This window comes from Condylura cristata, unplaced genomic scaffold (genome assembly GCF_000260355.1).
Source record: "Condylura cristata isolate star-nosed mole 26May11 unplaced genomic scaffold, ConCri1.0 scaffold00035, whole genome shotgun sequence".
Taxonomy (NCBI): Eukaryota; Metazoa; Chordata; class Mammalia; order Eulipotyphla; family Talpidae; genus Condylura; species Condylura cristata.
This window is the reverse complement of record NW_004567136.1, coordinates 7,020,542-7,143,241: the sequence shown is the minus strand read 5'-3', so window position 1 is coordinate 7,143,241 and position 122,700 is coordinate 7,020,542. Positions and strand designations below refer to the sequence as shown.

At 46.1% G+C, this 122,700-nt stretch overlaps 2 protein-coding genes across 3 annotated transcripts; one reads left to right on the top strand and one right to left on the bottom strand.

Moving 5' to 3' along the window:
- Positions 1–4,639: 4,639 nt before the first annotated feature.
- On the bottom strand, positions 4,640–22,635 carry LINS (lines homolog (Drosophila)). Of its 2 annotated transcripts, XM_004692958.2 has the most exons (8): positions 22,571–22,635; positions 21,899–21,934; positions 12,057–12,551; positions 11,864–11,953; positions 10,982–11,123; positions 10,000–10,590; positions 8,620–8,791; positions 4,640–6,869 (listed from the first exon to the last, which is right to left on the bottom strand). In XM_004692958.2, the coding sequence occupies exons 3-8, from the start codon at positions 12,468–12,470 to the stop codon at positions 5,993–5,995; spliced, it is 2,286 nt and encodes a 761-aa protein (XP_004693015.2). In that variant the 5' UTR covers positions 12,471–12,551; positions 21,899–21,934; positions 22,571–22,635; the 3' UTR covers positions 4,640–5,992. The 2 variants fall into 2 exon arrangements, with proteins under 2 accessions (XP_004693015.2, XP_012588112.1); XM_012732658.1 differs by lacking the exons at positions 4,640–6,869; positions 8,620–8,791 and having other exon boundaries at positions 10,443–10,519; positions 21,899–22,601.
- Positions 22,636–23,067: 432 nt separating this feature from the next.
- On the top strand, positions 23,068–59,230 carry ASB7 (ankyrin repeat and SOCS box containing 7). Its single transcript, XM_004693089.2, has 6 exons — positions 23,068–23,490; positions 23,656–23,750; positions 30,781–30,909; positions 32,957–33,218; positions 44,204–44,809; positions 58,667–59,230. Exons 4-6 carry the CDS (start codon positions 33,008–33,010, stop codon positions 58,804–58,806), a joined length of 957 nt encoding a protein of 318 aa, XP_004693146.1. The 5' UTR covers positions 23,068–23,490; positions 23,656–23,750; positions 30,781–30,909; positions 32,957–33,007; the 3' UTR covers positions 58,807–59,230.
- The last annotated feature ends 63,470 nt before the right edge of the window (positions 59,231–122,700 follow it).

The following is a 122,700-nucleotide window of genomic DNA, read 5'->3' as shown; positions in this document are numbered from 1 at the left end:
TTTTGTTAAGGAATCTTCATACAGTCTTCCATGGCGGCTGGGACAGATGACAGTGGAAGTGTGTTCCTAGTTTTCCCACATCTCCACCAACATTTGTTTTTACCAGATTTTTTAAAATATAGTCCATTTTCACAGGGGTGAGGAGATCTCTCTCTGTGGTTTTGATTTGCATTTCTCTTATAGTAAGTGATAAGAACCTTACTTTGAAAACAGACCAAAAGTCCCCACAAGGAAAAGCACAAGAACTCAGGGTATTAAAAATGTTTATTTTACCCAGTGAACTAAGCAACATCACTTCAGACTCCTTGATAAAACTCAATGCCAATGACAAATATAGAAAAGAGATCACTGTTTTTCCTATATGTTTCAAAAGTGAGTTTTGTAATTAGGAGGGGCTAAAGGGTGTTAACTTAAAAGGCTTTGGTTTGCATTCTTCAGTCCGATCTCCCTTAGAATAATCAGGATGGGGCCCTCCCTTTTGGCACGGTGGGTTAAAGCACAACCCTCTGCACTATGAAGCTAAAACCACTTCAGCATGAGCTCAGTTCCTGGCCAGGGAGCTGACCCACATGGCACAGCAGACCTCTCCTGACCGGTCCGCTACTCCCCTCAGCAGTGGACTTTGGCAATTGCTACCTACTACCTGCTACCTACTTTTGTCTCTGGGAATCCTTTCTCCACCCCTGCACCTTTGGCCTGTACCCCAGTTCTGTATGTATAAATAAATCAATCTTAAAAAAAAAAAAGAATAATGAGGAACACTTAGAATTGGTTTGCTAGCCTGAGCTATGATAATAAAGGCAGACAAATCATTTTGTCCACCATAATTTTCAAATGGGTATTTAAACAAAGCAGGACAACTTTATATATTATCAAAAATAATAAGAAGGTTAGTTAGTATTTAGGTCAAGTTGCCAAACACACAGGCAAGCCAGTCTGTGGACGCAGACACGTCAGGTGAGTGAGGCGGGGTAGGAGCCGGCACCTGCGCCCCACAGCGAGCTCAGCGAGGCAGGAGAAGCAGCAGGCGGCTGGAGCCTGAGCTGGTGGCCTTCAGCGACTGTGTTCCAGCTACGGACTTGGATGGCGTGGGTTTTCTGCCTTCTCAAAGGTGCCACCAAAAAGCCCCAGAGTTCAGGTAGTACAGAAAACACCAACTACTACAGAAATGGTGCCCTGAGGTTTTCGCCTCCCCCTCTCCGTGCATATGTGGACTCAAACAAAAGTGCAATCTCAGAAGCCACCAACACCATCCTAAGTGGTCTCAAGACCCGGTGTTGTCTTCCAGCAGATGCCAAAACCCCCCTGCGTTTTGCTTCTCTGTTTTCTTGTAGTAACTCTGCGATTCCTTTCACTTTCCCTCTTTTTCTATCTAGCTCCCCACCCATTCTATTTCAAAAATATCAGAGGCAGCATCCTCTGGGCTCCTTGTCTCAAGTTGCTCTTCTGCCCTCATTTTCTGCCCCCTCTCTTCCATTTATATGTATTATTTAAACACTCAGCCTATACTGGAGTCTTTCTTTAATCTCTTTAGTACTTTCTCTTCTCCTTTCTCTTTCTGGAACTTGTTATTCCAGAAAGGGGATAGACCTTAGGGAGTGATCTTCAATTTTTCTTGTTTCCTCTCTCCTATTTTCTAGTTTCCTTGTCCTGTTGCTCTGTGTTTTGGGAAGTTTTCTCAGCTCAATTTTACATTACATTGAACTTTTTCATTTTATACAACCTATCGGGACATTAATGGATTAAGTCCCTTCCTTGTGCAGACTGTCTCCTGTTTGTTTTGGCCTCTGTGGGGCTGCAAACTTCCCCCAGATGTCTGAAGATCTGATCTGTGACTAGTCACTTGTGTTAACAGCTGGTCATTTAAATAACAATGAGATGCCTATACAGACATGTGAGGTTTGTGAGGTTTGCAACTGAGGGCTTCATCTCCTGGTGACTTGGCCAAGTAATTTCTTTGGGGAGCCTCCCATCCATGTATCTTTAGATCTTTTGGGTTGATCATATCGCCCAGAAGTCTATCCTAACCTCAAGGGGGAAAAGGCTGGGACAACGGTGGTTCTCAACACTCAGTCTGTGCCTGAATATGCTTTTCAGTCTGACTGACATGCTTCTCCCCAGGTCTAATGACTCTCAGTTGTACCTTCTCTGGGAAATTAACCTCTAACCTAAGGAAGAACCCAGAGGTTTAGCTACTTGAAATGGGGTAGATGATTTAGGTCATTGTTTTTTGAACAGCCTTCATCGACCATCCTTGGCTACACAGTGTAGTGCCTGATTGTAGCTAAGGACTTGGCTTTGGGAGTTCGCTAACTCAGTTCTGTGCATCTCACTGATGTGGCCCTTTTATCTTAGTGGGTCTCTCAAGGAAGAGAGCCAGATGAAGGTATTTGGCCCCAAACCTTGCTCCCCCTTTTCCATGCTCTGACTTCAATGGGTAAGCTGCAGGATACTTTGCAATCATTCTGCTTATCTGCCTTGTCACTATATTGCTACTTAATCACCTCATGTGTCATTTACTATAAAAAAGCCTCTTGCGCTCTCCATTGCCTACACAACCGTCCAATATTTTTAGTTGTACCAAGGGTCTTGGATAGTGATTCCAGCAGACATTTCTATTCTTGATGTCTTGTTGTGGAGAAGAGTATGAGAATAGAGGAGGATGGTGGAACCAGATGGCCTAGGCCCATTATCTTGGCTCTTTCAGTTGGGCAATCTTGGGCAAGTTACTTAATCACTTTATCTGCACAACAGGTACCTGTGTTCCAACATTACTGAGGATCACTAGAGCCCTTCAGCAGGGCTGACATTTAGGAAGTGTGCCATGAGCATTAAAGATTGTTAGTCCCTACACACCTGTCCCCCAGATTTTCGAACCCTTGGTGGGGAGGGGGGGGTCTCTCATGTAGTGCACATTCGTGGTGTGCTTATAATGGGACACACATGATGCTCTTTCCTAGGGACACTGTAACGAGTGTTTGGCAAACGGGAGCTATAGACTGATGATTCAAATGAAACGTGACAAATGCGACAAGAAAAAGCTCAGAGCAGCAAATACAAACTATGTAAACTTCCTAATGGCTCGGAACAGATGGAGAAGGCTGCACAGATCCCACGTTTAAGATGGGCTTCGACAAATGAATGTAAACGGAAAATGAGGTGCTACTAAGGCTGTGGGTGGGGGGAGAACTACAGGCGAGGCGAGAGAAGCAGGTTCGGGCCAATTCCTCAGCGCCCAGCACAACCTGTTTGAATCTGTGTTTTGTCTTACCCATGTTTGTCGATTGCACCATCCCAGCCAGTGGGAGTGTCCTGGGTAGTTTTGAAGAGTTAAAAGTATTTTGACTGAATAACAAATCCAGCTATTTGACCATTAATTTGAAATTGCAGCCACTTAAGAAACCAGACACAAAAGAACAGCAATTCTGTAATTCCCCTTAGGTAGAAGACAAAAATTCAGTATAGAAGTACCTTTACGAGGGACAGTAAGTGGCAAAGGATGCCAGGGGGACTTCTGGGGTGTCCGTCATACCATTTCTTGGTCTGGGTACTGGTTCTACAGATGTACTGTGCTTGTGTTTGTACAAATATATTCTATTTGGCTGTCTACTGATCTGTGCACTTTGTTGGATCTGTTACATTTTAAGTTTTATTTGTATGTTTTTCACCTTGCTATTCATTTTTTGTGCATTGTTTGATGTCTCCTCTCAGGTATAACCCCCACCAAGACGCCCATGAGCAGCCAAGCAATCTCTTGTGTTCTTCCCACCCCGGTTTTGCGGCCTCCCCCTCCTCCGCCCCTGCTGAATGTTTCTGATTGGCTATTTGCCTGGTTTTGTCTTTTTTTTTTTTTTTTTCATGTGGACCTGTTATATTTTAAGTTAAAACAATAAATGAGATTCCAGATACTTCAGGCTCCTTTGGGGGATACATAAGGTTTTATGTGGAGAAGTGGGGTTAGGCTTGGGACTCAAGGTGCCAACATCACTTGTTTCATGTTATTTTATGGCCTCAGACCAGCTCTTGGACACCCTGAATAGCAAAGCCAAGCTTGATTCCTCCACCCATATAGGGGCTTCATGAGAGTGGGGTGAACTGACTCACACCAAAGGGTCAGCCATTGAGACCCTGAAATACCAACACTCTACCTTTTCCTCACCTCCCAGGTAACAGGGACCAGCTGTTCCTTACCAGCCTTATAAGGAACCTCGGTCACGAGCACCGTGAAGCGTGACTTCTAAAGCATGTAGCAGCTTTGCACCTTTAGAGATATAAAGAATCAATTTTGGGTTTTTTTTTTTGCTTTTTTTTTAAATCTTATTTTCACTAAAAAAGTATGTACCCAGTTACAGACTACAAGACAGAAAATGAGGAGTCAAATCTACTTGAGATGCTTCCCAAGGCAACCATTAGCAGGGTTTTCTTCAATACTCTTAACACACAATTTTATAAATACCAGAAGCATATATAAACATGTAAGTTTGTGTACTAATAGTCCCTCCTCTTTGCTGAAACAAATGGGAACCCACTAGACCCACTTTTGCTTGTTACGAGAGATTTTCCTAGCTGTGAACGTGAACGGGGCCGGTTCTCCCCACAGGCCTCGAGCGCTCCCTCGGCAGGTGTGAAGTGGCTTTTCCAGTGGTGTATTTCTAGCCTCTTGCTTTCACAACCAACACAGCATTGAACATTCTTGAGTAGGTTCTTTGACACGCTTTTTTAATTATACAGAAACTGCTCCAATATGGGTAAAATATGTCCTCCATAACATGTAATAATTATATACAAAACACACATGTGTATGTCAGCATAGAGCTACAACTCTCAGATCAAACTTTTTGACCTCTATGTTTCTGTTTGGTTACTATTAGCATTTCATTATTATTTTAATTAGACAACCTGTACTCAGCTTCACCTATCTTTTCTGTTTCTACCTGAATGAATACTACCCTGTTTGGATTACCACAGCCTTAAAATGTACTTTAATGTCTAGCAGGTTCAGTCCTCCACAAAGAATCATTTCAGAAATATTTTAAAAATATTTTAAGGACTTTTAATGACAGATGTACCAACACAGTACTGTTGCAGCCCTTACTACACAATAAAGACATATAAAATAAATTCCACTGACTGCCTTCCTTGAAAAAGAGGGAATTATTCATATTGCAATTTTAAATAGGAAAAATTGCCCAGTGGGTAAGTTTTATTTATTTATTTATTTTAAAGAATAGACTCATGTTCATAGGATAGGGCATATGAGCAGAGCTAATAAAAAAAAAACAACAGCTATGATTTTTAATCTCTTATTTATTATGTGCAAAGGCCTCAGCAGGGAATAATAACTCAACTGGGTTGAACTGTGTCCTTCCCATTCCTGCCTACCACCTGTGGCAATGCCCTTATTGAAAGTGGGGTCTGTGCTCATATAATCAAGTTCAGCGGTCAGGCGGGAGTAGAAGTGGGTGCTAATCCAATGACTGGTGTCGTTCCAAGAGGCGCCCCGGAAACAAAGAGCAGACGCTCTGTGGGCAGGAGGGGGCCTAATGTCTGCGAGCCACGGAAGGTTGAGGCTGGCCAGCTGGGCCTGCAGTTAGGGAGAGGCTGGGAAGGAGGGTGGACTGAGAGGAGGCACAGCCTGCAGAGACCTTCTTCTTGGCCTCCAGCCCCATAAACGGAGAGAGAATACATCTCCGTTGTTTTAAAGTGCCAATTGTGTGTTAATTTGTTAATGGTAGCCCTAGCAGCTAATATGGCAACACCCCCAAATTTGGCATGAGGTTGAAACTACCATCAATTCTAGAGGATACCACTCTGCTGAGCGGCCTGCCACAGGCCAGGTCTTCACTCCAGCTTCCGATAAGACAAAATGGAAGACTTGGTTTGGAAAATCCTTTGGATGACTCTCTCTCTCTCTCTCTTTTTTTTTTACTATTATCTTATTCAGGTACAATTTATAGTAGGGAAGAAACCATTCCTGGAAAGACACCAATATCTACACAAGACTCACGCTTTTATTATACATTACCTCAGTATGCTTTAACAGCTTCAAAAGTGCTGTTGGGTTGTATGGGAAGAGGTTCTTCTTCTGTAGGCGCTGAATGGCACCTTGCAGCTCCTCAAAGCACCTTGCTGTGCTGTGAGACACACCCCCTTCAGAGACAATGCTGTCTGTGGCTATGTCACAAAAGTCAGAAAAGGGAGCATTACATTCTTTTGGAGCCAGAGGCCGGGAGTGAGGCCGCATACTAAGTCCTGTTTCACGCCCGCCTTTCCCATGGGCATCCTGGGCTTTCTTCTTTGCTTCTTGGTGTACAGAGGTCTGTTTGCTGTTTGCTAAATGCTGGTCTGTGGATTCTGCTTCTGAATCCTCAGAGCTGTCATAATCTACCAGGCTCTGGGGAGCCTTTTGGGGAGACCGACTGTTGCCCTGCAGGGTGGTATGGATATCCTTGGACATCACAGCCCGAAGAAGTAGTTCTGGAGAAGCCGGGGAGACCGGCGAAGGCGCAGGGCCCCCACTCCCAGCAGCAGCCTCAGGGCCAGCGCCTGCTTGCTTGCCGCTCCTGGGCTCGCCGAGGACAGGGACGCCACCACAAACGTCTACGCCATTGTGAAGTTCAGTCACGTCAAAATAGCTGCAAACGGTGAAAAAATTATCCCAGTCTTTCTGTAGCAATTTTAAATACTTAACAAAATATTCCAGAAAACAGGTTTCTGATGAAATCAGAAAATCAAGAAGAACTGAAGAATCAAATCCAATATTTCTAAGGAAAAGTAAGAACATACAGTGTGGATTATAGCCATTGTCATGTGTGTGACGCATCCACATTTCTTTTTCTTGGGGCAAGCTTTCAGTAGCTTCACATTCTCTGAAACAAAGACAATGGAGAGCCCAGGTTGAGGACTTTTCACAAAAATAACAGTTTTAACAGACCCAACTCACCTATCATAAATGTGTGTATTGGATTACTTTTTAATCGATGTATTAGTTTAAAGACACTGAAAGCAATCCGTTCCCACACCAGCTCTAACTCTGACTCAGGTAACAACCAAGACATCCAGGATCCTGCTAGTTCTAGTTTATGTGCCCCAAACATCTCTGTCTTGAAGTTGGGACTCTTCTCTCCTACAGGTAACCAATTCCATGTGGTAAGGTGGGGCCAGAGATGAATTTCCTCCTTCCTCTCCTTCCACGCAATCCCCCACCAGGCAGGCTCATCAGAGCAGGCCACTGCGCCAGAGCTCTGCGGCTGGTTCTAACCTGAATCTAACCTGATTACCCTTAGTGTCCTAATCAGATTCCCCCTGGCACTTTTGCTAGAGCTATAAAGATTGTAACTGTAAGGTAATAAGCGTGGTAAGGCTGGTGACTGACTAGGGATGAAGTCAAAGTTACGAGACAGAGAAAAAGAAAATCATCGTAGTCATGATTTGAATCCCTGCATAAATAGCTAAGCTGATGCCAAGCTGATCTCTTGGAATTCCTAACTGTAAGTCAGTAAGTTCCCTTTTGTTGACTAGACTGTATTGGCTTCTATCATTCACAATCAACATTAATGAATAAATTACATTTAAAAAAACCCCATGAGCTTGAAGTTACAAAAGTTAGATCTTCACATACAAAGAGAATTTAATTCAAAGGCGTCCTCTTTTTTGAGGAGTAAGAAGTCAACTTTGAGTAAGAAGTCAACTTTGAATACAACTACGATATACTCTCCTACCCATGTACATTCGGACTGAATTTGTATTCGACCGTTTCTGAGCCTAATTCAAATCACATGCAGGAATTCTCGGCTCTTGATTAGAACCTTTTGAAAACTGGCCCCGAACACTTAGCGCCTGAAAGGAGCCACTGCCAGCCGAGTCCCAGCACAAGTGAGACCTGGCAGCAGGCTGCCCGAGATCATTAGTAAGAAATCCCTTCCTCTGAGGCCAAGAAAAAAAATGGAAATAAAGCAAATACTTTAGGGTTTTAATAAAGCAGAAGCAGAGAGTGGAAAAGGTCACCAGTTATTGACTTCATGACCAATTAATTACAGATATTTGTCTCAAGAAGATATCACCGCAAGTACAGTGGGATTAATGAAGCGGAAGTTGCATCAGAATAAGCTGTCCCTTATAAGCTGACTTCATAACCAATTCTGGATATTTGCTTCGCTAGCCCCACCCATTGTCTATTGAAATCATAATTTAGAGCAGCTTGTCTGACTTCTTCCAAGTTTTCACTCACCTTGACAAAGGCAAAAAGTATTTTCTAGAAGTTTAATACAAAAAAATTTAGTCTCAGAGGTGAAAAGTCCTTGAACATTAAGGCTTAAAGGTCTTAACTGACACGGGTGAAACAGAGATGGAGACTAAACTGGAACCCGCTTCTACCCCAGGTCTAGGCTGATTTCTCTCAATCTGCCCAACCAGTCAAGTTTTCATAAAGAGAATACAAATGAATTTCATTTTCATGTTGGGCTGGGTTAAAGAAAGATATCGGAATATAAGGAAACCACAAGATTGTTAGGGATTTTTTCCCTTCTAATAATGGAAAGAAAATAATATGTCCAGCACATTATTAGAAAACTTTTCTCTTTTCCAAGCATGTCGTTAGTTCAGTTAAAGTCTACTAACCTGATCAACTTTAGATAGATGCTCATTGATGCTTTGGCAGCCTCCAGCATGTCATCATCTTGTTCTATGAAGACCTTGGACAACCACTCACATGGATCCTGGGATGGCAGTGAGGGATGAAGGTGAGGCCTTAAGAAGCTCAGTAACTCAGACATGAATCTCTGTAAATCAACTTTAAAAAATGGAAATGTCAGGGAATAGGCAACAGTTTGTGAATATATTATTAACTTGCCTATGTAAATATATATAAAAACATATCTAGTGTTCTTTAAAATACATCATAACTCACACTTTTCAAAAAGTCCTGTGACTACTTTGCAAAGTAGGACATTCAATTTTAGAGAAAGGGACTTAATGAAGAAGGTTAATAGTTAAATGATACAGCAGCTCACTGCCTATCTATTTACCAAGACTGCCTAATAACTAATAATCTGAGAAGTAAACGTCATGGGAATTCTTGCTAAAAGCATTTATGTGAATAACTAGTGTAGGTGAAGGAAGGAATCACTTCTTATCACGCATAGGCAGAAGCAACAGTGCAACCCAACAAAATAACTGTCTTTAAAGTTGACAGAAAAATATTTTTTTGTTTGTTGGTGTGAGAAGTAAATAAAAGTAGTAATAAAAGTATTAAGCACAGTAAATAAAAGTAGTAATAAAAGTATTAAGCACAGAAATCAAAAAGTTTGGGGGGGGGGGGAGTGTTATACCTGCCATTTAAACTCTGAATTAACATCTGCCACCTAGCGTTGCAAGTTACAAGTGCAGGGAATTCTAACCAATAGTCACTACCAGCTAATGCCAAGCAAGTCAGGGAAGGCGCTGCTTGTACTTCAAGTCTTCACTTCAATGAAAATGAATGCTGTGTGCTTATGAACATTCATTATTACTTTCTCTCAAATGAAATGGAAGACACGTCTTTCCCAAGACCAAACTGAAGAGCATACCCTAAGTGGCTATCTTTTAAGAGCCCCGAAATTATATGCAACCATTTCCTCAGTAAGACTAAACTCTCCCTGGTTACTTTCACCTCAATTCTTAGTTCTCAATAACCTACATTAGTAGATATACTAGCTCTATGAAGGATAGTATGACTAAAACACCACAGAAATTTGAGTGTGAATGGACTTAAATCAGTAATTTTGAGGTAACTCAACACCTTTTCTTAAACCATCAGCCATTTACCACACAAACTCCATGTAGCCCACAGAGGGCTGACATGTTTCTTAGGGTAATGCTAGTTCTTTTTTCTGAAGAAAAGAACTAGGATAACACAAAGCTTAAATGAGTGAAATTTAAAGTCCTAAGAGTTGATAATCATGGTTATTTTACTTCATTGACTATGTTTTACTCTGTGAAAAAAGGAGTTTGGGGAATTACCTTTCATTTCATCCACTGAAGCACAGCTTTGGAACTTGATTTCTAGGGATTTAATGATAAGCAAGCTCGCAGCTCTGAGAGTCACGTGGTCTGCAGCAGGGATGTGGGCACGACCTGACAGAACCGCATCGCCTCCAAAGCGGGCCAGTTTTCCATGGACAGACAAGGCCCTCAGCAAACCCAAATCCACAGCTTGCAAAATGGCATTAGCTAAAGCCAACATGTCCGCATGGAAATGAGGATCTGGAGGTGTTAAGGTGGGGACAGGGCTGTGGCAAAGGTCTTCACCCACTTTCTGGAGCAGGCACTTTTTGATGAATACAATGCACTTCCTTTTGACAAAGGCCTGAATCGGCCAGGTGATAACTTCCAGCACGTGAGAAGGTTTCAAAAATAAAAGCCTTTGGCAAGTGAAGTGTGACTTCAGGTAGATTCTGGTGGCAATGAGAAGTTCCAGCAATTCCAGGAAAGACATCAAACTAGTTATTATTTTGGAAGCATCCTGGGAATTTTCAAAGTGCTGAGAAAAAAAGGAATCGTAAAATTCTTCAAAAACAGTGTCAAAAGGAGTCAAGAGCTGCTTTAGAATTTCTGCAATTATAAAAACAGTGATAAACAGTAAGAAAAACAAAAGGTTCTTAAGACAAGTTCACAACTACATTTTTCTAAACATTACTACTTGACATGATGAAAAATGGACTTGGATTGTTTACCGCTAGTGTGAAAAAATGAAGCCAAAAAAACAAAGCTAGGCAGATTAACAGCTGATAGCCACCTATCAGTGTTAGACTCTGCGAGGGATGTGTAATAATGAAGAGCTTTAACATTCCCTTTATAGATTTTATTCTTATAAAGAAGAAGCCTCAAACAAAAAAGATGGCAAAGGATTCTTTGATTTTTCACACCTACACTTTACAAACTGTAAAATGAGCTTTACCTTTCACTGTAAACATCACACAATTTGGGAGCAACCAATTCCTACCTGTTTTTTGTGAACACGGGTCTTTAAAGGTCTCTTTTATTACAGCTGTCAGAGTCGAGAGGCAGTGTGTGACTGTATCACTTTCAGTGTACACAGAAAGACTTTTTTGGCAAAGAGTAATCCAGGATTTGTTTAAGGCCATCTACAAGTCGGAAGAAAATTGAAAGTACGAAGTTGTAATATTCTCATTATGATTTACCTAATAGGATACACTACTCTACACAACATTGTTTGCTCCGCCAACCACTTTTGATTTGGTCACATCAGGAGGCACACGAACACCCTAACATTTTTTAAGTCAAGAAATACAATATGCCACAGAAACAAAGGATCTGAAGAGAACGTGACGAGATTAGCAGCAGTTAGCTCTAGGTTGTGGAATGATGAGTCACTTTTTCTTTTTCCTCATTTTCCAATTTTTCTATGGCAAATGCCACCTTCTACCTTCAGGAAAGATGCTAGTTCAACAAAGGTGAAAGTAATGAATTTTGATGAGACAGTCCTATAATTTATTTATATTAAACCTGTTTTGAAAACAGTCCATCTCCTACAGGGGTTCCTGAACCTGAGGGATTGGGGGGTGGTACTGAAGGTTTCCTCCTCTATTCAGCTTCCACCAGAGTCCTGGACTCTTAACTTGAAACCGCCCACTGGGCCTCACATCTATTTACAACCAGTTAAAATACATCAAAGACTCTAACCTTTGATACAGGTCAGTTGTATTATTCCCTCCTTACACTTTGGAGGATTTAGTATATGAGCAGATTTAGTATGTGAGCAGATCATTCATCAACGCAAATATTTGAAAGGCAAAATCAAAAGTCAGAGAGCAATCTTAAAGAAAACTGTGAAGAAACAGCAAGATCTGATGGCTGATCTCACCTTTTCTCTCAACTGGAAATACACAAGCAGAGCCAGGCACTTCGCTGCCATGTGAGGCACCAGCTTATCCGAGTTTTGGAACATACCGGTCTACAGCAGGAAAACAAATAAGTTTACCCACCTTTGCTGAATGTTTCCGAGCTTTTCTTTTAAAAGCTTAGCTCTTAAACAAACACAAAACCCCATGGCTTACTAATTCAGAATCGACTTCTGAGGATTCTAAGAGGATTTCAATGATCTCTCGGTATTTCTCCTTGGCGCGGGGCTCAGTGTCCGAGGACAGCATCCTAGTGACCATCACTCTGATCACTGTTAGCTGCAGGAGTCTCATTTCCCAGGCACTGCTCTGCTGAGCGTTTCTCTTCAAACACCTGTGCACCCCAGAAGCGGAAGCCAAACTGGCAGAGGCTGAGGGTCGCCCGCCTGGGATCCCAGGGGCGCTGGAGCCTTCTGAGCAGGTGGTGGAGGAGGCAGCTTGATCTGAAAATGCTGCACTGAGACAACGGGCATACTCGTGGCTGTCTTTTTCCAGGGTGCCTCCAAGAAGTACCTTCTGGTACAGATGTTCTAAGACTTTAAAGCAAGCTTCCGTTTTGATTGCCATCATGTAGCTTTAAGAAGGCGGATGACTCCAAATTGTAAATATTAATCTTAGAAATGTGACTCGACGATGTTTCTTTGGTACAACCTAAAATAGGAAAAATAAATTCTAATTGTTATGTCCATCGCATTACAGGGGAAAGAAAGGCATCTGTTTCAATTTAGTCACTTAGTTTCACAAGTGAAAGGTAATGTTGATTACTTAATTTCTCAAATGGAAAACTGGTAATAAGAACATCATTTTTTTTTTAAAAAAAGATCTATTTATGCTTACAGAACTGGGGTGCAGGCTAGAGGTTTGGTGGGTGAGAGGATTCACCAGAGACAGAGTGGGGAGCAGAACAAGCAGACTGACAAAGTACACTCTGAGGGGAGCAGCGGGCGGGTCAGGAGAGGTCTGCCGCGCCATGTGGGTCAGCTCCCTGGAGGGGGTTTGAACTCATGCTGCAGTGGCTTTGGAGAGCTTCATAATGTGGTGCTTTAACCTGTTGTGCCACCAGGGAAAGCCCATAAGAACATTATTTTAAGACTATAAAAATATGTCTTCCATACTGATTTACAGGCACCAAATTAATTTGGTCACAGCAGGAAAGACAGCTTTTTTCCTAACACTTTTCAAGGCTTTTCTCCAGACTTCTCAGCCTTTAAGCTGTTCACATTCAGGACCAGATCATTTTGCCGTGGGGGAGCAGTCTACATTCAGAGTGGTTTAGCAGCATTCCTGGCCTCCACCTAGGAGGTGCCAGTAATGGCCCCCTAAGGGCGAAAGTCCATGATTAGAAGGATGCTGGTCTAACCAAATTCATTAACCTTCACCTACTTACAGGTGAAACCTAAAGTCAGATTGCTATGCGGTCATGCTATTACAGTTGGTAACGATTAGTTTCCAAGTTAAAATGATGTGATAACAGAACAAAACCTTGGCTATCACATGTAATGGGAAATTAAAAAAAAATCATCCCCAGAAAGAGATGAGCTATTAGTAATCTGGACATGAAAAACTACTCTTGGGTCTGGATGCATGTAGAGACAGCTGGTCAACCAAGGCTCCTCTGACATGATGGAGACTGGGGAGAGTGGAGGAGGGGAAGGCCAGTAGGGTCACACATGGCTCTCAGAGCAGGGAGTAAAGGCTGTTAACAAAGATGAGTGTTAGCGGCAGCACAGAGTTCCTACAGAGCAAGCAAGAATCTGACTTTGGCAGAAGCAAGTGACAGTACTGACTGTCCTTTTAGTGGAATGCTGGAGCCCCAGGGCATTCTCTCAGGGTTAGGTGCTAGTTCCTTCTTTGCAGCTATTTTACACCGGAAGTTGTAGATATCTGAGAGTAATGCAAATAATTCTTGTCTGCAAACATGCAAATTATCATGGGGAGGGGAATCCTCTCTTCAGTGGAAAAGCTAGATTTGCTATTGATAGGTATACTTCTTCTGTGAGGTCATTTCAACATCCCCTTACTCCATAGAAATGTGTGGTTCTTCCACTTTTCCTTTAAAATGCTGGTGCTATATGCCTGGTTCTCTTTAATGAATGAGGTACATAAAACCTTCATGTGTGGCATGCTTTTGTTTTCTTAAACCTGTTCTTTAACAAAGCCTACAGATCCCTTGTCTGCCCAGAGCCACCTGTAAATGTCTTGCTTCTCTGACCTTCTTCAAAGAAGACTCTGGGTGGGGCAGGGGAGGAGGGGGGTTGTCACTAACATCAGGTCTCACTTCTCCAATAGGACCCACTGATCCATCCTGCTGTGGTCTTAAACCCCCTTCCTCCACTGGCTTCTCCACTGCTTAGTTGCTAAGGAATTTCAATTCCTCACTACTTCTCACAAGACAAAGCTGCCCTGTGATAAATTTCTAGTACGGAAATAAATATGAAGAAACTTATAGTTTTAAATTTAAAGTTATGAAACTTTTGGTAGGTTTTCTCTGAATCCTATTTTCAAGCTATGGTGTGTATCCCGAATGATTCATAAATGACAAACTAACAGTAACCTTGTTCAGTGTGACAGTGTTAAACTTCACCTGGGCCTGTGCTGCCGGAAACGGGGATGGTGAGGCACCATACCCTTTGGTGGTCCAAGAAAAACCTGGACAGGAAGGACCACTGGGTCCATATTCCCAGTCCCTGGGGGACCCCACACGTTCCTCACCGACGCCCTTGTTTTCTGAGACTCACGTGTTCTCAGAACTGCCCACTAAAAAACATTCTCCCTCTGGCAATAGCTTGAAGGAAAAAAAAAAAAAAAAAAAGGTTTTTGGTGCATTTTATCTGTCATGCATGGGAACTGGTTTTCATCTTCTACTTCAAAGTCAAATTCCATTGCACTTATTTGACTTTTATTTTTCAGTTACAACATTTCTTCCCAATAAAAAGGCCATTTTACAAGAGCGTATTTTAGCTTTTAACTGGTATCATATGCTCCACACTATTATAATTTTCGGCAATAAATGGATTGTTTAGTGCAATGTTATAGCAATAAAGATACTTCCAATTACATTTCTGTAAGTCATAAGTCCTTAAATTTTACCACTAACGAGGATAAAATTGCTGCTCTTCAACTGTTTTTGATCTACAGAAAAGGCAATTTCAAATGCTTCACCTATTTCAGCAGGCAAACCTAAAGTGGATGCCAGTAAGTAAACACATAAACAAGCGTTTGGGGTTTTCTTTGTGGAGCGGGGGCTCTTTGCTATGAAGGCCGAAACCAGGTTCTTTGATAAAAATGTCAGAAATCAGGTTGAAAGTTATAGACTTTAAATGACAAAAGACAGACGGCAATGGGCCTTCCCAGGCAAAAGAAAGCATGAAGCATCGAAAGGACCACCAAACGCAGGCGGGAGCAAGGCAGACAGGAGGCGCCTGGCTGCGAAGCCTCCATCTCCCTAACGGCCGTGTCTTTTACAATGCTGACCCCGGCTGAAGCAGTCTACACTGAAGGCGAGATCTATGGGAGGCGCTTCGAGAATTGAGGGGTGTGTGTGTGTTTTAAAGAGCATTTCAGGACAAATCCTCAAAAAACAAAACAAAACAAAACAAAAACAACCAACCTAGGGGACTTAACCCACCGCCGCTTCTTCTGAAGTGGCAGCTATGAGGTCGGTAGGCTTCAAGCTGCAGGACCACCCGGGGCTGAAGGAAGGGGCAGCGTTGGCTGTGGACACCAAGCTTTCAGAGACACTGACCAAGGAAAGCCTGGCGAGGAAGGCTGAGAGGCTCTGGAGGCAGCCACACTGAATGCACCAGAGGACTTGTCTCGCCTAGAAAGGAAACATATTAGAAGAGGTCTAATTAGGACAAGTGACTAAGCAGTACTTCTTGGGGTTCTGTCAGGAAGCGCCTCTTGGCAGAGGAGTGAACTCCCACAGCAGAAAGCCAAATGGGATCCCCTTTGGAAACGTGACATCTGTCAGCAGTCTCTCACTGTTACGGCCCTACAAATTCTGAATTCTGCATTTTGTTCCTGACAGAACATGGAAATCTTAATATAGAAAGACTATGTTTCCCAGCCATCTTCCATAAAGTTGGTGATTTAGGAATAGCTGCTACAGGTTTCAAGTAGCTGCTCTATAGCACATACTTTGAGGATAGCTTTACAACAATGATATGAGGTAGATACTGAATTATCCTACCTGGTTCACAGGTAAGGAAACCAGGGCATAGAGAGAGAAATACCGACCTCCGGCATCCTTTCCGCCTGCTGCGTAACATGAAGTCACAGCCAGTTACTAGACGACCTCCCGGGCAAACCAAAATTCATTTTTGCAAATGACACTGGGCCACCAAAGGTTTGAGTGTTAATCAGGACACCCACTGACTGAAGTTTTGAATTAAATTATTTTTAGTGGCTATACTAAGCCATGGGTTAAAGTCACATTATCCACTGATGGTACTTTGATACAAGATTATCAACAGTTTGAAGGTAGTATGCCTATGAATAACTCGGACCTTGATTTTATTTCATTAAAAGAATTTCAACCTTTTAGCAAAACTGAGATCCTGGGCTTAGATTAGACGAACAAAAAAGAAGAAAATCTTCAAGTTCTAAGGCAAAGCAGAGTTCTTAGACTTTACCTTAAAAGTACAACCTACAGGGCCCACAACGGGTTAGGATGCAGCACTGCAAGCTAATCGCAGCCGCTTCAGTGTGAGTTCCATCCCCGGCCCCAGAGGTGACCACATGGCGGGCAGACCTCTCCTGACCCGCCCGCTGCTCCCCTCAGCAGTGAACTTCATCGATCGGCCTGTTCTGATCCCCACTCTGTCTCTGGCGAATTCTCTCACAGCCCCTGCACCTCTAGACTGTACCTTAGCTCTGTATGCATAAATAAAAAAGAAATACTAAAAAAAAAAAAAAAAGGTACAACCCATAAAGGTGAAAACTGGTAAAACAGAACACAACAAATTCAGAACTTTTGCTCTGAGAAAGACCCTATCAAGAGGATAAAAGGACAACCTACAGACAGAAAATTGGCTGTCCACACATCTAACAATAGGTTCATATCTGGAATATATATAGAACTCTTCACATTCAACAATTAAAATTAACTTAATTGGAAATGGACAGGAGACATGTACAGACATGTCACTGAAGAGGAAATACAGACGGCACTAAAGTCCATGAAAACTTGTTCAACCACATTGGCCATTGAAGATATGAAAATGAAAACCACAGTCAATACCACTATCGGCATGACAGAAGAAGAAAATGAGTGACACTAAGTTTTGGATGGGATACGCAGAGACCAGCCACTTTTGCACTGCTGGTGAGAAGGCAAAGTGGCACAGGCACTCTGGACGCCTGGCAGCTTCTCACAGACCCAGACGCGCTCACTGCAGAGTCTGGTAGCTGCACCCTTTGGTAGTTGTTGAAAATTTGCAGCTACACCAAAATCTGCACACGGTGTTTCCGACAGTTTTATTCATAAACGCCAAAACTAGAACCAACGAGATGTTCTTCGGCTAGTGAATGGCTCACTGCATATGGGCTGTTATTCAGCAATGAAACATCTAGACTCCAAATCTAGAAGTACCAAAGCAGCATGCTGAATGAATGAAGGTGATCCCAAACTCTGTCGAAGACAGTTTCAAATTGGTAGAGAACTGATCAGCTTGACGCATGTAGAATGTGTATGTCTCAAATGATTCTCCAGTCAGTTCCTATGCTTATATGATTGCGAAAATATATTGTAAATGCTGTGTGATTTCCAATTTCCTAATGTTACATGACAATAAAAATTTCACGTCAAAGTGATGAGTAACTTCCACAGCTGTTTTTACTGCATTATGCATCCAAGGATAAACAACACACACATCTTAAATGCAATAAGGAGCAAATTTAATTAGCAAGAGTTACCAGAAAGCTCAAAAGTCACTAGGTTAGCTTTCTGTTATTACAGGGCAGCCCAATGTGAAATGGGTTGCCTGTTTGTGGGTCCTCACCCACTCTTAAAATTCAATTGCACTGCAGGCACAGACAATAATGGGTTTATTTACAAAGGGGAAAGGAAAAGGTACAATCCAGGGAAAGAGAGAGAGAGATACAAGTTAACTAGAACATCCGGCCAACTCTGCTGACTTGGAACTCCAGTAACACACAGATAGCTCATCAAGAGCCACGCGACCAGCCACTAGCCACGTGATCCAGAGAGACACGCAGTCCAGAGAGCATCCCACATGGTTCCCTTATATCTCCCCCAAAAGTCCCAGAATGCCTGCTTAGCAACACCCTTGGGTCCTCGCAGTTCTTTCTGTGGTATTGCTGGGAGCTGTAGTTTCAATAACTGGAGTAGGGGGTGGAGTCCACAAAACTGCAGTGTTCCTTTCTCCCTAACACGATCAGTGTCATTTTTGCTGGGACCCTGGAGCCAAGGGTGGAAGTAGAATTCTCCATCCAGTCTCAGCCTGCCAGACTAAGGCTAAAATAGGTGGCTTTCTTTACAACTCAGGTCACTACACACCTGGCTGTCCCAAGACTTGACTGTCTCCCAGTGCACACAGGCCTTATCATCACACCATCAGTTTGCAAGCTCACAGGCCAGTGGTTTGGACCTTGGTCACACACTGGAATCACTAGGCCACTAGGGAAAATCCCCAAGCCTGGACACCTTGGAGGCTAATGGACTGAGTCTTGCTTAAGAGGAGTTCGGGCATTTTTCCAAAGCTCAAACTGTCCTCAGGGGATAAACCCAATTCTGGCTGAGTCAGGGTTTTATGAATGAAAACATCATAAATATTCATCTTTAATTACTTTATTTCCATTTGTGTGAATTTGATATTACCTACGTGAATGGGAAATGAAGTAGATCTGGGAAAAATCTAATCAATTTTAATATGCTAAAAATATTGTGCAATTTAAGCTGCTTTTAAGATGATGAAAAATTATAATGTATGAGTTATGAAACCTTATAGCACAATTTCAATAGAGCAACTTCGAATTAATAAGTAGTACAGGATGCAAAAGTGGGGTAATAAAATGTCCCTGATTATTATATAATTATATTCCTCAGTCACTTTAAAAATTGTAACTCAAGCAAAAGGTTTTAAGTGAGAAACAAATGGCCAGAGAAATGAAGCGCTGGACATTAGGAGACAACTCAGCGATAGCCTCCTCATGCATCTTGGTGGAGCAGGCATTTAGCAAATGCTCGTTTCTGCCCTGCATGGTGGGTGCTGAGGTGGCTTTGTAAGGCTGTGGTGTCCCCTGCCATGCACATACTTACTCTTGGGCTTCTCTCCCTCCCACTCTGTTTGGAGTTCAGAACTCGTTGATTCTATAATTTGTCTTATAGAACTGAACTTAGAAATTATATGCATACGAGTATACCAATTTTCATTTTTTAACTGGTTTTACACTGCTAAGAAAATGTGAAAGTTGCTGAATTAGATGCATCCTAAAAGCAACAAGTTTAGAACAGGTACTAGAGACAAAAAGAATGTGCAAACATGAAGGCAGGAGTTGCATTAAACCTGAGGTGTTCTACGTGTTTTACAAACTTTTTGTGATGTTTTATGTTTACAATAAATGATGAAAAAATTATGGTAGAAATGAAAGGTCGAACGTTGCTAATGTTAAATACAATCAATATACCTTAACATTAATTATTGTTCTGTTATGTACTTTGAGGAAAAAAGGAAGTTTAGAAATATGATTAATGAGTGGTATAATGGAACAAAGATAGCTTTAAAAACTGGAAATTGTACATTCTTAAATATGAAGTACCTTTCCATGTAGTTTTTTTAGGAAGAGTCATCTCATTTACAGTATAGTATCATTCTACATCTTGTCGAAACATCTGCTAAGTGCTTGCAAAATGTGCCATGTATTCTTTGGATATTACAAAAGAATAGTTAGATATTACACTTTCTAGAAAGTTTTGGTTAAAAAATGAACAACCAGAAGGGATTAAAAACTTTTCTATATGATTTGCAACTAGGAAACAAAAGTTGTATTTTTTCTCATCTAAGCAAGTGTGTAGTAAGGCTGCTCTTTTTGGATTTTATATTTCCCGAGAAGCTTCCCAAATAAACAAGAGAAAGAAATCTTAGGGTTCACCTGGTATGAATATAAATTTATTCACTCATCCATAATTGCTAAGTGCGGTCTCCATCATGCACAAGGATTCCCTTCCAGCCTATTTTCTTTTCTTGAAAAGGTTCCTCTTTACAATTTTATCATCAGAGTTGCTGTTTAAAGGGGAAAATTCTTTAAAGGTGAAAAGAGTCAGATGTTCATGCTGAGAACAGTTGTATGACTATTCCATCAAACTATTTACCTACATCTGAAGAGGTAACCTGCATTTACCTAGATAGGTAACCTGCCCTTTACCTACACACTCATCAATGACAAGTCAACATCCCTTGGAGTCCCTCTTCCCTTCCTGGAGGTTCCGTCTGTCTGTTTGCCTTAGATAAAGTCTAACCCCCTGAACAGAGCTTGGTAGATGGTTCAAAATCTGATTCTTGGGGTTCTCACTTCTGAGCCCCTTCTCCCAATGAAGCTCACATTTTCTCTGAGGTCTTCAGACACTTGCACTTTAAAGAGTCCCAACTTGCTTTTTAACCTATTCTTTCTGACTAAGCCACACTCAACCTTCTCCCTCCCACTCTCAGCCTGAAGTTTGGAAGCCTAGAGCCCTGGAGAAGCCTTCCTTCCACATAGCCCAGTCAGGATTCAGTTCCTTCATCCTATTTCACAGCATTTCTCTCACACCATTGTCCATAACTATAGTCGTGTTTTGTTCTCTCACACTTGATTAGGCATTTCGCTGAACAGAACTGTGCTCAGTTTACCTACAGAAGCCACTTGCCAGAGTACATGGAGAACTCTAAAAGTGTTATAGGGTAGCCCAAGTGGACTGGGCCGCCTGTCTGTGGGGCCTCACCCGCGCGCGCTCACAATTCGGTTATACTGCAGGGACACACAAAAGGGCCAATAACAGGTTTATTTACAAAAGGGGAAAGAAATAGGAAACAACCCAGGGAAAGAGAGCAGGATACAAAGTAACTGGAATACCTTATTGCTAGGCTGACTGAACACAATGAATCAATCAGGAGACCTGCTTCCCGAGGAAAGATCAAGCGATGCAATCGCACCCTATTTATCCCCCAAAGTCCCAGAATTCCTGCTAGCTCCGCCCTTGGGACCTCGCAGTTCTCTCCCTGGTACTGCTGGGAGTTGTAGTTTCCAATCACTGCAGTAGGGGGTGGGGTCCATAAGACTGCAGAGTTCCTTTAGGACATCCTTTCCCTTAACAAAAGGAGTGTTCTTGAATAAAGGAATCACAGTGTACAGAAAAATATGAGGAAGCAACCTCAAGGTGTTTGCAGTGGCATTCATCTTTCACAAAACATCTGAATATAATTTATGACATAAAAGTAGTTGGTAAGGGCCCTCCCTGGTGGTGCAGCAGGTTAAAGCACAGTACTATGAAGCTAAAGTACCACTTCAGCATGCGTTCCATCCCTAGCCGACTAGCTGACTGACCCACATGGTGCGGCAGACCTCTCCTGACCGGCTGCTGCTCCCCTCAGCAGTGTTCTTCCATGATCTGCCTGTTCTGCTCCCCACTCTGTCTCTGGTGAATCCTCTCATCACCCTGCACCTCTGGCCTGCACCCCAGTTCTGTATGCACAAATAAATAAATCTTTAAAGAAAAGTAGTAAAATATTCCTTTCTATAATTAGGAAGGTCTTCTCTGAGGTCATTGGTGGAAGCCAAATGTTTGGTGGGCTGGATGACTTAGTTTAAACTCATGTCAACCCTTGCCTGAATTGCAACAGGCTACACTGGCAGCAGCCTCACCCAGCTACCATCCTCCCTTAGGTAAAAAGCGATCTTTGCAAAACAGAAATAAAATACTCTAACTTTGATACCGTGTGGCCTCCAAGGCCCCTCAACCCCCCACCCCATTACCAACCATTCTCACCCTTACTCACTCTGCGAGCCACGCTGTCCTTTCTTTCTTGAGGTTCCTGTAACAGCAAAGGTTTTGCTGCATTAGTGGCTTCGCTTTTTGACTCTTCTGCCAAAATCCACCCCGCCCAGCAAGGCTTTGCAGCCTCCTCTTCATTCAGAAAGCTGCTCAAATGTCACGTCTCAGACACGCTTCCAGAGGACCCATCCGAAAGCGCCATCGCGTCCTCGCGAAACTCCAGTCTATTATTCTATTCGATTCTCTTGAAATCACTTAGCAAGATCATTTGGTGCTCGTCTCCCGCGTTATAGTGAAAGCTCCGGGGCGAAAACGATGCGTCGACCTTGTTCACGGTCGTCTCCAAAGAGTGGCCGGCCGGCTAAAGGCACTTAACAAACACGCCCATCTCGCGGGAAACCACGCCATTCCCCTTCATCCCAAGACTCCCCGAGGGTCGCTGTCTTTGCAGGAAAGTGCCTGGGCCGTGATGCATCCCAAGAGGTACGTCGGACTCGAGCAAACCGGGCCGAGCGCCCGACAGACGGGCGGAGGACCCGGCGCGGCGCAGAGAGGCGCCCCTCTCCTAGTTCCCTGGGGACCGCCGCCCCCCTCGACTTCAGCCCTCGGCCCAGCTCCTTAGTCCGCCGCACACACGCCTCCCTCTCCCTGGAGCTCTGCGGCCGCTCCCAGTTACCTGCCAAGGATGCGGGGTTCCAGCCTTTCTGCCTTCGCACCGCCACCCGAGCGCGAACAGGCCCGGATCGGCCACCGTACTTCACGGAACGTCCCAGCCGGCCCCTCCTCCCGCGTGCGCAGAGGGGCCACTCGGCGTAGAGTGTCTCTTAGCAACCGCTTCGAGTCCCCTCGCCGGGGGCGGGGCATCGGAAGCCACCGGGGGGAAGCCGAGGGGAAGTGAGTGAGGCCAATCGGAGACGAGTCCCAGCCTCGGTCGGCACGCCTCCTCCAACTGTCGCGAAGGCGCAGGTGGCTTTACGGCAGGCGAGGGGTGGGGGCTGCTGGGGGTAAGGAGGAGAGAAGGAAGGAACCAACCAACCAAGTCGCCCCCACCCCCCCACCCCCACCCACCCCGGACTTGGTTTACGGCTCCAGGCTCGGGCTCCAGTGCGGCCGCTGATTGGCTACTGAAGGCTTGGTCCCTTCCCAGTGACCCCAAAGTGCTGAAGGGAGGGGGCGGGGGTGGCCCAGTGCAAAGTGCATCCCGAAAGCCCCCTGCCTGGAGCCCCCGCGGCTGGCACTTCGGACCCTGTATGACCCGGGATCTCGCTGCCCCGAGACCTCCCGGATCCCCCGGTAGCTGGGAGCCGCCGGCCCGGAGCGCGGCAGCCCCTAGCTTCGAGCCCTCGGACCCGGACTGCCCCCCCACTCGAGCCGGGACTTCCTCCCTGCACCCCTGCCCCGAGGCTGCCCGGCGGCCGGGACCGCCGCCCCCTGCCTGCTCGACTGTCTGGATGTTCGGCTGGCTGGGACCGTGAGGCACCGGAGAGGATCAGGAACACCCGTGTCCGGCCCTGCCTGGGGTGTTTCTTCAATGGAGAAGTTGGTGAGTGTGGAGGAGGCTGAAAGGAGGAAGAGAAGCAGCAGCTGAGGAGACAGGTAAAGTCAGTTACCTCTCCCCAGGGGAAGGGGACTGGCTGGAGGGGAGAGAATCACTGCTTCTTCCTGCCTGCCTTTGCCACTCTCTTCCTTTGCTCCCCCTCCCTCAAAGCCCCTTCCTCCCCGCCCCCGGGGCACTGCACCACTCAGCTTTCTGTTTTCCAGATTTGAGCTGGCTGGAGGACACCCGAGAGCAGGAAGAGGACTGCCCACCCACCAGAGAAGCTGGCGAGAGCCTCCGACCAGCATCCTCTATAAAGGTACTAAGGCAGCCTTCCCCTCCCCCACTGTTTATTTCTGGCCCCTACCTCTTTAAGCGACGCTTTCTTTTCTGGGTGGTTACCTGGGAATGCACCCTTTCCTAGCTCTCAGTTTCTCAGCAAAAACCCCAAACACTGCCCGTGCCTTAACATTTTGCCAACTTCTCTATCCCAGAAGTGTCCTTTCCACCTTTTCTTCTGTACAGTGTGCTTCCTTGTTTTGCATTTTCCTTTGGTACCCCGCACCGTATCCCCTGCTCTGAGACTTTGAGACCTTTTTGTGGCTCCCCCGCCCCCTTGCCCTCACAGGAATACCTCAATTTCTTGTTAATTGCTTGTTAATTCTGAATGACTCTGCTTTTTAATTAAACCACAATTTTCTGTTTTTCCCTTATTCTTTCCTATCATCTTTCTTCCACTTCATCAGAAAATCTTTTGAGTTACCTAGCTGATAAGGGTTTGGCAGAGCAAGGGTTAGTAAGGGACTGACATGGATCAGTTTGAGAAAATAATGTGATTTTTTTCCTAGTAAAATGTGCATCTGTGTACCTTAATAGTATGAATGGAAGAAAACACCATTCCCCCCGAAGTACTTATGTATAATTAACTCTTTGGGCTTTGTGTGTTTCTGTGTGACAGATGTGGGTAGACTCTGACACTGTTATAAAAAGATAAGTAATATTTGTTGCTCTTCAGATTTTCTAGGAGAACTTATGAAACTTAATGTAATGTCTTATTAATCATGCTATACTCAGAGAATTTGAAAACAAAAGAATGGCTTGGTGTGTTTAGAATGTAGGACTTTATTTTTTCACTCTTTATAAATATGATTTCTCATTTCAAAACCCCTACAGCGAATTTGCTAGGTTGAAATTTAAGTCTCTTTTTTTTTGTCATCACATTTCTGCTACTGTATTTTGTTGCTGTCTCTGAAAATACACTAAAGGTAAGTTTAGACAGTCATGTAATTACCAAAGGAGATGTGATTAGAGAAATATACAAGAGTTAATTTAGAAACTAGTCAGGTAAGTGACTTTTTTTTTTTTAAGATTTTTATTCATACAGAACTGGGGTACAGGCCAGAGATGTGGAGGGTGAGAGGATTCACCAGAGACAGCAGGGAGCAGAGCAGGCAGATCTACGAAGTACACTGCTGAGGGGAGCAGCGGGTGGGTCAGCAGAGGTCTCCTGAGCCATGTGGTCACTTCCTGGGCAGGCGGGAATCGAACTCATGCGGAAGTGGCTTTAGCTTCTTAGTGCTGTGCTTTAACCAGGGCCCGTAAGTGACTTTTTAACATCCAATAACAGTAGTTAAAAGTGACATGTTAACCTTAGTTCTTTTAATGTCTCAAACTGTTTAGGAAATATTAGGTGTAAATAACTTAAAATATCAATAGCAGAAGTTGTTAGGAAATCTCTTATTTATTCAGTTCTATTAGACTTCTTGCCTTTCTTAAAAAGAAATTACTGTCTACTAATTCTTCTAAAGTCAGGATACAGCTAAAGTTACTTTTAAGGGACTATGAGGCTTTGCATATTCTTGAGACTGGAATTGGCTGCTAAAGAGTATTTGTTGTTTGAGATTTACAATTAGTATCTACCAGTTACTGTTCCATAGATAAATTGCATGCATACATAGAGAATCCATCATGATTGTCATTTCATTTTAGTAAAAACAAGCAGAAGTTTCTAAAGTTAAAGAATAATTTTCATTATTTAAATATATAGACCATTAGAGATAGGACTATTGATATTGATATTCAAAATGCTGACAGGTTTGAAGTATGTTTTTAAGGTCAAAATGAAATATATTTTTTACTTCTGCCTTCTCAAATTTTTTTTCCCCCTCCTTTAGAGTTAACTCTAGGATATGTTTATTTCTGAGGGATATTCTCACCTGGAGGGTAAGGAAGCAGGTTTGTGGTGAGTCAAGCATGTCAGTAGGAGACACAGCTTTCTCTGGCTTCCAGCCATTGCTCCAGTACATTTCATTGGTCTGCTCAGCTTTCAGTGATTCTTTTAAGGTTGAGAATATATGTAAATTGTCAGCATCTGTTTCTGGTGTTAGCATGACTGAGGCTGTTTGCTCTAGGTTATGCCAAACATTTAAAATATTAAATTTGGCTATTTTTTTTTAACTGTGCAGTTAGGTAGCTTATCCTGTCTCAACCTGATCAGGTTTGTGTTAATTCTATTGCTCATCACATGTTATTGCAAGAAAAGAAAATGCTTGCTTTTTGATAATCAAATAAGATTTGTTTACATCAGAAGAATAACTGCTTGTAATTGAAGATTTTAAACGATGCTATGTTCCATAATTATTTTTATAGTATCAAAAAGGATGATGTTCAAAATTATTTAATATCATGACAGAATGACAGAAAAATACCTTTTTTTTTTATTTTGAGGTCCACATTACTCCTAAAAAGTATGAAGACAGATACCATTTATGTAAGCTAAGCATATCTAATGCCTGACTTTCTGCCTTTCATGTCATTCTCAACTGAAGGTATTCCCAGAGTAGAGTATCCTGTCCTTTCTTGCAGACTTCTTAAGCATTGGCTTGAGGTTGCCAAGATAATTCTAGCAAATAGGGGTTAGTAAGATAATATTGCTAGGACTTCATAGTTTCTAGTTCTTTTGTTGTATACTTAAGAGTTGAGTCTGAATAAGTGAATGACAAAAGTCGCCTCTTTGTATTTCATGAAAGTTTGGGTTTTCCTGCTGGCATATAGGAGAGCTACTAGTAAGTAGTGCTTGATATTAACCCTGTGTTAAATGGACGCCCAGTAATTTGGGTGACATCTGAATATCCACACGTGTTTTGGAGCCTGGACACTCAACTGTGTGGAATAGTACTGAAATAAAACTGCTACTTTCTTCTGGGTTGCAGCCTCTTGGTCACACAATTAGAACTCCTCCCCTGTGCCTCGGCCACAGTAGCGCCCACTTTGATCCCAGCAGTGACCCTGTGTCCATCTTCCCTCTTAGGGCTTGTGAGCCATTGGTGGTTTTTGTTCCTGAGAACCAGCTTCTTGGCATTAGTGATTTTATTTCCTTACCAGCCTGTATCTCTGTTTACTCTGCAGAGAAATGTGCTTCTTTCTTTTTTTGAAGAGCAAGCTGTTACCTTGTTTTTAGTTTGTATGAAATTTGAAAGCACAGAACTTATTTGTATCAGTTAATAAAAAAATGTGTGGACTTTTAGTGAAAATAATACGCAAAAAGCCATTAATGACTAATGCTTTATGCCACAGAAAAGTGGGGACATACGCAAGTTTGGGGAAAGCTATATAATTGGAGACAAGTCTTCAATATGTTCTTGTTTTTTGGTTATTTTATTCTGTGCTGTAATCTATGAATATAGACTTCCTTTGCATCTTAACTTAATATGAAGTTCACTTAGCATCTAAATGGAAATTAGATGGTTACTTATTTTAATTGCTAAATGAGTTATTTTTAGCATGGTCAGCAGTATAAAAGCTGGAGGCCTATACTGGTTTCTTTTGACCCCATGTCAAGTAGAAAAGATGGGTTCATAAAATCTTAGCATAATGTTAACATTGAGCATTAAGGTCTCCTATAAAGCTTTTGTGCATTTGATAAATAATTCTGTAGTTTTGTTTGTACATTTTTTCTTTTTTCCATCTATGAAGCCTTGGATGGAATTTCTAAAGATTGTACCCTCAGAGGGTCAGTTTTTAACTTCATACATCATCATTAATTTAAAACCACTTAACATTGGCCATATAGTAACTCAGAGCATTGTCTCCACCATATTCCTTATTTTGTAAGTGACTTCTAGGGGCTTCCAGTTTTTCAAACTTGCTCTTCTAGAGGGGAAGTGGCCATTTTCCATTCTCATCTCTGCACTTCCTCCTGTTTTAGATAAGCATGCTCACCACTGAATGCTGCGTGTGTAAGTTCAGTGGTCTTTTTTCTCTTTATTGATCGATACATACCCGACTAGCTATTCAGCTTTTGTAAAATAACGCTAAGATGCAATCGTACGATGCTTTGGACTGTTGGCATATTTTGGCAGTAAGTTATTGTCCTTAAACTATTGGCATATTTCGGTAATAAGTCATTGTCCTTCACTGTGAAGGGATGCAGCTGCCAGGGTCACAGACACAGTGAGTGTACGTGTGCCGGCTCCCAGGTGCAGTGTACGTGTGTGTGTGTGCCCACTCCCAGGTGCGGTGTGTGTGTGTGTGCCTGTTCCCAGGTGTGGTGTGCGTGTGTGTGTGTGTGTGCCCACTCCCAGGTGCGGTGTGTGTGTGCGTGTGCCTGTTCCCAGGTGCGGTGTGCGTGTGTGTGTGCGTGTGCCCGCTCCCAGGTGCGGTGTGCGTGTGCCTGCTCCCAGGTGCGGTGTGCGTGTGTGTACCTGCTTCCATGTGCAATGTGCTTGCATGTGCCTGTTTGTATTTTCCTGTACGGATTGATGTACAGGAGTGTTTTTTCAGCTGAAACCTGTGGTTATAATTTAAAGCATGTGGCACTGTCAGAAAAGGGGAAAATGATCTTAACATCTAGGATTATTTGACACTTTTAAGTTCTCAGAAATCTGTTAAAACTCCACTTGTAGGGAGCAGCACTGGCCACGGCCTAGCAGAGCACCATAACAGGTCCTGAGACTCTCACCCGTCTCTTGAAGTTGCCCAGATGGGATGATCACAGGTTGCTATTGTTTGTGCGTCTGTCTTGTGTAGAGAAGTACTATGTCTCTTTGTCCTCAGGTCAAAGCTTTTTCTTGGTACCATTAACGAATATACCCTCATACTCTTCTCAGTCCCACCTCTTCTGTCCTCCCCACCAGCCCGACCACCACCTTGGAAGAAGGTGGTAGATGGAAGGAAGCAGCTGGGATGCTTAATGGTTTGAGATCTTGGAACATACTCTTGGGAGGCAGGGATACCAAAGACACACTTGGCAGTAATGCAGCGGGTTGTGTTCACTCGTGAAATGTAGATGTCGCTCTTGTGAATACTCATGTTCACTTGTAGAAATGCTGGAGCCTTATTATCATTGGAGATACTGTTTAAATAAGCTTTATTTTACAGTAGTTTTAGATTTACCGAAAAATGCTGACGAGAGAATGAAATTCCCATGGTCCACAGTTTCCCATATTAATATCTTTCAGTAATAGATGTTAGTCACAACGAATGGACTGCTATTGATGGATTATTGGGAACCAAACTCCATTTTATCTTCAGATTTCCTTAACTTTTACTGAATGTTCTATTTCTGTTCCAGGATTCCATCCAGAATACTATTCATTATTACTTTAATCACCTTGTCTTCTTAAGTTCCTCTTGACTGTGACAGTTTCTCAGACTTTGCTTGTTTTGAAGTGTTTTGACCTTGACATTTTGAAGAGTACTGTCAGGTATCTGTAGGATGTCCCCGGTTGGGATTTGCCCAATATTTTTTCTTATGATTAGACTAGGGTTATGCATCTTGGGAGATAGATCATAGGGCTAATGCAATTCTCAAATCATATTGTCAAGTGACTTGACACCTTTGATATTAACCGTGATCAGTCACCAGACTGAGACATTGAGAAACCTCCTTCCTGTTAAGTCTGTCTTCCCTTCTTTGGAAGAAAATCACCATGCATGGTCCACACACAGGGGCGGGGAGTTAAGTTCCACCTCCCTGTAATACGTGCAGTTCTGCAGGTAGTTCAGAAATTAGCTGCAGTACTGTGCGAATTCACTTTTTCTTCTCTCTTCACTTAGTCAGTTCTTTATATAAATATGAACTTTCAGTTACTCTGGTTTCCTAGCCAGTTGCCCTTTAATTATTTTGTTGTTCAAATGGTTCCATCTTGGCTCTTGAGGACTCTTTCCGTTGGCTCCTGTGTCCCTCTGATACTCATCCATTTGCATGTTTCTTCCAGCATTTCCTTCCTTTGTGGCACCGATGCTTCAGGCTCACCTTGGGCATTTTCAGCCCCAGTCTGAGAACCAGCCATTCCCATCAGCATAGCTCTGAATTTTTTATAGCTTGTCTTGTAGGAACTAAATCACGTTTATTAGGAGGTAGTGGGTAGATTTTTAAGTCAAATACTATTATTCCAAGTCCATGCTGGCAAAGTGTTTGGCCTTCTTCACAAAGTGCAGCAGAGGAACAACTAGGCATGAAACTAGAGAAGGGGCCGCATGGACTGTACTCATTTGGGGGTGTGCGAAGTTTCCAGTATGCAGCCAACAGCACGCATGGTTCTGTTCCCCACAGCACATGGTTGCCCAGGACCCTCAAGGTTGGGTTTGGACAAAGGAGGGCTAAGCCAGGGATGGGGCACAGCGCTCCCAGTCATTCCTGGAGGGACTCTATCCTCCTTCTCATGTGAAACTCACTTTGCATCTGGTCTTCACTTGGAAGGCATTCACAGACATCAGATTTAACTGACACAGACATCTTTTTCTTCTAGTTGTAGAGAGAATTTCATTTTCAGTATTCATTTGGGGAAGCCAGCAGACCTGTTGTTCATAGTTTCGTATATACTTAAAGGAATAATGCTCTCAAAATGATGAACGTGAAGATTTGAGCATAGGACTTTTGAACCAGCTCCTGAGGACAATCTCCTACTAGGTGTCCTATTTTCTGTATGGACTCTGGCCACCTCCTGGATTGAATGCAAACACAGTCTCATTTTAGTCCTGTTTAGAAAGTGCAAACAGCGAATAGTGTCCGTCAAAGAGTAATTGAAATGAAGCAAGTCTGAAAATACTTGCTTCATTTCAGTTCTGAAGGGAGGAAAAAGAAGAATCTGTGCTTGTATTCAAATTCTGAATATGTGGTTTACTGTTTACTTTATTCTTTTTCAAAAACTCTCCCATTTTAGTAATAAAAATAAGTCATATTCTAGACCACCTTGGAGAATAATGTAGTAGCAAGATGATTTTCACTAAGAATTGGCCGGAGGTTTGTCGTTGGGCGCAAAAAATTGAACTCATCCAAAGGTAGACTCTGACGGCTGCTTTGACTCTATTATTTTTAAGAATTTTCCTGTGATGTTTGTCTTTAGGTGAAGAAAGCTCTTATGTGCTGAAGAGAACACCCTGAACACCCATCAAGCCTCCTCCCCATGATGCTGTATGTGCACAATGGTTATTAGGCAATCCACCTGTCAGGACGAGGAGCATCTTTCCAGAAGGTGAGTGAGTCCATCTGTACTATTTTGGGGAAAACCCACCAAGCTCTTTTTAAAGATTTATTTACTCATACAGAACTGGGGTACAGGCCAGAGATGCGGAGGGTGAGAGGATTCACCTGAGACCGAGTGGGGAGCAGAACAGGCAGATCGACGAAGTACACTGCTGAGGGGAGCAGCGGGCGGGTCAGGAGAGGTCTGCCGCACCATGTGGATCTCCTCTGGGGCAGGCAGGGATCGAACTCATGCTGAGGTGGCTTTAGCTTCTTAGTGCTGTGCTTTAACCCGCTGTGCCACCAGGGAGGGCCAACCTCTTTTCTTAAGACCAGCTAATGTGAACTGAGCCTCGCCAGAAAATCCAGGTTTGTTGCTTTACTATTGTTTGAAACTTTTTCTTGAATTATAAGCTTCACTTAAGGTAATCATCTGTTACAAAATCTGTTACAGATGATCATTTTGAGTATTGTGACTTTTATGAATTCCTTCTAATGCCTTTTCATTGTCTTCTCTTAAAAATAAGTCTATTCCTAAAAGATTCTTTAATTTTTTTTTTAAGACAAGGGACTTAATTTGTAAAAAAGGAATTACGTGAACATCATGTTTATTGGGAAAACAAATTGCCAGGAAATATGTCCCAATTTTCTCTGGAAATGGTCCTGGATAGTAGTCTAATAATTTTAAATTGCATTATGGAGTAGTGCTATACTTAATGAGTTTGTAGTGACCATTTCTATATATAAAACAACATTAGGTATTTGATTATACTCATAAGATGTGATGATTTGACCCTAAGCTAGGATTCAGTTTACCTTTTTACAATATATAATGAAAAGTTTTACAACATAAATTTTTATTGGTAACAAGATTATCCCAAGATGTCTAACCTACATCTGAGACCAAACTACTTTTAAAGGACTTTATCACATAATGTTTTTATTTTTAGAAATGTACATACTAATTAAGAGGTGAGTCTTAGCTATCCTTTAAAATTAACCAGATGAAATGACTTAATAGAAGCGTGTTCATTTAAGTTTCTGTATGTCTTTAAAAGCTTAAAAATTCTCTAAAATATTTCTGTGGACTTACAGACAGTATGTAACTTTTCACCAGTTTAATTAGGACTTCATTTGTATGAAGGTAGATCTCGTTTTATATTGAGTACATCTTTTTTGAAACCTTCCTAGAGTGTGGGAACGCCTTATGCTTTTCCTTAGAAATAATTTTTACAATTGGTTAACCAGCAGATTGCTCAGGTTCTTTTGGTTTTTCAGTAATTTGTGTGATCGTGTTACTTTACGTACTCATGGAGTAAAATATCTGGTAAACTAGTTAGAAATGTGTTAAAGATCTTTGGGAGTAGTAAATCACATCGATACAAAGTGGGGTAGATAGAGAGGAACAGGCATATACACAAAAAGAAAGTAAATATAATTCAAACATCTCATTCTAATTTACTTAACTCTGCTCATAACCCTCCCCCCCCCCACCACTCTTTTAGAGCTAAAAATAAAAAATGTTGAAATACTTTGGGCACCCGTCTGCAGCTTTTTTTTTTTTTAAACAAATTCTCATTATTAAGACTCTCAGTCTCACTTGTCTGCATATTGTCCATTTAACATTTCATATTTTCTCCCTGATCTGTGATAGAATCCTTGAGTGGGTTATAACTTAAGTTTCCTTTAGTTGCATCAGAATAAGACAAGTACTCACCTGACTTCTCTGTTGAATCCCATCTTCTAGCTGCCCGTTATCACCTTCCATGTTACCTAAACAATGCTGTTCTGTTCATAGGATGTTTGAGTTCTCAAACGCCTGCAGAAGAGATTTCCTCGGTCAGCAGTTGAGCAGTTGATGCTTGGCTTCCTTATGGGAATCATCATCTGACATTTCGGTCGTTGTTGGTTGCTTGCTGATACGTACTAGCTATAGTAGAATGAACTGTTATCACTAAGGTTTGCATGATCTGTGTCCGCAAATACTGTCACATGAAATGAACAGTGCTGTTAGGAGCCAAGCATTCTAAGTTCCATGTGTTCTGCCACCCTTGAAGGCTGATCCCTGTGACCTAATGAATCCTTTGTAAAAAGTGGACTCCGCGAGGATGTTACACCACCACTGTCGAAGGAACCCTGAACTTCAGGAAGAATTGCAGATTCAGGCTGCAGTGGCTGCCGGGGATGTTCACACCGTACGGAAGATGTTAGAACAAGGCTATTCTCCAAATGGCCGGGATGCTAATGGCTGGACCCTGCTTCATTTCTCTGCAGCAAGAGGAAAGGAGAGATGTGTTCGAGTGTTTCTAGAACATGGAGGTGAGTGAATTGGAAGCAAAGCTTTTTCCCAAGGAAAACCTTAAAAAGCAATGATACTTCATTTAAAATGTTTGGAGGCCTGTGATTGTAATTTTTAATGCAGCTTCTTATTTTCTCCTTTGTGAGATTATTACAGTTTTATTGAGGTTTATTTAAAGCTGGGTTGCTTCAGACGAGCTTCTCTCCTCCCCAACTGTAGTTTCTGTGCAGAAATGACTGTGGCCCCAAGAATTAAATAGAACAAATGTCCGCGGTTGCTCTTTGCTCATACAGGCAAACCTGGCATAGTCCTTACAAATACCATGGCCAGATGCCTTCCTGTCATTTCACTTTTTACCTCTTTAAAAACTTTTTTGGATGCTTGCTTTTGTTACTATTTGAGAACGCTTGTCTTTTCCAGAATTGCACTCTGCTTCTGGGTCTCCTGCGAGAAGGCGGGTTATCTGAGGCCCAATTGTATATAAGTCTATGCAGGTGGGAGCTGCACTTCACATTCCACAGTTTTGCTTTGAAAGACTCTCTCTTCCCACGCTGAAAAACTATTCATTGGCTTGACCAAATTTAATTTCTTCTTTTGTTGAATTTTTGTCTATTTAATTTTCCTAAGACGCTCTACAGGTTTCCCCCACTATCCAAAAGCAGAATGTTGATTCCTCTGAAATGTTTCATAAACCAAAATGGCAGAAAGCAAAGAGGCACTTACCATTGGTTTGTATAGAAAAAATTTTGAACCTTCCCTGATCCAAAAAATAGAAGACAAATCATTCCCTCTAACACATAGTAAAAGCTGGACTGATAGATGCACAGGCTGTGGGAAGTAGTTTCTAGGGAGGCAGCTACTGCTTGGGGTGAGGCTTCTGCAAAGCAGAGGCTGAATGCTAAATGCTTCTGCCTTTAAGTCAGCAAAATCCTCTTCAGATATCTTGCAGTTGGATCAGGTACTCATGTGGGTCTTCCGTAAAAACAAAGTGGCCTAATGGGAACTTGAAAAGTGGGCATACCTGCGCTTTACCGTTCATACCTGCATTACCTAAATGATGCTGTAGAGCAGTTTGGCACTCGAGTGACACGTATGCCACTCACGGCCCTGGCTTGCTTGTTGACACCCACTTAGTTTCATTTTAAGGTGAACTTGGTTATAAACAAGACTAGAAAGGACAGAAAACGTTAGGACAGCCAGAGCGCAGCCGTGCGGACTTAGAAGCGGGGGAAGAGTTGGCGCCGCTGAGCCTGGGAGCCCACACACCTTCAGGGGCCTGGGGGTTTTGAAGTCGTTGCCTCTTGTGGGCCGCAGCTCGCTGGGTCTGTGCCGCCTTTGTGTCTGTCCTCTTGGCCTTTCCTGCCTCTTTTGCTCCTTCGTTCACCCCTCACACTTGAAAACCCCATCTCTGAAGTGAATGAAGGGGAAGCGTAAAACTAAAAGGTGCGTGTAAGGTCAGAACATTCAAAGATGTGTGTAGTAAAATGAAGAGCAGTTGACATTTTCTTTTCCCCCAGTCCTGCCACTCTCTACTTCTGCCAGCCTCACTTAAGTAATAGTAATAATAATAATGATAAAAAGCTCAGCTATTCAGGAAATATATTAATATTTTCAGGTAAACTACAAAGCCAAAGTCCTCTTTGGCCCGCTCCCAGTCCTTATCTGCCCGCCTCTGCCCAGAAGTCACCGTGGTGTGAGTTTGGATTGGTTCTTACCTTTCTAGATCTTGCTGCATATCATACTATTGCATGTGCTCGTAGAAAGTCTGTGTGGTTTTAGAACATGAGTGGTAGCAGGTAGGATTTTTGTGCCGCTGTTGATTTTTTGCTCAACTACATAAAGTTCTTTTTAATAACAGGGGTTGGCAAACTTTCTGTAAAAGGCCAGGGAGTATGTATTTAGGCCTCCTGAGCTGACGGCTCTGTCGGAGCCGTGCAGACCTGCGGTTGTGGCCGTAAAGCCGCCGTAGGCGGTGTGTCAGTGACTGGCGCGCTGTGTGTCAGAGAAACCTCAGGAAGCAGTGGGGGGTAGGTCTGACCTGCGGCCACACCCCCCTCGCCCTTGTACCCCGGCGCCCTCTCTGTATGCGTGCTGTACGTCTGGTCAGTGAGAGGCCGCATTAGCCTGCGACGAGCCCAAAGGGCTGCGCCGTGCAGCATGGGCGTGAGGTGGCCTCTGCCTCCTGAGTCGGCGTCATCACAGGCTGGGTGGCCATGCGGTGACACTGCCTGGTGATGTGTTTGTCAGAACATGCTCCCGTTGCTAAGTGACACATAGCTGTATATGTAGATGCTCCGTGTGGGCAAGTGTGGCTGTATATTTTATGTGTCCACTCCAGATGCACAGAGGTGTCTATGTATCAAGTGTATGTGTATATTTTAAGAGGTGTTATTGAGTTCGAATTCACACGCCATTCAATCCACCCATTAAAGCATTTCAGTGGCTTTTTGTATTTTCATCTGTTTGGGCATCCATCACCACAAGCAATTTTATGGAACTTACAGAACCCCAGAAAGAAACCATGTACCTGTTTCATATTAATACATTTAGATTTACTCTGTTCTCTCCTGCTACTAAATATAGCATTTTATTAGTATGAATATACAATCATTCGTTTAACCATACATTGCTATTTGAAAGAAATGGCTGAAATGTTTTCAGCAGATTTTATTTGTTGAGAAGGTGTGTGTGGTGGGGAGAGGGGTTAAAACCAAAATGGCAGAGTTCTGGACTGTTCAGTGAGGGGGAAACATCTACTCTTCCCCAGCCCATCCTCAGTCACCTTTACCGTTTCCTTTGTGGCTCACTGTGAGTGGAGATCTTCACATTTTTCCATCATCTACCTTCAGAACAGATTTCTGCATCTTGATTCTTTCTCTTGTAACAATTCAGCTTGGTGATAGTTCCTTGTCACTCTATGACTGTTTCAGATTGACTGTTTAGATGTAATTTACCCACACCTTACCCCTTATTGTCGGACATTTCCATTTTCTGCTGCTGGAAAGCGTACTAGGGAGAAGGGCTTCTCCTGATCTTTCTCCCTATATAAGGTGCATCCCTTGGATAATTCCCAAAAGTGCAGTTGCCAAGTCAAATCCCTCAGTTGGTTTTAATGGGTATCGATCGCCAGTTGTCTTCCGGTGAAGTTGTGATGGCATCACCCAGGGAAGGTGCCATTCTCCAGGCTTGGCCAGAACCGCGTCACCCAAGAGCATCACACTGCTCTGCCCATGTGATTTACCTCCTCTCTAGCCCGGTCCCAGCCACCACTCACACGCGCTCCTGTGAGTAACAGCACTGACCACTGGCTGCCTGTCCTTTCTTGGTGACTCGAGGGGTTCTGCTTGTTAGTTGTATGATTCCTCACTCTTCTCCCAGTTGGTGGCCTTTTTACATTCTCAGTGGGGTGTATGTTCTTGGCAGAGATCTACACCTTAATATAGATTAATTTTATTTTTCTTTTGTATGATGGTCTGCGTTCTTGGTATCTATGAAGTATAGACATATACTTTCTCTTGAGAATGTGTGGCATTCAGGCCTTTAATCTGCCCAGACTTGGTTTTGGTGTAGAATATGGGAGATGTTCAGGTACAGTGTCATATTTTTCCTCCATACACATATCCAACAGTGTCCTTTCTTCCTTCACCCTCTTTCCTGCCTGCTCAGGGACATTTACACATATGTGTGGCTCCCCTCGTTTATGATCTATTGTTCCCCGGGTCATAGCTACACTCGCTATGATAGCTATTGCTCCGTAATAAGCCTTGCTTTTGGGGGTCCCATCTCCTCTTCTGTTCCTTGAGGATGTGCTGGTCTTCACTGTCTGTGTTAAACTGTAGAACAGAATCAGCACTGTCAAAGAAGTCCCTCATTTGTTTATGTCTGGCACCTCTGTCAGATTTAGGTTTTTTGGGGTTTTTTTTTTATCACATTATATGCCCATTTGGAAATATGAATCAGGAGGGGAGGCCACCTCCGCTCAGTCACCCTTGGTCCCGTGTGACGCTTCCTGGGTTCGGTGTGGGTCTAGGGCTGGCGTTAACCTCTAGACCGGCGGCCCGGCCACCACACTTGTGGCTGACGGGTCTGTGCAGCGTGGACTGTTGCTCCAACCGTATTACTTCACAATAAGTGGTCAGCACCGGTTCCTGCTATGCCAGAGACGTAGAAACCACCCCACACCTTCCTCTTCATCTCGAATACTGCTAAGTGCTGCATTTGTCTGACTCTTCCTCCGAAATTGCTTCAGGTCATTTTCCTTCTTATTGGAGACACCGCCCCTCCCTGAGCAGGGACGCTTCCTCCTCACCAGGACTGTCGTGAAGGTCTCTTTCATCCCTGCATCCAGCCTTAACTCTGCTCAGCCAGTCCCCAAAGAATACGATCTGTTAAAAGCAAAAATTAAAATACATCAACCTTGGGTTTCCAAGGAGAGGTTGGACCAGGACCCCCAACACCACCTAAATCTGTGCACATGCGAGTCCCTGATGTACAGCGGCATAAAGTGCTGTCTGTGACTTCTGCACAGCTCCTGCACCGCTGCGTGCAGTGTGTGCGCGATGAAGCAGCCACATGTGTGGCTTGGAGAATAACGACAGAAACGAAAAGCGTGCACAGAGCAGCCGTTCTGGAGCTGACCCAGTGAGCATTGCCGGTGGGTGAATTCATGGATGTGGACATGGAGCGCTCCGTAGGTTTCTTTTTAAAACTCCTTCAGTTTCCCATTTCTCTTTGGACAATATGCAAAGTCCTTCATGGCCCTGCAGTGTCTGGCTCCTCTTTGAGCTGCAGCCCCCAACCACGTGTTCAGATGGGCTGAGGGCTGAGGCTTCCGCCCTGGACCTGCCTGGGCACTTTCCTGCTCACCTCACAGTGCTTGCTCAGCCTGCTCCCCTCACCCTCTCAGCATTTTCTCAGGGAAGTGGCTTACCATTCAGACTGGCTCCGATTCCTGTTCCTTCTTTTTATTGCAGCAACTATCACAAGTATAACACATTCATTTTTATAGTATTTATTCTGTTTATTGTCTAAATCTCATTCACCTGAGAGGGGACAACCCAGATCTGTTTTATTTCCAATGAGAGAGAGGAGACAAACCCCTGTTATCTAAGATGAATGTTCCCCAGCTGCCTTAGAGGAAAGAAGACCCATCTTTTCTTCTGTTAAAAAGTACTGGCTGAAAACGAGCCCTCTTTACTGGATTAGAAGGGTGTCTGAATATGGTTACTCAGTGATGGACTGTAGGTGAAATGAAGTCAAAGTAAAAACACGGAGATGTGAGCCAAATAACCCATTGGCAATAAGCTTCTCCCTCCCTACCCTCTCCCCCTGCGTTCCCCCCTCTCTGTGCAGCAGAGGGGGGCAATCATGCAGACAAGGTGGCGGGCTGGTCCTCTGTAAATCGCCCAGGTTTATTCAAATATTTATCGAGCACCGAATTTATCGAGCCAACTCTGACCAGAAGGGAGCAGCTGTTGTGCTATCCTCTGGCCCTTCATAGTCGGGGCGGGACAGATTTGTAGCAGACATTTATTGAGCATTTTATTTCATATAAGCCCAGGCCCTCACCACAATTCTCTGAGAGTAGGTAGTATTTTTCCTGCTGAGAAAACTGAGCCACACTATGGTAAGTAGTGCTCCCAAGGCCATTCACCTCATAAATAGTGGCACTAGGATTCAAACACTTCTCCTCACGTTGATTCTGTAGGAAAACAAGGCGGTTCTGACCGAGTCGGCTAAGTGCCATGCGTGGCCAGGTCCCCACTGTTGCTGAAGTGAGGTTGGGGAGCAGTAGAGAGAAAGTAGGCTGGAACTGCTGTTTTGCATGGTGAGGCAGGGAAGGCGTGCGGAAAGGATGAAGGTGTGGGGTCATTGCCATGGGATGCTCCATGTGAAAGGCTAAAGTCAGGAAAGGAGCGTGTTTGACTTAGAACCCTGAAAAGTGCCACAGGACGGTAGCAGCTCCAGTAAGTTCTCCCAGGGCATCGGGGAGCTATATAACAGAGAGGAATAGGAGAGAAGGGTTTCTCTTGTAGAAAGTTCACTGGTTATATATAGTTTGTGATCTCAGGTGTTTCTAAATAGGGGAAACAGATGTTGAGTGGTGATCAGCACTGTGAAGAAAATGAAGCAGAGAAGGGATAAAGAGGTTCAGAAGTTGGTCTTAAATGAGGTATTCAAGGAAGCCCTCTAATATTTAAACACTTGAGGCTTAAAGGAAATGAAGACAAAACCATGTGACTGAGAGAAAAGTGTTAAAAAGTAGCTGCAAAAACTCTCAGATGGAAACATTACTCAGCATTTCAACAATGGTGACTGGAGCAGAATGTTGGAGAGAGGGCAAGGATGGTTATAAAGATAGACAGCTGACAAGCTCTGTAGATCCTTGTGGGCTCAGAACTGACTTTGCACTTTGCCCTGAATGAGAACAGGAAGTCACTGAAAGCTTCTCAGGTGAAGAATAGTATGTGCTTACCTAAAGGTTCACCTGGTTTCTCTGAAGGTGACAGGTAAGACCCTCAGGAGACCCTCAGGCTGGTGCGCAGGCTTTGGATTTGCCCAGGCGAGAGGAGCTATGGCACTGTCTAGATAATGACAGCAAATGTGCCGTGCATGGGGCAGACTGCGTACATTTTGAAAGTAGGACCAAAGGGAATTGTTGAAACATTGAATAGAAAGTGAGAGTGAAAGAAATAGCTGAGCATTATTTTTCACATAGGAAAGAAATAAATAAAATAAAGGAAATTGCCTTTACTTGCAGAGAATTGTCAGTATATAAAGACCAATTTTATTTTTTCTGTACCACCAATTAACATCTGGAAAATGAAGTTTAAAAAAGAATTCATTACGGGCCATCCCTTGTGGTGCAGCGGGTTAAAGCACTGCACTAAGCTTCAACCACTTTCGCATGAGTTCGATTCCCGCCTGCCCCGGAGGAGATCCACATGGCGTGGCAGACCTCTCCTGGCCCACCCGCTGCTCTCCTCAGCAGTGTACTTTGTCGATCTGCCTGTTCTGCTCCCCACTCTGTCTTTGGTGAATCCTCTCACCCTTTGCATCTCTGGCCTGTACCCCAGTTCTGTATGAATAAATAAATAAATCTTTAAAAAAAAAAGTTCATTATGATAGCAATAAAACTGAAAATATTTAGTAATAAATTTAATGAAAGCGTTATAAGATCTGTAAACTGAAAGCTATGAAACATTGCTGAGGTAGATTAACAAGACCTAAATAAATACATATTACATGCTCATGGTTTGGAAAACTAAAAATTTAGGTTAGTTTGGAGAGGTCCTAGTTTTAGAATTGGTGGAGGTACTACCAAAATTCTAGCAGGTTTGTTTGAAGAAATTGACAAGTCAATTCTAAAATTTATTGACCAAAGAATTTTTAAGAAGGTTTGAGGATGTGCGCTACCTGTTATCAAAATTTACTCTAAAGCTACAGTAACCAAGATAATTTGGTATGGGTGTAGCAGTACAGAGCTGAGAAATAGATCTCCTCTTATGTGGTCTATTAAATTGGCTTTTAGGAAAAGCAACTGGATAAGCCATTTGGGAAAAGAGACCTTTTCAGCAAATGGTGCTAGAACAATTAAACATCTATGTGGAAAATAATGCTCTGACTTTACCCAGAAATCAATGAGTGATGGAGTTAAAAGTACAAAATTTCTAGAAGAAAACAGAAAAATCTGAGTGACATTGTATTGGGCAAAGAATTCTTAAACAGGTCATAAAAAGCACAAATTATTATAAAAATGACAGTTGGCTTTATCAAAATTAGACTTTTGCTTTTCAAAGGGTATTGTATAAAAAAATGAAAAGTCACGAGAAAGCATTTACAAAACTGAATCTGTCAGAGTGCTTGTGTCTATCTATATATAGTAGTTGTAAACTGAATAATGAGAAAAGCAGCACAATAAAAATGAGTAAATGATTTCAACAGACAATTCACAAAAGAAAGTATATGAATAAGACCAATATCGCTAGTCATCAGGGATATGTAAATTAAAACCCCATTATGTTACTACTTTACACTTTCTGTAATAGGTAACATTAAAATTGCTAATGATGTCAACTATTAGTGAAGATGTAAAACAAAAAGAGCCCATATGTTGATGGTGGGAATGTAATATTGTATAGCCACTTAGAAAAATAATGTAGCACATTCCTAGGAAGTTAAATGTACGATTGCCTTTATTCCCCTTTAGGTATTTACCCAAATGAAATGAGATACCCACATACAGATTTGTACTTGAATGTTCACAGTCCTATTTCTAATACTCTCAAACTAGAAATTACCCTGCAAGTAAAGAAATAGTTGTTTATCCATATTATGGAATACTGTTCAGCAATACAAAAGAATGAACTTTTGCTGTGGCAGCAGCATGGGTACATTTCAAAAGTATCATGCTAAGTGAAACAATCCAGATAAAAGCCTCCAGACAATTCTGTTTATATGAAATTCTAGAAGGTAAAACTTTATTGGTTGCTAGGGTCCCAGAATTGGGACCAGTAGTTATAAGATGACAAAATATTTTACTTGTGGCATTGGTTTAACAATCTGTACACTTAAAATTGGTGATTTTTTTTTTTTGTACTACAACCGAGCTGTTAGAAAAATGGGGTTTGTTTGCTTCATAAATACAGTCATTTTCAACAGATTTAAGCGGGTTTTTGATATTACCAATTTCAAAGTGGGTTTTACCTGAAACAATGAAGAAGCCTGCTAAGGGAATAAAGAAATGAAGTTGGCAAAGCTGCCAGTAGTTAGATGAGGTATATAGGAAAAGTTGGTCTGGTAAAGGGGTATTTGAGCAGACACAAATGAAACAAGTTCAGTTGAGTTGAGAAAAGAATTTCTTTACATGAGCCTCTCATAATTCTTACTGGATTTGGTCTAGATGTTTTATAGTTTCTGTTGCTGTTACAAATGAAATAGTTTTTCTTGTCTTACTGCATTGGCTAATAATAATTCTTAAATTAGGTTTCGTTTGTATCTTCATTTATCTTTTATCTCCTGTTTATTTATTGATTTCTTGGGACAGAAAGCATACCAACATTATGTGTTGTCACCAACAGTTCTAGCTTCTGTGCTGCTTTTCCAGTTTGTCCTCAGTGCATTCTGGTGGTTTTTACTGAGACTAAGCAGATCATTGCTGTATTTGTTAATCTTTGTTTTTCTAGCTCCCTTTACACCAAAATGTAAGTAGAATCTCAAAAAGACCTAAAGTGGAAAACCAAACTTTCAAATGCAATTTCATGTAATATAATCTTAATTTTACTGACAAATGAGTGAGTATAGGGTGCATATAAGAATATTGGCTGGCACCTTTAAATACCCCTGGTGGATGAAAGGTGGGGAAAATGAAAAGAAAATATTTTTAAAATTCGACACCAGATTGAGAGACAAAGTCTGAAGGCATTTGGTTGCCCACCATTTGGGCAAGATATACTAAGTTATTGGAATAAAAGGGGACCTTTCCATTTGAAGCCTGTTTTTAGACATATCCCCAACAGGTGGGAATGACTTGAATGCTGGCATCAACTGTCAAATGGAAACACTGCCAGTAGATGGCAGCAAAATGCTTTGTTAAAATGTTCTTACCTTCATTTTTTTAAAGTCACGTAATAAATAGGTTCTGCACATTTCCTTTTAGTTAAGACCAAGGCAGATGTGATATATGTGATATTCTTACTTTCCTTAAATAGTTAAAAAGAATGTTACATTTATGTACTGTCAGTTTATGTGAAATGTTTTTTGGCAATTGAACTGATGTTACCTTAAGAAAAGTAACTTTTTATGAATTCTGTTGGAACCCTTACTTAATTGAAATTTTCATTCTTCCCAAAGTGTTAACAATAGTTTATATAGTTTTCTACCTCACGTTTTTCTAAAATATCAACTGTCATAACATGTCTTAAAACATTTTATTAAATGATACACAAATATTTAATCACACAGCTTTATCACAGGACGGTCTGGAAAACACTCACGAAATTTTCTCTTTCATAAATAAGTCAAAATTTAAGGGTAACTTTTGTAAAAAGAAAACATTTTAGTCCGGGGTAGTTTGGGCTGACCATTTTGTCTTTATCTTTACATGAAATTGTCAACTTTGAGGGAATAACACGTAATATAGGGGAGCCCCTAGTCTGGCTATAGCTCAGGATGCCAGTGGGAAGAGAGTTACATAGCCCTAACCTTGGCTTCCAGAAATATCTGGGGCCGGTGACAAAGGCCTATCACGTTAGGAGTCACATAGTTTATTTCTTTTGTTTCAGGAATCAGCTTAGGAAGAGATTGTAGAACCGTTTTTAAAAATAAGATTTATCAGTGCTGAGGCTTTCTCAGTTTTTCTCACTATGTACTACTTAGTTCTTGCAAACCCCAAAGTCTTTATAAGACTAGGAATTCAGAATAGACTTTTATCTTAAGAAAACATGATATATCAATATCACATAACATATAACATGCTTTGGAAGTTTTGCAGACCACAGAAAACCTGTTTTTTTTTTTTTTGGTACCTAATATACCCTAAAGCGACACAGTCTGCCAGACCACAATGCATCTATAACTTAGAACAGCAGATGTTGCTACACATGCTTCCCTTTAAGACCAAGAAGCAACACAAGAGAAAATAAAGCCAAAGGTTCAAAATAGAGGAGAAATTTGAAACAATAGGGAGATAGGGGGATTGAGGAGCCAAAAGCAGTCGGTTCAGTTAACAAAGAGGACAATATCTACCTGAACTGTTTCTCTGTACTCTCTTTTATATGCTTTGTAAGTTATTCTCATTCTGCTAATGCAGGTTTGATAACTTTCTACTCAGATTTATTTTCTATGAAAGCTAGTCTTCAATTAAACTGAGGAGAGAAGTCCTTGATTTTTATTCTAACACAAAATCATCTTACACTTTGAATGAGAAGTGGCTAGAATAGCGGTGCTACAGTTTACTGTGTTGTCTTAGCGTCTGCTAACGTTTTCCTTTTGGCTTTAACTCTAGCTGATCCCACAGTGAAGGACTTAATCGGAGGCTTCACTGCTCTTCACTACGCAGCCATGCATGGTCGGGCCCGGATTGCACGTCTCATGTTAGAATCTGAGTACAGGAGCGACATTATCAATGCAAAGAGCAACGATGGCTGGACACCCCTCCACGTGGCAGCTCACTACGGTAGGGACTCCTTTGTCCGCCTCCTCCTGGAGTTCAAGGCTGAGGTCGACCCACTCAGTGATAAAGGTACAACCCCGCTCCAGCTCGCCATTATCCGCGAGAGGTCAAGCTGTGTGAAAATTCTCCTGGACCACAATGCCAACATTGACATTCAGAATGGTTTCCTGTTGCGCTATGCCGTGATCAAAAGCAATCACTCTTATTGCCGAATGTTCCTTCAGAGAGGAGCAGACACAAACTTGGGTCGCTTAGAAGATGGACAGACGCCTTTGCATCTGTCTGCCCTTAGGGATGATGTGCTCTGTGCACGGATGTTATATAATTATGGAGCAGACACGAACACAAGGAACTATGAAGGACAGACTCCACTGGCTGTTTCAATAAGTATTTCTGGAAGTAGTCGACCGTGTTTGGATTTCTTGCAAGAAGTCACAAGTATGTAATATAATTATTATTATTACTGCATTTTAAAACAATGTGCATCTCCTAAGGAGCTTAAGGTGTTTTGACAACTTAAAATGACTAAACATTAATGATTCCTTTTAGCCCTGCTGGGTAAGTAGTAGCTCATTCATTTGAAATAAAAAAGGAAACTCTGCCACAAGATTGCATAGCTTTTCAGTTGTATTATAACAAAGTATGAAGGGTAGACGGGCTGAGAGAGAAAATGGAGGACAGAGAGCAGGGTTTACATTTTTTTTGCAATATTAAAAAATGTGTTTAATATATTGTAAGTAAAGCATGCACAGCCTTGGGAATGATTACCATCTGAAAAGAGCCATAGAATTTTTTAACTAAATAAGGATCTGTCAGAACAAGGCAACTCCTGCCAGTCACAAACATCACCTTTCCAGGCTCTCGTGGACTTGAGGTCAAGGAACTAGGAGATTTGTAGATGCCCTGGCTATAGGGGTGTCCTCACATTGGTGACTGATAGCTGAGCTGTTGTTTTGTGTTTCATTGTGACTTGAACTTGACTGTGACGTGAACCCACATGGAATGGAGCAGCAGTGACACATACTGAGGTATCCTAGTATCACAAGTTAGGGATACTAGACACTGCTGTAAGAGAGGCTTATGGAAGCACGGGTGCAGTGACACCCCCTCCCACCCACCCCCATCTGGCTTCCCTCGGGTCTGTGTGGTTTTGGGCGGGGCTTGTTTAAAGAGCCTGAGAGTGCCTGAGCACCTAGTGTGCATCCTCTGACTGGGCTGTGAGCTGTGTGCACATGGCCGTCCCTCCTTGGTGCCTTGCCTGTCACCAGTTGCGTATAGACACGTCTTCAGGAGTTTAACATCTGATCTGAAGCGGAAGTGTACAACCAAAACGTTTGATTTTGTTGTCTGCTGCCTCCTCAGTGAATTCCTTTCTCTCATCTGCTTTTTCACTCTCAGTCATTATGGAAGAAGTGTGTACCAGATACTGGTGGAGTAAGGGGTCTACTTGATTGTTTTGTGAATAATCCACTGTGCCCCTTGGAACTAAAGTCGGGAGTAAAATTTTTATAAACCAGTGGACTGTAGCTTGAACTTTGTGTATTCACAAGGAGGAAAAGAGCAAATTACTACCCTTAAATATATTCAGCTTAAAGCATAAAAAGAAATGACACTTGGCGTCTAACTTGCGCTGTCCCCTAGAACTTTCTGTGATGATGGAAATGGTCTCTTCCTGTGACGTCCAGTATGGTAGCCACTAGTCCCAGGTGGCTGGTGAGCACTTATGTGGCTAATACCGCCAAGGAGCGGAATTTTAAATTTTATTTAATTGTAGTAATTTAAATTTAAATAGCCACAAGTACGTGGTGGCTCCCATGCACTGTTTAGCAGAGATCTTCCTACCCAGGAGAGGTACAGACTGTCTGGGAGGGTCAGTGGGCCCTTGTGGAGGTTTTGAGGCACACAGGGGTACCCAAAGACCGAAAAGGGGCAGAAGGAGTGTGTGTGTGTGTGTGTGTGTGTGTGTGTGTGTGTTCCCACCAGCTTACCCTGGACATTTTAGGAAAAGACAGCAGTGAAATTTCAAATGCTGATGCTCTCAGCATGTTTTCTCGCAGTCCAAGTATAGACTGCTCAGTAATTGTGGTTGTGAATAATACGGTTACTCTTGACCTGGAGCTGAGGATGCTGTTGGGCGGGATAGCTGGCGAAGTGTGTGCTATTACTGAATCCTGGGTGTCTGCTTTTGTTGTTGCTTTAACTTTACCCTGGAGCCTTGGTTTCACCGGTGTGGCTGCCTTCAGGAAAGACTGTCAGACACAGCCTCGGCCTTTTTTGCTCAATGGTCCATGGAACAGACTCCAGCTGGGCCACTCGAGCTTGGCACTTGGCTGTACCAGAGGTTAGTTGTGACCTTGGGCAGGTTACCTCACTGCTCTGTATCTCTGTGTCCTCATGCTTTAAAATCAGGGTAACTGTCTCTCTCCTATTGACTTGCTTTGAGAATTGAGTTAATATTTATAATGCAGCTGTGCCTGCCAACATTGTAAGTGCTACCTAAGTGTTTTTTAATATATAATAAAATAATTAAATGGGGCAGATGAACAGCACGGACTGGCTTGCTGCCAGCAGAGTAAACCTTAGGCTCTTCTCCCACGGGCCCCCTAGTTTCAATTCTGTCGACTGGCCTGGAGTCTGCAAAGGGAGGCCTCCAGCCAGGAGGATGGGGTCCCAGCCTTGGAACTGCAGCCCAGCCGGGGGGTGCCTCTGGGGAGCAGGAATGTCAGTTACACGGACATTCATGTGGACCTTTAAATTAGGGGCTGATAGGAAAATGGAACAGGACTGGCTGTGTGGGTTTGGGGTCCTTCTGCACCAAGAATGTCACTGGCAAATGTGTGTTGGCTGACTGTACCCAGGAAGGCTGGTGGCTGAGCACGCTGGGCGTTGCCCCTGTGAAGGGCGTCTCTGTCTTTCGGAGTCGGCAGCCGCCCTTTGTCTTCCGAGCTGCTTTCCCTTCATTGCTCCCGGCCTTCAGGGGTGCTCCCTGCCCCTTCAGGGGTACTCCCTGCTGGGAATTGATTCTGCCTCGACTCTGCTTTATTTATTAAGAGGTTCTTTTCCTAGTGACTGATTACATGCTGGAAGACCCAGCTGTACTTTGGAGGTCTCTACTGAGCTTTCTTGAAGTCTTGAGTGTTTGGGGAGCATCGAGTGAAACCTGAGGCTCGTTGTGACCTGACACTCTGAGCATCAGAACCACAGGCCCCAGGCTGTTGGTGGTTCTCATTGAGCACTGCATCCTCGGCTGCAGAACAGCAGGAGTTTCACTTGCGCTTTTCGTTCTGGGCTGATCTACTGTTTGCTGCCCCATTCTGAGTGGAAACAGGTTATTTAACTTGGAAGAGCCCAAGTAAATCTTAATTCTGGGATTTCAAAGCAACTATGGGCTTTTAGAGACTTTACCCTAACATCTCTGATCCGCGTTGTGTAAGTACTGTACACGGTGTGGCTTGGTTATAACGTAATGTCTGTACACAGAAGACGTTCTAGGTGGCTGGACGGATGCCTATGTTCTCTAGAAAGCTATCACGAAGGCGCCTTTGCACTCAGGGAATAAGCACCGCTGAGAAGATCGGGTGAGCATCATGAGCAGTTCCTGTTTTGCTGGTCGTGTTTATAAGAAACTATGTTTTGTTCTTTTAGTTCTTTTACTTGAAAAAAAAATACAAGAGTGGAGCAAATAAACTAGAGAGACAGCCAAGAAAACAGTGAAGGGGGGCAAGACAGGACAGGTGTGTGGGCAGGGGAGGACAGAGCAGATGCTGGGAGGTGCGGGGGTCGTTGATGCACGTTGCTCCAGGGTCAGGAGGCTCCCGACCGCTGGTGCCCAGACACAAGACTTAGGCGCTCATTCTCGGGCCGTGTGAAGTGCACGCAGTTAACTAATGAGAGTAATTTGTATAAAGTGTTGGCACAAACACCCTGATGGAGCGGAGAGGATCCCAGAAGCTCTGACCTACAGGAATGGACTAAAATTCTCTTCAGCTGAAGGTAAAGAGCCAAAGGCTGTAAGAATGATGGCCCAACTCAAGAAAGAAAAGTCACATTCATGCACAAGAAAATGTCAAGAGAGATGCTATATTCAAACTTCAAGAACGCCTATTTGAAAAGTATTACTGAGGATATGGTCAAATACCAGAACTCTCCTGGAGGAATCAGATTGTAGGCTCTTCCCTCCTCCCCTCATCATGTTTCTGTCCCGCAGCGTAAACTCCCTAGTCTGATGTATGGACAGGGGTGTTATTTGGTATATGAAATCTTTAAAAAAGAGATTTCCATGAGAAAGCTGAACTGTGCCAGTGACTAGCAAGAACATTTTAATGTTATGGCGGAGGAGAGAAAGTGGGATTTTAATCATCTGTGTGCCTGGGATTTTGTTCCAAGAGAAGTGGTAAACAATTTACATTTGTGGGGGGAAGCTTGCTCCTGAATACTCAAGCATGTTTATGCACTTGGGGAGGGAGGACTCTCTTTATTCAGCCACCACTGAGGCTGGAGGGGCAGGAAGCCGAAGCGGAGGACTGAACAAGTTGGTACCAGCAGTTCCTTGTGCAAAGGGGAGAGAAAATGAAGGGAAGTTTTAAAGAACATGGTCACGTCTCAGAGTAGAGGCAGCAGTCAAGGGCCTAGCTCTTGCTGGAGAAGGCCCCTCTCCAGGAGGGGGAGAAAAAGGTGCTTGTTGTGCTGCTTGCCTGGAAATGCCTTGGTTGTAGGAATCTATCCTTTACGTAGGGTAGGACAAGGTGCCACAAGCAAAGTAGAACCAAAGATTTGTACAGGCTGCAAGGTCCAGGAGCCCCAGGAGGGCTCAGCTGTCATCTGTCACTTCCCTGGCCACGTCTCTACTTAGCTGAGTGTGGAAATGACCCCTGTGGAGCTTCTTTTTCACTAAGGCATAGAGACAAGATTTTACTCTTCCCATCTAATATTTTCATTGGTTTTAACATAGCAATCAAGTTATTTTAAATTGCTCATCTGATAATTCCAACATCTGTGTCATAGCTGCTAGTCTGATGCTTGCTTTTTCTTTCCTGACTCTGTTTTTTCTTGCCTTTTAGCATGCCTTGTGATTTTTATGGAAGCCAGACATGATGTGTTGGGTAATAGGAACTGAGGTAAATAGGCCTTTAATGGCAGGTTCTCATGTTAATCTGGCGGGGCTGTGTCTCAACGTTTGCTGTATGTATAACTGTAGGTGCCAGAGACTTCACAATCCAGGTTCCTTGGTTTTTATCTCCTTTCTCAATTCTGGGCTCCCCTAAGAACTCCTCAGAGAGAGTCTGCATCTTGCCGCTCCCTCGCCCTCCCGGTGAGGTAGAAACCTGTGGCAGCTGGAATCAGAAATGTTGATTCCCCAGGTGGGATATCACTCTGGTAATCATTTTCCCTTGGAGAACAGGCCTTTGTCATGGAGAAGTGCCTGGTTGTAACTTACAACAGTTGTTTGCACCTGACCATTCATGTGAGAAGCTGCCGACTCCCTGCATATAAGCTCAACATAAGGGAGCTCTAAAGGCTGAGGTGCTCACTCCAGTCAGTCCACACACGGCTCCTGGAAGTCTGTCAGAACCAACAATGTCCTACCAGATTCTGGCCTCACTATTTCTGCTCAAGCTACTCAGATTCTAGCTGTGACTCTGGATTTCCTCACCTCCAAATTTTGTGTAGAGGTTTGCCGAGTCTTCAGTTTACTGTTGAGCTTAAGATAGTCTTGAGTTTCTTGAGCTTTTTCTTGTAACTATAGAGTTGTAACTCCAAGCTCTTTACACATCAGAGCTAAAGCTACGTTGTGTGTTCTTCAGTTTTATCACTTTTACGCAAGATGTGAAAAAAGTCCTACCTGCTGTCCCTTACGTTGAGAAGAGTTTTGCCCACTGGGATTAGCAGGCATGTGGCTCCCGTGTGTCCTCCTAAGGACTCAGTCTGCCCATCAGAGGTGCTCTTTAGTCAGCTGACTCCGAGTGAGGTGGTGGAGAGAGCTAATGGGCTCTTGACCCAGTGTCTGACTGACCTAATAAACTTGGCCAAGCTGCTTGGTCCTCCCACCATTTCAGTTTCTTCCTCTGAAAAATGGGGGATTGGGTCATAGTCCCTGGGGTGTCTCCCTTTTTAGAATTCTTGCCAGTAACCACTCTTTAAAGAAGATGATTTCCTGCTGTTCGTGATTTTATTTTATTTTTTTTGGATTTATGTACAACAGTGGTTTTCAAAGTGTGGACTCTTGGGGGTCCTCCAGACCCATTTAGGGGCCGGTGAATTCAAAACTCATTTCACAGTGATGCTGAGATGTTACTTGCCTCCTCCCCTGCTCGGACGTCCACACTGGTGGCGTGAGAGCTGTGGCGTGTGCATTGGCACACTGAGCTTTCACCGGGCAGCAGCCCCAGAAGGTACTTGCAGCCTCATGTTCTTCCCCATCAGGCCCTCCAGCTGCCCAGCTTCGCTTCGGAGTGTCCGCGAAGACAAAGCCGTAAAATTAACTTAACCAAGGCTTGTCCCTCTGCGAGCTTACCCTTTTAACACTCTGCCAGGTGGAGATTCAAAGCCCCCATACTCTGCACCGAGGCACCGAATTAAGGGAACGCTCCATGGTTTGTTTGAGCTGAACCAGCAGCATTTGTCTTGGAACCCCACTGTTACCCGAAAGATGCACAACACCCAAACTGCCAGCTCTTTAGTCTTGGGTACCTGGCAGGCAGTTTCTTGAAAATGAATAAAATTCACCTGTCACCTTATGGAAAACAGCAGACAGTGATCTTTGTGAGACATGAAATTTGAGCTTTCAAGTGACATTTAGAATTTGGAAAAGTGCCCCACTGGTTGAAGCACAGCACTGTGAAGCTGTCCGCAGCCACTGCAGCACAAGTGGACCAGGGAGCTGACCCACATGGCGCGGCAGACCTCTTCTGACCTACCCGCTGCTCCTCTCAGCAGTGTACTTCCTCAGTCAGCCTGTTCCGCTCCCCACTCTGTCTCTGGTGAATCCTCTCACTGCTTCTGCACCGCTGGCCTGTACCCCAGTTCTGTATACAAAAATAAATAATTCCTTAATTTTTTTTTTAAACCAAGAATTTGGAAAAGCTTGCTTTTGCCACTGGGAAATTGACTGTCTCTCCGTATCTTAACGCTTTCGAAACCAGTGGAGATGTCAACAAAAGGGATGTGTTGATAGCATGTAGTGAAATGGGTCAGTGTTGGCAAGCTCACATAACCCAGTGAGCATCTGCTTGCGCCTAACGTAACAAAACTGCAGGTGTGTGCAAGACCCACACAGGGTAAGGTGGGCCTTCGTGAGAAAAGTATAAACCACGCATTGATTGAGTTTTGAAATTCCAAGCTGCAGTTAACTCTCTAAACAACACCACTTGTCCAGTTTGGGTAGCATATCAAAGAAGATCCACAGTTACCTAAAAGGTTATCAAACGTCCCCTTGCCTTGCCAAGTGCGCAGGTGAGTGAGGCTGGATCTTCTTTGCTGCTGCGGTGCAGACAGCCTTCGGCAGACGGATGCAGACTCCTGGATCCACTCCCTCCGTGCAGCCAGGCCTTGAAGGGGAGTTGCAGATGTAACACATGCCACTCTTCTCACAGAATCTTTGTTCAGGAAGGCAGCTTTTTTCCATAAAAATTTATCTCAACTGATAATTTCGCACCCTTTTGTAAATACTTAAAACTTTTTACGATTTTGGTTTTTAAATTTGGTAAATAGAGATAGCGATGGCCCACATTTAAAAAGAAAAAGCTCTCTGAGGTTCTCCGATGTCAAGCGACACAAAGGCCCTAAAATTGGACAAGTTGAGGCCGAGGGATGTGCTAGGTGTGTCAGCATTCAAAGTTGGAAGGTTTCCCTCTTAGCCTGCAGTGTAAGAATTTGGTGAGTTGTTCACATAACTTCTGCAGTTAGAATCTGTAGATAAAATGAACTGTTTAAAATTGCTGTTTGCCCTTTACTAGTGGCTCTGTAGAGGCCAGTGTGTCTGTAAAGTTGTGGTCCTGCGGACTGCAGCAGGGGTGAAGCAGCTGCTTGATTTTTCTGTGGACCCCAGAGCCCTGCTTCAGTGGTTCAGTGCCTGTGTCCACGGTCCCGAGAAGCCCTTGAGTAAATGAGCCTTCACTCGCCAGTCACACCGCTGTAGCTGGTTCCTGAGGCTATAGGGCTGGCGTCCGGCAGGCCGACAGCACTCCTCGGGCTGGGCCCCCCGACCGAGAGCCGGTCACCTGTTTCCATGAGCACTGTTAGAGGCTTGAGGGGAGCACTCAGCGTGCTCCAGATGTGCTCTCAGCAGCAGGGGTGTGTTTGCTTTGTATGTTTTAAAGAATTAAATGGCTCCTGTTTCTAAGAGAAAAAGATGAGTAGATCGGAATTGAGCTGGGTCAGCTGTTCTGCCGGAGACTGCCAGGTACTAAAGCACGTTGCTTTCTAGAACCTCAGTCTCTGGGGCTTTAAAATCCTCTTTTCTAAATAATGCAGGCCCTCGAAATTTGTTTCTACTTAAATTTCAGTAATAGTCAAGTGCTGTGCTTTATTTAGCTGCTGAAGGTAAACGCTCCAAAGTTTCAGATTTAAAAAGAATACAAATCATGACTCCTTTTTTTGTTTAAGAAAGTGAAATTCAGGCAGTGGCTTTCTCGGCTGAATCCAGTCCCGTGGTAGGTGTGGGAGCAGGTGACCACATAAAACAGCACCTCGCATCAAGTGCTTTCTTGTGTTTCTTTCAAGTTCTTCAGAAACCAGTTTCTTTGATGTTTTTCTTTTTTGTAGGATGACTTAGCAAAACAGTGTTACCTAGAGTAATTCTTTGGAGAAAGAACTTGTGTAATACATTTTAACTTGTGACTTTTTATTATCACCTTTTTTCTAATGAATTGGGGATTTTGCCCAATAGCTACATGGTAGTTATCTTCAATCCTAATAATTAAAGTCACTTACAGAAATAAATAAGCAAACACAGTGTTATACTACATTTTAAGGATCTTTGAGAAAGTATTTCCTTATTCTGTATTTTTTCATTTTTGTTCTACTTCCTGTTTCAAGTGTAGGCATCCAGAGATTTTTTTTTTGTCATTTGTCAGGAAGCAATATGTGGTTTTATTTGGCTTGATGCCTTGGAAAAGATTGGTCAAAACTCATTTGCCTATGGAAAAGACATGTAACCAATAGAAGACTAACATCAAGTCTGATAATGTATACATCTGGACTCTAAGAATAAAATCCGAGCAGCCTTTTACTTTATAATATCATGATTATTATTTTTAGGCCAGCTAGAAACTGCCTTTGTCCAGTAAAAATAAAAGTTGTTTAGCACATTTCAGGTTAAGCCTCTGGAAGGGAATTCAGAGCAAGAGCAAAGCAATACAACATATTCACGGTGGGGTATTAAATAAGAAACTGTGAGACAATTTCCAATGTTGACCTCAGGTAGAGAGGAGAGGAGCAAGTCAGCTTGTTATAAAGCAGCCCAGGGATACAAATTATTCTTTTTGTTTCTTTACATTCTTCCTTCTACTGCCAATCTCTGGCTTCTCCATAGAAAAAAACCTTTTGCTTTTTTTGTTGTTGTTGTTATTGTTGTTCACTGTGTTTACTTCACAATGTCTTGTCTCTCTAACTTTACATTTTATTTTATCCAAATAAATAATGTTAGCCTATGATAAATACAGTAATGGCAAGTCAAAGGAGGTGGTTGAAGAGATTTAATTTTCTAAATTATGCCGCTAGCCCTGGTTTTGTAATTTATACTAGATCAGACCCTTCAAAAGCTGATTTCCTATTTTATACCAGTCCAATTATTACTAATGATGGGCTTCTTTACCAAATGGAAAGACTAATAATCCTTTGAACTGTTATGTAATTCCATTGTAGTTAGTTAGTGTGAATACCTTGTAGTTTTTTCTGCATCCCCCAAAGTGTTTGTAATTCCTTAAATTATACTCTTTTTGTGAGAGGTCCCCCCAGGTCTCCCCTGTTCTAATCCCATGGGCCAGGCAGTTGTTACTTAACAGGGGAGGGATTAGTTTTCTAGGATGCCTGGTCAGCATTGTGAACGCCTTTGCTGAGTTTTGCTTTCCTGCCGTTTCTTCTCTTTCTCTGCCCTCTTTTCCTCGGCCACTGCCTCCTCTTCTTCCCCGGCCCCTTTGAAACTTGGGCCAGTGCATTTTTTGGAACATAGTTTGTGCTCAGTAAACACTTTGGGAGATATGTCAAGAAAAAAAAGCATTTGTCTCCCATTGACTTCTACCCCTAAATTGGCCTTTCTGAAAAGTAGCTCCTGCCATAGTATCAGTGTTACAATGAGTGGTCCTTGTCACTCTTTATTATTTACCTGCTACTCCCTCAGTCCTACATACTAGTAGCAGGATCCAGCATGTCATCACTGCACATGTCTTTTTGTGCAGTTGAAGTTCTCATGTCTCAGTGAGTTCTAGAATATGATTTCCATGGATTTGCCCAGGGCCATCTCCCATATTGGATTACCGTCGGTCGGTCCTTTACTGTCAAGCACACGACTACTTTTCTTACAATTTTAACACCTGGAAGGAGACTTGAGATTCTAAAAAGCAGCCCTGTACAGTTCTGGGAAGGAAAAGGAAATGTTATGCTTACAAGTATTTGAAACTAACATTTATTTACCAAATGCATCTATAGCTCTTCCCATGTCGATATTACGCTAAGCTCTTTATGTAAATGAACTCTTTTTTATACTTGTGAAGCCTATGATGTAGGTGTTGTTAACTCTCAGCCCATAGATGAGGAAACTGAGACGACATACCTTGTCAGATCACACAGATTGTCCTTGGTGAGGTCAGGGGTCACACCCGGTCTGTCTGGCTCTAGAATTGATGCTGTTGACCATCCAGATAAACTGCTATTAGGTCATTGTACAGACAGTAATTATAGATGGATAAAACATGTTTGCAAGATAAGATTCTCCCAGATATTAAAAAGATACAGAGAAAAAAAGCCAGTAGCTAATTGAGTCAAACTTTCTGACATATAAGCATGGAAGGTAAATTTTCCCAGAGAAACTCCCATGCTGAGACCCTTTCTGAGGGTGCATGTGTTTCTGGAGCTGTGTTTCTCCAACCGAAGTCACTCACTGCTCTTTGCCCACTTGCATTTTATCACAGACAGTGATTCTTGCAGTATTCTAGCCAGGAATCTTCTTAGCAGACCACCAGGGCATTCCTGGGGGCCGAACTTGCCAGCACTCATGCAGCATCCCCAGTCCTGCAGCTCTGTCTCACTTGCCAAGCTTCCTTTAAGCCCTGACTGTCGCCTCAAAGCGCTACCTGGTCCCTATGACACAGCCACGTGTTTGAGATTTTCCTCATGGCCACACCTTGCGTCCAAGATCTGCTGTGGTTGTCTAATGCTGAAAAGCGTAGTGGCTGAAGGCGCAAAGTCATGATTGATTCTCCGTTCAGCCTCTCCACTGTCGAGGTGGCTGCTCTGCCCGGATTGGTGGGCAGTAACCTCTGTTCCTTTTTAGTATAAACTGTATCCAGGAGTGAACATCCCAAGAGCCTGCTGAAAGCTTGTGTCCACCACAGTCACCAGCCCACCCTACTTCAAGAAGAGAGAAGGTAGAGGTCGTCTCTCAGTGATGGGGAACCAGCTGCACTGTGAAAGAAAACATAGGCACAGGAGATATTGCAGTCATTTCTGGAGAGCTGTCTGCTACCAGTGGAGAGAGACTAGAAGATTCTCTCCACTCTGTACCCATTGGTCTCCATCTCTTCCTTATTACCACAGCTAAGCAAATTCAAATCATTTGCATTTTCTGCTTTGTTGGGTATGTTTTCATTTAAATACGCATGTGTACGTACATGTCAGCATTCTCCTCGTCCATTTTTTGCCAATGCGTTGTGGTTTGTTTTATTTTTTCATTAATATTATACTTGAACAGACTCGGCCAACTACTTGAAGAATCAAATTCTTTAAACAAAGAAGATTCACATCTAGTTCATGTTCTGGTTTGCATTTATAGATCAAATGCTGTAAGGAGTTATTGGAAAATGATGGTGATAATTTATTCTTTTCCTAATGGTAGCCTCTGAATGGTGATGAAAAGTAATTCAAAACAGGTTAGAAAATGATTTGCTGTTGACAACGGGTATGTTTTGCAATGAGTAGACTGTTTCATACTTTAAGGACAAGCTTTGTGAAGTATTCATTCATTCTGCTGGTATTCTTGAGTATTGTGTCAGGCATTGAGTTTCCATTGGCCAGTGAAGCCAAAGTCATGGTCCTGCCTTCATGGAAGGTGACCTGTGTGAGGAAGATGGACATGCACTTGGAATCACCAAGTGAGCAAGAACCACCACCTTGTTAAGTGCTGTAGAGGAAAGAGGCTCTGGAGCATCAGAAGGGAGCCTCACCTCATCCCCCCTCCACAAAGTGCTTTTTTTTTTTTTTTTAAGATTTATTTATTTATTCGTACAGAACTGGGGTATAATCCAGAGATGCGGAGGGTGAGAGGATTCACCAGAGACAGAGTGGGGAGCAGAACAGGCAGATTGACGAAGTCCACTGCTGAGGGGAGCAGCGGGCGGGTCAGGAGAGGTCTGCCTCGCCATGTGGATCTCCTCCGGGGCAGGCGGGAATCGAACTCAGGAGGAAGTGGCTTAAGCTTCTCAGTGCTGTGCTTTAACCCGCTGCACCACCAGGAAGGGCCCCACAAAGTGCTTTTTTAAAACAGATCTGGAAGAAGATGACGTAGCCTTGCCAAGAGACACAGGCAAGTGTGTGCTGAGACCTTTGGCCCCCATGCCACAGGTATTTCTAGAGAGTCATCGGTTCTGCTGTGCTTCTGTTCAGAGACCGTTGAGGAACTAACTCTTAGACAGCATGTGTTCATACAGGCCTCACAGAGCCGAGGTCTGTATTCCAAGCAGCCTTTTTTACTTACAAAGCATTACTTAATTTTGAGTAGTGGTGATCACAGTTAACAAGTACAACTCAAGTACAATTCAAGGGAGAAAGTACCAAGTGGCTCGTCTTTTCACGTTCTTTATATGAGGGTCAGTGCACTTTTTCCCAGACTCTGTTGTGGGATTTCATTGCAACAGATTAAATATTAGAAGCTTGAGTGAGAATTCATCTATCATCTCTCTAAGCCAGATAGTTTTTTCCCCCCATAACAATATCATGTCACTATGCATTGGGTTTCTTTTTGTTATTTTTAAATGAATTTCTGTCTTATGGGGTGATAATTATGGATCGATAGTATCCTACATAAACAGAAGTTCTTTTAGGTCCTCAAAAGTGTCTAGAAGCGTGAGGGTGTGAACCCGTGACGTACGGCATTCGTCTTGACTTTAAGCTCGTTACTTAACCTCGCAGAGACACAGGAGTCTGTAAAATGGGATGATGATCAAAGTACTTCCCTCATAAAAAGAGCCAACGAGTTAGTATATGTCAAGGGCTTCTAAGAATACATTCAGCATATGTTAAGCTTTTTTTTATTATTGCCATTTAATATGAAAACAGAATTTATGTGACTCCAAACACTCCTGAGGCCTTGTGATTAAGGATTTTGCCTTTTGTCTGTGGCCATCTGTATTGTTGTGGTAAAACAAAGTATCCAAAAAAGCAAGAAAGTAGATTCTGTGTCTTGTTGAGCAGAGGTTTCTGTGGGCAGGCGGGCAGTATGAGGCTTGAAGAGCTGCAGTTTCCCCCCTGCTGGGGTGCTTTTCCCACCGCCCGGCCCTACCAGTCTGTGCCCTCGTCCCCACGACCAGGTTCTGCCGTGGCCACAGCTGGGTGGTCAGTGAGCTGCTGTTGGGGGAAGCGGCCCTGAGATTGTGCTCCAATCCCTTCCAAAGCCCTTCCAAAGCCCTCACTTTTCAGAATGTGGTGGGGAGTGGAGGGCCCCGAGGACAGATGCTTTCCTGCTGGTTCACCCAGCATGACAGCAGCCTCACCAGGACCACAAGCAGCTTTCTGAGATGTAATGGAAGTTGTAGTAGGCTCAGAGCCAGAAGTTAGCTGCAGTCACTAAAAAGCCTTCCCTGACCATCTGACATTAAGTTGACCTGAGTGTCTGATACTTAGTGTCCTGGCTTATAACAGGAAGGTGAAAATACCAACACCTCAGGGTTGTGGAAAGGGTCCAGTGGATATCTTGCGGTTACCAGGAATGAGACCTCTTAGCCAGTCTCCTTAGTCCTTTGCTTGTCAAGTCTGTGGAGGACACGTTCCAGTGACATAAACAATGCTCTTCAGGATCTAGAAGCTCGCCATAAGTATTTTGCCATACAGCCTGGTGACATTTTTCTTCTTTCTGTCTTCTAGGACAGCCCAGAAACTTGCAGGACCTGTGCCGGATTAAAATTCGACAATGTATAGGCCTTCAAAACCTAAAGCTACTTGATGAACTACCAATTGCCAAGGTCATGAAAGACTACTTAAAACACAAATTTGATGATATCTGATACACTCAGAACTGTGAGCAAGCTTAGGAGTTATATTCCAGATACTTAAAAGGCTTTTGGCCTTGCACAAAGTATATCCTATGCAATTTCTGATTTGCTGCGAAGTCAGAAAGCAGGTATACACCTTTAGGTTGTTTATTTTTGTTGTTGTTGTTTGGTTGATTGGTTTTCCTTGTAGGGGAGGGTTTTTTTTTTATATATATATATAAACACACACACACACCACATGCTTGAAGGTCTTAATTTGGTTTCTTGGTCCAAGATTAAGAGGTCCAAGCTTTCTATACAAAATATGCATTTGCAAAAACCATTTTTCCAAAACGACACAAGCAGGTTTGGAGTGGAGACTCTACCCTTTCCGAATTTACGGTTTCGTTGGTGTGCACGCTATTACAAACCATCAGAACACTTGTCAAAGGGGGAGGCACAGTTTCGCCCGGGTGGGGGTGGGGGGCTCTGGGGGGTACTACTGGAAAATGCCCTAAGAACATTTTAAAGAAATACTGTCACCTTCATTTTTAATGGGTACAAATTGGCTGTTTCAAACTGTTCTTTTCCTAATTAATGTAGCTTTTGAATGACATCAATCCAGTACCTCTGCTTTCCTGTTGACGTGCTCTTGTTTTTAACTTATTTTTTTAACAACTCTAGGACACTACCCAGAGACATTGGGTCTCAACTTGTGTCTCTTGTAGAATGGTGTTTTTAAAAAAATTAATGGGAAAGAAAATAACTTTATAAAGCCAGTGTGTTCTGTTTTGAAAACAGTGCCTCCAGTGCAATATTCTTTCTGGTGTATTTTCTCCATCATTCACTTGATGTTCATCATTCCACAGCCGGCTTTGACCTGCCTGTGAGAACAGGAAGCGCCACTTCTGTTTTAATTGCTCAACCATAGTGTGTCAGTTGCAATTTCCATTTTAAGTTTTGATTTTTACTTCACTTTAAGCAGAAAATTTCATATCCTGGTGGTAGAGTATTCCCTAAAAATAGCCCAAAATATTGTTGGACCATTTGATTGTAATGGTTAAAATAATTTGGGATGGTTTTGTGGGTTTCCTTGTTGTTTTGTTTTTGTTTTTTTAATTTTCATTCGGAAATATTTTTAAAGGGCAAAATTTCTAATGGGTACACATTTGTATGTCTGGTTAATTCCTAATATGCTAATTAAAAGTTTCCTCTCTGTTTTAAAGTTAGACACAGGGAAGCTCTGGGGGCGGTCACACTACTTCCAGGAGTGGATTAGACTTGGTTGGGGTTGCAGTGTAAACACGGATCTGAGAAAGCCGGCAACAGCGGGGAGGTTGCAGAGGCATTGGGGGGCTCTCGCGGGGCCCTTGGAAAGGTGTTCTCTGCTTGGTTTGTCATCAGCTTTGCTTCAGAAGAAACTTCTCATATATCCCAGTATTGTTCTTAGTGCTTTGGGGGAATTTCAGAATCTTTACACACAAATCACAAATGTGTTATCAGAAGTTTACAAGCTAAAGGGCTTCCCTCGTCTGAATTTCTAGCTCTAAGTCACTAAGTGTAAAACTGTTTCACCTGCAAAGTGTGCACAGGCCAAGTTAGGGGCCTGCGCTGCCTTTAGCTCTCTTCAGAGCCAGCAACAGCATGTTCGCAAACACAAAGTTGGTTGCCTTGGACGCAGCCTGGGCCTCAGATCACCGGTCAGCTCGGGCTGTGCCAGTGCACAGCTTTCTGAAGAACAGGCTGCTTTGGAGTTCGGGTGATTGCAGGGAGCTAGAGAGCGGCTGTGACCATTCCTGTACCCAAACCAACCATGGCCTACTGGGTTGGGTAGAAATGGATGGTCTGGCCTTTCCCCGTTCCATGGAGCTCCAAACAGTGATCTTTCTCCGAGAGACAAGAGTCCCTGTGAACAAGTCGCTGAGCTGTGTTCTCGTTTTTAAAGAAATACCCAGGCAGGGTAAGACACACTAGTGGCTTCAGGGGCGTGGCCTGGCCAGAGACGAACGGAGTGGGCCTTCTCCCGGAAGCCCTGCGTTCAGGCGAACGAGGAGGTGGGGGGCGGGGCGGTCATGTTAATGTTAAGTTCACACAGAACCTATTTCCTCATATGTGTGTATTAATTTATTCCGCTTCAGATGATTTTCTTTCCCCCAACCGTTCAAAGGTTTCCAAACTAAGTGATTGAATTTGATTCAGGGAATTCCAAATAAAAAGATCAGATGAAGGTAAATTCTTTGTTCTGTATTGCTGCTGTGACTTCAGAAAAAAAAAAATTATGAGAGCTCTTCCTGGAATTGAAATTTCTATTTAATGAAGAAGTGTATAATTCCATTATTTATTGTTTGAGATTTGATTTATCTGGAAACTTAAAAAGAATGTTTTATTTTTGTTGTTAATAAAAATCCCAATCACATATGCTATTTAACAATAACTAAAATGTGTCCAGGTCAGTCACTGGTGGAATTGAGGGACAAATGTGCCGGGCCCTCGTTGAGTTCGGTGAGTTTGGTGGACAGAAAAACTCTGCGTTCACGTTAGCAAGTAGAACAAATGTTATCTAGAAAATCAACTTAATTGTTGTTTTGCTATTTGATTTTTTTTTCCAGATCTTGACCGAAATGTTCAGAATAGTATCAAATTTTCACTGGCCCTCTATGCTTCTTTTGAAATTTATTATTTCAGCCTATTCCTAAATCTTTAGAAAAATATATTCGGCGCATACACCAAAGAAACCAGCTCATAAAGATTATGATCAGTAATGAACTGCAAACCTCATCTTTTGAAAACAGAAGATTTTTGTTGTAAATATTTGTGTTTATACATGTACAGCAGAGTAAGAGTGTTTTTTAGATTATTTAATTCCCATATTTCTAAACTATTTACTACAGATCAATCCACGTTTGTTAGTTTGGAGGAGCTGACTGTCTCGTTTTTCAGTACATTGTCAGTCACAGTTGGAACAGCGTTTCCGCTGAGGAATTCGGTGTCCTGGCAGTAGCGAGAGCTCACTTCCGCAGCGTGTGGGAGTCTAGCGTGACGCGTCGGGCACACACCCTAAGGGACAAGAACGTAGTTTAATGACCAGAGTGGACCAGATGAAAATTGAGATTCTAACTTTCCTGCAGAATTGCTCATTAGCCCAGAATGTGATTGGGATGAGGCCCTTTGCCCACAAATTTAGCTTTCCTGTAACCCCTAGTGTGTTATATCATACTGTATTTTGTTCTTCCTTTGTAATGTAAGTTTTGCTTTGGGTCAATTTGAATTAAAAAAAAAAAACCGTAAATCTGGTTTAAAACCTATCGGTCTTATGGTGTTTTTTTTCTAGTCTGTCTTAACTGTTTTATTATTGCCAGCTGCTAGGGGAGAGGAAACAAGTCTTTGCCTCATCACCTTTTTAGATAATTGGCAGTTGTGTAAGCGTGTAACACAGAAAACATCGGGTTTTAGATCAGATAAGGCAGTTCTCCTCCCCCCTTCACGCTCCTCTTTGGTGATGCAGCCTGCAGATACCAGCCCACAGAAGACCACCCCAGCCTTGAGTATGCGGGCCCAGCACTGAGTCTCTGTGCCTACCTTGCGCACCTGGCCCGAGGGCAGAACTGGACCCCAGTGTTCCAGGCAAAGAGCAGGGAACACAGTTCATTCACATGGGGAGCTGGAGACAGGAGCCAAATGACTTTGATTTCACACTTCCTCTATGGCGCGTGAGCACGCCTTGATTTAGGAGAGACTTCCGCTAGCGTGAGTGCGTGATGGTGTGCTAAGGAGAGCGGGCAGCAGCCAGCTAGCCCCACGTGCAGAACCGTGGTGTGGAGCCTTGTTGCAAGCTTGTCCCGGGTTTGGCACAAATGAAGGCCAAGAATGGGACATTTGAAACGCTTCCTAATGATCCACAGGGGAGTTCAGATGTGAAACATAGCTGTGTTGCTTGGAAATCTTGAGGTTATTCCTTTTCCAATATGATGTAAGAAGTAGATTGTTTTTTCAGCTGAAAGACAATTTACAAAAATACTTTACTACCCAGCGATAAAACTGCTTGATTATCTGCTTGATAAAAAAATATTTCCACATCCCACGTTGTGGGGTTTCAAAGATAAAAGAAAATGGATTTCTATCATCTGCCTGTTTTTATGTAGCTTAATTCTGTGCTCTCTTACATCTGACAAATTTTGATGTTAGGATTTATATTAGCTTAAATACCAATAAAGATTTTAAACATCCACTGCCAGATACTGATATTTAGGACTGAGTTGATGTAGACTCCTAAGCTACAAAGGTAATTTTGTCTTTATTCTGCCACTAGTTATCCTCTTATTACCTATAAATTCTCTTGTCTTTGATAATCAAAGCGAAGGATCAGCAAACATGGCGCCACTGATCTCCCAGCTCTCCTTGGTGCTGCGGCCAGGAGTGTGTAGAAATAGTGGATTTCTCGGAGAATCATGGTGTGTTTCTAGAAATTTCTCTGTGCCAGCGCAACTCTATAATTACTGAGCCGCAGTCAATGTTCCTGAATCCCACTTGCAGAGAGAGGCGATGAGTAGAAGGTCCTTTAAGACATCCCCATGTGGGAATAAAACCCTGACCTCTGCCTGGGCTCTGGTTGTCCTGAGTAGTGAGCTGTGCTTCCAGATGCATTTATTCAGCTGTGCCCAGCGGGCCTTGGGTGGAGGGTCAGTTGTGTCTCCACAAGCTAAGTGATTTATCAATTCTGAAAACCCATAAACCATTAGGCAGTAAGGTTCAGACTAAAGCAAGTTCTTTCTGTCCTTGGCAGATACAGCCTCCAGAAAAAAAAGGTCCCCCAGTTGTTTTGGAATGATTATATTGTTCCAGCATCTGAAAAATCATACCCCCTTTTTAGTGTTTTCATTAGGAAATGCCTTGAAATTCACATACATGTCGTATGTCGCATTAATAATGAAGTGATTCACCTTTTTGTGAAATAGTATTTTGTGAATCAGAAAAGAGGCAGCTTCAATTGAAAGTGGGTTTCCGCTGAAGTTGAGAAACCAGCTCCTGAGGCGAGAAGCCCGACCCTTTGTGACTGACAGAGCAGCTCCAGCTGCAGATACTTCCTATTTTATCTGGCAGAAGGAGGCATATTTTCCTTGCTGCTCAGTCTTGAGCTAATGTTCCTTTTCTTCCTCTGATGGTCCTGGGTCAGGTCAGTGCTCAGTTTTCTTTTTCTTTACCAGAAGGGAAAAAAAAAAAAAAAACATTTGCAGGGCACAGACTTTCTGTACATGACCATCTTGTTTCTCTAGAGGTTTCCCTCACTTCATTCTGGCCACTTAACCCATTAGTGGTGTGTACACGTGTTCACATGTGTACAAGTGATCATACATATTCAAGTGATTACACGTGTGTGCAAGATATACTCTGAGCCTCACCATAATACTCTGGGGGATCCTCATTCCTTTTCTCCCCTTCCTTTTGTACACAAGAACATGGCTTAGCACCATTTAGGAAGGATGCATAGTAAATTAGACTGGGCAACTTGCATTTCCCATCCTGGGCAGCGCCTGAGAAGAGCAAATGGCATTGCCCCGGCTTAGGACAGGTGTCAACAAGTCATGGGCTTTGGGTCTCCTGGGCAACCACTCGGAGACAGACCCTGGGTCTTATTTGCCTGAATGTCAAGTAGTAGTTGCTGGAAGACAACCGTGTTCCAGATGAAGCTTCGGCTACATGTGACAGTTGGCCCTTAGACGGTGACTTTGTGCCGTCAAGCCTCCAAGGGGAAGCCAGGACCGAGGAGGAGGACGTCAGCATTCCCCACGCCAAGGTACAGGTAAGCGGAGTCCCCGTTCCGATGGTTCCTTCTGACCTGCGCCCCTGCCCTCCCTGTTTCCCAGGCACAGGTAGTGAGCCCATGACCAACCGCGTGGTCTCGGTGAGGACAGGCTCCTAGAGAGAGCCCCCGGGTGCTGACTGCAGGGCATTCTCTCCCCCAGGAGCTTCCCTCCCATTGGGAGCCCCGGGCCCTGGCGTGCCTCGTGGGTCATGTCTGCGCATGGACGGTACCCCCCGTTCCTGGGCAGCTGGCTGGGGACCTTGGCCCTCCACCCACCAGTGCACTTCTCCACTTCTCCATAGACCACAGGGGAGCTGTTTCTCACGTAGTAGGGAAGCGCTGGCATAGTTGGGCTTTCCTGTCCTAATTATGTCTCCTCTCCACCTACCTGGCACAGTGCCTCTCAAGTGGGTGCTCGGCTAGTATTTGTCAAATGAGTGAATCTAAATCCTTCCTGTGCAGGCGGGAAGGATGAGCAGTACTCGCTGCCTACAGAGGTGGCTGGCTGTGGTTCTTTGGCCACCCCTGGACCCGGAGGGCTTTTCCCTCACCCGCAGCTGCTGTTTCCAGTAGAACAGAAACTGCCCGTTGTGAAAGGTGATAACAGGGAGCGGTCCATTTGACAAGAGTGCAAACTCAGGGTGTCACACGAGTCCTTACTAGACTTAAAGCCCACATGTCCATAAACTGCCTCTAATTTCCTCTGTTTCCTAGGAGTTCCATGTCCGGTCTTTTTTAGTGTCCTGACTGACAGCCACCAGCTGGGGAACCAGCTGAGGTTGTGGGCACCCTCAGGAGTGGCTTTGCCAGCCCTGTGAATGGTGATAGGATGAGCTCTCGTGCTGCTGTGCTGGGTCTGCCCTGTATCTGCGGGACCAGCTGATGAAGTACGAGGGCCTGCAGCGGGCTGTCGCTGGCCTTCCCACGTAGCTTCCCCTTCCCACGCAGCTTCCCCATTGCAGTTTGAATTGATAAACCGCCCATCTCATCATCCAGTTCTACTGAGAGTTAGAGACTTGCAGGAGAAAGATGAAGCTGTATCATTTTTTGAAATGATCTTGGAGATAAAGTTGAATTGAAATAAATATCCTTGATCAGCAGATACAAAAAATACTTTTTTTCCCCAATTGAGGCAACTTTGTTTTACATCACTATGCATGGTATAGCCTCACAACTCTTCAAACAATGTTACCACACCACTCCCACCACCAGAGTACCCACAGCCCCCACCACAGTCCACGGACCCTCTGCTCGCTGCTCCACCCCCGCCTCCCTGTAGCTGAGACGCTGCACTCAGAATCAAGGGTTGGTCTTGCCTGTTCTGATTTATTTCATTACATGTACAAATGAGTGATATCATCTTGCAGAAAACAGATCTTTATTATCTGGAGGTTTTTTCCTGAAATTCATAGAAGAAGCCGATCAGTAAATTAATCTAAAACTTATTATCTCTAGGAGTCAGCAAGTCGGACCTGTTGTTTTAGACACAGTAGCTAGTACAGCTACTGGCATGGAGCATGTCCTCTAACTCATCAGTCTTGACCAGGCTAATGATGCTTTATTCCAGAAAGCACCGTTGACTCAAATATACTATCCATGAACCATTGAGGCCCTGTGGTTAAAATCAACATACATGTCAATAACAAGCCTCTCTTTTCTCTCCCAACGTCCTCTCAAATGCAATGCAGGGTAGATGCGAGAGTCATGAGCACCACCAAGCACCCAGGCAGCTGCTGCTAGAGCATGCACCATGACAGGTGCGACCTCACCTGCAGAGGTGATGCCAGTGCTACAGACACAGAGGTATCTTGCCTCACGACTCTCCTTGCAGGGAAGCCAGTCTCCAGAGCAAGAGCCAGATAATGCCCAAGTGCCTTGACTAACTCCCAGCCGAACTGGAGCCTAGAACTGAGCCAGCAGAGCAGGACATGTGGGTCCTCCCTTGGAGCCCCGCAGGAGTCAGGGACACGCTCTTGCCTGGGCCAGCTCCCCAGTGTCCCGCTCTGGGCCTTAGGGGCAGCAATTCAGCTGCAGCCATTAGTCCTTGGTTTGTGGAGGAGCTTAGCTGCCCTGTCATGCGAAAGGGAGAGACGTGACTGCCCACCCCAGAGGGGCACGTGTGTGTGTGTGTGTGTGTGTGTTAATGAGCATTAAAGTCTTAGGCGAAAAGGGGTGAAGTTCTGATAAGTGTGGGGTGCTCGGTAGGACTCTCCGGGAGGTGAGACCAGCCTGTGTCACCTCGGCAGCGAGGCAGCTGTGATTGTGCCATGTGAGCAGGCCTTTGTGTACGAAGGCCTGTGGCCCTAGGGTACCGTGGCCTTGCCAGAAAGCCTGTGGCAGGCAGAGCCCCACTTTAGGCTGGGTCAGTAAGGACACCTACGTTTGTTCACCAGCCTCTTGGCCTCTCGGTATTGGCGAGGAAGGGAGCCAGAGTCCTCGGCCTCCACAGCGCTGGTGCCAGGTGAGGACACAAGAGAACATTAAAGCTGCTTCGTTTCTTGTTTTGTTCTCGCTGCCCTGAGAGGCAGGTAGCATCCTTCTCACTGATGAGGAGCTGGGGTTGAGGATTCGTGCCACCTGCCAGGCTCTGCTGGCCCCGCCTTCTACACCTCCTCAACAGGAATGCTCCCCCAGGCCTCTGAGCCGGCTTCCCGGGGGCCCCGTCCCACCACCTCCTGTCACGTGTGGCTTCTCTGTCTTGTTCGTCATGTATGATCTTCCTCTGGCTCCTCCTGCAGAGCTGTGGACCCCTGCAATGGTGCGTGAGATGACACCTGTGCCTACTTGTCACTGTTCTGGGGAAGTGGGCCTGAGGCCACCATCAGTTGTCAAAGGGGTCTGTGACCCCCCCTCCCCCAGTATCAAGAAGCTGCATGGAGCACCCTATGGGAAGCATTCCCCAGCATCTGTCTCCCTGTTGGCCAAGTGCCAGGAGCTCACAGACCTGCCCCACAACCCCCACCTGCGTGGCCTCGGTCCCAAGGGTGCCTCCTGGAATGGAAACTAGAGTGTGAGCTCGCCTCCTGCTTCCCAGCACAGGGCTCTGAGCAGGCCCTGGCTGGGTGGGGCTCAGCATCTGCTCCCTCGATCCCTCCTCTTTCTCCCCAACTTTTTGTCAGTTCTTCCCCTTAACTTGTCCACACGGCCCTGAAAATCTGCCTCCAGTGAGGAGGTTTCAGGCAGCAAAGTGTTTAAGCCTAGCAGGGGTCCTGCACCCAAGTTTAGGAAGAAACAGACACCAAGACCAGGAGAGTCAGGCGGTGGCCTGGCAGCAGGTAGTGGCACTGGGCCCGGCTCGGGGCTCCCGGTGCTGTTAGCCCAACGCTGAGGGTCACCATGATGTCAGAGTGGACCCTGCAATGGCGAGCGGACAGCAAGGCGGGGTGCTGGCCCCTCATTTCACAGCCTTCACTCAGTTGCCTCACTCGTGCTCCAAGCTGGCTCCCTGAGGTGTTGGCCCACATTGCATCTTCTTTGGGACACCTTTGTGCATTAAGATAAAAGGGCTGCTATACAGGCTCCAGTTGGGAACATCTGAACCCCAGGTTATACGCCATTCCTTTGAGATTCTGTAGAAGCACTTACTCACAAAGCCTCTAATTAAGTAACTGGCTAGCTTCAGGGAAATGCTTGATGTTTAGGAAGCTATTAGGGGGCTCAAGAAAAAAAGCACCTGACCTGAGATTAACTGATACCACGACTTCCTTCTCCATTTAATAACTTTTTAAATTAAAAAGCGCTTTAATCACCTTCTGTTTTAATGGACAACTATAAATGCCTGCTTCGGAGAAGCTCATCTTCACATGACCTGTGGGTCGTTCCATCCTCCAGCCAGAGGGTACCCCTGGGCACTGCATGGTGACGCCTTGCGGGGAGCTCTGGTCCTTCTCTCACAGTGGCAACCTGTCTCACTCTGCCTGGGAGCGCCCGGCAGGAGTATTCACACTCCACCCTTCCTGATGAGCGTGTCCACAGAATCTGGGAACATTTACAAATGATTCAGTTGAGGATTGCTCATTCGATACATATATTCCTTTAATTGTTAGTTTTTAATTCAGATGGCATTGCTTTACTACTTTGTGTACGGTTTAGGGTGCAGGCTCACACCCTGTGGGTGTCAAGCATATGTTTTGCACAGCAACGCCAAGGATCCAGAATAGAAGCAGCATTCAGAAGCCAGCATGGGCGCCCAGGTGACAGAGTCCATGTCTGCAAGAGAAGAGAAGCAGGGCTGTGAGGGAGGCCGCTAGAACTGGGCCTGGCCTACGGCCTGTAAGTTCAAAGTGGACACAGCTCTTGGGGTGCATGGTGCCTTGCTGTGTCCATCAACATGAGGGGGCCTCCGACTGGGGCAGCAGCATCTTCTGGAGGCCTTGTTCAAATACTGCTGCTGCTCACTCGCTTCCAGGGGATTCAAATGCTGCTGGTCTGAAACCGCTCTTCCAGCTACTCACCCACGCCTCGGACACGGCCACAGCGAAAGAGTGTAAGAAAAAAGAAGAAAAATGCGAGTTGCCCCACGATATGACAGACACCACCTGTCTACTCGTCCTTCAATTGTGAGTAAGCGTCGCCGTGAGGGCTTTGACCGGCTCGCTGTTGGCGTGCAGCGAGCAGACGCCAGATCACCCTGCCTCCTTCCAGGCCGACTCCACACCCAGGCCTTTATGTCTCCAATTATCTTTTGCAACTACTTAATTTAAGTTGGGCACAGACAAAACCAGTAGCCTGTAGTTCTGTTACCCTGCTGTTATTGTTCTTCAACCTCGTTTCGCAGCTCGTAAATAACACGTCTGGTAAACATTAATAACGACAGCCCCGCTGCTCCGGGAGGGGCCATGACGCAGCCCGCCCGTGTCCTGGTGCTGCCCCCGGGCGGGCTCCCAGCGGCCGGGCTGGACATGGCAGGCGCAGCTGGCACCATCCATGCAGCTGAGGCCTGAGACCCCAGAGCGGCCTGAGGGTCCCCGGCACCCACCACCCCTTGGCCTGGCCCTGGATACATCCTGGGTTTTCGGAGGGCCGAGACGGGTGTCATCTGCTTTAAGGAAAAGAACAATCAGTTCGGGAGGGCGCGTTGCATCAGAAACTGCCTCTCCAAGCCGCGGACACAGCCATCTCTGGGGGGGCTGCCGCACCCACCAAGGGTCAGCCCACCCGCCCCAACAGCTGTACTGAGGTGTAGAGTTAACACCAGAAGCGTAAGGGCTGACGTGCCCCTTGGAAAGTGGGAAGGGGCCCGAAGGGAATGGAAAGGCCAGTTTTGCCTCCTGGTTCCAGAGGCCCCAGGCCAGACCCCAGCCCCAGCAGCTCTCAGGGACGGGGGTCAGGGCGGGGGCAGCAGGTCAGCTCTCGTGTGGAAAGGACAGCTGTGGTATTCTCGGAGGTTCTGAGGGTGGCACCGGTGGCCCTGGTTCCAGAGCTGTGCCTGGCCAGCTCTGTTACAAGGAAGCAATCACAAAGTTGTAAATCAGAGGGGACTGGAAATCCTTCGTCAAAGGCCCTGAAGATTTTAAGGGCCCTGTGCTCAGAGTAAATCTCCTAACTTGCCCAATGGAGTATTTTTCCAAAGGGAATTGCAGCTAAGCCTTGGCCTGGTGGTCTAGGATCACAACCCCCACCTGCTGTTAAATTGGTTTTATTTTTGTGTCTGGGACTGGGAGAGACAAGTGTGTATGATAGAACTTAGATATCTGGATTGTGCTCATCCAGGTGTTTTGCTATTGTTCTCTCAATCTTTTTGATTGAAGGTACTTTGGTGGGGAGGTGTTCCCTCTAGTCTTTGGATTCCAGCAAAGAGTCTGATGCTTTGCAAACACTCCCTATGTGCAATTTGGGGTCTATTTAAGTTGAGGAAACAGACTCCCAAGTTGATTCATTAGGTGGTTGTTAACCCAGAGCAGTCTCTTTTAACATGGTGGTATCCAGGGCCCACTGTATACAGTTCAGTCAGCCAAGCAGAGAGCAGGACCCGAAACCTACCGCTCTGGTGGTCAGACTCCTGGAGAGAAGAGCAGATAAAGCAAAGTTTAGATAAAGCAAGGTGGAAGAAGTGGCCGGAGAGGGCTGCCAGGGTCACGCCTGGCTCGGAGATCCAGCTCCCGATCCTTCGATGAACTCACTGATGGGCATCACACCAGCCAGATGACTCTGGCCCAATCATTTGACAAAGAACTGTGGGATTGTCAGATGCTAGAGACAGAGAAGATGAAAGGAGAAAGCATAGTCACCTGCAGCAACAGGTGAAGCTGCCTGGTCCGTTGGGTCGTTTGTTAGTATACCCCATCTCCTCCAGCCCCCCTCCCCCATGACTACATCTAGAAGTGGCTTCTGAAAAGCTTGAGTCGGTGCTCTGGGGTCTGGTCTGCTCTGACAGAGGGTTTAGCACCATAAAACTCACTTTGTAAAAGTGCAGCCGCGTGATAAATAAGCTTAAGCCTCGGTAATCACTTTTTCACTTTTACCAATTACGCTAGGCTGCCTTGCGACCAAAGTTAATGTCAACTAAGAATTTTAAAGAAGCCTCATTTTCCTTGTCTAATTAAATTAAATACTTGAAAGGTGATTCACATGTTGATTCACCCCCATTAGTCTACTGAAAATTACAGGGTCTTTTAGGAGCTGGAGACATGTGATCCCCTTGCTCAGCTCTGGGGTCAGGGGCCCTCACCCCTGGAGCCTCTGGGTTCTGCAAGGGCCCAGGAGGCGTCTCAGCTGGGGGCCGGGTGCAGGGGCCCTCACCCCTGGACACTCTCCTGCTGGTGTCCCACGCCACCCCCATCCTTTGTGTGCATCTGTCCATGGTGTGGGTCTTGGGCCAAAATTGTCCAGGAGAATTTAAGGGCGGGCGCTATAGTAGTTTCTAATCCACAGCACTTGCACAAGAGGTAGATTTTTTATTTTCCTAGGGTGTTTATATGACAGACATGCAGTGGGTATCTGGCATGAGACGCAAGAAAAACACCCTCTTTCTTTCCAGTGGTTTTTGTTATCAACTGGGGACAGATTCACCTGCATGAGAATACATCGAGTCGTGTCTTCAGTCCTCCTTCCAGGCGATGGATGATTTAAATACGGAATCGATGCTCGCAGGTTTTTTCAGTGCTGCCCCCAGGATGCTGGCATTTGAAACTTGAATGCTTTTCTGATTTTATGTTTCCTTCCCCCTGTTTCTACATTACACACATTCATTGAAATCTGACACAAGCTCTACAGTCCCATTTCCTTTGACCTGTGAAAGGCTCAGGGAGTGTCGGTGAGCCTGGAGAGATGGGGTGTGTGCGAGTCTGCTTTGCACAGATGGTTGGAGAGTCATCCCTGGTGACTGTGCCTTGCGTGGGTTTCCTTATTGGACTAGGTTATTCAGTAGGATGCTTGTTCCTTTTCCAGATCCCACTCTTGACACATATAATCATTGGGTGCAGGTTTCGATAAGTCACTTTCAAAATGAGTGTATGCCCTTGCAATGCAAACAATCATGTTAAATAAAACATGAATGTACCCTTCCCTTCTCAGTGTCAGTCATGGAGTGTGGATTTACACAGGTACATGTAGATTTACAGAATAGACACTCTGCGGTTTATTGCTTTGCTCATGTTACTGTGTATGGCTATGCCTATTCTTGTTGCTGACCAAATAATATTCCACCTTTATTATATCTTTCAACCAGTGTGTATGAAGCATATGCTTCTCTAGGGGCTAGAAATATAGCAGGGATTGGTTATTTTATTTTTTAAAGACCTATTTATTTTTGCATATAAAAACTGGGGTGTAGCCCAGAGGTGTTGGGGGTGGGGTGAGCAGATTCACCAGAGACAGATTGGGGAGAAGAACAGGCAGACCCACTGAAATAGTCTGCTGAGGGAGCAGCGGGAAGGACAGGACAGGAGAGGTCTGCTGTGCCAAGTAGCCTGGGGATCAAACTCATGCTACAGTGGCTGGTGATAGCTTGATAGCTTGTGTCTTAATGCCCTGCACCACCAAGGAGGCCCTCTTATTTTATTTTATTTTTCTAACTGATTTCTTTCTTGAATCTAAAGTACTCAGCCTACTTCCCAAAAACTTTATCAAGAGCTCCTATTTTCTCAGGCAGAAATTTTCTTAATGTATATTTGTTTATTTTAAATAAATACCCATTGAAGTATGCATTTTATACTGTCTGCATGAAAATATAAATCCATAATGGCATTGCTGGTTTGCTGACTGAGATAGCCCCAGCATTGAAATAGTGTCTGATACATAGCAGACACTCAAAAACTGTTAACTTCTATGCACAACAGATGGACAGCAAATGCCAGCTGATGCTGGCAGTGGTGGACAGAGGTGGATGGGTGAATGATTCTTGGGTTTCCTAGGGATAAAGAAAGTCAGGGAAGAAATCGACGAGCTTATTAGTCAGCTTTTTTGGGCTACCTTAAACTTCTTGCTCACTCCTAGCTACCTTAGACAGAGACATGATTTAGTTTTATTTAGTTTTATCTTTACAAGGGCATATTCATCCATTCTTTGGTTAGAATGGTGACTATTTCCATGTGGGTGAGCAAACTGGCTTCCCTAAGACATCCAATGCCCAGCCCCCCCCCCTTCCTCTAAAGATATCACCATAAACCTGGGGTTGACAGTAGCTCCTGTTTCTTTGTTTAATTTGTGGTGGTTTTATTTTCTCCATTACAGTTGGCAATATTTTCTCCCTTACCTCAAATTATCCCCCAACTCCCGTTTTCATTTTCAGGTTTTGAATTATTTTTCTTTCTATTCTTCTGTTTTTCTCTTTGTTTTCCATTTGCTTGTTTTGCCTTTTGCCAGATCGCTCATAGGAAATTTTCAAACAGAAAATTGACAATGAGTCCCTCCACATATATCAAACAGTTGGGAAGGTTTTATCATCATTGCTTTCTCATCATGTGTACAAACATACCTAAATATCCAGGCATATATTGTTTTGTATCCTAAAAGGAAGTCACAGGTATTCTAATTCTTCACTCCTAATTATTTCACCCTATATCCAAGAAGAAAGATACTCCATATAAACATGATGCTAACACATTCCTAAGAAAGTAGAGGCAGTTTTACGATGTAATATCCAGCCCATATTCAATTCCCCCAATTGCTATGAAAATGTCTACTGTAACATTTTGATATTATTTTGGTCAGGATCTAATCTAACCTCACACTTGGTTGGTTGTGTCTCCCCAATCTCCTGATCTAGAGCTGTGCCCCTGACTTGTCTGTTCCCTTCCTCTCAGCCACTGACTAAGGTCCTGGAGAGCTGCCCTGGAGAACATCCCACAGTCTGTGTCTGTGTGTGACTGTTTATTCCTGGTGTCATTTAGCTTGTTCATCTACCTTTGGTATTTCCTGTAAACTGGTGATTGGCAGCGAGGCCACATTCAGGGTGAACACTCTGGTTAAGTGTGTTTCCTGAATGATGCGGTGGACTAGAATGCATTTTGAGAGTTTCTTCTCAAAAAGCAATTGAAAGTAGACAGTTCCCAGGCCTCACAGAATGACTTCTAATCTACTTGAGCATTAAACAGGCAATACTCATTTCTATCCTAGGAAAACCTTAATGAGAAAAACATCTGACCACTTAGCAGAGGCTGGAAAATGCTTGTGTCCCCTCCAGGAACTAGCCAGTGTTTGGTGAAACCCAGCACTCTGTCCGATCCCCTCTCCCTTCCCTATATATTTACTTCAGCCCAAGTGAGGTGAGGCAAGAGGCCAGTCGGAGGGAGAGGACAGCTTGGCCAGGCCAGTTTGTTGGAGTGTGAAAGAGGATTTTGTTCCTCATTTCTTTACATCATGGTTTTTTTTTTTTTTTTTTTAAGATTTATTTATCCATACAGAGCTGGGGTACAGGCCAGAGGTACAAGGGCAGTGAGAGGCTTCACCAGAGACAGAGTAGGGAGCAGAACAGGCCAGCTGACGAAGTACACTGCTGAGGGGAACAGCGGGTGGGTCAGGAGAGGTCTGCCGCGCCATGTGGGTCACCTCTGGGCGGGGGTCGAACTCATGCTGAAGTGGCTTTAGCTTCTCAGTGCTGTGCTTTAACCTGCTGCACCACCAGGGAGGGCCCATCATAGTGTTGTTTTTTTTTTTTCCTGTTTTATCCTCTTTCCTTCTCATCCCATATTTCTTCTCTCAGGCTAACAACTGAATGGCAAAGTAAACAGAAGGCCCACGCTGAATGGTGCCACAGAGTTGGAGCTGACAAGACACACTGAAAATCCCTTTCCCTAGATTTTAAATCCTGTGACTCACACCTGTGTTTAACTTCACACACATGCATACACCAAAAACAACCCTCACACTAGTGTGGGTGGGAAAGTAGAAGACGGAGGCTCATTACGTTACCGTGTTCCCACCAGCTCAGCAACCGTCTGTAGCTGCCATTTTAAAATTGTTTCCTTCCTGTAATAGGAGAACGAGAGGCCTTTGCCTTAAAGAAAATCATCTTTTCTCCACAGTGTAAATTATCAGGGCCTGGTAACGAGAAAGCAGGAGGGTTTCTGGTGTCCTGGCTCAGGTGTGGACACTGAGCTCCCTGGGTGGGGGAGGGGCTGGAGGCTCTGCCTGGGCTCTTCAGTCGTGGCCTCCCCTTGGGTCACTGCGTCCTCTGCCCAAGTCGCTCACATGGGGAGGAAGTGGTGGAGGTGGGAAGGGGGACCCAGTGTCCCTCCACCTTCTGGTGGATGGCGGCCATGTTTCTCAGACACCCCAGGGTCTCTGTTCTAGATGGGCCCTTGGCCGACCCTACTGTGGTCTCTAAACTCTGCCCCAATCCCAGCGACGTGCTGCCCCCAGAGAGCATCGCTGGAACAGAGACTGGGAGCATGCAGAAGCTGCATGTGGCAAAGAGGAAAGCTTGACTGTGCTCCTGTCTTCCAAAAGTGGCTCCTCTCTGGCTCCCGGCAGCCCCATGCTGGAAGTCCTGGAGTGGCGTCCAGAGCATCACCCATGTGGGGAGGTTGTCCCTCTGAGAGCATGAGACCATGGCAGCCTGGGGTCCAGCCCTAGCAGTCATGGCTGGCACCAGTGGCTTCAGGGAGGAGAGAGGGGGAGCGGAAATGGCCGGAGGCGCCTCCCTGCACGGGGAGAGTGGGCCTACTGCCTAGCTGACTGCCTACCCGGCCTTAACAGCCCCAGCCAGCCTGGGCTCTCCCAAGTTTACCAACACACTGGAAATGAGAGACCTGACACTTTGTCCCTAAACACCCCACACTGGAAAGGGAGCCCCCACAGCGACTGGCACTGTGTCCCCACCTTTCTGATCCGCAGTCTAGAGAAAGAGAGGACCAGGGAGGGGAGGGCTGGAGGAGCTACTGGCAGTGCCGGGGCAGGGGGCGGGGGGACAGAATTCATGCCCCCTCCCCCAGCCAAATGAGGGGGTGCACTCTGGGAGATGCCTTCTAGAGCCCAAGATGCCTGGGGGGACGTGTGGTTGGATCTGGGATGAGGGCGAGGGAGGCACGTGTCTCTCTGCCCCGCAGGCCACGGACTGGGCTGTGGATCTGCCGCCCCCGGCAGGATGTGCCATGGGGACCTTCTCCTGCCTGAGCCTACGGGATGCTGGCTCACTGGGCTGGAGCGGGGCGGGGGAGCACCATCACACCATTCCTTGCCCTGTGTCACACGCAACTGGAGCAAGTCCCCCCTGTGTGGGGTGGAGAAGGGTCAGGTGAGAGGGAAGGAGACACAGCCCCGTCTGCTCCACCGCACCGCTGGGCCCACGTGAGCAGGCAGGTGTCTGACATTTCAGCCTGACCTTTGCTGGTTCAGTGTCTCGAAGTCACCAGAAAGTCATGAGCTCTGCCAAGGGGCAAAGTTGGAGGCAAAGATGGACAGAAAGCGTCTCACGAGCTGACTCCGCCCACGGAGCCCTCTTGAGGGTCACTTGAAGCGACCATGCTATCATTTCTCTGGGGAAATATTGTATCTGAGGAAAACAGATTTGCAGTGTGACTTAAAGTGGGGCCTGGGGAACATGCCGTGGCCTCAGGCTCTGTTGTGGCATTACCTGCCTTAGAGTCCTGGCACCCGGTAAGCCCTTCAGTCCCCGAAACTCAGTTTCCACTAGACATTGGTCACAGCCTGCTGTGAGGATGGCTGAGCTGCTATGTGTCACAGGCACCATCAGGTGTGTCAGGCCACCCCCGCTCCCTGGGCCGCGCTGCTGAGTGCGCTTGTAAAGTCTCCCCTAAAAATGCCTGTGACTCCCCTTCCTCTAATTCCCCAGCGAGTCCTCAATTTTTTCTTCTTGTCAAGAGGAATTATCCAACAGAGGTTGGAATTTGTTTACTAGTGGTTCTTTGTGCAGGCTGCAATAGGGGAGAGTTGGAGCAGTATTTAAACAATGTTAAAGCTCAGGGGCCCTGTTAGTTACATAGTTACGGCACCATCCGTTGGGTCCCCCCATACCAGGACATTCTAGAGTCTGAGGCTCCAGACTGTAAAACGATGATGAGGTGCACCATCCGCTTAACGGCCTTCTAGGGGGGACCTCAACACCTTTGATGTGCACAGAGTTGTAAGAGGCCTCGTGATTTCAGAAGCATTAAAATGTGGGTAGAATCCCAGACCATGGGCTGTGATTGCTGCGTGTCTGGGGCAGGGATGGTCTGGGGGTGCTGCTCCGGGGGTTGGAAAGTGAGCCCCGTGGTGGGGCTGGGCACTCATGCCCAAAGAACACAGATCCCGCTGTCAACATGCCCAACTCAGGCAACCTGGTGCTGAATTTTTTTTTTTTAACTTTAGCTCAAACTATAAGGTTCACTTTTATCTGATTTGATGTGGACACGTGTCAGAGGAAGGGAATAGAAGACACGATGGGCCGCCCAGGTGATGCTCACCCCAGCCCTTTCTCCCCAGCTCCCAGCTCGGGTGCATGGGTTACTTTGAGCTGATCGCGTTTGCCTTTATTCAGCAGGCACTGGAAGCAGGATTCTAACGGTCTTCTCCAAACATCGAAATCACCTGCTCAAGGCAGGGTCCTATTCCTGGGGCTCCACCAGTGAGAGCCCGGTGGGGTCTCTGGGTTCTGTTCTAACAGCCTGTTTGTCCTCTCCAACCACCCCCCACCACGCAGAGCTGGTCTCTGCTCTCCTCTCAGGTTTCCTGCTTAAAAGATGAGCCGCCACTTTCTCCTGGGAGGGCGACCGGGTCGTGGCCTTTAGGGAGACACTGGGAGCTGGGACCTTGCCTCCATCTGCAAGGAAAGAGGACGGAAAAGTCTCCTCTCCATGCTTGCCAACTACTTGTGGCTTTGCCTGCAGATCTGGGGTGAGCCGAGCTTGTTCCTGACGGGAGATCTGCGGAGCCCTGCCGTGGAGAGCCCTCTCCCCCTTATCCTGGTCTCAGAAGGTCCAGCCGCGAAGGGCCCGGCTAGTCTTCTGGAGATGAGCTGCCTCTCGGAAGCGCCTCTGCAGGGCCGGGACGGAGGTGACTCTTGGTTTCTCCCTACTCCAGGACCCTGGCCTGGTGGCCGGCTCGAGCTCCCGGCGCGCCTCTGTATATAAAGAAATGGCGATTCCATGTCCTGAAAATAATCCAACAAACAGCTCTTGGCTGACATCGCAGCTGGCGGGTTTGGGGGAGGGTAGCAGTGCAACCTAACCCTGCCGTAGCTGAGTCCATTTTAGTGAGGTTCCAAGCCACATTTTAGTGTCACGGGCACATAGAGGACACTGGCTCTGGGACTCATCACTGTCCTGTCCCGTGAGGGCTGCCTTCTGGGCGTGAAAGGGCCTCAAGGAAAGCAGTGTCCAGGAGCCCTGTGCTGGCCGAAGGATTTCAGCAAAAGCCAGAGCTTTGGAAAGACTACGGACAGATGGACAGACGGCAACAGGACCCTGGCCTCGATCTGGCCCAGGCTGTTATTGAGTCAAGGAGTGGAAGGCACTTCCCAGGACACCCCCGTTGGGCTGCCCAGGTGCTCAAAGGGCAACAGAGGGTGAGGCTGGAAATAGGGAAGCCTGGCTGAGGCTGGGGGAGCTGGAGGCCATCCAGGGAGAGAAAGTGTTTCCTTCTTGTCAGACAGCTGGCGGGAAAGGCGCTGTGGGGTTTCCAGAGCTGAGCCCTGGACTGTGTCCGCATAAATAAAAGATCAGTGCTGACTCTGCATCTGAGAGGGGAGGTAGCCGCAACCCCAGGGGGACGCTTCGGAAGCGCTCCCCGGACAGCTTCCTTCCTGTCTCCAGGCTGTCCTGGGGTGGTGGAGTGTCCTCTGGGCACTTTTGCAACACCTGTGGCCCCTTCTGGGGTTCCTGGCAGGGTGGGGGCGTGAGGCGCGGTCCCGATAGGTTTGGGGTGGCCTCCCTGTGCAGCCGGCCACTCGGACAACTGCTCCCCTCCCAGGAATGCAGCCAGGCCTGCTGAGGGCGCCTGGCAGGCCAGCCCTGGCCAACTGAACCGCCTTTTACGACATTTTCCCTTTTTGGCTTCTCTACATGATTTTCAGTCAGATAACTAAGATTTAGGGTCTGAATTTCCTCTCCAAAAAGTGGGGGATGAGGGCTGCTCCCTGACCTCTCATTCTGCTTATGGGGGAGCTTCTATCTGAAAGCCTTCAGCGAGCCTGTGGGGTGCCCTCATCTTCTTGTGACAGGCCTGAGGACTGACTAGAGACACAGGTCCACAGTGCTGGACTGAGCCCCAGGGGCCCTCACTTCATCCCAATGGGGAGCAGGCCCCAGCCTCCTCACAGGTGCCGGGACAGCACCTGAATGAGGACACCTGAGGGCAGACGTCATCTTGATGAAAGATTGGGCGTCTCTGAACTGCCACTACCCCAGGCCTCAGGGAGCTGGTCTCAACGGGTGGGAACCCGCTCGCGGAGAGAACCAAAGATGGCGGCTGGGGAGTGAGGTGACAGCGGGGGGTGCGCCAGGGAGCCCTCTGGCAGCTTAGCTCAGGGGACCTGCGCAGCTCAACGCAGGCCGCCAGCGAGGCCAGCTCCATCACTATGATCTCCTCCAAGTGTGATGTCCCTCCTTCGTGTACCTTTACCACGCTCCTGGCCTTCAGCTGGCAAACGGAGGGGCGCGCATGGGCAGGTCACTCTGCAGCTTAGATCCCAGTCTGGAAGTGATGCTCAGCGCCTTGTCCCAGCCCACTGGCACGAACAAGGCGCACGGCCTCGTGGGTGCCAGGGAGGTGAATGCAGTCCAGGAGGGGCCGCCCCGGGTGTGTGCTGGGGCGTCAGTGCTTGGGGGACGCAGCCCCGAGGGAAGCATGCTTTCTGAGGGTGGCTGACAAGAAGGGAAGGGGGAAGTTGCCGGTAGCCAGCAAGGCCCTGAGGGAGTGACAGGGCGGCCCCACACCCTGGGGAGCAGAGATAGAGCAGGGAGACCTGTTGGGAAGCGGTGGTGAAGAAGTGGGGGTGGGGGCTAGGCACGCACTTCGGGTGTGGCGGTCCTTGCAGGCCAGGGTGCCCGAGCATCAGCCGCAGTTTCTCCCCTGGATATAGCTGCGCTGTGGGAGAGTGAGCTCGGGGTCTGGGGGGTGAGGGGTGGTGGGAGCTTGGGAGCGGGGGCAGCAGGGGTCTGTGCAATCCCAAAAAGGTCATCTGTGGTGCCTCGATTGTCATCCCCGGCCAGGGGCTTGCAGATGGTCACCCCCAATGTGCCGCGAGAAAGTGGAGCTCCTTGGGGTTTCATTACCGGAATAAGTGGGACCATGAAAACTTTGAAAATCTGGATGGACGATTTGGGTTTTAATCCCTGGGCATATTTTGCAATTGAGTCAAGCGAATGACTAATGTCTTATTTTCCAGAGCTTAGGATCAATCTTTTGCTGTCTCTCTGGCTTCTTGGCTGTTCGGAAGACATCATTTTAGAATAGCAGTGAATCAAAAACCATCTCTAACCCAAGTAGGAAGTGATTGGGGGAGTGAGTAAGACTTGATGAGGGCAGAAACAATAGAGGGAACTTAATCTGGAAACAAAAGAAAATTGGTTTTAAAAGGGAATATTTATTTGCAGAGAGCCATGGGTAGTTTCCAGATATTTGTCTTTAGAGAAACATGAAAGCTTCAGTAAGTGGGCAATAGGACAGTCTGCAGGAGGAAACTGTCTCTGCACCCCCCGTCTGCACCCCTCCCACTGCACACTGAAGCCAAAAATGATATAATACATAAAGTTAAAAATTTGAGTGGGAGAGAAACTTAATAATGATAATTAAATGGATAAACATATGTTCTGCCAAAAGTTCAGCAATGTTATAATCAACTGAGTAAGAGTTTCTCAGATATTCGACTCAAAGCTCCTTGGTTTGTAAGGAGACGCAGTGAGCTTTCAACTGGAGTGGCAAGCCAGAGCCAAGAATGTGCTGTGCTGCTTTATTCGGAACATCGCAGGATGGGCTGGAGGGACAATGGGAAGGGAGAAGGGGAAGGAGCCAGATGGAAACCTTCCGAGGGACCCCAGGCTTCTCTCTGACCTGTCAGAGAAGTCCTCGCAGGAAGGGGTGGACAGAGAGGCATTAATGACTTCACCCAGTCCAGGATCACAGGAGCAGGAAGAGCAAATTACAGGAAAAGTGGGCTGTGCAGCCTCTGAACACTGATGCAAGTAAAGTAGGTAGCTCCATTACCCACAGAGACTTCCGGCTTCTCCCCAGAAGCCAGTGACGTGGCGGGAACGCTCTGCCCTGCCCTCTGGACTCCAGTGACAGATGTCAGTGGGCAGTGAGCAAGGGAGTGTGGGGGAGAAAGAGACTGTCAGGGAAATAAGGGGCCCTGGGGCAGAGAGGGGGGGGGGAGCCTGACTCTGACTCTCAGCTTGTCCTCACAAATAAATCAAGCAGAGTCCAGAACCAGGTGTAGGAGGGAAGCAACCAGCCCATGAGCCTGGAGCAGAACTTCCATTCCAAACCTTTTCAGCTCATGTTGCACGTTCCTAGCTCAGCCATGGTCACGGACTCAAAAGCTGCCATGGTCCAGTGGAGGGGCTACCCCAGGGACAGTCCCGGTTCCCCCCTTTGGATCAGAGTACAAACACAGGGCTACAGGGGTAGCGTCCTGCAAGCCCGGAATCCCCAAAGCCTGAGACATCACCGCTATGGCAAGGTGTTGGGGTGGTAACGTGCATCTATGTTTCAATGCAGCCATGCTTAGCCAACTTCCCTTTGCAAGGCCTCTCTGCCTCCTTGCTCTTCTGACTCCTCCAGAAGCCACAGGAAAATGGGGGGGAGGGCTCAGATCATATGTCTCCCTGGCCCCTGTGTGGGCCTGCAGGTAGAGCATGTTTAGAGCAACAGGAAGACAAGTCTTTGTGCCCTAGTGACAGCCAAGGCCTTGACCTTGAATGTTTGCTGTAGACTGAGGGATCATCGCCCCCAGCCCATAGGCAGGAGCCCTAACTACCCAGCATAGTGGTAAAGGATATGGGGGTGTAATTAAGTTTGGAGGTGGTGATGAGGCCGAGGCCCCTAATGTGTAGTAGTGACCTTATGGAGAGAAAGAGACCCAGCTTGCTCTCTGTCCACCCTGTGGGGACCCGGCGTGGCATTGGCCCTTCGATCAGCCAGCACCTCAGAGACCACAGCTGCCACAGCACAGAAACCACAGCAACGTCATGGTGGGTTCCCAGCCTCTGGGGTTGTGAGAAATGACTGAGTTGCAGGTCCCCCAGCTGGAGGCACTTGTTGCTGCAGACAGAGAGCTCTGCCCTGAGTTTCAAGCCTACCAGTGGCCCCTGGGAGAGCGGGCCCTGTGTTGGGTCTCCAAGTCACATGGCAGGTGCATATGCAGCTTCCGCTCAGCCTTCTAAACATGGGGAGCACTAGGCAAGAGGGTCACCTTAATACACCTGTCCCTGGGACTCAGGAGGATGCCTGCCGACGCCAGGATCTCTCAGCCGAGGTAGTCCCTCAGCCCGGGGTGGCTCCACAGGGACCGACTTTGTTTACACCTGTCCTTCCCGGACCCCCGTCTCTTCCTGACCCTGATTGGGGGCCCAACTTGGTGACCCTCACCAAGTTGAGGGCTACGAGGGGGAATGGCACTGAATATGGCAAGGCCTGGTCAGAGCCTCACCTCTACCCACCCTACCTCAATGACCTTGAGCACATCATCTCACCTGCGGGGCGTCAGTGTAGAGGAAAACTCCAGAACTTGTCTGGATCCAGTGTTCTGTTTCCAGTTGGAAGGTTCCACTTCCCTGCTGACGTAGGCAGGGCCTAAGGAGGTCACCCACTTGAGGGCTTCGAGGGAGATGACATGAGCCACTTCTGGGCCGGAGCACTGGGTTGTCTGTCTGGTTGGGCTCTCCCACAAATCCTTTGGGGAAATGCTCTAAAGTGAAGGACTGGTTCAGACGTCCATCTCAGCCTAGGTTAACTCAACAGGACTTGGAGAGGTTGCCTGACGCTGCCAGGTGAGCAGCTGCGTGCATACACGCAGGGGTTACAGAATGAGGGCAGGCCCCATTTTGACTACTGCTGTGCTCTCCCAACTCAGACCTGGCTGAGTGATCATGCCAGACAGTGCATTTTAAATGCCTGAAAGCTCCTGGGAAAAACGAGCCTGTCGGGTTAGGGTGGGCATCCCCCCAGCCGTCTGGGGGCTGAGTGCATTCCTGGGACCACCGGGAGACCGCCAAGGCCATCTCTGGTGAGTAGAGTGTACTATCTCTGTCCTGAATCCTGACACTCCTGGCGCGTGGACCTGCACCCCACACCCCGTGGGTCACAGGTCACACAGCAGCCCACGTCAGTGTGGAGGTTCCCAAGCAGAGTCCTTTCCAGTTCACGGTAAACCGTGTACCAACAGCGACTGTTGGTCATTGGTTTCTCAGAAGAATCCATGACATCGCCACATTTAAGAACAAGTAGATCAAGATATGAATGCATTCTAGGGAAGAGGGATTTCTGGTCAACTGTGCAAATAAACAGAAAGATATGCGTTGCCAACTGTTGCATAGACAGTCTGCGGGAAGCCAATTCTAGTCACTTGATTAACATTATTGTTACTTTCCTTGTAATTCCTGGACGGAAAGTCTCCCTCGGTACCACTTCTGGCCAAATGGTGCGCTCTTCCAATGCCTTGAGGGCCTCTCCACTTCTGGAGGAAGGCCAGTGCCACAACCCTGGGAACACCGTAACCTTTCCAGGCCCCCGAAGGATCACAGAAGAATCGCTTATCACCCACTGTTCCCTGTCCATGCTGCTTTGTGGATTTTTATACTTTGTTGTAACTCTCATTTCCAAGAAGGATTTGAGGTATCTGATTGGGTCAAGATGCAGGGTGTGAGTCCTTGGTGCATCATACACGTGTCATTTCAACAGAATATTCAGGAGGCCCTGAGAGACTCAACAGCCAGTTAATAAAATGGTCTAATTCACTGAGGATGAACCAAGGAAATGATTCCACTTGCTTCTTGGTTGATAGCCTGAAATGTGTGTGTCTGCTCTGGGCCTTGGAAAACAAGGCAAGTCTCCAAGACTGTTTCTTGGATCCACAAAACCATATGGAATGGAAAAGGGACCAGTGGGTGATTGATTAGCGATTCTTCTGTGATCCTCTGGAGGGCTGGGAGGCTCCTTCGGGATGCCACGGTCGTAGGGGCACCTTCCTGCAGTCGCCTCCTTACTGGGGACAATGGCTGGGACACTTTTGGTTTGCAATGACTGCCATTGCTATGTGATTTGCCTGAGTAGTGATGCGTCTTCCTACTACAGGAGACTTACGAAAAAGACCTGTTTTTTGATGATGCCCCAGTTCACTCGGGTTCCTTCCTTGCACTGAAACCTGTCATGAAGAGGCCTGAACAATGTGCAAGGGAGGGCCAGGGGAGGCATGCAGCTAGCCCCTGCAACCACACTTGCCTGTGGCTTGAGAGATGGGTTTGAGAGTGACTCCTGCTTCCCCATGTTGAGGCCAAGGCTTCTCCAGGGAAGGAATCTCTGCTTGTTCTTGGCCAGAGAAGTCCCCTCCCACCTGTCCTCTAGGAGTGCAGATGACCTTGCTGCTCTGTCCACAGCTTCTGCTGGGCCCCTGCACGATGGAGGGTGTCCCTTATGTGCCAATGTGCTAGTGTCGTGTCTCTGTCCCCATCTCTGCATGGGGTGGTCACCGCACTTTCCAGAACAGGAAACTGAGATTGCGCTGGTCACTTCTCACTTGGGCTTTTTGGCTGACTACCAGTTGCTGCCCAGTGGAATGGGAGCAGCAAAAGTCACTGAAGCTTCTTGACTCAGAACTTTGGGTCACAGATACCATCTGATTACACCCCCTCCCCCAGCAGAGTCGTGAGGGAGCTAGCCCGGCCCGGAGCCTGGGAGTAGACACCGTGGAGACAGAAAGAAGGGGTAGCCCAGGGAATTAAGGACAGATGACATGAGTCAGGGGCAGAATTTGAGCCAGGAACATACAACTTGGACAAACAGAAGAGCCTCAGATGGAGCTGGGTGACCAGAGCCAGCTGGGAGTCCCAGTGTATGGTAATGGGGCACCCCGTGTGGAAGGACAGTGGCCAGTGATCAGCTTACACGATCATTCTTACTGCATACTGACCCCTTGGGTAAAGTCTGCTTTGTGGGGGAGTTTGCTTTGCCATCGTCTTAAAGAACATATCGTGGATAAGGAGGAGGACAAGGGGGCAGCTGTGTAGGGGGCCCGGGCCCGGCCACTGGTTCCTGGCTCCTTGCCCCACAGTGCAGTGGCTGCTCCATCAGCCACTGACCCGTCCGGGGACGCTTCCTCGTCTTCAACACATAGCAAGTCCTGCACCTGAACTGCCTGTCTCGGGGTTGGCGCACTTGTGCTGGGTCCTAGAGTTTATGATCTCCCACAGGAGATCATAGGAGGGACTGGAGAAGACCGACTCGCATGCCTCTCTTGGTCATCTACCCCTTACCAGGAATTTCATCAACTTTCGTTTCTCAAGGGTCCCTGAGCGAGTCACACCCTCAGCTTGTGTCAGCTCACTCCTGGATGCTTGCTAAGAGCCGGTGCGCAGATTGGGTGTGGGGGGAGAGGAGGTGCAGGCCAGAGAGCCTGGCCGACCTGGCCTCTGGGTACCTGTGAGCCCAAACATGGGGTGAATGCAGTGACGCTGAGCTCTGACTCCACAAATTCCAGGCTCGTCCTTGACTAGGGAGCAGAGAGCACAGTGGGAACAAAGCCATTGGGGAGACTCCAGGCACTGAGGGACAGGACACAGCAGCACCAGAGCAAGGGGTTGGGGGGAGAGCAGCCCAGTGGATGGGGGGAGGGAGCCTGGTAGGCGCTCTCCCTTGGGTGTGGGTGTGGGTGTGGAGACCCTCTCCTTTCTGTGGCGGCCAGGGCTCCAGGAGGTGCTCCCTCACGGCCTGCTGGGGTGCTCCTCTCAGGCCCCTTAGACCTGGGGCTATTTAGGCCTGTGCTTTGGCTCCATGCCTCGTGTCAGTTGAGAAGTTAGAATCGGGGGTCCTGCCCTATAGAGCCTCCTCTTCTTTTGCCACCGCAGCTGGCATTCCGAGACACCTGAGGTGGTGGAATATAACGAGTCCTGCCTGTGTCTGGAATGATGGGACCTAGCATTTTAGCTCCCTAGTCTTGGGGGTGACTAGCATTTACTGAATAAGGACATGGTGTTGGAAGGAATAAGGGATTTGTGTGGCATTAACAGAGCTCTACCTTCGCCCTACTTACTGTGCAGCGTCCAAGCCTCAGAATCCTTCTCAGGGGATGTTGTTAACACCTCTGCTTTAGAGATGAGGAAAGTAAGACTTAGCCAGGGAGAACAGCTCCCCGTGCTACAAGAAGGAAGTGGTGGAATGAGACTCAGTCGTCTGTGTGACATCAGTGTCCACGCTCTTCACATCAGCCTCTCGGTAAGGATGATGCAGGCTCTGAGGAGTCCGAGGGCAGCCAGACAAGACAGGTCTTAAAGATGGGCAGGGCTAGGATAAGCAGAGAGGTGAAGAAGGGACTTCCAGACACCCTGGATCTGCAAGGACAAACACTCAAGACTAGTTTTGTTGGAGGGAAAGTGGACCAGCGTGCTAGACACAAGTAGTGTTTCTCAGCTGGAACACTGCTGGGCTGACTGCTCAGTGTGGACTGTCCAGGTCCCCAGGGGCATCTACAGGTCTAGACTCTGTCCAGTAAATGCCACTTGTTGCCTGCATCCTGGTAGAAACCAAAATGCTTCTGTGCACTTCTAAACACCTTCTAGTGCATCTGAGAACAGAGAGGGCCAAGGAGTTGGAAACCAGGCTGGCACTGGTCAGGCTGAGGGAGCCTTGAAAACTAGAGGAACAAGCTTATCCTTGAGGTGGTGGAAACTAGAGGAACAAGCTTATCCTTGAGGTGGTGGAAAGTCAGTGGAGGTTTATGAGCCGGGGCATGTGTGTGAGGAGCAGGAACGAGGTAATGCTGTGGAAGGAAAACGGGGGAAGGCAATCACAGACTCAAATAAAGGAGACTGTTGAGGTAACTGAGAACACCTGAGTCACCTCTGTGTTCAGCTGTGGGCAGGCCGATGCACGTGAAGACCAGCCAGCGCACAACCAGAGGGCTCTCTGAGCCATCCCCTGGGGAGCTAAGGGCTTTGTGCTCAGGACATTCTGGCACTGAGCTGATAAAAGGAGACACTACCTTGAAATTATTAACAGAGGGGAAAGAAGGAAGGGAGTGAACTGGGAGAATGATGACTGGGAGCTCCTAATGACTTTTTTTTTTCTGATTTATTGAAGCTATTTCTAAGTCTGCATTCTTTTATCCAAGAGGTCATCAAATTTTATCTTGCAGTCTTCAGCCCTAAATTAATTTGCCAGCCAGTTGGGTACTTGATCAAAAAACTCAAGGAACTCATGTCACACTAAACTGTCCTCAGACGTCGTACCTCCAGGCGGAGAAAAGGACAGGCTTCGTGGGGCAGAGAGCAAGTTCATGGTGGGGTCTGAGTACAGGTGGTGGGACCGCGGTCTCTGTTTCTGTCCTGAGTGTGTGAGGAGCCACAGGGAGTGAAAGGTGAACCCCAAGCCTCTGGTTGTCCTTTGAGCTCACCGGGCATCACTCTTTGGCCTGGAAATGATGCTGCAATTGCTTGCATTCCAGTTATTAGACAGCTTCAAGAATGATATGTAGCTTTGTTTATAAGGAAAAATGCCAAACCCCTGAGAAAATTCCCAGAACAATGATTGTAACTCATGACAAGAAAGAGCATGTGAAGTTTTTCTGGCACTTTTGCTTGGGTTGTTGATGTCGAACCTTATGGGATTTTCTTTTTCATCCTCTGAGGAAGTTATGCTTTTTCGCTAATAATGTTGACTTTTTTTACAAATGAAACTTCATGGCTCTTTGGGGACAATTCCAAAGACTTCTAACCTGGGATCAGTGTTCTGAAAAATGCTTGTTTCAGCTGGGCTGTAAATCATCATTTGCCATCCAGCATGGGGGCTGATTTTGCAGTGTGTTATCACATTGACACAGACTTGTAACTTAGGGGGTGGGGTGGTTATGATTCTGGTTTCAGAACATTTTAAATTATCCCAAGTCCTACTAATGTATGCAACCAAACTGACAACAGAGAAAATTTTGTTATGTAATTACCGAAGAACACCACCCAGGAACATAGTCCAAACTTTCATCAGTTCTGAAAAATTTTGGCCATCATCTCTTGAAGTATCGACTTTCTTCCATTATGTCTCTCCTTTCTTCTGAGTCTAATGGAGTGCTTCGTGATCTTCTAACTCCATCTTCCATCTCTCTTCATCTCTTTCATTAATTTTGATTTTTAAATGTGCCTCTGTGTTTTATCCTGGATAACTCTGACTTAACTTCCAGTTCCTAAATTATTTCTTTAGCTATTTCTAACTTATTGTTGAAAGGGCTAAATTTGGAAGAGGATTCTAGGAAGATCATAAAGTAATGAAATACCAGGACCTATCTTCCCACCTAAACAGCAACTGTGCTGGCAAAATCTGTCTGGTGCAACTGCTTGGTAACTCCGGATTCTGTTGGAGGTGTTCATTTTTCAGGGAAAGATGTCCGTGTATAATTGTGGCTAATTTTGGTCCATTGCAATTCTTCACACAGTGACAGCTACCCATGACTACCTTCAGTCAAGTGTCAGGTGGCTGTGCATGTTTTCCTGGGACAGCTTGCACACAGTTTGCAGAAGCCAAGGTGGGCAAGAATACTCTGTGCACCAGATACCAACATTGTGTCCTGTGAGTGCTGACTGCTGCTTCTGATCAAAGATACATGGACAGAGAAACAGGTAGCCATTGCTGTTTCATCTCCTCCCATTGCTGTGTGCCTTCAATGGTTAAAATAACTCCCTGGGGATTTGAAAGGCTGCTGCCATATTACTCTCATTTACCTTTTGCATTTTCCCCCTTTGGGAGACACAGCTTAAAGACTAGGACATTCAAAAACAGTTGCATATTCAGGGAAAAGCCCAGCTATGTGTGTCCAGGGAAAAGCTTGCATTTTTGACTCAGTGTGATCCCTCTAGAGACTGCTTACAGTAATCAACAAATAAAACAGTAATAGAAAGGAGCAAACTTGGAGAAAAGGGAGAATTTGCTTTCCAAAGTTATCACATCACTGCATTCAAATGTCCAGGGTTCAAAAAAATAGAGTGGATTAAAAACAAACAAACAAGGCCTTCCCTGGTGGCTCAGCGGGTTAAAGCACAGCACAAAGAAGCTTAAACCACTTCCTCATGAGTTCGATCCCCGCCTGCCCCGGAGGTGACCTCTCCTGACCCACCCGCTGCTCCCCTCAGCAGTGTACTTCGTCGATCTGCCTGTTCTGCTCCCCGCTCTGTCTCTGGTGAAACCTCTCACCCTCCGCATCTCTGGCCTGTACCCCAGTTCTGTACGAATAAATAAATAAATCTTTAATAAAACAAACAAACAAACAAATAAACAGGAAGGAAAGGTCTATTTAAAGAAAAAGAATAAGTCAAAAACTGTCCCTGAAAAGGACCCATTGACAGTTTTACTAGACAAAGACTTTAAAATAATCATATTAAAGTGGCCCTCCCTGGTGGCGCAGCGGGTTAAAGCACAGCACTGAGAATCTGAAGCCACTTCCGCATGAGTTCGATTCCCGCCTGCCGCCTGCCCCGGAGGAGACCACATGGCGAGCCAGACCTCTCCTGACCCGCCCGCTGCTCCCCTCAGCAGTGTACTTCGTCAGTCTGCCTGTTCTGCTCCCCACTCTGTCTCTGGTGAAGCCTCTCACCGTCCCTGAGCCTCTGGCCTGTACCCCAGTTCTGTATGAATAAATAAATAAATCTTTAAAAAAAAAAAAAATAATCATATTAAAGAAACTCAAAGAAATATGGAAGATGTGGCGAAAGACAACAGAACAGTGTGTGAACAAAATGAAAACATCAAAAAAAATATAGAAAATCTAAAAAGAAACAAGGTAGCATCTTTCCATACACAATTTTTTTCAATTTTCATGAAGTCTAATATTTCTGTTTGGTTACTGGTGTCTTTAATGTCATTTCAAGAAATCACTGCTAAATGTGAACTTAGGAAGCAAATTGCCATCAAGACCTACTTATGATTGATTATAAAGTCTCAGGGAACTTGTATCTTTTCACTCTGCATAATGCCTTAGCCTTAGTAATGACCAGATTCATCCTTATTCTGAGGATAGAGTTTTTCAGGTACCAGATTAATGTGGGGGAGATCTGCCTGTTATACTCTTTACTTTTGATTTTTGTCCCTTTACCAGTAGAGGAGTAATCAACGTTCATGCTACCTGGCTCAGCAAATGCTCTCTGAACAGAAGCAACTCTAAAATTGCTTTTCATCTCTGGGGATCCTACTTTTCCTTAGATTTTTTTTTGTCCTATTAATTCTTTACTATTATGTTGAAACATCAGAAATTGTTATTTTTTATTGTCAAAGGAAAAGTTAATAAATGTAACATTTAACTAACCTTTGGGCGCTTTTTAGAATTGCTTCTATTTCATCCAGCAATTATAAATGTTTTCAGTAGGAGAGTTGGCCCAAGTAATCTACTCTGCCAAATTCCCAGAAATGGAATTGGTGTTTTAGCATTCCCTGATGATGGCTGTGGGAAGACTTTTCCTTCTCCAAAGCCAGCTCACCCATGCGTGATCTCTGGGAACTTTCTCCCACATATTCTGCCTTATCTTGACCACAATTTCTCTCTTTCAGCTGACTCCCTTCTCTTCTGCTTTTTTTGGTTAGAAGTTCATGCTACTCTTTTCACTGGAAAATGGTTCCAGCAAGGAGGAATGACCTCCTCTTTTTCACAATCTACCTTCTATTGGGAAGTAAGCAGGGGGAAAAGACCATGAAAAGTCAGAAATAATGAACAGGAAATACAGATGAGAAAAGGAGCGACAGTGTAAGTCTAATTGGAAAGGAAGTACAAGATTACAGCCATGTCATTGGCTATCAGAGTAGCTGATCCCATTGTGAACAGGAAGACAGAGGACCATAAGAAAAAGATATATTAAAAAAAGGGCAAAATTGATAGGTTATTCCAGATGTTTAAATGCATTGAGAGGAGAATGATTCCAGAAGAGATGCTGGTGAATAGCTCAGCAAATAAAATAATAACAGCACACAAACACACACACACATAAAGCAAAGAAACAAATGAAAACGAAAGCCATTATTAACTCCAGACAAAAGAAACGCTATACAGTAAAGATGGTGACAGTCAGGTGTATTATGACAAAACTATATTAGAACAATGGGGACTATTCCACGTGGGTGAACAGTGATGTCAGAGAGTTAAATTCCTATTTCCCATTTTAGAAAGTCAATAGTTAGTATCTAACCCTAAGAAATAAAAAGATACTAAATAAGCATATCACTTGGAGAGGAAGCATTTCTACATTCTTCTTACATTATAAGAATGAAAGAAGAAATGTCTAAAAGAGGAAAGTTGGCTACATCTGAGGATTCAGAATCAAAAGTGAGTACGGCAAGAAACTGCTCTTTTAAATTATAATTGGTGTAATTTTATTTATAAACTATGTGCTTTTATACTAAGTTAAAATGAGCATTAATTAAAAATATGAACAGCAGAAATAGAGATACAAGCACCTTTATATACACTTGTAAATGATTGGATGTCTTGAGAAGCCAAGAGACTAATGAAAAAATTAATTTTTATAAGAAAATTTGATGAGCTTGCTGGATATTAGGTAAGTATGTAAAATCAATAGATTTTCTCTGTATTAAAAATATTTAGTTAGAAGTAAAAAAGGAAAGATCCTACTTATGTTAGTGACAAAAATTCAACAATATCCATAGGAACACATTTAGAAAAAAGGATATAGTAACTATTGGAGAAATTTGTATACTTTTATTGAAGGAATTAAAACAAGACTGGAAAGATAGCATGCTTCTAGATATAAACATAAAACGAAAATTAAATGTCGTTTTAAATGGAATTCCAAGAATATGTCTGGAACTGAGCAGATAACTTTTACAGGTAATGTAAAAGAACAAAGCATGAGAATATCCTGAACGTTTTAGAAAGGAAAAGTGCTGTTGAGTTGTTTGCTCACCGGATTATTACAACTAACTTTAAAACTGCTGGCACAAAAATACTACCATAAATCAGAAACAAATGAAACAAAATATAGTCCAGAAAGATTAACATTGTTATAGTCTTTGACTTGTTTCACTTATAGGCATGTATTATTTTATAATTTATAAATCTAATATAGATAATTAAATAAGAATCTAATGAAATATTTGTATTTATATGCATTTAATATCTTTTTGGAAAAACAATGGCATTTTTGGTCAGATGACTTTCTTTTTTCTGCATATGTTTTTCTTCTTTCTAAAATTTCCAGAGGATGTTTAATATGCATCTCCTCATGAATTATTCCGGTCGCTTTGCTTGCTTTCAGATTTGTCTGGTCATTTTTAGGGTCCTACACTCCATGCAGGGTAAGGGCTGCTCTCTCTCTCTCTCTCTCTCTCTCTCTCTCTCTCTCTCTGTGTGTGTGTGTTTAAATCAATAATTCTGTACCTGTTGTACTTCAGTTTTATGATATATATTTTTTATGTGTCAGATACACCAGCACACAAAAATATAATGCTTATTGCAGCATTGTTTACAATAGGTAGGACATGGAAACAGCCTGGTGGTCCATCCAGAGATATATCAAGAAGGTGTGGTGTATCCAGTCTCTGGGATACTGCTTAGTCATCAGGAAAGAGGAAATGTAGTTGATTTTCAACAAAGTCAAGATTTTGAGAGAATTGTGTCTAGTTAAGCGAGTCAGTGATAAAGCAGATAGTGGGCATAGTGGCTGATGACACAAAGTTAAGGGGTGGGAGGAGGAAGAGACAAAGGGGTAGAAGTGATGGTGGGAGGGAAACACTTAAAAAGTCAAATGCCAAAATCAACACACGCATAGATTTATTAAGGGAAAAAATTCCCCATTACAGGTCCCATCTCCCCACCCCATTCCCGATCTCATTTCTCTTATTAGAGCAAGTGATAGTTTGATATATTCTCTGCTTTATAATTTTTTTTCCTTGTGTGTGTGTGTGTGTCCATGGGTAGTAAATGTAGTTTTGAGTCTCTATTTTTTGGCTCGAGAATACAGTCTGTCACTTTCCGCGCTGCTCACCTAGATTTGCCTCATTCCGGCACCATGCACCGGGCGGCTTAGTTCCTGTTTGGAATACGCCACCGTCGATCTTTCCAGTTCCATCCTGGCAGACATCAAAATGTCTCAGCTTTTAGTTCTTGCCAGTCATAATGCGGGGACGCTTCTGAACTCAAGGCTCCATGCATGGTGGGAGGATGGGGTCAGCTATTTTCCTAACTGGGTGAGGTACTGGGACAATGACTAACTCCTTGATGGAAATGCTTTTGGGGCCCTGCACAGAGATCCCTGACTATACGGCTGCCAATGTGTGGTGGGTCCCTGAATCCTTTACTATAACCCACATAGGATATTCTCCATCTTTTCAGAATTTTTCCAAGATAGATACTTAAAATATTATCTCATTAGTTGAGCTTGCTTTTCCTTCTGCAACATTTATTCAACATGTGTTTCTTCTATGAATTTTTAAAAAATACATTTGCCTATTTCTTCTACTAGGTTTTTCTTTTTTTCTTGTATTAATTTTTAGAAATGTATTTTAATTTGTAACTTGACATTGTATTCTCTACACACATATATTTTCTCCTTACGTCTCTGTTTTTGTAAACTTTGCAAATGATATTATTATAGAATTTTTAAAGTGTAGATAACTAAATCTACACTAAATCTGTTAGTGCTTTCTTTTATGGCTAATGAATTTGGTTGCCTGCTTAGAAAGGCCTTTTGAATATTAAATATAAATATTTGTTCCTACCTATTTTTTCTAATGTTTTCATAAATTTATTTTTCTGCATTTGATTAATTCATTTGAATTTAATTTTGTGTATAATGGCATTTTAAAGATTTAAGTACTTTATTTTAAGTATTAACTCATTACCCAACTTCATTTATTGCAATTCTAGTCTGTCTTTGCTTGTTTGAAATGCCTGTATCATCTATTGAATTCTCCAATAACCATGTGTCTGTGTCAAAATTTGCTGTTCTTTTCTATTCATTTGTCTATTCTACCAATTCCACAACTTTATAGAATATTTTGATATCTGTCAATCTTTGATTTTTCTTCTTTTTTAAACCAAGTTCTGGCTATTCTGTCAGAGTTCATTTTAGAGTTCATTTTGCAAATTCCAAAGAATTCTTTAGGATTTAGGCTTGGATTTTTTTCAACTTGTACATCATTTTGGGGAGAGTCTATCTTTATAAAATCTAACATGTCTAGTGAGGATGAGGATTATTCAGGACTTTTTATGTTCTTTAGTAATTTTTTTCATATATTATTTATCACTTTTTTCATATGGGAGTATTAAAATATATTGTTTGGTTCTCTTTTGAATGCTATCCTTCCCCCATTCTCGCCCCCTGCCATTACTGTCTTATATCATGATTGCTGATGAATAGGAAGTCTGTGCTTTTCTGCCTCGTGGGGTAGGGAGAGTGAGATGCTAGGGAGGGAGGAAATGACACTAAAAGTGATTCCCTCACTTATTTTCATGGAAGCATTTATACCTCATCTTCATCATCATTCTTTTGCAAAATATGGTGAATCATGGATACTACTTTGGTGAGTCATAACTGGGGATGGGACGGATACACCTTCCTGGGAAGGAGATTAGTATACGCATGGGCTTTAAAATGCAATAGGAAATACTGCATATGTATAAAGAATGTGTATGATGTCTAAATAAGGGAGAAAAAAATAATATAAGGGACACTCACTACCCATTATTCAACTTAACAGAGTACGTTGAATTTTTGGAGACTCTGAAAACCTTCCTGATCTCATCCTCTCCTTTCTCTTGGAGCAGTAAGATATATCTTGAACTATTTACCATTCTCTTGCCGTGTATCATCACTTTATTCCCTGTGTGTGCCTGAGGAACATTTCTAAAATCACACACACAAACCTTCTCACATGATCCGCTTCCATGTCAGACCTTTCCAATGAGTCTCTGCCATGATGAGATACTCTTACCCTTATAATGAGTGTGTGGAGTCCTCCAGAATTTGGGGGTTTGAGAAATCCTTAAGCTTTGGAATTCTCTCACATTATTAAAGCACATAGGTCTCTGGTAGGCTTTTTATTCTACTTCACTTCATGTTTTTTCTTCCACCAGTACATGCTTGGCTTTGTTGGAGTCTCTGGTAGTACATTATACCTTTTTCTTTTCTTTTTTTTTTTAATCCTTCCGAGAGGTTTTTATGTTAACACCATCAAATCTCTTTAAAAGTCATCTTGGGATTTTGATTGGCAGTAGGTCATAACTTAGTAAAAAGTTTCATCTTTATAATCTCCAATCTTCCCAAACAAGAACTCAGAATCTTTTCCTACTTGTTAAAATTTTATTGTATTTCCATCAACAAGAATTTACAAGTTTTTCACCAGGCCCTGCTTTTCTTCTAGTAAACTTGTTCCTTTTGTATATTTTCATTTTTGTGAGTGTGGTAGATAAGTTCTTTCCATTTTGCTTTCTAGAAAGAAAAGTTATTGATTTCGCCATGATTTTTTTTAACTTACCACAAAAGTATCTACTTGAAAATATTTAAATAGAATGACCTAGCTTGTGTAATAAGTTTCAAATCAGAATAAGCAATATCTCTCTCAAGCTGTAAAGTAGTATATGCATATTACTTATTGTTGTTTTTGAAATTAGTTCCAAATATACTCATCAGGGAAAGCTATGCCATAAGGGGGCAATAAATTAACCCTACAATGAGCAAAAGTTTGTTTCTTGCTGACATATCAGTGAAAGCTGATATTAGTTTCATCCACCTAGTGATTCAGGGATTCAGGCTCTCTTCATTGTATCCCAGGGGAAGTGAAGGATGGAAGACATATTTTGGCTCTTGTGGTTTGTCCTGGAAGAAGACACATCATAATCCATTGGCCAGATGTTAGTTATGTGACCTTACCTAGTAGCAAGGGACTCTGGGAAATATAGGGAAACTCATGGGTGGTAGGAAGGTGAGCACAACCCTTTCCATGACAACAGTGTAGTTCTGGTAAATAGACTGATGTGTGTGGTCTGGTCCCTTCTCTGAGAAGTTCCAGCTACAGACGACTGGGCTTGCAGCTGCTGACAATGTGTGGGAAAGTTCTCTGAACCCAAACAAGTGCTGGGCCCGTGGTCTATTTCCTGGAGTTCTCATTCACACCCTTTGTTCTTTTTGACTTTAGACTTGTGTGTGTAAACACAGCCTAGCTCACTCATTCCCTTCACTTAGTCATTGCCTCTAAATCCTCCTGGGGAAATGGGTGGTTTCAGAGGAAGTGTCTTGCCAGGCTTGGGACCCGGTGGAAAGTCAGGTTCACGCAGGTAGGCCCACCTTGAAGAACTGGAGAGAGAGAAGGAAACCAGTTTCAGGACTTGACTCTTTTGACTGCAAGCAACAGAAACCCACTTGACTTCTGTGTCACCCATAGCCAGTCTGTCAGGAAACCCTGGTGATTTTCTTGCAGAATCAACCTAGAGCTTCCCACTGCTCTCATTTTCATTGGAGCATTAGTGACTCACATCTGAATTATGCAATAACAACCATACTAGTCTCTATTTCCACTCCTCCATCTTGTCTCAACAAAATGGTTAGAATGACTGTTTTAGAGCTCTAGGCAGATGATGATCTTTTTCTGTTCACACTCTCTGATAGCTGTCTGGGCATCACAGAGAGTGTGATTCTTCAAACAGTGTCTTCATTTCTCAGGAGGCCATCTCAGAGTAAAGCTGGGTCACCCATGACTTACTGCTCCTGTAGGTCACTGATGTGTGTGTGTGATGGTGTCACTGAACGGTAGATCTATGCAGACTGCCATTGACTGCGACATTGTTATGTGTCACATGATGCGTGAATGAGTGTGGAGGCCCAAAGTCATCCTGGGACTCGAAGGCAGAAAGGAGATAAGTGAGAGGGAGAGAGACCATGACAGGGGACACAAGAGGGCAGCTAATTGTGATGGAAGCAAGAAAGCATAGGTGTGATAGAGATTGTGGAGATGAATAAATGAGGGGGGCTTGAAGGAAGTGCAGAGACAGAAGTAAGTCAGAAGTCTTTCATGGTGAACAGGTTGTGAGAAGACCCAGGGGATTTTAGTTGAGGCAACTGGACAACTTTGGGGCTGGGCTTTTGACACGGGACAGTGAAGGAGGAGGTGAGTGGCCAGTTAAAGATAATTCCACTTCCAGAAGTCCCAGGAAGAAGTGAGAAATGCCAATAGAGAGCATAGAAAGTGTTAGGAGAAAGTTTATCAAGCACCTACTATGTGCTTGGGCTGTCTCGCTGTCAACTACTGTTGACAATAGTTTGAATCTGAGGAGCCTAGATGTGTGTGAGGGAGGGAAGGGGAGAAATCGTGATCAGGACATGCTCACCTCAAGGAATAGCCTCACAGGAAACATTTACCCTTGCCAATGTAGACAGAATGTTGATGTGAATGGCCCGCCCTGCCTTCCAGCTGCTGAGGGTCACAGTCTGTGGGGCACAAATAATTTACTGTGGTTGTTGTGGGTGTGCTCAGATACCCAGCTGAGTTGGGTGGCCACACTGCTGTAGGAAATGAGCCGAGCCACGGAAATATTTTCTCTTTCCCATTTGTCTTGCAAGTTCTGGGAAGATGCTGGCTTGTCTTGGTTCTTGGTAACAGGGTTTAAGGGAAGGGGAGTGCTGATGCCTTTTTGTCAGCAGATAAGGCAAACTGCAGGAGCTGTGGCCTCCCAGGGGCAGCTGGGGGCTCTATGGGGAGTGAGATACCTGGGCTGGAATGAGCTGTGGAGCTGCGGGAAAGTATTCTCAGGAGAGCCCTGGAAAGACCCTTCTCAACCCCTCACAGGACATATAGTGGGGGTTCCAAGCCTGCAGAGAGCTAAGTGAAACTCCATTCAGAAGTGACTTGCCCAGGACAGGCAAAGCTTGGGACATGGGGGCCCTATCACAAGGCCACCCAGCTTTGTGACTCCACACTTGGTAGTCCCCCTCCCCATGGCTGCCAAACAGAGAGACCATCCCTCATGCCTAATCAGCTTATTCATGGCAACTGGGGACCTCCTCAGACACAGTGGAAGGCAATGCCAAATGTATCTCCCCAAAATGGAAGTCAAGGTCATAACCTCTAATTACTTAGAATGGCTCTTTCTTTGGAAATCAAGATATAATTGGTTAAGATGACATCACGCTAGAGTAGGTAGGCCCCTAATTCAATACCACTCATGTCTTTTTGAAGTCAGCCATGTTTGTTTAACACAGAGAGCTGTACTGAACAAGTGTGCTGTTTGATGCCATCTGCGTATCTCACGCTTTCCATGCCAAGGTCCTGCCTGTCACCTCACAGTTGAGTTATAGATTCAGTCACAAATGCCTTAGGTTGAGGAAGGAGATGTATGTGGTGGCACAGATTGTATAGATGGAAGAGCCGAATGGACTGTCTGCTGTGAAATGATATTTGAACTGAGCTCCAAAACAGTATAGGAGTTAGGAGTAAAAATTTGAGCAAGCAATGCAAGAAGGGAGAAGGGGTCAGAGAACATTCCACCAAGCTGGTGTGGCTGATGGGCAAGATGCAGCTGGACATCCCTCTTGGGGCTGATGGGGTGAACACATTAGGGACATCTGCTCTTATCCTAAGAGCATGGGGGACATGGAGGATTTCAGCAAGTGAGTAGCTTGTACTTGGAAAGCTTTCTCTACTTGTGTAGAGGGTATGTTTGGGCAAGGGCGGACCTGTTTGGAGACGACTGCAAGAACCCAAGTTTGGATTGGTGATAACAAAGGGACTGAGGAGATGGGCAGACTCCAAAAGAAACTCAGTGTCAACTAGTCATCAGAGAAATGCAAAACAAAACCACCTGATGTATCAACTCACACCTGTTAGAATGATTATTATCAAAAAACCAAAAGTAAACAAGAGTTGGTGAGGGTGGGAAGTTGGCACCCTGCTCACTACTGGTGAGAAAGCAAAGTGATGCCGACATTGTGGAAAACAGTATGGTGTTCCCCCCAGAATTAAAAACAGATCTTCCAAATGACTCAGTCACCCCTGTTATCCCAAAGAGCTTAAATCAGGACTTCGAAGAGGTAGTTGCACACCAAGCTTGGTTACATTCCTCACCATGGCCGAGATGTGGGACCAGTCTCTGTGTCAGTGGTGACACGGGGCGCTGTGGATGAGGAGCAGCGGACTGATGAGTAGGAGAGAGAGGGAAGGAGGTACATAGTGTACACAGGCTACGAGACACTGCTCGGATTCTTCAACTTTTTCTTCCCTGGAATCACGAGCACTCAGTAGTCATGCACAAACACAGACTGGGCATTAATTTCTCCAGTGTCCACAATGGCTCAGAGGTTCTTGTTCCCTGGACTGACAGTTCCTAGACCAGTGGGGGAAACCAGAATGTAGCAATTGTGATACTGGGAAGGTCACAAGGAAGGAAGTGGGCAAGAGCATATCTACTTTGCAAGGTGTGTAAGGAACAGCCTTGTGTGAGATCCAACCCACAGTGTAGGGGTTCTGAATCAGAGTTGGGGAGGCCAGCCCCCTTCCCTTGTTCCTTCCTGAGAAACCGAGCAAGATTATGTGATTAAAGAAATTCAGGCAACTCTACATATTATATCCACTTGCTTCCCTTTGAATAGTCTCAGTATTTATATTAAAGATGCTGACATTTCATGAAAAAAAAAATGTTTTTAGTCTAACATTTCCCAAATTTGATCAATATTGTTTTTGGTCACTTTTGGGAAAGTCTGAGAACAGGAAGTAGGGAATCATGGGAGGGCTTTGAGCATTCTGGAAATTTCCTCCAACAGCAGTGTATAGGCAGATGAGAGGAAGAGGAGATGGTTATGGAAATTTTGATGTGGACTACTCCCTAAACTCATGTGATGTTTGGGCAGGTGAAGAGGAGGGACAGATCTTCGGGGAATTTAGGGGAAAGATTTGTTTGAACTGGATGAGCCATTAGGTGGATAGTGGGAGTGGAGTGGAGACGGAGACAGAGATGATGAGGGTGACAGTGTTAGTGTTGGAAAAGGCGATTGTGGAGCTGGTTGGTGATGTTGTAGTGGTTGAGGTGCTGGTGGTGGTTGTAATGGAGGTGGAGATGATGGTGATGGAACTCATGGTGGTAATGGAGATGGTAGTGGTGGTCCTGGTAGAAATGGGGGTGGTGGAGCGTAGGAGCATTTCTGACTTTGGGTCTGGATGGATTTATTAAGATAGAGTATGTAGAAGGAGCAGGGAAGATGGGGAAGTAGAGCGGGCCCATTTGGGGCATAGTGAGTGAGAGGCATTTGTAAGATGATGCAGGGCATCCTCGTACCTACCCTACACCTATGAACTGGGGATCAAGCCAGAGCTCCAGACTCTAGGTACAGATTTGGGTTAGTGGCTCAAAACGGAATGCAAACTCAGGAAAACTAAGCAGAAGGAAAGGCAAAGGGTCTGGTTGCTGTTTGGCACTAGTTATGGGATCTTAGTGACCCTCTCCTGGGAAGCGATTCTACGTCCCTTGACTGCTGCATCTGTTAGAAAATTCCTGAGCATATGATCCAGGTGCAACGTGGGTCCTTCCTTTACAGAAAGGAAGGTCAGCCCAGCTCTATGAACCAGGATGGACCTGCTGTGCCCTGTCCTGTTTGTCATGGACTGAGGGATTAAGTTAATACTTTTGGCTCATGGCTCATGTATTTTTTTTTTTTCTTGTTTGTTTTCTACATGCTTTTGCCCTTACGCAGCCAGTTGGCAGTGAAGGCCATGTGTGCCATTTGGAAGTGACAGGTCCCGCATCTCAGTTCCCTTGGCTAGACTTGGGTTGGCAGGTTACGAGTGCTTGGTCTGGCACAGGAGCAAACAGTGGCTCTGCAGATGGGTGTCCTGCTTCCCAGCCAACTGGGCGTGAGATTTCACATGGCGCAGTTCCTTTCTCCACGCCCTCCGGGCTGTGCTGACCTCAGTGGCATGCACTCCCGTCAGTGGCCTTTGCCATCTTGGGCTGTGAACAAATGTCTTGGCAATTTGAGTGCAGCAGGAGTCCAGTGCCTGGCGCCCATCAGCCTCTAAACTTGGAGGGATACCCATGCTTCCCTGTCGCTCTAGGGGCCACACTCGGGGGGACGGCTGGAGGTAGGGGTGGGATCGTGAGTTTTGGGTTTGCATCTGGCTTGTGAGTCTGGGTTCCTGGGCTTGGAGGCTGCTGCCAGCTCATTCGGAATGGCCTCTGGAGGAAGGACCTTCCCAGACATCCTCTTGAGATACCCCCTTTCCACCCCTGCAGACACTCAGGCTGACTTGGCCTCCTCTCCTTCCTCCTTGAAATGCACCCCTCTGAGCGCTTTCACAATGCAGCTGCTGACTTGGGAAAGGGAAGGAGGAATGGGCGCCTGGTGTTTATGCAAAAAAACCTAAGCAAGTCAGTGTCCCTCACCCCCAGTGGACATTGGTGGTGCTCTAACGAGTCACTAGCCCTATAGGCCGGGTTGGGCCTGCTGTGACCCAGGGTGAGGGTGAAATCGTCTGACTCCATGACCAGCAGGCAGGCCACGAGTCCATGGTCAGCTGGGAGAGGCTTTCTCACTGCAGGGCTCACCATGTCCGGTCTGCAGCGGCTCGGGAATACACACGGTCCCGCGTGTTGGCTTTGAGGACCAAGGAGCTTGGCGGGGCTCTGAGGTCTCCAGTGCCCACTGGGCCAGGCCCATCATAGCTCCCTCCCAGGGGCATGTGGGTGGAGCTGAGGAAGGCTGGGCAATGGCTGGAACGACCCCTGGGGAGAGAGAGCCACCCCCGAGGGCCTTTCCTTCCACAAGTGGGAGGAGGACGCTCTCTTAGTTGAGAACAGGCGTTCACTGAGCTCCTATTGGAAGGTTCTCCTGGCTTTGGCTTTTATTTAATAGAGATAAAGAAGAAGTTCTGATCACCCCGTTCCTGCTTAAGTGGACCTCCAGGCCAGCCACCCCATAGTGACCCTTCCCACGCCAGCCTTGTTCCCGTGTCAGTGACATGTTGGTTGGGGGAGCCACATTAGGAGACCCCAGATGTCAGCGCTCTCCTGGGGTCTTTGTGGGGTTCCTGCACGTCTCTGGCCCCGTGGCCAGCCCGGGGGCCTCCTGGCCTGGCTGCCGCAGCAGAGGCTCCCTGTAGACAGACCGGCTCCAACGCGGACCTAGACGCACACAGCCGTGGGTGGAGATGGTCACGGCTCGTTGAGCCTAAATCTTATCTTGCAGACTGGTGTGCTGATTCATAAAATGCCATCTGACAGGTACGGCCTTGGCATGCTGATGGGCACCCACTGCCCTCACAATGAGCTGCCTGGTGTGGAGGGGGCTTGGAACTGTCTATGGATTGGAATTCCCTCAAAGGGATTACTCAGAGCTTAATGACTGCCTATCGGGAAGGACAATGGTTCTTTATTCTCCCTCTCAGCACTGCCAGTGAAGCCTATTTAAAACCTGGAGGATTCCCCAGGAGTGAGTCATCTGCCCCGGCTGTTCTCGCCAGAGGACCACATCACATGCCACCTGTCTGCCTGCCTGCATCTGGCCAGGGCTTCCCTGGTGGGCCCTGCTCATGTCCACCGGCCAGCTCTGTGGTGCCCGTGACTGCCTCAGCCCAGGCACGGCGGGACCTTGCTGGCTGGAGAAGCAGGCAGAGGCCAAGGGTCTGAGTGAGAGGGTGAGGGGCGACAAGACCCAGGATGAGGCCCTTTTAGAGGGTCACCAGCACCAGTCATGGGGGAAAGCTCGGGGGAGGGAAACATGGCCTTTGAAGAGCTTTCCTGATCACTGAGCTACGTGGGCAATCCAGTCGGGACAACACAACACTGGTCTGGGTGCAGGAAGGGGGGTGAGGCCAAGTCACCTGTGATCATGTGTGAAGGTGACTGTGGAAGGAAAGGCCCTCGGGGGCGGCTCTCTCCCCCCAGCAGCAGGGCATGATGGCCACAGAATAAAGCGTTCTGAGGAGTCCTCACACCAACCCTGTCCCCTTGCAGAGCCCTTTGGTCAGACGGTTTGTGTTTGGGGTCCTCCCTCTGCCCTTTGCTGCCTCTTGCTGCCCCCCACTGCCCCAGCCTCTCAGCTTTAGCTCAGGGATCCTGATGGTCTTCCTCCTCCTTCCCCCAAAACTCCCCAGAGCTTTTTGCAAACGAAGCCCCCGTGGGCATGAAAGGACTGGAAGGAACACCTTAAGTCTCATCTTTTCTGGACAGTTCTGGATGGAACTGGGGTCCTCTCCTTGCCCAAAAGCAAAGTCTGTTCCAGGAAGGGGCCCTTGGCACTGGGGGCAGTGACCAGGGTCTCCCTTGGGCCCCTTTGGGCCAGAAGCCATGGCATCACCCACGTCTGTCTCCCTCGCTCCTTTATTTTAAAAATCATGCATAAGCATGAGGACAAAGGGAAATGGATATTTTCTTAGCAATTTCTTAGCTTCCAGGGGCAGCCCCTGGGATGGTCCCCACTTCAGCAGGCCTGCACCCTTCGGGGTGGGGGGACACGGATGCTGCCCGCCACACATTCTTGATCTTATCGAGAAAAATGTGCAAGAAAGACACTGATGTTTTCCAGGCACCTACTCCACACTGTTCGCTGGTTAGCCCATTCAATTCTTTCACCGGCATCACAACCAACAATAACTAACCCCGAATAACTAACACAGCCAACAATAACGAAGTGCTCGAGTTAACGAAGATCTGCTGTAAGTGCTTAGTGCGAATTGACTCATTCAGTGTTCTCGACAATCCCACGGCAGGTACTTCCTTGACCACTCTATGGGGGAGGAAGTTGAGGCACAGAAATGTTAAGCGACAGGATGTGTCACAGCCAGGACAGGCAGTGCTGGAATCTGGCCCTGGGCAGTCTTGCTCATGGTGAAGCTCTCAATACTTGACGTCATCCTGGCCAAGTGGCCAGATCAGGATCTGAACCCAGGTCTTTTTGAGGTCAGAGGCCTCTGTCCTGTGCAGCCTCCCTGACTTTAGGATGGTCTGCCTGAGGTCTGCCTCTGCTGGCTGACCAGCTCAGAGCAATTGGTTCCTGTCACAAGAGAAGAGGAAAGGAGGCGAGAGGAGGAAGAGGTAGGCGGGGTCTCCTGTGTCCTTGCTACCCCTTGACCCAAGTCTGACCGCTTAGACACTGCTGACCCAAAGGAATATGCTCTCCTGATGGCAAGACATGGCCCGAGCTGAGCTGCAAAGCAACTCCCCTCAGCTTCCCACTGCGCAGCATGGGGGACAGGACTCGGGGTCCTCCCTCCCCTCTTTCCTGTCCCCCCACCTCTGCTATCTTTGTGAACACTCATCTGGACCTCCGTCTCCCAACATGCATACTGGCTCAGGGCCTAGTGATCAGTAAACATTTGTTGAAACGACTAATGAAATTTGGAGCATTTACTGGACAGAGGCCATTAAGCTGTGGTTCGAGGTCCATCCATCTGACCTCTGTCTTCAAGTAGTCTGATCAGTCTTTCTGAGGAGTCCCAACGGCCTTGGCACCGAGTCTGCGGTTTCTCACTGGTCAGGGACAGCACTGTCCTGGCTGGTGGCCAGCAGCTCCAGGAGCAGACAAAGCAGCAGGGTGCTGCTCCCCCAGGGCTGGCTCAGCTTGGTGTCTCCTCTGGGCTGGTCCCTTCTTCCCAGATCGCTTCTCCAGTCATTTGGACTCCAGGATCAGAGGCAGCTACAAAGCCAGGACCAAGGTGAGAAAGAGAGTTGGAGAGAAAGACACCCAGCTCCCCAGGAAGGCGGTTGGTCATATTTGCTACACAAAGCCTGCTCCCACTGTTTGCCACTATTCTGAGGCTATAGCAAGAGTTTAAACACATCTACAACAGTTTGAATTGCTGCAATATTCAAACAAGCTGTCCAGAGGCTCTTCTAGAACCACCAGAGCAGAGAGTGATTCAAGTTGGTTCCTCCCTGCAGATGGCAGGAGAGGTTCTGGGTGGGATTAGGTGGCCCCAGAAACGCATTTTTCTTGCAAGTCTCTTCTGCTCCTTTGTCATGAAGAGGTCCCAGCATGTGCCAAGGTAGCTCAAGTTCCCTAATCCTGCCTCATGACGAACAAGACCCTGCGTGTTCAACTGTTGGTTAGTCACAGTTCACAGGATGACCAGAGAAAGGGTCTGGCAGATACTGAATATGGTACAAGTGTCAGTTCTTGTAGTAATGAGCATGTCCAGTTCTGTCCCAAATGCCCGGGGGCCAGAACGGAGCATGAGACCCACGTCTACCTTTCTACTTCCCTGTGGGTAAAAAGACATGGAGACCAGGGTTTCAGTGGGGCTGTGGCCTGTGGCTGCTGTAGACAGACCCGTGGTGCATGGGCCTGGACCCTATGGAAGACCTGCCGGGGGATGGGGACTGACAGGTAGACCTTGAACAGGGTTAAATGGAGAAGGTGCAGAAAGTGGTTGAAAGTGTAATAAATATGGTTTTGGAAGGGGACTGTAACTGGCCTCCTTGGGGAGGTGGGCTCAGTTGGAGGTCAGAAGGGCCCAACTTGGAAATATAAATGCCAGAGCTCCATCCCATAGGCAATGGGCCAAGGAGGGGGAGCATCTGTGGTTTCTGTGACATGGTTTATATACGTCACTGGCATGAATTAGTGCCTAGTAGGTGGGTAAGTAGGAGAATAAATTAATGGGCACATTCATCAGAGTTCTTTGGGTCATGAGTTAAATCATCCCAACTCAAATGGGGTTAAAGAAAAATAAAAGTGGTGAGATTTATTGGCCTCCCTCACTGAAAACTGCAGAAATAACTTGAAGCTTGGCTGGACCAGGGAGCTCCATGTCACCAGGATGCTCTCTCTCACTCAACTAGAGAGTATTGCTTTTCTAGTAACTCCAATGTCCTGGGGTTTATTCTATTTGTCCCAGCTGTCTCAGATGACCAAACAGGGGTATAGCTTGGCTTATGTCACCTAGGCATTGTCACGGAGCTGGGGAAGAAAGTCACCCCCAGCTGAAGCGGGTAGGCGAGCTTGGAGAAGAGGCGTCCTCCAAAGGGAAATGGGGGTGCTTCTAGGCAACCAAGGATCTTTGTGCTCACTCTGGTGGTCAGGCAGCCAGAAGTGGGAGATTGGGAGGTGCTGAAGGCTGGGGTGAGAGGCGAGACAGATGTGGCCCCTGAGTAGACAGGCCACTCCTTGTCAACCCTTCCCATCAGAAGTCAGACTCCCAGTCCAGCAGCCTCTTGGTAGTGGGGACCCCTGGATACTCAGGCCTCAGAGAGGTACTGAGAAAGCCTGAAAAAAAAAAATGTGTTTGTTTTGTCTGGCTCCCCAGAGGAAGAGGAGATCAGTAGTTCCATGTTGCCCTATTCCACTCGAGATGCCTCCTGAACACCCAAGTGGGAACACCAAGGAGTCTGCCAACTGAGGCAACATGGTGGAGGGGTGATCAGAGAAATGAAGCAGAAGCAAGCATTTTCAGGTTGGAAGGTGCTGGAATGTATTTGCCTGCTGTGGGAAATATCCCGAGGTGAGATAGAAAGCAATGGTGAGGGAGAAGGGTGAGGCTGTGAGAGTGTTGGGTGAGGTGGAGGGGCGGGGAAGGCCCGGGGTGGTGGGATGGGCAGGACCTGACTGGCATGAGGTCTCATCCACGTGGGTGACAGGAGAGGGAGCCAGTGAGCGGGCTCAGGCCCTTTATCAGTGGGGTTGGCGGATGACAGCAGGGAGGGAGATGGTGGTGCAGGGAGAAGGAAGCTGGTGATGAAGAAGCGGCCGCTGATCTTCCCCACCTTTCTCTTACACCAGCACAGGAGAAAGGCAGGAGACAAGCAGAGCCTCCAGGAGCAGTGGCCAAGTTCCAGTTAAGGCAAAACTTAGGGGAGGGCTTGGAGAAGAGGATGAGGAGAGGGGGAGTCACAGAGAACCTGCCAAAAGGTTATGGGTGGGCAGACGATGAGAGTCAGATTAAGGATGAATGAAGGAATCTCAAGAAAATGAACCCTGGAGTGACGCCATGCTAGTTAGCAGGAGAGAGGACAGTGGATGGTACCGCGGGCTCCTCCCTATTGTTCATTGCTGATTTTGCTGGTGGGGGAGGGTGGTGGGTGGCTGGGTGACACTCAGTGGCGTGTGTGTGTGGCGTGATGTGTACCAGGGATGTGTGTGCCAATTCCCAGCGATCTCGTTTTATGTCTCCCAGAATCTATTTCCTGAAGCCCTTGTATCCTTATTTGTGTAAGTGACTAATCCTGACATGGGTGAAGGCAAGCCATCTGTCTCAGTTACATAGAGATGCCCAGACAAATTACTCAGAACATTCCAGAAGAGATGAATATCTACAAATCATTGAGGCAGTTTCAATATGTAAATAGTACTGAGGAAACCTTCACAATCCCAGGTTGGATTAGACATAAGAAGTGGGTAATTCCAGACCAGTTATCCCCTTCAAGTATGGCACGGTGCCTCGCTAATTTCCAGTCCATCTGCCTGTCTGCTCCATGTCCACGTGGTAAGGATGCTTCCAGAATCAGAGGGCATGGGAGAGGAAGAGGGGGGCTGCAGACGCTCTCCTGAAGGCCAAGGTGCCCTGAAGACCAAGAATCGAATGTCACCACTCTGCATATGTTACAGCTTGTTGGTAGAACTTTGTCCATCTGAACAGAGGTGTCTCCCAAATTTATTCTGTGTGCATTTGTGCAATACCCTTCTGAGCTAATTGGCCCTAATAAACCTTGTGGGAGAAAAGCCCCGCCCAAGTGGGGATAATCGCTTGCAGATAAGAGTCAAGGGAGCTGAAGCATTGGCTGTGAAGAGAATGGGCAAGCAGAGCTCCTGTGAAGGGACAATCCAGCCCTCACACTGACCATGCACCAGAGCCAGCTGACAGTCAGCCTGATGTCTCTGAAGCTGAAAGGGAAGCAAACCAAGTTTTCAGTGGATGGAGATCCACTCTCTACTTCAAAATCAACGAATGTGTGGTCTGAGTGAATCATCACTTCCAACTTCTGGTTGTTGTGTTTGGATCTTGATTACAGATGAAGCCCTGAGTTTTTACTATAAAATTTAAAAGAACTTATGAAATGCCAAGAAGGTTCTTGGTTTATCCTGACTTGCCAAGTCAAGGTAGGTTCATCCGAATAAGACTTGTCCACGCAAGTGGTTATTCCTGGCAAAATAAATGCAAACAGAAGCCTGGGGAGTTTCCAGCCTCCCGCCTCCCTGCTCCCACTAGAGCCACCTGCCAAGGGTGACAGGTGACTCCACAGCCAGCAGGACTGAGGCTCTCAAGGGCAGTCGCCCCTCAGGGTCACCACCCTGTTCCCGAGATGTGTATCACTATTTTCTGCCTCTCAGCGAGCATTGCCTTACAAAGTTGGCCTCCTTGGGAGCGTTGGACATGATTCCAACGCCAAAGCCTTCTCAAAACTCAGTCGGAGCTGGCTTCCTGAGTTATGCTCTGCTACCCGCACAGAAAACGCTCAATGACATCAAATCTGGGTCTGTTGCAGGTCTGTTTGGTTTGTAAAAACAAAGCCAAAGGCAAGGTGTGATTCTAATCCACCGGTTCTGATTTATTGTAAGCAGCCCATACAACTGACCCGATAAACTCACTTTTAAATGGATAATTCCATTTCAACCATTCATCAGTAGTTATTGGCAGAGTGAAACAAGACAAAACAACCAGAAACACTTGTTTTCAAATTCGAACTCTGGTACTTACCAGCTGTGTGACTTTGGCCAAGTGACTTAACCTGTCGGATCCATATCTGAAAATTTCCCCTAAGGGAAAATTATCAACCTCAGAAGATTGCTGTTGCTCCTTTGCATGGGGCTTTCTTCCTGATGGGGTGTTGTTCCTTCTAATACACTGCTCTACCCCTCTGTGTCTTTGTAAATTAGATCTCTGAAAAAATTCACAACACCTTGACCTTTGTGGCTTCTGCCAATTTCTCTGGTATAAACACTTACCCATGGTGACTGAGCTTAAGCTACTAACAGTTTGACAACAGAACACAACATTCCTAAATACTTAACAATTCGTTCTTGCAGACAGTGAAACTGATGGGCAGGACAGCCCACCTCAGCCTCTTTCCCTCCCCTCTTTCTTCTTTGTATTTTCCTAAGAGCATGATGGCGGCTGTGACAGAAAGAATTTCCACCTGTGCTGCAGAGTTTTACAATGAACCAGCTTACAAAATTTATTTCCTTCCTTCCCTGGGTTCCCACCCAGCTCATGTGCCAAGATGAAGTGGGCTGGCTGCTGCCACCAGCTTCCTGGATCCTCCCTGGTCATCTCACCAGCAGGAATTTTCAAGAACCCAAGGGCTGGCTCTTTGTTCTTTTCTTTGGTCTCACTGCTTTCTACTTCCAGCAATATCTGGAGAACTCCAGGGAATGAAGCAAAGCACAGGCATCTCTGGTCCTCTGTCACATGTGACAACATGCACAGACTGCTTGTTCCCCCAAGCAGTGCGCCCGACCCTCCGGGCCAGCCATAGGCGTGCAGAACCTGTGTGTTAAGATGTGCTCTGGAGGCCCAAAGGTAGATACTAACTTTATCAAGCACCTTCTGTGCTTACTAAACATTTCACTGCAGCTCACTACAGCCCTAGCAGAAGGGATGGGGGAATCCTCACAGCACAGTGAGGGTGTATCGCATACCGCGATTGGCCAGCTCATGCATCTTCCAAGAGAATAAATTAAGATCATCCTCAAAAAGGCTCTTTGACCTTATATTTCCAAATATTAATGCTGCTCTATCCTATTGCTTTAGAAACACCCTTTACTTGTGTTAGTCAGGATAGCACTCATAACCACCCCCAAAGCCCAGTTAGAGGAAGCAGGAGTTGGCAACTGCCTGTATGTCAGACAGCAAATACTCCAGGCGCCTCAGGCCCTCTGGTCTCAGGTGCGATTCCTTGTCTCTCTCATTGTGAGAACCAAAGCAGCCGGGGCAGGAAGTGAATGGGACTGTCCGTTCTCCATCAAACATTAGTTTGGGACACTGAAAGTTGAGCTCCGTCTAATTTTCATGGGTCACAAAATGCTATTCTTTTTGAAAAAGATTTATTCATTTATACATCCAAGAACTGGGGTACAGAGGTGCAGAGGGCAAGAGGATTCACCAGAGAGAGAGAGTGGGGAGCAGAACTGGCAGATCCACCGAAATCCCCTGCTGAGGGGAGCAAGTGAGACAGGAGAGGTCTGCCGCGCCGTGTGGGTCACTCCCTGGCCGGGGATCGAACTCGTGCTGCAGCGGCTGCAGATGGCTTCATAGTGCTGCGCTTGACCACATGGCGCCACCAGGGAAGGCCTCAGTATGCTGTTCTTTAAGTGATTTTTTGTTTGTTATGTGAAAACTGTTTTGTGCTCACAGACCACAGAAAAACAGACAGCGAGCTGGATTTGGCCCCTGGCCCATAGTTGGCTGACCGCTAGCCTAAAACAGGAAGTTTCCTCCCATGCGGGGGGTTCTTGGTCGGAAGGCTCTCCTGGGTGGCTCTTCGCCTTGGCCACTCAGAGATCTGGCTCCTTCATCTTGTGCCCACCTTCTAGTCACCAGAGCCTTATATCTCAAAGTATTCATGCTATTCTATCCTATTGCTTTAGAAACACCCCTTAAGCCAAGGGACAGAGAGGGCCTAGAGCATCTTGTAGGCCTGGGCTGCCCAGAGGTGCCGTACTGTTTCCTCCCACGTTTCACTGGCCACAAGCCAGGCACACTCCAAACTGCAGGTGAGTGAGGGAAATGGTCTTGCTGAGTGTCCAGGGCAAATGATGGGATGCAGTGACCCAGCAATTAAGTCATGTGATGCTACCCGTTCCCATGGGGGCCTCCCTTTACAGGTACAAGGCTGGAAGCCACAGAGACCGGGGGGACTTTGCATCAGTGGTTGAACTTGAAAGTGCACCCCGCATCCTGGGCACTGGGTGATGCAGCAACCCCTGACCTTGAATCTGAACTCTCACGTTGGAGCTGCAGGATCTCTGCACTGATACGCCACCCTGCTCAGTCACGATGTGAGGCCACAGCCAGGGGCTGCAAATGTGCAGGACGCCCTCTGGAGCAGGGCTGACCACTTTGCATAGTGAGCCTGTGCTCCTAAAACTGTGGGCTAAGGGGAGTGGCGTGGGGCAGATCCCCCACAACGCGGCCTCTCTTGATAACGTCCCCATCAGAATCCACACGCCTCCCCATCAGCTCTCACAGGGCAGTGCTTGGAGAAGAGAGAGGCGCTGGGGGCCAGAGGCAGCCTGGGATGAAGGGCTGGAGCTTTTGGTGGTCTAGGGACCTCAAAAGTACAGCAAACCATGGCGCCCTAAGCCAGGCCACCCCAGTAGTGTTCAGAGGATACGGATTTCTTAAAACAGAGGGAAGACCTTCCTGGGGACCCGGGGACCAGCCTCCCTGTAGCTGCTGTGCAGCAGGGGTCTCTCCCCACCAGTCTTGTGTGGTCAAGGGGGCAGCCCCATTGCCCCGCATCTCTGCCCCCGCCCTTCGCCTGCCTGCTCAGCCTCTGTGCAGATCCCACACTGGGGTGCGGGGGGACTCAGGCCCTAGGAGGTCTGGGGACAGGGAGGTTGTGTCACTTGCTTTCCCTTGGCACTGTGGGGGCTCCAGTTTCTCACCCATCACTGATCCATGTGGCCCCGACGCATTGCTGAACCTCTCTAGGCTCCAGTTTACTCACCTGCCGTAGGAGCAGGAACGCATCCCAGGGGGAGCCTGTCCCCTCACTGTGCCCACGTCCTGCCCTGAATGTGCCTACCAGGAGCCAAAGAAACACAGCCCTGAGTGGGCTGGCAGTGTGGCTTTCAGGCCCTGGGCCCTGGGCCCGCTCTGGGCCCCGTGAGAACCCCAGCTCATACCCCATCCTTACCCCGCTGCCTGCCCCAGACGGGCCCGCTTCACAAGTCTCGAGTTCAGACCTGTAGGGTGACCCTGTGCCAGACACACGACACAGCCGGCCTTTGCTCCAGACACTGACTTGGGGGACCCGCCCGCCGAGTGAAGGGGACTGTGCTGTGACTGTCCCCATTTTAAAAAGAAGTGCCCGAGAGCACCTCATCGACAGCCTGGACAACCCATTCTGGAGAGGCGAAATAACTCCCTTAAGGTCATGTTGCAGGAATAAATATTCTCCTGTTCAATTCAGTGCCTACTACGTGTTAGGGCTGTGCTAAAATTCTATCTCATTTTTGCAACAATCCCAAGAGACAGGTGTTGTTCAAAGCCACACTGGCTTTGCTCAAGGTCACAAGCTGGTTGGGGAGTGAACAGAATAACTCTGATCCTGTTCTCATGGAAGTGACCAGGACCAGCTGCATTCTCCAGCCCTTGGGGGACATTCTTGCCCCCCCTTCTCTGTCCTCAGGGATGCCTTGGGGCCTGGGTCAGGCTGTCTCTGTTCAGCCTCTGCTGCAGAGTTCAAAGCACTTCCTGGCTTTAGTGGACCTGCCCAAACAGCTCTCCTCCCTGAAGGAGGGTGAGGGAACGGGCCTGCCGACCCCATTGTGAAACAACGGAGATACCAAGCACTTAACTGGCTGGCGGCCCACCCCACCCGCCTGGGGGCAGGTAGACCAGCAACCCGGCTCTGGATGCTGCAGAGACAGGCCCTCTGCGGGAGTCTCCTAGTGTCCAGGGAGGCAAAGGTAGGGTGTGAATTCCTGGGGGTGGGGGTGGGGTGGGGGAAGGAGGAGCTGTGCTGTTTAATTTTGTTTCTTTGTTTTTGATTCTTACAAATTTCATCTGAATCCAGATGTCAGGAGGCACAGCATGTTGGTGCTGTGATTTGTGATTTGAGGGGTTCTGGATGGGTTTTGTCACTTTTCATTCACAAATGGAAAGTAACATCTGAAACTTAAGGAAAATGGAGTATATTCCTGGCCAGCGTCTCCAGGGGCATAGGGGCCCACCATCAGGCACATGAGCTCCTCGTTCCATGGAACACCCCTGGGGCTCCCTTGAGTCCTCTTCCCCAACTTGCATCCATGCTTCCTTACTTCATGCTTTCATTGGCTTAATGGCCTTTCCTGTCTCCTCCACTGGAAAAGTAAAATCAAGAGGCCAGGACTTGATTCATTTTTTTCTTTCCCTCCTGTGGTGGAATGAATAATGCTCCTCAGAAAGCGCAGGTCCTAATTCTTAGAACCTCTAAACCTTACTTTGCAAGGGAAAAAGGTTTTTGTAGATGAGGTGAAAGATCTTGAAGTGGAAGGATTATCCTGCATCATCTGGCGGGTCCTCACCCAAAGCCTAAAGTGTCCTTAAAAGAATAAGAGGGGCCCTTCCTGGTGGCACAGTGGGTTAAAGCACTGCACTAAGAAGCTAAAGCCACTTCCGCATGAGTTTGATTCCCGCCTGCCCTGGAGGTGACCACATGGCGTGGCAGACCTCTCCTGACCCGCCTGCTGCTCCCCTCAGCAGTGTACTTCTTCGATCTGCCTGTTCTGCTCCCCACTCTGTCTCTGGTGAAGCCTCTCTCCGCCCCTGAGCCTCTGGCCTGTACCCCAGTTCTGTATGCACAAATAAATAAATCTTTAAAAAAGAACAAGAGATTGGGGCCCTCCCTGGTGGTGCAGCAGGTTAAAGCACAGCAGGTTAAAACACAGCACTGCAAGCAACCTGCAGCCACTTCAGCACGAATTTGATCTCCTGCCCGGAGCTGACCCACAGGGCGCAGCAGACCTCTCCTGACCCGCCCAATGCTCCCCTCAGCAGTGTCCTTCATTGATCTGCCTGTTCTGTCCCCCACTCTGTCTCTGGTGGGTCCTCTCACTACCCCTGCACCTCTGGCCTGTACCCCAGTCCTGTGTGCATAAATAAATGATGGGGAAAAAAAGGAGAAAGAATGAGAGGCTGAAGGACATTTGACACAAGCTGCAAAGGAGGGGCTGTGTGGCTGGGGGCAGAGACGGAGGGCGCAGCCACAAGACCGGACTGCAGGCAGCCGCCAGAAACCGGAAGAGGCCAGGGGGTGCAGCTTCTCCCTACAGGTTCTGCCGGGACAGTGGCCCTGCCACACCTTTCTTTCAGCCCCAGGCTTCTGATCTCCAGAACTGTGAGAAAACACATTTCTGCTCCAAGTCTGTGGCAGTTTGTGACAGCAGCCACAGAAGATTAACAGAACCATCCATCTCAGGGCCTGGCACAGCCAGACAGTCAATAAACAGTTGTGAAAAGGACGTATGACGTCTCTTTGCCCAGGACCCCAGTGCCGGCCTGCCCCAGGCTATGCCTCCTGTATCCTGGGTGGTTCTGCCTCGCCCATGAAGCTGTCCACCCCAGTGCCGCGTCTGATCAGACTCACACCATGGTCAGCCGCCCCCAGGGCCATTGCCACTTGGCAAGACAGAGCCCACGGCAGACCACAGAGGGCCCACACGCCACATTTATCAGCAGATCACTATTATTTGTAAACTAGTTGCCAATATTTTTTAGACACTGGGAGATGTCACATAAATCAGGATTTCTACTTTCTGGAGAACCATCAGGCATTTTCTACAGAAACCCTCAGGCTGCATTCCCATGCTGCCCAGCAGGTTAGAGCTGAGTGCTGACTGGCCCGTCCCTCCCCACGAGGGCCCACATCACTGGCCCTTTTGATCCCGCTCCACACTGGAGATGGACCATTCAGGCAACCTTGGGTTAAGTTCAAGTCAACCTGATGCCCAATACTGATTGATGATGCCCAATACTCCTTTTTTTGGGTCCTAAAGTGACTCCCCCAGCCCCGCTCAGGATCACTGGGCAGGGAGTTTTGCTCCCTTCAGCTGCCACCAAGGAGAGTTGCCTTGGGGGGGTCCAAGGCCTCTGTGACTGCTGGAAATCTCCCAGTTGTTGCTGGGGAGTCTCCCCCCTTTGGTCAACAGCACAACAAACTTCCCAGAACCTCCTTGGATGACCTCCTGCACCCCCGGGAGCTGGGGACAGCAGTACAGCATCTGCTCTCCCAAGTGCTCCCTTGACTGAGCGAGACTGTGGCTCCAGTGGAAACTGAAAGCAGTGGGAGGGAGAAGGAATGTAAGTGAAACACTGGGGGGGGGGGGGGGGGGGCGGGGGGTTCTTAGCGCAAAGGACATGGGGTCCTCAGCACTCCCAAACAGTTCCCAAGTCTGGACCTTGAGTGTGTCCACGACTGTCTGTTTGCACCATGAAGCCCCCGGGGCCCACCTGGCAGATGGATTCCATCCATCACAGGGCACGTGCAGCAAGAGACTCAGGGAATCTGAGACCTTACTTGGCCTGGGGGCAGTGCTAGGGGGCTCCCACAAGCAGAGCAGTCACCTCCTCTCCAGACCATGGCCACAGCCACAGCGGCGCAGAGTCCACCTGACGAGGGAAGTCACGGAGAGAGGCCTCTGGGAAGTGGTCTGTGTCCACAGCTGCTATCTATTTGACTGCTCTAGCAAGTCTTCCGCAGGTCTCCAGAAAATCAAATTTAAAACATGTGTCGGGGCCTATGAGACTAATAACTCCTCAGAGTCCTGCTTTGACTGATGTTTGTTTCTCCCGTGAAGCCTTCTGACCAGGGGCTCACAGCATCGGGACATGTATTGAGCAAGGTGAGGAGTCCACTGAATCAGCAGGAGCTGTGTGACTGTAGACAAGATGCTTCACCTCTCTGAGCCCTAATACTTTTACTTATAAAACTGGAACAATGACCACCACAGAGAGACATTGGGAAGATTAATTGAGATGAGGGACGTGTGCGTCTGATTGTCATTAGGCAGACGAGTGCGTTTCCCTGTCTGTACCCTGTATTTTAATTCTCTGCTTGGGGAGTTATATCTGAAAGTGTGGCTTCCACAGCCTTCTCCCCCACACTGGGCTGGGGAGTGTTGTAACAGGCAGCTCTGCCCGTGGCTCCAGGAGGAACCTGCTTCAACAGCCAAACAATAGAAGGGCATGAGAATGAGGTGCCTCTCTTCTAAGGGCACAGGGGACCTGTGAGAATGTGTGGGCTCAGGCGGACCAGGGCCCGGGAATGGGAAAGCCCTGGGATTCAGGTGAGGGGCCCTGTCTCCTCTTTCTTGGGCTCCCTTCTCTCGTCATCACTACCTTCTCCATGTGGACTTTCAAGCCAGCTTGGGGCCAGGTCCAGAGAAGATAGTTGACTGAACATTTGTCTTCAATGCAGTGGAGCCACAGAGACTGTCTGGCATCTCTAAGTCCCACCCCCAAGCTCCCAGGCCCCGCTTGGTGGCCGTCACTCCCAGGCCAGCCAGCTGTGGCCTCAGCCCTAGTGTTCTCTGTCAGCTGCTTCTGCTAATGGCATTGTCCTCAGAATAGGAAGAGTGGGCAGATACCCAGATGCCCATGCCTCATCGTAAACAACCCCTAGGGGCTGGCATCCCTCTTTGAAGAGTCTGGGGTCGGGGGTAGAGAGCAAATGGAGCATTTTGAGCTACTGTGCTGACCCTGTGCAAGAAGACCAGCATGACCTGGATGGTCAAGAAAATGATACGGGAGAAGGCCACAGTGACCGGATGACTTCTGGGACAGAGTGCTGAGGGAAAGGCTTTGTCCTGGAAGGTTCTGATGTGCTGTTCCTCCGGCCTTGGCTAAGTTAGACTCTCCAGGGGAACTGGCATTGGTACCCGAGTGCAAAGCTTTCTTCCCATGAGAACTTGTCATGTGACTTCCTAAAATCACTGGGTGAACTATTTTATTTTCACCTACCCAAAAGCCTCCCCACAAATCCTATGCTAAGCAAGGGATTCACAGAGCAAACCGGGGGATTCACAGAGCAAACCGGGGCCACCACACTGCACAGCCTAGGGGAGTATTCACTCTGTCACCTAAGAGAACTGGCCTTGTGCAGTAGACAACCTCGGCAGCTGTGCCCCCAGCTACTTGGCTAATTCTCAGCAGAGCCAGGAGACACTCAGACCCAGACCGTTGGCCTCTGTTCTATCTTCTTTCCTTGGCCGTCTTCCCCTTGCTGAGGGACCTTCTGAAGTACCTCCTCAGGTCTGAAAAGCTGCTTGACATCCAACTTCCCTAGCACTGAAGTCCTCACCCACAAATTCAGGCTAACCCAGTTACCACTTGTTGTTCCGGGAATGAATGCATGGCATAGTAGAGAAAATGAGTCCGGCCCAAGAGTCTTAAGCAATAGAAGCAGCTGGTAACGCCCGTGGCTGCTGCTGAGCTAACGGTGTCCAGCATGTGTGCTTGTGTCCACTAGAACTGCAGGGCAGTGAGGGGCTAAGGTCCTCGCTACACACCGGCACAGACTGGTAACCTCCTGTCTTCCTCTTTCTTCCCTAAAGAGGGCGTTGCCTAGACCATCCTCTGGAAGGTTGGTGAGATATGGGAGGGACCCAGGACGGAGGAGCTGCCCTATGGTTTCTCAGAGGGAAATGGATGCAGCCTCCCAGCTCCCCACAGCGCTCCCAGCTCCCAGGGCCCGCTCAAGTGCTGACGGAAGAGCCGGACGTCCTCCACGGAACTGGACACATCGCTGAGGCCCTTCCCACTGCCTGTGCCTGGAGTCGCCTGCCCCCACTGCATTCTGCAAGTGACGGGTGAAGGCATGAGTGAACAGGGAAAAGAGGGAAAGGACTGTTTTGGTTCTGCAGGTCTTGTCTTTTTTCTTCTAGTAAACACAGGGTATGTGGTGCGTGCAGCCTAGGGTGAAGCTCCCAGACAAATCCCACAGGCTTTTGACCTTGGCAGCCTAAGTAAGGAGAGTGCTGGGTACTCAGCTTTCAGATCTCCAGCCAGAGAGTCCGCTAAGACACCCCGAGACAGTCTGGAGTTGGGGTGGAGGTAAGACAGGAAGGAATGGGGTGCAGCACCTGTCAGCGGGCACTGCCCACTTTGGCTTCTCTGCTCCATTCCCTCTGGTGGTGACCCTGAGCGTATGTCCAGGCTCCTCTGGCCTTGGAGAAGCAGAGGGGCCCAGCCTGGTGCTGGGTGCGAGGGAGGGAGGTGTCTTCTGAAGCAGACACTTGGGAGGACACAGAAAAATGCACAAACCAGCACAAGTATCTGAAACATAAACACACAAATGATCCCTCACAGCTGTGCTGAGCCGCGTCAGCGGGCGAGAGAGCCCTGTGGTCTCCCTGAGCAGGTCGGGGAGACAACAGGTCAGCGAGACAACAGGCCCAAGTCCCGGCCAAGGCAGGGGTCCCACTTGGTGACTCAAATGCCACCGCCCACACGGCCTAGCTCGTGTGGTTCCGGAAAGATGAACGAGCTAGCTCGTAGTGATATTCTGAGCAAAGCAGCGTGTTGCCTCTCAGGTGCCATGGTAGTTGAACTCTGGGAAATGTAGTCTCGTAAAACACGTGATGTTACTCTGTGCTTAGATGTAAGATAGAGTTAGACTCTAGGCCCAGTAAGTGTTCCCCCAAGTCATGTAATGACCAAAATACCTGCCAGGGGCGGCATGTTTCCCCTTGGGGTTATGTTGCCGTTCAAACGCGGGGTTCATGCAGGGACCCCCGTGTCTGCACCTTTCTCACATTATCATGTCACTGGCACTGTGTCATGCCTGTCAGCCCCAGTGGAGATGCTGGCCAAGGCCACTGTGTTGGCTCACTGGACCTGGCCCCGCACAGCCCAGCTCTGGGCTGGGAGGGGGTCACTTCTAGAGAAAACTCCTCTTGGCTGCCCGCTGGGCACAGTGTAGGTACCTTGAAGGTGACACGAATGTTCACGAACATTCCTGGGGTAAACGACCTCCTGCCTGGTTCAGACAGCATTTTGCAAACTAAATTGCTCTGGACATGGTGGCATCTGACTCCTGTCTGTGATTTGAGCCTTCAGAGCCTGGGCACGTGTGTGAATAGGAGGGGCTGGAGATCACAAGGGCACCTCCTCGCTCTGCACAAGGGGCTCAGACCACAGCCTCAGGGGCAGGAGCCTTTATGGCCGGATGTAGCGCAGCCTGGGGCGCCTTGACTAAGGGGTGGAGGGAAACAAGATGCAGCTCTTCTCTCCAGCCCGCCAGAGCTGCATCCTTCCCCAGAACTGACTGTCTCCTGACAGAACAAGAGCCTGGCCTGTCCAGACTTTTCACTGGAAAGTTCCACCCATCACAGGCAGAGTCCTGTGTGAGAAAGAATCACTAGACTCACCAGCCACAGTTTTCACAGGTCCTTGATCCAATGTCACAGCCAGTAGAAGTTTCCGTGAAAGGGCCAGACCTAGAAGTAGCAAGGACAGTGTGAGGGGCCTGGGTTGAGGACGGGCCCTTCCCTCAGCAGCTGAAGCCGGGGGCAGGCCCTTGGCAGGGTGGGCTGTCTGCTCCGTGGAGAGGCACCTTGCAGTGCAGGCCCTGGCCTTGACCCTGTGGGGCCCCAGCGGGCTCCCCTCCCACTAAATGCGGGAGGTCCCCCCAGCCAGTCAGGCTTCACTCCCCTCACTGGTCTGTTGGCTCCTGCAGGGCCATCCCGTCTCAGACACAGCGGCAGGATCCTTATCCTGGATCAGTGATGCTCCAGCATTGCGATGTTAGAGCCTCTTCCCTCTCTAACCAAATTTTCCTAAACAGAAAAATAATAATAATAATAAGTTAATGAGTGAGCACAGTGCCATGGCTTTATATTTTCACTAATGTGAAGTCCCACAAGTGTCTTTTAATGTTGTGTTTAATAGAAGACAGCTGGTTCACGCATCTGCTGCTGCGCTCAGCGGTGCTGTGATAAATCACGCCGCGCCGCCTTTGGAGAAAGTAAGATGGAAAGTGAACGAACAACTGAGTGTTACTATAATAGCTTTGACCTGGTGCAGACCGCAGGGGTCCTTGGATGACATTTTGAGAACCCCGTATCAGAGCAGCAATATTACCCTAAGGGGAAACGTGCTGCCCCTGGGGGGTATTTCAGCCATTACAAGATTTGGGGAACACTATTACCTGAGTCTAGAGTCTAACTCCCTCTTACATCTCTAAGCACAGAATAACATTTGCATGTTTTTTTTTTTAAGATTTATTTATTTATGCATACAGAACTGGGGTACAGGCCAGAGGTGTGATGGGTGAGAGGATTCACCAGAGACAGAGTGGGGAGCAGAATAGGCAGATTAATGAAGTACACTGCTGAAGGGAGCAGCGGGGAGACAGGAGAGGTCTGCCGCGCCATGTGGGTCACCTCCCTGGGTGGGATCAACTTGTCTGAAGCTGCATCTAGCTTGGTCGTGCTGTGCTTTACCCTTGCGCCACCAGGGAGGGCTCATTTGCATGGTTTTAAGAGACTATATTTCCTAAGAATTCAACTATCGTGGCAGCTGAGAGGTGACAATGCTGTTTTGTATCACTACGCGCTGTTCATCCTTCGCGATCCATGTGACGAGATCATGTGCGTGGTGGTATTTGAGGTGCCAGCTGACCTCCACCGTAGACTGCACTTGAGCCTGCTGTCAAAACCCAACCTTCCTGCAGAGACAAGTGTCTTGTCTGCCATTGCAGATGTGGCTTCTGCACTTATTTTTTAATCTTAGCTTTTTATTTTGAGTAACTTACAGGTTCATACTCAACTATAGAAAATAATACAAAGAAATCCCATGTACCCAGTTTCCCCCAGTAGTATCATCTTTCAGAACTGCTGCCTAGTTAGCACTGCTGGGATATTGGCACTGACACAGCCAAAGACGGAAACATCGCCATCAGCCTTTCTCAGGCTGCCCTTTCCTCACCACACCCACTTCTCCCACCCTCCACCCCCTCCTGACCACTGACAAACACTAAAATGCTCTCCATCACACTTGTTTTATTATGTAACAGATGGTATATAAATGGACTCAGGCACTGTGTAGCCTCTGGGATTGACTATCAGTCAATATTGTACTATGCTAATTGTTATAGCATAAGTCTCTGGAGATTCCCCTAGGGTGTTGCATATAGTAGCTTGTTCCTTTTGATTGCTCAGTAATATTCCAATATTCCATGGTACGGAGATGTCACATTTAGTTTGTCCTTTCAATCACTGGAGGACCTCAGGGTTGCTCCCAGCTTTTGGTTATGGCTAGTAGGCTGCTTAAATACTCACATACATGAAGTCTTCGTTTCTTTGGGACAAGTATCTAAGTGTTTAGGTTAAAAAAAAAATACTGCCAAACTATTTTCCAGAATGACTGTACCATTTTATATTTCCACCAGCAATGTATGAGTGATCCAACTTGTCCACATCTTCACCAACATTTGTCAGCATTTGGTGCTTTCGTTTCTTCTTACCCATTCTGGTAAGTGTATAGTGAGAACTTATTTGCATGGAATTTGAATTTCCTTATTGGTTAATTGTGTTTAATATATTTGATTTTGCTTATTTATCAGCAATGTACTCTCTTGAGTAAAATGTCTGCTCATGTCTTTTGCCCAGTTTCTAAGAATCATCTCTTCTTTCACTGCTTCATTTTGAGAATTTTAAAATACAATTTTTATAAGTAGTTTGCACATATTTCCCCCCATTCTGTGGTGTGTTTTTTCATCCTTTTAACAGTTCCTTTTGCAGAGCAAAAATAAAGCAAAAGTTTTTTTTTATTTTGATGCAGTTTAGTCAGTTTTTTCCTGTTATGGAACATGTACTTAAAGTCAAGTCTAAGAAATTTTTTGTCTTGTCCTAGACCTAAATACTTTCCCCTGTGTTTTTTTTTCTAAAATTTTATTGTTTTGTGTTTCATTTTTAGGCCCATGATACATTTTGGATTAATTTTCATAGAAGGGGAGGCAAGGTTCATTGCCCCATGGGTGTTCAATTGCTGCGGTACCATTTTGTTGTAGAGGGTGTCTTATTCCACTGAATTGTTTTTTCTGCTTTCCAACAATCCTTTAGCATAATTGTGGGGTCCATTTCTAGATTCTCCATATCTCTCCTACAAATCTGACAGTCTTGATTACTCTATCAATATGTTTTAAAATTAGATAGCACTATTTCTCCTACTTTTTCTTTTTCAAAATTCCATTTTAGTTATACTAGTTACTTTGCTTTTCCAAACACTTTAGAATAAACTTGTCTGTATCTATAAAAAGACTTGTTAGAATTTTGATAGGAATTGCATTCATCAGATATATTATTATGAAAGGATCGATTAACAGCTTTGCCATGTTGAGATTTCTAATCCATGAGCATGGCAATCCTCTCAGTTTGTCTGGTTTCTTGTTTATTTGATTTCTTTTATCAACATCATGTAGTTTTCAGCATGCAAATTTATGTGTAATTAATACCTAAGGATCTTATTTTCCTTTAAATGATTATAAATAGTACTGTATTTTTAATTCAAAGTCCATGTGTTTGTTGCTAGTTCGTCAAACATAGCAATACAATTAATTATTTCATATTTCCTCATGTCTGACAATCTCTCTTAACTTATAAAAATTATCTTTGGAATTTTCATGTCATCTGTAAATAGAGTCTTACTTATTCCATTTACTCTTTTTCTTACCTAAAATAGTGCTATCCAATTTTAAAACATATTGATAGAGTAATCAAGACTATAGGATTTGTAGGAGAGATGTGGAGAACCTAGAAATGGACCCCCACAATTATGCCCAATGGATTGTTGAATAGAAGTGGTGATCACAGAGATCTTTGTCTCATTACTAATTTTATCTGGATAACATTTGATTTTAATTTAATCACCATTAAAATATAACAACATTTGGCCCTCCCTGGTGGCGCAGTGGTTTA

Coding starts and splice junctions, on each gene's coding strand:
- LINS (XM_004692958.2), bottom strand. CDS start 12,470: ATGATGGCAATCAAAACGGAAGCTTGCTTTAAAGTCTTAGAACATCTG. Junction 10,591..10,981: donor CCCGTGTTCACAAAAAACAG/GTAGGAATTGGT, acceptor TTATAATTGCAG/AAATTCTAAAGCAGCTCTTG. Junction 8,792..9,999: donor TTCAGTGGATGAAATGAAAG/GTAATTCCCCAA, acceptor CATTTTTTAAAG/TTGATTTACAGAGATTCATG.
- ASB7 (XM_004693089.2), top strand. CDS start 33,008: ATGTTACACCACCACTGTCGAAGGAACCCTGAACTTCAGGAAGAATTG. Junction 33,219..44,203: donor AGTGTTTCTAGAACATGGAG/GTGAGTGAATTG, acceptor CTTTAACTCTAG/CTGATCCCACAGTGAAGGAC. Junction 44,810..58,666: donor TTTCTTGCAAGAAGTCACAA/GTATGTAATATA, acceptor TCTGTCTTCTAG/GACAGCCCAGAAACTTGCAG.